Here is a 144,179-nt window from a genome sequence, read left to right on the forward strand (position 1 = left end):
GATTCCAAACCTATACCATTTATGGTCTTCTCATCCCTTTTGATATCCATTTGCTATCTCTGACTTAACATTTTGGATACTATTAGGTAAAACCTTGGACTACATTGTTAAACTTAGATCATTAGCTTCTACCAAACCCTAAGCTAAAGATAGCATGTGAGGGTAAAGGTGGCTCTGCAGTTGAGCAGTTACTGCTCTTGCAAAGGACCCAGGTTTGATTCCCAGCACCTGCATCACAGTTCATGACCATCCGTAACTAGTTCTAGAGATTCCAGACTCAGCTGTGTTACAGCCGGAGAGCACCAGGCAAACAAGTGGCACACAAGCAACATTCAGCAAAAGGCTCATGCACACAACATAAGTGTTTTTAATTTTTTTTAAAGAGGGAGACCTGGAAAGGGTGGGCAGTGGAAGAGGGCAAGGGGTAAATATAATTTTAAAAATGAGCTGGGCATGTTGGCACATGTGTTTAATCCCAGCATGCTGAAGGCAGAGCCAGGAGGGTGTCTGAGTTGATGGCCAGTCTAGTATACGGTGAGTTCCAGGACGTCCAGAACTAAGTAGAGATACCTTGTCTCAAAATAGACAAAAAAAAACATAACATTTGAAATCAATGAGACCCCTCTCTTCTGTCATGACCTACCTGTCTAACGTCCCCACTCAAATATTTGGTAAGTGTATTAATTTATGATATTCATTTGTTCTGTAACTATAAATATTGATGTAATGTCTCACCAACGTGAGTCAAGGTAAGCTGAATCCATGTTCTCAGATTATGGCCATTAATACTTATAATAAATTATTACATTCTCTTTGGAGTGAGAGCTGTGTTTTATATGAACAGTTTTAGCAGCTTCACCGTCATTGGAGGAGCCCCAGAGTAGGGGGAGAGTGAGAGAGATGGTAGAGGCCAAATGACGGTGTCCAACCTTCAGGAACTGGAAATACAGATGGCTGTGAACTGTCATGTTCTGCAAACGCATTGCTGGAAACTATACTAAAGATGAGATGTTGAAGGATAGGAAACTTACAGGTTGGATCTAATTTTTGTTAATCCTCTACACTCACTTTTCTTTGCCTTTGCCTCTTCCATCTTTTGAGTGTGATGTTCCCCCCTATTTTTGCTCTTCTCTCTTTTCCTTCCTTCCTCCCTCCCTCCCTTTCTCCCTTCCTCCCTTCCTCCCTCCCTCCCTCCCTTCCTTATGTTTTTAAAAGACAGTTCAGGTTGGCCTTAAACTAAATATAGACTCAAGGATGACCTGAACTCCTTGTTCTAGTGCCTCCACCTCCAAGGTGCTGGGAAATAAAGGTGCAGACCACTATATTGTCTTATACAGTCCTGGGAATCAAATGCAAGGCCCTATGTATGCCAGGCAAACATCCTTCCAACTGAGCTGTATTCTGGTAAAACTGTCTTAATTTTGTTTTTTAGAAAAAGGAAGCAGATACTGCTCTCAAAATTATAAATTCGCAGCATAAACAGCTAAGCTTCCAGGTAAGGAGATGAGATAGATCTAGATGTTTTATTTTTTCCTTTTTGTCCTTCTTTTGAATCTGTCTTGTACCTAGTGTAAAAGGTAATTCAAAAGAGATTATAAAACAAATACAAAACAGGAACCATGGAGGAGCCAGGGACAGAATCCTTTCAGTTTCCATCTGTGCCCCAGTACTGACCCTGTTCTCCGCACCCCAATCCCAACCAGAGAAAGCTGGTCTCCCAGGAGTACTGACACACCTAAGATCACAGGCTCACGGGAGGGAAAAGTCCAACTAACATCAGAGATAACTAGATGGCATGAGACAAGCACAAGAACATAAGCAACAGAAACCAAGGCTCCTAGGTGATCCATTTCTCTCACCACATTAAGCCCTGGATAGCCCAACACATGAAAAGCAAGATTCTGATTTCAAATCACATCTCATGATGATAATAGAGGACTTGAAGAGAAACATAAATAACTCACTTAAAGAAATACATGAGAACACAGGTAAACAGGTAGACACCCTTAAAGAGGAAACACAAAAATCTCTTTTTTTTATTTGGTTTTTTTCAAAACAGAGTTTCTCTGTATAGCCCTGGCTGTCCTGGAACTCACTTTGTAGACCAGGCTGGCCTCGAACTCAGAAATCTGCCTGCCTCTGCCTCCCAGAGTGCTGGGATTACAGGCGTGCGCCACCACCGCCCGGCCACATCTCTTAAAGAAATACAGGAAAACACAACCAAACAGGTGAAGAAATTGAACAAAACCATCAAGGATCTAAAAATGGAACTAGAAACAATAAAGAAATCACAAAGCGAGGCAGCCCTGGAGATAGAAAACCTAGGAAAGAGATCGGAAATCATAGACACAAGCATCACCAAAAAAATACAAGAGATAGAAGAGAGAATCTCAGATGTAGAAGATACCATGGAAAACATTGACACAACAGTCAAAGAAATTGCAAACTACACAAAGCTCCTAACCCAAAACATCTAGGAAGTCCAGGACACAATGAGAAGACCAAATCTAAGGATAATAGGTATAGAAGAGATAGAAGATTCCCAACTTAAAGGGCCAGTAAATATCTTCAACAAAATTATAGAAGAAAACTTCCCTAACCTAAAGAAAGAAATGCCCGTACACATACAGGAAGCCTACAGAACCCCAAATAGATTGAACCAGAAAAGCAATTATTCCTGTCACATAATAACCAAAACACCAAATGCACAAAACAAAGAATATTAAAAGCAGAAGGCAGACCTATCAGAATCATAGCAGACTTCTCACCAGAGACTGAAAACTAGAAGATCTTGGGCAGATGTCATACATATCCTAAGCGAACACAAATGCTAATCCAGGCTACTATACCCAACAAAACTCAATAAACATAGATGTAGAATCCAAGATGTTCCATAACAAAACCAAATTTAAACACTACAAATCTAGCCATACAAAGGATAATAGATTGAAAACGCCAACACAAGGAGGGAAACTACACACTAAAAAGGCAAGAAATTAATCTTTCAACAAATAAACAAAAAAAGAAGATAGCCACACAAACATAATTCTGCCTCTAACAACAAAAATAACAGAAAGCAACAATCACTGGTCCTTAATATCTCTTAATGTCAATGGAGTCAATTCCCCAATAAAAAGACATAGAAAGACTGGATATGTGAGCAGGACTCAGCATTTGTAACCCAATCCCGAAGAACACACATGGTATGTACTCACTGATAGGTGGATATTAGGCAAAAAGCTCAGGAAACTCATGATACAACTCACAGACCATATGAAGCTCAAGAAGAAGGAAGGCCAAAATATGGATGCTTCAGTCCTACTCAGAAGGGGGAACAAAATAACCACAGGAGGTGGAGGGTGGGAGGGACTTGGGAGGAATAGAGGAGAGGGAAGGGGAAAGGGGGAGCGGGAACAGGTATGGGTGGAGGGAAGGAACTTAACCAGAGTTATGTAGCAATGCAGGATGGGGAACTGAGGGTAGCCACCAAAAAGTCCCAGACGCCAGGAAGCAAGGGGTTCCCAGGACCCAACCGGTATGATATTAGCTGAAATACCCAACAAAAGGGAGAGAGAACCTGTGGAGACCATATCCAGAGGTTAGGCATGGCCCTGGTGTGAGCAATGGGGCTACCCACCCATCTCCACAATTTTAACTCAGAATTGCTCCTGTCTAAAGGAAATACAGGGGCAAATAGAGGAGCAGAGACTGAAGGAAAGGCCATCCAGAGACTGCCACACCTGGGGATCCATCCCATATACAGACACCAAACCCAGACAGTATTGCAGGTGCCAAGAAATACTTGCTGACAGGAGCCTTATAAAGCTGTCTCCTGAGAGGCTCTGCCAGAGGCTGACCAATACAGAGGAGCTAGGGGAAGGACTGAAGGAGCTGGACAGGTTTGCAACCCCAGAAGAACAATGACATCAACCAACCAAATCCCCCATAGCTCCAGGGACTAAACCACCAACCAAAGAGTACACATGAAGGGACCCATGGTTCCAGCTGCATATGTCATGAAGGATGGCCTTACCTGGCATCAGTGGGAAGGGAGGCCCTTGGTCCTGTGAAGTCTTGATGCCCCAGTGTAGGAGAATGCTAGGGCACTGAGGTAGGTGGATGGGTGGGGGAGCACCCTCATAGAAGCAGGGGGAGGGGGGATGGGATATGGAGTTTGCTGAGGGGACACTTGGAAAGGGGATAACATTTGAAATGTAAATAAATAACCAATACAAAAACAAATACAACAAAAAGACACGTGTGTACTTTTTTTTCTTTCTTTTTTTTTTTTTTTTTTTTATTTTTTTATTTATTTTTTTTTTTTGGCTTTTTGAGACAGGGTATCTCTGTGTAGCCCTGGCTGGCCTGGAACTCACTCTGTAGACCAGGCTGGCCTGGAACTCAGAAATTCTCTTGCCTCTGCCTCCCAAGTGCTGGGATTAAAAGCATGCGCCGCCACCACCTGGCATGTGTACTTTTCATACGGACAGCAGACTGTAGAAAAACTGAGTGGAAATCAAGGCTAGCACAGGGCTTCCCCAAGAGGATCCAGAATGTTCCTTTTCTTCCTACTAATACCGTAAGAAAATAGACAAGATCAGGCATGTTCAGGTTATTATGGCTGTAGACAGGAAAATAGAGATAACTGTTAGCCAAGAAAAGCAAAGATCCCCACAGATATTGACAGAATGCTTTTTAAAAAATCTCATAGCATTAAAAAAAAAAAAAATCCCAACCCAGGGTAAAGCTGGTTAATGAATAAAATACCTTTTCCTTTCCCCTCCCCTCCCTTCCCTTCCTTCCCTCTCCCCCTCCTGCTCCTCTCTTCTTTTCGGAGACAGGATCTGTTGCCTGGATGGCCTGGAACTTGCTATGTGAACCATGGTGTCCTCTAATTCACTGAGATCTGCCTACTTCTGCCTCCCTTCCTGAGTGCCGGGGTTAAAAGGGTATGCCACCAGGCAAGTCGTGGGAACTTCTAACTTTCCTTCAAGACAAATCCCATGCAATTTCAATTACACTAAGTTTGGGATATTACATTTTTCTAAAGGCATACAGCACCTTCTTCATTTATTGGGACTTGGCTTTTGGAACCACTCCAGGCTTCTGTGTCCTTCTTTTGAAAGAACAATGATCTTGAACATGAGATATGGAAAACCTCCACTCACTCATCTTTTCTATTCTTGCAAAACTGAGACAAGAAAGACTCGACAAGGGAAGACTCATTTCACAGATATTGGGGAAAATAAAGGAAAAATCTTCAACAGGTATAGGGTGAATAAGACCAGCCACCCTTTTGAAATATCAATAAATAAAAACAGAACAAAACCAAATATAAAGAAGTCCCTTCTGAGATCAGATTTCCTGGGAAATAAAACTTACTATACAAGAATACCTTAAAGTGGGTATTTGAGCTCTTGTAGCTGTCTTTGCTACATCCTAATACAGAAAACTCAAAACGAGAAAAGATGGAGATTTATGCAAGATTTTCAGTGCTACCCAAGTCTTTACATGGCTAATAGCCCTCTAATTTTAGTTTATTTCTTCAATAATAGGTCTTTGTGGTGTCAAACAGCCATGTTTGTTCACCTCCACTTGAGAAGAACAATATACTTATATGTGCACAATTTTATTTATTTATTTATTTATTTATTTATTTTGTTTTGAGACAGGGTTTCTCTGCATATATCCCTGGCTGTCCTGGAACTCACTCTGTAGACCAGGCTGGCCTCGAACTCAGAAATCTGCCTGCCTCTGCCTCCCAAATGCTGGGACTAAAGGCTTGCGCCACCACCACCCGGCATATGCAGAATTTTAAGACTTTCAGAAACAGTAACTAAGGATTCAATTTTGGCTGGGTGTGGTGATTCATGACTGTAATCCTATCACATGAGAGGTGGAGGCTGAGAGATTGTCAAGAGTTTGATGCCAATTTGATTTAATATCTGAAGCCTCAAGTGACTGACCCATTTTGCTGTAATCTGCTACACTTTCCCACCAACTTATTTTCAACATGTTCTTGTGTAAACTATAAAAATTCAAATAATCTCTTCCACAGTAACAGTCATTCAGGATAAACTCAATAAATGTTTCTGGGTCAAGGTCACTGGAATTTCGTTCAGAATAACCTATTTCTTTTCTAGCATGTTTTTGTATCAACAATTCCTTGAAAAGCATGAAGTTAAAATAAATGAGGAGATCCTGGCATGGTGGTCCAAGCCTGTGATTTTAGCACTTGGTAGATGGAAGCAAGATATTAAGGCGTTGAAGACCAATCTTGATTTCGGCAAGTTTTGAGGCCAGCCTAGGATACATGAGACTTTGTCTCAACCAGCAGCACCACCTTCGTGAAATGTCCTCGAGAAAGCTCTCATCTGAAGTTCTTTATTTCTCTTGAAGACTTGGCAAATGACCCTAGTCCTTCAGGTAAGAGTGCGATGGTCTACTCCTATGATAGGATTTCAAACAGGAAAGGTTCTGGAAACTTATCTTTCATTAATCAATGACAGCAGATTCACTACAGGGTTCTCTCATACTGCTGAACAATAAAACAGATCTGTCATTAATTATGTCTCCCAGCAGAGTTGTGCATTGTCTCTTTGGTTGAATTATAGCACTCTTTTATTGTTTTCGTGGTGATGTGTGGTCCAACTGACTTGGATCCAGCAAAGCCAGAGCTCTTCCACTAAGTTTCTGCTCAGCTTCTGGCATACTGACCCTGTAAGAGGTCATATTGCTATATACTTATGTACGTAGCATCTTGAATTTGTTTTCAATGAAATAGTTAACTGGTTTTTAAAATCTAAAAATAAATTCAAACACCACCAAAAAAAAAAAAACCCGATTCATAGGAACTTCTTGTTTACAGTGGTGACTTTAATTTAAAACATTGCACTGAGCAGTGGTCTTGCACACTTTAATCCCAGCACTTAGGAGGCAGAGGCAGGCTTCTGAGTTCGAGGCCAGCCTTGTCTACAGAGTGAGTTCCAGGACAGCTAGGGCTACACAGAGAAACCCTGTCTTGAAAAAGTAATAAGAAAGAAATATAATAGAAAGAAGAAAATAATAAGAAAGAAAGAAAGAAAGAAAGAAAGAAAGAAAGAAAGAAAGAAAGAAAGAAAGAAAGAAAGAAAGAAAGAAAAAGAAAACATTGCATTTACTCTGATTCTCCCTCATGCCTTAGCTGGTTAACTTTTTCTTTCTCGTTCTGGAGGAATCAACACTACACCTTTCTCCGTAACTATGAACTCCCCTCCCTACGGCCATAGAGTACCCATAAGCAGGAAACAGTTTGGTTTTTTAGATAGGGTCATGTTAAGCAGCCAAGGCTGAACCTGCCTCAGCTCCTCCCAGCCGGTCTCACTCCTGCCTCAATCTTCCCAGAGCGGATTGTCAAGAGCCACCACGCCCAGCTATCAACTTTCAGTTCTCGGCTAGGCTGTCCTGGATCAACTACAGTACGTAAATTCGGCTGGTCCCATAGTCCTTCGGGGTTGCAATTTCGGTGTCCACCTTACCAGCACTTCACCACAACAGAGTTGGCGTCTGGTGGGCTGAACTGGTTTTCATCACTTCCTCTGCGGAGGTGGGACTTCCGATCTACAGATACTTCCGCCTGGAGCCGAAAGCTTTGTCGATGAGGGTGCGTGAGGGCCTCTAAGTGCTGACGGACCGGCTGAGGGAAGGTGAGCTTCATGAGGTGGTGGAGCTGAGCTGGCGAAATGCCCAATGGGCCGGGTTGCCTCAGTGTGCCTTCTGCTCCGAGACTTCTCTCGGGTCGGCTAAGCCCCGTTGTGGACTGACCCAGCGAAGGCTAGTGCGCCTGCGCCAAGCGCCTTCCCGCCCCACCCCCCACCCCCAAGCATCTGGGCGTGGGTCTGAAGTGATGCTGTCAGGATTTCAATGTAGAGGAAAGCCCTCCCTTCCTTTTGACGTTCCTGGTGGACAGCGTTCGTGGAGGGTGGTGGGAGGGCAGAGGGGAATATTCAGAATTTTTTTTCCTTTTCGCATTGGACATTTTATTTACATTTCAAATGTTATCCCCTTTCCCGGTTTCCCCTTCGGAAACCCCCTATTTCATCTTCCCTCCCCTTGCTTCTATGAGGGTGTTCCCCCCACCCATTCACTCATGGCATTCCCCTACACTGGGGCATCTAGCCTTTACAGGACCAGTGGCCTCACCTCCCACTGATGTCTAACAGCCATCCATTGCTGCATATGGGGCTGGAGCCATGGGTCCCTTAATGGGTACTGTACCCTTTGGTTATTGGTTTAGTCCCTGGGAGTTCAGAGGGGTCTGGTTGGTTGATATTATTCTTCCTATTGCTTCTTTCCTGAAGCAAACCCCTTCAGCTCCTTCAGTCTTTTCTCTAACTCTTCTATTAGGGATTTCATGTGCAGTCCAGTGGTTGGCTGCAAGCATCCGCCTCTGTATTTGTCAGGGTCTGGAAGAGCCTCTCAATAAACAGCTATATCAGGCTCTAGTCAGCACACTTCTTGGCATCCATCTTAGTGTCTAGATTTGGTGTCTGTATATGGGTTGGATTCCAACGTGGAGCAATCTCTGTATGGCCTTTCCTTCAGTCTATGCTCCACACTTTGTCTTTGTATTTCCTCCCTTGAGTATTATGCTACCCCTTCTAAGAAGGGCTGAAGCGTGCACACTTTGGCCTTCCTTCTTGAACTTCATGTGGTCTATGAATTATATCTTGGGTATTCCAAGCTTTTGGGCTAATAATGTCCACCTATCACTGAGTGCATACCATGTTTATTTTTTTGTGACTGGGTTACCTCACTCAGGATGATATTTTCTAATTCCATCCCATTTGCATAAGATTTTCATGATGTCATTGTTTTTAATAGCTGAGTAGTATTCCATTGTATAAATGTACCACATTTCTATATCCATTTCTCTGTAGAAGGATATCTGGGTTCTTTCCAGCTTCTGGCTATTATAAATAATGCTGCTACGAACATAATGAAGCATGTGTCCTTGTTATATGTTGGAATATCTTTTGGGTATATAACCAGGAGTGGTATAATTGGGTCCTCAGGTAATACTATCCAATTTTCTGAGAATCCACCAGACTGATTTCCAGAGTGTTGAAACGGCTTGCAATCCCACAAACAATGGAAAAGTGTTTTTTCTCCTTCTCCAGATTCTCGCCATCACTTGCTGTCACCTGGATTTTTTATCTTAGCTATTCTGACTCGTGTGAGGTGAAATCTCAGGATCGTTTATATTTCCCTGATGACTAAGAATGTTGAGCATTTCTTTAGGTGTTTCTCACCCATTCAAGATTCCTCAGTTGAGATTCTTTAGCTCTGTACTCCGATTTTTAATAAGGTTACTTGGTTCTCTTGAGTCTAACATGAGTTCTTTGTATATATTGGATATTAGCCTTCTATTGAATGTAGGATTGGTAAAGATCTTTTCCTAATATGTGGGTTGCCATTTTGTCCTGATAACAGTGTCCTTTGCCTTGCAGAGCTTTTCAAATTTATGAGGTCACTTTTGTCGATTGTTGATCTTAGAGCATGAGTCATTGGTGTTCTGTTCAGGAAAATTTCCCCTGTGCCCATTTTTTTTCAGGCTCTTTCTCACTTTCTCTTCTATTAGATTCAGTATATCTGGTTTTATGGGGAGGTTCCTGATCCACTTGGACTTGAGCTTTGTACAAAGAGATAAGAAGGAATTGATTTCCATTCTAATATATACTGACCTCTAGTTTAACCAGCACCATTTGTTAAAAATGCTGTCTTTTTTCCACTGGATGGTTTTAGCTTCTTTGTCAAAGATCAAGTGATCATAGGTATGTGGGTTCATTTTTGGGTCTTCAATTCTATTCCATTGATCTACCTGCCTGTCTCAGTACCAATACCATACAGTTTTTATCACTATTCCTTTGCAGTACAGCTTGAGTTCAGGGATGGTGATTCCCCCAGTAATTCTTTGATTATTGAGAATCGTTTTCACTACCTAGGTTTTTGCTTATACCAAATGAATTTGGAAATTGCTCTTCTAATTCTATGAAAAATTGAGTTGGAATTTTGATGGGAATTGCATTGAATATGGCCACTTTTACTATATTAATCCTGCCAATTCATGAGCATGGGAGATCTTTCCATCTTCTAAGATCTTCTTTGATCTCTTTTTTTCAGATACTTGAAGTTCTTGTCATACAGATCTTTCATTTGCTTGGTTAGAGTCATACCAAGGTGTTTTATATTATTTGTGACTATTGTGTAGGGTGTCATATCCCTAATTTTTTTCATAGCCTGTTTAGCCTTTGAGTAGAGGAAGGCCACGGATTTGTTTGAGGTAATTTTATATCCAGCCGTTTTGCTGTAGTTGTTTGTCAGCTTTAGGAGTTCTATGGAATTTGTGGGCTCATTTAAGTATACTACGCTATCATCTGCAAATAGTGATATTTTGGCTTCTTCCTTTCCAATTTGTATGCCTTTGAGCTCTTTTTGTTGTCTAAGTTCTCTGGCTAGGACTTCAAGTACTATATTGAATAGGTAAGGAGAGAGTGGGCAGCCTTGTCTAGTCCCTGATTTTAGTCAGTTTACTTTAAGTTCCCCTCCATTTAGATTGATTTTGGCTACTGGTTTGCTGCATATTGCTTTTACTATGCTTAGGTATGAGCCTTGAATTCTTAATTTTTTCAAGACTTTTAACATGAAGGGATGCTGAATTTTGTCCAATACTTTTTCTGCATCTAAAGAAATGGTCATGTGATTTTTTTTCTTCAAGTTTGTTTATATAGCGGATTACGTTGATGAATTCCTGGATTTTTTTTTTTTTTTTTTTTTTTTTTTTTTTTTTTTGAGACAGGGTTTCTCTGTATAGCCCTGGCTGTCCTGGAACTCACTCTGTAGACCAGGCTGGCCTCAAACTCAGAAATCCGCCTGCCTCTGCCTCCCAGAGTGCTGGGATTACAGGCGTGCGCCACCACCGCCTGGCTGTTGATGAATTTCCTATGATGAACCATCCCTGCATCCCTGGGATGAAGCCTACTTGATCATGATAGGTGATTGTTTTGATGTGTTCTTGTATTCAGTCTTCGAGAATTTTATTGAGTATCTTTGCATTAATATTCTTCATAAGTGAAATTGTTCTGAAGAGTTCTCTTTGTTGGGTCTTTGTGTGGTTTATGTATGAGCATAATTGTAGCTTCATAGATCAAATTGGTTAGTGTTCCTTTTGTTTCTGTTTTGTGGAATAGTTTGAAGAGTATTGGTATTAGGCCTTTGTTGAAGGTCTGATAGAATTCTGTACTAAACCAATCTGGTCTTGGGCTTCTTTTAGTTCGGAGCCTTTTAATGACTGCTTCTATTTCTTTAGGGGTTGTTGGACTGTTTAGATGGCTTATCTGATCCTGATTTAACTTTGGTACCTGGTATCTGATTAGAAAATTGTTCATTTCATCCAGATTTTTCAGTTTAGTTGAGTATAGACTTTTGTAGTAGGGTCTGATGTTTTGTTTTGTTTTTTTTTAATTTCTTCAGTTTCTGTTGTTATGTTTCCCTTTCCATTTCTGATTTTATTAATTTGGATACTGTCTCTGTGCCTTCTGGTTAATCTAGTTAAGGGTTTATCTATCTTGTTGATTTTCTCAAAGAACCAGCTCCTAGTTTTATTGATTCTTTGGATATCGTATCTTTGGATAGTTATTTTTGTTTCTACTTGGTTGATTTCAGCTCTGACTTTGATTATTCCTGCCATCTACTCCTCTTCCGTGTATTTACTTTTTTTGTTCTAGAGCTTTCAGATGTGCTGTTAATTAAGCTGCTAGTGTATGTTCTCTTCAATGTTTTTTTTGGGTTTTTTTTTTGTTTGTTTGTTTTTGTTTTTGCTTTTTTTTTTTTTTTTTTTTTTTTTTTACGGAGGCATTCAGAGCTATGAGTTTTCCTCTTAGGACTTCTTTCATTGTGTCACACAAGTTTGGGTATGTTATGCCTTCATTTCCATTAAATTGTAAAAGGTCTATAAAAAAAAAAAAAAAAAAAAGCCAGGCGGTGGTGGTGCACGCCTGTAATCCCAGCACTCTGGGAGGCAGAGGCAGGCGAATTTCTGATTTCGAGGCCAACCTGGTCTACAAGAGTGAGTTCCAGGACAGCTGGGGCTATACAGAGAAACCCTGTCTCGAAAAAAACTAAATCCTCCCCAAAAAAGAGAGATGCCCAAAAACATACAAGAAGCCAACAGAATACCAAACAGATTGGACCAGGAAAAACAATCCTCCTGTCACATAATAATCAAAACACCAAATGCACAGAACAAAGAAAGAATACTAAAAGCGCCACCACCGCCTGGCTTTTTTGTTTGTTTGTTTGTTTTTTTGTTTGTTTGTTTTTGTTTTGTTTTGTTTTGTTTTTAGGTTAGGGAAGTTTTCTTCTATAATTTTGTTGAAGATGTTTACTAGCCCCTTTAGTTGGGAGTTTTTGTTCTCTTCTATACCTATTGTTCTTAGTTGTGGTCTTCTCACTATGTCCTGGATTTCCTGGATGGTTTGTGTTAGGAGCTTTTTATATTTTGCATTTTCTTTGACTGTTGCATCATTGTTTTCTATGGTATCTTCTGCACCTGAGATTCTTCTAGCTCCTGTATTCTGTTGATTATGCTTGCATCTGTGAATCCTGATTTCTTTCCTAGGTTTTCCATGTCCAGGGTTGTTTCCATCTGTGATTTCTTTATTGTTTCTATTTCCATCTTTAGATCCTGGATGATTTTGTTCAATTCCTTTACCTGTTTGGTTGTGTTTTCCTGTAATTCTTTAAAGGATTTTTGTGTTTCCTCTTTAAGGGCTTCTACCTGTTTACCCATGTTTTCCTGTATTTCTTTTGAGTTATTTGTGTCCTTCTTAACATCCTCTATCATCATCATGAGATGTAATTTTAAATGAGAATATTGCCTTTCTGGTGTGTTGGAGTATCCAGGCCTCGCTGTGGTGGAAGAACTGGGTTCTGATGATGTCAAGTAGCCCTAGTTTCTGCTGCTTAAGTTCTTGTGCTTGCCTCTCACCATCTGGTTATTTCTGGTGTTAGTTGGTCTTGCTATCCTTGACTGGAGCCTCTCCCTTTTGTGAGCCTATGAGCCTGTGTTCTTAGGTGGGTCCACACTCCTGGGAGACCAGCTCTCTCTGGGTGAGATTTGTGTCTGCAGAGCTGTGTCACTGGGTTAATTCCTGGGCACAAATGGAGACAGGAAGGATCCTGCCCCCTGTTGTTCCATTGTTGCTGTGAGACCCTGTGATCTCTTGGCTGGGGTCCCTCTTTGGCCAGTTATTGGAGTAAAAGTGTTCTTAGTCTTATCTGTGAACTAAGGAGTCAACAGCATTCCTGGGAGACCAGCTCTCTCAGGGCAGGATTTCTTTTTTTTTTTCTTTTCTTTTCTTTTTTTTTTTTTTTTTTGAGAGAGAGAGAGACAGAAAGAGAGAGAGGGTCTCATTCTGTAATCCAAGATGGTTTTAGAAATATCTGAGGCTGGCCCAAAGTAGCATCAGCCCTTTTGCTTTGCTTTAGCCTTCCAGTGCACTAGCCAACATGCCCAGCAGTGAATACATTAACTAATTTTTAAAACAAGAATTCATTGCCAGACTCAGAGCTTACATTTTAGTTCAGGATGACCTTGAACCCGGGGCAATCCTCCAGCCTCAACACTGCTGAGATTACATTTGTGAGTCATCATACCTTCAGAATAACATTTTGGTTTTTTTCGTTGTTGTTGTTTTTGTTTTGTTTTGTTTTTGTTTTCTGAGACAGGGCTTTTCTGTGTAGCCCTTGCTGTCCTGGAATTCTCTCTGTAGACCAGGCTGGCCTCGAACTCAGAAATCCGCCTGCCTCTGCCTCCCAGAGTGCTGGGATTATAGGTGTGCGCCACCACCGCCCGGCCAGAATAACATTTTTACAAAGAATTTACTACCATTTGGGGCTTGTTCTATGAGTTGTAGTTGAATCCAAAATCAGGGTGTGATTTAGCCATGCCCAAAGAAACAGGCTTGTTGAGACAACAGGGTTTATAAATGCTAATGACAAGACTGCTCTCTTGTCTGGTGTGAAAGTTAATCAGGTCCACTATCCATTGATGTTTATATCCTTACTTTTAATTTTTCCATTTTTTAAGATTAATTTTTATTTTATATGTATGGGTATTTTGTATATAATGTATGTATGTGCACCACATGTATGCAATCCACCAGGAGGCCAGAACAGGGCATTGGATCTCCTGAGACTGAAGTTACAAATAGTCATGGGCTGCCATGTTTATGCAGGATTTTGAACCTGGGTTCGTTGGACGAGCAGCGAGTTCTCTTAACCACTGAGCCATCTTTCCAGCCCTAGTTTTAATTTTTCTGTGTGCTCATGTTATGGGTGCTGAGGTAAACACAGCATGTTACCTGGAACTTCTGTTTGGTTTGTTTTGGTTTTTGAGACATCTTTATGTAGTCCTGGATGTTTCGAAGCTCAGTGTGTAGACCAAGTGGGCTTGAAATTCACAGAGAACGTCCTGCCTCTGCCTCTAGGGTTCTGAGATTAAAGACATGGGTCACCACACCCAAATGCAGACAATTTTATAAATCATAGTTTTTATTAGGGTCCATAAAAATATTCAGAAGGTTAAGTTACTGATCCAGGTCTGCCCTGATGTGGAGAACCTTCTTCCACAGTGGCCTTGAGATCATTTCCTCCTTGTTTATAACATACTGCAGGATTTCTAAGTCAGTCCCTACCATCATCCACCTCATTTATAAACCAGATTCATTTTTAGTGCACCACTGAGAAGGAATGTGGTGTTCTATGTTGTTCCATGAAGAGGACTTTTTATTTGTTCATAATTGGGTCACAATGCAAAGGAATCAGATTTCTAGAAGTTGGCTTCTTTTGATATTGAAGGCAAAACCTAGTCCAGCTTTGGTTACCAGTACCATCAGTCTCCTCAGTATGGTTTTGACTTGCTTTTCTTAAAGGAGACCTCAGAAAGCAACTTGGTGCTGGAAATAGTAAAGAGAATTATTAGTTTTCTTCTCTTCTTCCTTCTCTTCTTCCTCCTCTTATCTTTCTTTTTCTTTTTTCTTTCCTTTTTTAAATTTTATTTATTTAATTTATTTATTTATTTTGACCTGGGGCCTTCCTTATACTAGGTTAGTGCTCTACCATTGAACTATACCCCAGCCCTGGTAGGGTCTTGTCTATGCTGACCTTTAATGTTTGATTCTCCTACCTCAGCGCCAGAGTAGCTGAGAATATAGGCCTGTGGGTCTGTCAGGACTGTACCTTGTGACTTACTAGTTTATTGTATTTATCACAATTGTCTACTGAGACACTTGTTCAGGCCAATCCTTAGGAGTCATTATGACTCAGCATTTTTGTATTCTTGTCAGCTAATTCTCTGATGGTCAAAATATGTCCAGATCTTCCAGCCCTTTCTTTTTCCGTTGTTTTTTTTTTTTTTTTGGTTTTGTTGAGACAGGGTTTCTCTGTAGCCCTGGCTGTCCTGGAACTCACTCTGTAGACCAGGCTGGCCTCGAACTCAGAAATCCGCCTGCCTCTGCCTCCCAGAGTGCTGGGATTACAGGCGTGCGCCACTACCGCCTGGCTTGTTTTCAGGTTTTTTGGGGGGGGATTTTTCCCAGCCCTTTCTTAACAACACTCACCTGTTAAAAAAACAAACAAAACAAAACAAAACAAAACAAAAAAACAGCAGCATCTCTCATAAGATTACTCTTCCCTAACAACTAGTCACAGTTTTTTCTTCTTGTCAGGTAGCATCATAGAATCTACAGGGATCTTTTTAAGAAAGTAAGATAATCTGTTTCTTTTGCTGTTTTACTCTGCAGACAAGTCTTTCAAGTGGCCCGCAGAGACCTAAATGACCTAGCCCTGTATCATCCTTGATCTGTTGATTGCTAACTTTTTAATTGCTCCATTACCTGCTCTCAAATGCAATGGAACTTCTAAGATTATCAGATTTGCAGTTCCTTTTCCTGAATGGTCTTCTGTATGGTATTGCGGTTCAGTCTCTAAGACACAAATCTATTTAGAATTTCTATCCTGTGAGCAGTATTTCCTTGAGCCTTTAAGTTGCTGATTTTCAGCAAGCTTCATGGATCATTTCAGCTATTGTATACACACACACACACACACACACACACACACACACATATATGATGTAAATGTCTTAACAATAAACTTATTAGTTAGAACTGTCTTCTGGTGCTTTTCCTTGAAATTTGCTGAAGTCAACTTATTATATTTTTTATTGACTATATCCTTCATTTACATTTCAGATGTTATACCCTTTGCTGGTTCCCCCCTCCTCAAAAACTCCCAACTCATCCTCCCACCCCCTACCCCTCCACCCAACCCACTCCCACCCCCCCCCCTCGATTTCCCCACACTGGGGCATCTATTGAGCCTTTATAAGACCAAGGAGCTCTCTTCCCACTGATGCCCGACAAGGCTTCCGTCTGCCACCCTTTTGGCTGGAACCATGGGTACCCAATGACTTAGTCCGTGGGAGCCCTGAGGCATCAGGGATGGTGATTTCCCCAGGAGATCTTTTGTTGTGGAGAATAGTTTTCACTATCCTGGATTTTTTGTTATTCCAAATGAATTTTCAGATTACTCTTTCTAGCTCTATGAAGAATTGATTTGAAATTTGATGGGGATTGCATTGAATCTTGCTTTTGGCAAGATGACCATTTTAACTATATTAATTCTGCCAATCCATGAGCATGGAGTATCTTTCCATCTTCTGAGATCTTATGATTCCTTTCTTCAGAGGCTTGAAGTTCTTGTCATACAGATCTTTCACTTACTTTATTAGAGTCACACCAAGGTATGTAATATTTGTAACTATTGTGAAGGGTGCCATTTCCCTAATTTCTTTCTCAGTTTGTTTATCCTTTGAGCAGAGGAAGGCTACTGATTTGTTTGAGTTAATTTTATATTGAACAACTTTGCTGAAGTTATTTATCAGCTTTAGGAGTTCTCTGGTGGAATTTTTGCGGTTGTTTAAGTATAAGATCGTATCATCTGCAAATAGTGATATCTTGACTTCTTCCTTTCCAATTTGTATTCCTTTGACCTCCATTTGTTGTCTAATTGCTCTGACTAGGACTTCGAGTACTGTACTGAATAGGTAGAGAGAGAGTGGGCAGCCTTGTCTGGTCCCTGATTTTAGTGGGATTGCTTCAAGTTTCTCTCCATTTAGTTTGATGTTGGCTACGGATTTGCAATATAATGCTTTCACTATGTTTAGGTGTGGGCCTTGAATTCTTGCTCTTTCCAAGACTTTTATCATGAAGGAATGCTGAATTTTGTCAAAAGCTTTTTCAGTATCTAATGAAATGACTATGTGTTTTTTTCTTTAAGTTTGTTTATGTAGTGGATTACATTAATGGATTTCTATATAATGAACTATCCCTGCATTCCAGGGATGAAGCCTACTTGATTGTGGTGAATTATCATTTTGTTGTATTCTTGGATTCAGTTGGCCAGAATTTTGTTGAGTATTTTTGCATCAATGTTCCTAAGAGAAACTGGTCTGAAGTTCTCTTTCTTTGTTTGGTCTTTGTTTTGTTTAGTTATAAGCGTAATTGTGGCTTCATAGAATGAATTGGGTAGTGTTCCTTGAATTTTCTATTTTGTGGAATAGTTTGAAGAATATCAGTATTAGCTCTTCTTTGAAGATCTGATAGAATTCCTCACTAAACCTATCTGGTCCTGGGCTGCTTTTGGTTGGGAGACTATTAACAACTTCTATTTCCTCAGGACTTATGGACTATTTAGATGGTTTATCTGATCCTGTTTTAAAGTTGGCACCTGGTATGTATCTAGAAAATTCTCCATTTCGTCCAGATTTTTCAGTTTGGTTGAGTATAGGCTTTTGTAGTAAGATCTGATGATTTTTTGAATTTCCACAATTTCTGTTGATATGTCTCCCTTTTCATTTCTGATTTTATTAATTTGGGTAGTGCTTGTGTGCCCTCTGGTTAGTCTGGCTAAGGGTTTATCTATCTTGTTGATTTTCTCAAAGCACTAGCTCCTGGTTTTGTTGAATCTCTGTATAGTTCTTTTTGTTTCTACTTGGTTGATTTCAGCCAGCCCTGAGTTTGATTATTTCCTGTCATATTTGCTACTTTTGGTTCTAGAGCTTTCAGGTGTATTGTCAAGCTGCTAGTGTAAGCTTTCTCCATTTTCTTTTTGGAAGCACTTAGAGCTATGAGTTTTCCTCTTAGCACTGCTTTCATTGTGTTCCATAAGTTTTAGTATGATGTGTCCTCATTTTCATTAAATTCTAAAAAGTCTTTAATTTCTTTCTTGTTTCTTCCTTGACCAAGCTATCAGTGAGTAGAGCATTGTTCTTTTTTTTTGTTTTGTTTTGTTTTTTTGTTTTTTTTTTGTTTTGTTTTGTTTTGTTTTGTTTTGTTTTGAGACAGGGTTTCTCTGTATAGCCCTGGCTGTCCTGGAACTCACTCTGTAGACCAGGCAGGCTGCCCTTGAACTCAGAAATTCAGCCTCTGCCTCCCAAGTGCTGGGACTAAAAGGGTAAGCCTCCTCTGCCGGAGTAGAGCACTGTTCAACGTCCATGTGTATATGTGTTTTCTGTTGTTTTTATTTGAACTTAAGACCAGCCTTAGACTGTGGTGATCTGATAGGGTGCATGGAATTATTTCATTATTCCTGTATCTGTGGATGTCTATTTTGTGACCAATTATATGGTCAGTTTTAGAGAAGGTACTATGAGGTGCTGAGAAGGTATATTATTTTGCTTGAGGATGGAATGTTCTATAAATATCTGTTAGATCCATTTGTTCCATAACTTCAGTTACTTTGACTGTGTCTCTGTTTAGTTTCTCTTTCCATGATTTGTCCATTGTTGAGACTGGGGTGTTGAAGTCTCCCACTATCTATTGGAACAACCATTATAAAGGTGCATTTGATATTAGCTGTCATAAAATTAAATTCATATTCCTTTTGGTCAACAATCCCAGACTAATAACAAGAAACCATGAGTTTCTGGCAAGATATCTCCTTGTTTTCCAGTCTGTGGAATTCTAGGAATGGAGTTCTACTGGCGTCTTACATTGGGACTAGAACTTTGCTTCAGAGCACAGTCTTATTATGATCAGGAGTCTGCCTTGATTGGTGTATATATCTGTTTCCTAAAACATAAATAACCCAAGTTGGTTCCTACTAGCTGCTCAGTCCCCTCAAATTGTCTAAGCTGTTCTCCCATGTTTTGGGCTCTGTGATGATTTCTTTGGCTTGTCATTACTGAAAATTCCATTGTACTACAGGGTTTCTTATCTTAGAAGTTGCAGTACATTAGAGATCTACCCAAGGCAAAACCCAACAAACCAACCAAGTTTAAGAAGGAACCAAACTGAAACCATGTTGAATAAAACTTCCATTTTGGATAAAGTTTAAGTTCCTAAGACCTCCCTGGGTAACTGATACCCTGCTTGGCAGAAAGAGACTTATATATGGGTAACTGACATTCTGGTTGGCAACTTGAGACATTAATGCTAGGCAGGTTGCCCGGCCACAGTTGAATTACCTAACCAACAGGATAAGTGTACTATAAAGACCTTAAGGAAGTCCCATATTCCTAAATCCTAATTGGTGAAAACATGTTGCTATAATCTTGGCACAGATATTTGTGGATTTTGGGTTTAAAAACTCTGTGACACTCTGGGTCAGAGTCACAGTTCAGCTCTGAAGTCTGTTCTGTGGTCCTGATCAATCATAGCAGTCCAAGTACAATGTGTTTTTGTCATCTGCTTAAATCCTTACTAAGATGAACATTTTAAGGATGCAGTCAGCTTCCAAGTCTGTGCTGTTGTCCCTGACTGGTCAGTTCTTGGGGCCTAATTCAATTAAAGATCTTGCTTTGCTGAACTTTTGTGACTGCTTGGGTGGTTTTGGGTTTGGGGGCCCTGACACAAGATCCTTATTTTCTGTTTGACCATTTTTATCTAATTATTCTCCCAAATGTTGATTCTAGTGTTTAGCTTAATAAACTCCTCATCCTTCTGTTCTCTGCCCCTCTTTCATTCTATTGATTACCTATACTGCTTCTGGTATATCTAAAACATAGCTTTTGGAAGTCTAACTATCTCAGTGCTTATTTCCAAAAGACCAAAGTTTGAAAGAAGATGTAACCAAGCTGAGTATGTGGCACATGTTTGTAACTCCATCATTTTGGAAGCTGGGGCAGGAGGATCAGGCATTCAAGACTTTGCTTATACAGAAGATCTGGCCTCCAGAAGAAGCCAGACATAGTGGCAGATGTCTGTAATCCTAGCACTTAAGTGGACTTCAGTGCCCATCCCTTAACTACACAGTGAGATTGAAGCCAGCCTGGGCTGGGTTACATGTCTTAAAGAAAAAGCAAAAAAGGGATATTAACCATAGTATATCATCTTACCTAAAATTTTGAGTTATTCGTTTGTCTTAGTCAGGGTTTCTATTCCTGCACAAACATCATGACCAAAAAGCAAGTTGGGGAGGAAAGGGTTTATTCAGCTTACACTTCCCCACTGCTGTTCATCACCAAAGGAAGTCAGGACTGGAACTCAAGCAGGTCAGGAAGCAGGAGCTGATGTAGAGGCCATAAAGGGATGTTCCTTACTGGCTTGCTTCCCCTGGCTTGCTCAACCTGCTCTCTTATAGAACCTAAGACTACTACCTCAGGGATGGCACCACCCACAAGGGGCCCTCTCTCCTTGATCACTAATTGAGAAAATGCCCCATAGTTGGATCTCATGGAGGCACTTCCCCAACTGAAGCTCCTTTCTCTGTGATAACCCCAGTCTGTGTCAAGTTGACACACAAAACCAGCCAGTACATCGTTCTTTGTTACTCTTTTCCTGAGGCAATAGTCCGGTGTATCTCAGGCTGGCTTCTGCCTGCCAGGATTAAAGGCTTGAGCCACTCTGCTTTGTGGATGCTAGGCAAGCACATACCAACTCAGCCAGATCTCCAGGCCCATTGTTCTTCAGTATGTGTGCACACATGTATGTGCGTGTGTGTGCATTCATGTGTGTACCCATGGGGCCAGATGTCTAGTCTGTCTTACTCTATCACTCTCCATCTTGTTTTTTTGAGACAGGGATGATCACTAAACATGGAACTTACCAGTTTCCAAACTGGTTAGCCAGTAAGCCACAAGAATCCACTTGTTTCCTCTTCCCAACTCTGGAATTGTAGGTGTATACCGTCTGTCATATTTAGCTTTTCCTGGGGATGTACACCCAGGTCCTTGTGTGTGCATAACAGGCACCCTAGATACTAAGCCGTTTTCTTCAGCCCTAATTGGGGTGGGGAACTTTGGCTGGGTGTGGTGGCTGCTATCCCAGCACAGAGGAAGGAGCATCAGAGGAAGGAGGATTTGTGATTCATAGTTTAAGAGCTTGAGACCATCCTAGACTACAAGTTTTGATAATTAAGTTCTTGTCAGTTTTTCATGTTTTCCTTCCTAGATATCCTATTTTGGATTCCTGCTATCTTATAATGAGTGACATTTTGCCATTAGATGTCATTGGTCGAAGAGTTGAAGTTAATGGAGAATATGCAACAGTGCGCTTTTGTGGTGCTGTTCCTCCTGTGGCAGGTAAGCTATGTAAATTTTTCAGTCACTTCTATGTAAACATCTTAGTAGTGTTTTATCATACCAATTTTGAATTGGGTGTGGTAGCACACGCCTTCAATCCCAGCACTCTGAAGCAGAGGCAGGTAGATTTCTGAGTTCTAGACCAGCCTTTTCTACATGGCATGTTCCAAACCAGCTGGAGCAGCACAGTCTCCAATAAAGAAATATAAGCAGAATTGAAAACACTTAACTTATAAACACATAATGGAGAAATCTAGGAACTAATTTAATTGTAACTTTTCAAATCTCAAAATATCTCAGAAACTGGCGAATTTTATCATTTCTAGCCAGATACAGTGACTTGTGGCTATAGTCTAGGTTCTCAGAAGGTTATAGCAAGAGAATTGCTAAGTTTTAAGGCCAGTATAGATTACCAAGTAAGTGGTAGTCTAACCTGGGCTGGATCCTGTCTCAAAAATAAAATAAAATAAAATAAAATAAAATAAAATAAAGGGAAGGAAAGATTGTTTCCTTTACATTTGAGAAGCATGATTAGGGAGTGTCTTAGGGTTTCTATTCCTGCACAAACATCATGACCAAGAGGAAAGTTGGGGAGGAAAGGGTTTATTGAGCTTACACTTCCACACAGCTGTTCATCACTAAAGGAAGCCAGGACTGGAACTCTAGCAGGTCAGGAAGCAGGAGCTGATGCAGAGGCCATGGAGGGATGTTTCTTACTGGCTTGCTTCCCCTGGCTTGCTCAACTTGCTTTCTTATAGAACCCAAGACTATCACCCAGAGATGGTACCACCCACAAGGGGCCCTCTCTCCTTGATCACTAATTGAGAAAATGCCTTACAGCCGGATCTCATGGAGGCACTTCTCAACTGTAGCTCCTTTCTCTGTGTTAACTTCAGCCTGTGTCAAGTTGACACACAAAACCAGCCAGTACAGGGAGGTAGGTATTAGTTACTAACCAGAATGGGCACACATAGGCATTGAGTCTTTGAGCCATTTGATCTCATTATTCTTCCCAGCATCCATAGCTAGTTAGTAGTTTCTTTGATGAAGCCACTGATCTCCAAGGCAGCAAGAATGTGTCCAGGACAAAACTCAACCCCTTTGAGAAAATGGTGATGTGAGCATTCACGTCCTCACTTTTAGAGGCCTTCAAGACAGGCAGGGACCAGGAGGGACTGCTCTTCCTTGCTGATAGCCTTCACTATCAGGCACCAGTGTGGTGTGGCTCAGATATACATAGCTTATTTATTACCTTTCTTCATTTAATTACTATGTTCCTGTAACATCATCATCACCTCTATCACCACCAACATTGTTATCAAGAGAGAGTTTCACTGCATAGCCTTGGCTGCCCTAGAACATAGGCCAGGCTGGCTTCACACTCAGAGATCTGCCCGGTTCTTCTTCCTGTGATTAATGAGTGTGCCACTGTGCCTAGCCTGTAACATTATTTTACTGGGTTTTTCTTTTTCAGCCTTTGTTATTAGTATGTATTAATCATATAACAATGTATTTATTGTGGTGTCTTCAAACATCTAAACAATGTGCTTTAGTCATTTCTGCCCCACCTCGCTATCCCTGTACAGAGATCTGAGTGTGAGGTCAGCCTGGCCTATACCCTGGCATGTTCCTATATCCTGGCAGCCAGGGATACATAGTGAAACCCTTTCTCAATGGTGATAGACAGCCAAGGATATATAGTAAAACCCTCCAACATTGATGATGAAGAGGAGGAAGAGGAAGATGATGGTGTTGATGTCGTTGTTACAGGAACATACTTCTTTCTTCTTTCGTATGTCTTTTTCCTTCTCCTAGTACTGGATATTCCTAGTGTGTTAACCATTTAGTATACTATGTAATTAATTTAACCATTCTCTATTTCTGCCCTTCTTTTTATTATTCTTTTTTTTTAAAGAGATTTATTTATTTATTTATTACATGTAAATTACAAGTACAATGTAGCTATTTTCAGACACTCCAGAAGAGGGAGTCAGATCTCATTAAGGATGGTTGTAAGCCACCATGTGGTTGCTGGGATTTGAACTCAGGACCTTCTGAAGAGCAGTCAGTGCTCTTAACCACTGAACCATCTCTCCAGCGCCTCTTTTTCATTCTTAATGAGAACAGGTCTTACTGTATTGTTCAGACTAGCCTTAAATCATGAACTCAAGGGATGGATTTGAGTCTTACAAGTGCCTGGGAGTATAAGTGTCTGTCACTGTGTATTACTCCTCATTTTAAACATGTGATTGCTAGTTTTGCACCCTTCATGGTAACAATGTAATAAACATGTTACCGGCCTCATGTGCCTAACAGAACCAACAAGTATTTGAGTATTTTCTGTGTATTTGGAGCTGATCTGAGTAGACAGAGGGTGGTTTAGTGATGAACTTGGATCTGAAGCTCTCAGTGTATGGCTTCTCAGCAGCATCACCATCATGATTACTTGTTAAATGCAGATTGCTGCCCTTCCCACATATCTACTGACTGACACTCAGACCGGGCCCAGCAGTTGGTGTTTTAGGAAGTATTCAGTGTATGGGCGTAGCTCAGTGATAGAACACTTGCCCTAATGTGCATAAGACCTTGAATTTATGTACCCTAAACTAGACAGATGTCACTGTGACTGTGTGGAAGTCACCATGGAAGTCTTTAAACAGGTTTAAGAGAAATATTTTCCCCCCTAATTTGACTGGGATTATTGTTGTTTTTGAAAGATTTTTGGGGAGAGGATTGGGTTGCTTTTCTTTTTAATTTTTTTATATTTTGGTGTTTTGAGGCAGGATTTCTGTGTACAGCCCTGAACTTGCTCTGTAGACCAGTCTTGCCTCCAACTCAGACATTTGCCTGCCTCTGCCTCAGGAGTGCTGGAGTATACCACCACCATCCAGCTAAAAAGATTTATTTCTTCTAATTATATATACATATATACTTATATATATATATATATGAATGTGGGTGGATATATGCATGTGAGTTCAGGTACTTATGGAGGCCAGAAGGTGTCTGATGTTCAAGACCTGGAACAGCTTTTGAAAGTTACCTGAGCCAGGTGGTGGTGCTGCACGCCTTTAATCCCAGCACTTGGGAGGCAGAGGCAGGTGGATTTCTGAGTTCAAGGCCAGCCTGGCCTACAGAGTGAGTTCCTGGACAGCCAGGGCTACACAGAGAAACCCTGTCTCGAAACCCCCCCCCCCCAAAAAAAAAAAGTTACCTGATGTGGATGTTTGTATCTGAACTCGGGACCTCTTAGCAAGTCATTGCTCTAGTGCTTGATTGGGATTATTTGTGAGAAGATAGATTAAAAAATAATGACTGTGTGTCAAGTACTTTGATCTATGTCAATTAGTTCCACATTTATAAATAGTGAAACCAAGTATTAAGTCTTAAAGTGTCCATAGAACAGAAATGGACTTATAGATGGTTGGTGGCTGGTAGATACCATGTGGATGTTGGGGGTTAATTCTAGGTCCTTTTAACAGTCCCTCTTCTTATTTAAAAAAATCATTTATTCATTTTATGTGGGTGAATGTTTTGTCTGCATGTTTATCTGTGTATCACTGCCTGATATTCTCAGAGGCCCTGGATTAGAATTACAGGTGGCTAAGAGCCACCGACCATGTGGGTGATGGGTATTGAACCCATGTCTTCTCAACCAGTGCTCTTAACCCAGTGCTCTTAACCCATCCTTCCCTTCTACTCTGTAGCCCTGGCTACTTGGAACTCCCTATTATAGATCAGGCCTGCTGTCTTAGTTACTTCATAGCTGTTTTACTGCTATGAAGAGACACCATGACCAAGACAAGTCTTATAAAAGACAACATTTAAATGGGCCTGACTTACAGATTCAAAGGTTCAGGGCATTATCATCACATAGAACATGGAAGCATCTAGACAGGCGTGGTGCAGGAGGAGCTTGAGAGTTCTATATCTTCATCTGAAGACTCCTAGTGGAAGACTGACTTCCAGGCAGCTAAGGTGAGGGTTTTAAGCCCACGCCCATAGTGACACACCTAATCCAACAAGGCCACACCTCCTAATAGAGTCACTCCCTAGGCCAAGCATATACAAACCATATACACCTGCCTTTGAACTCACAGAAATGAGCCTGCCTCTTTCTTCAGAGTACTGGGATAAAAAGCATGAACCACCATGTCTAGTTTTTTGAGGCAGATTCTTGCTATGTAGCTATAGCTTGTCTTTTTGTTGGTTGGTTGGTTGGTTGGTTGGTTGGTTGGTTGGTTGGTTTTTGAGGCAAGACCCACCAGTCTTTACTCAGACTTGCTCAGTAACTAGGGATAGCCTTGAATGCCTCATCCTCCTGCCTAGAGGTCTAGGCATGGAGAGCATGTACCACCACACCCAGCTTGAGTCAGTGTATTCAAAGCATAAAAAAAAAAAAAATGGGGCAATCCTAATGTTTTACAAATAGATATTTGTGATCGCTGTTTATGGATCTTCACAGTGGTCAGGGATGGTTTTGGAGGACTCATTCCTAGAAATAAAGATTTCAGGAGGGGATAGGTACTTCTTGTATGTATAACAAAAGGTTTCAGCCTGAAAAATAAAACAGTAATAATAAAGTAGTTATATTGATTAAAGAGCTTAATATTTTGCCTTTTCATTTTGTGATGATCATTTTAGATTAGATAGCATTGGCATTTCACCCTAATTCTCTAAAACAGTAATGATGTTCTACCCTTAAATTTTGAGTCAAAGATTGTTCTATTTTTTTGACTATAGTTTTTATTTATTCTCCTCTCCACTTTTGTACTCACACATTTTGTATGTGCGTGTGTGTGTGTGTGTGTGTGTGTGTGTGTGTGTGTGTGTGTGCATATTCCACACATATGGAGGTCAGAGGACAAATTGCAGGGGTTACTACTACTCTCTTTCCTACTTGTGAGTCTTGAGTGTTGAACTCAGGTCTTCAGGCTTGGCTGCAGGTGCCTTTAATGATGAACCTTTTTGCTATCCCAAGAGAGTTCTTTAAAATCAGTCATCCTTGACTGTCTTAAAAAATAGCAAAAAACCTTTGTTCTCAATCATCCTCTTGGGTTAGTCAACTCTCTAAAATGGAGAGTCACATGATTCTTCCAAATTACTGATAATTTAATATGCTGATTATATTGTCAAAATTCTTGTTTTTTATTTTATTTTTCACCATCAGAATTTTTTATTGATTTTTAGATATGGGTTTCTTAGTATCCCAGATAAAGAACGTCTGTATTGTTTTTTTTTTTTTTCTTTTTCTCTAGACAAGGTTTCTCTGTGTATCCCTGGCTGTCTTGGAACTCACTCTGTAGTCCAGAGTGGCCTCGAGCTTGCAGAGATCCTCTTGCCTCTACCTCCTAAGTGCTCCTATTAAAGGCTGATCTCAGATTCTTGATGTCTTGCCTCAGACCTTTGAATGCTGTGATCACAAAGTGAGCCATCACACCGGCCGGCATTGTTGCTTATTGGAGGTTTTTCATCATCATCTCCTCCTTCTCCTTTTTTTCTTCTTCTTCTCTTCCTCCTCCTCCTCTTCTTTTCTTCTTATTTTTTTCTTAGCTTCACTAAGGTACCACAGCTTAGAGTCAGAATTGACTTATGTGGTGTGTGGTAACGGTCATGGACAGCACAGTTCTTTAGCTTTCAGAACATGATGGTAACTGTCTTTTTATTCCTCTATCAGAACTGACAGGGGTGTGTATTTAAGTGTAACACCTGACATACTTTCCAGCTGTGGAGTGCTGCCTCCCAGACCTAATATACTAGGTCCATCTTAAACCTTGAGTAGCTGAGGCCAGTACAGGATTGGGCCTAGGTGGGGTGGGGTGGGGTGGGGAGGACCTGGGGGTTGTGCACTGCCCTCAGCCACACTTCTTCCTGAGAGTAGAAGCTTTACTTCAGTAGTGCTGGAGTTAGTGTGGCACGCAGCCAATGGCACGCATTGGTTCTCCAGATAGGCTAGGGTGGAATTGTGTCTTTGGTCTGTTGTTGGTGCTTGTGTGGGGTGAACAGAACCTGTAAGAGGGAAGTCAGTGAAACACCTTCTAGGAAATGGCAGAAACAGCTGAAGTGATGCTTACCCCGCACACACAGGCTTCTAGATTCTAGACCATCGAGTTTGAAACAAAGAGAAGGAGCTAAATTTATCAACTAGACTAACAGTTTTTAAACTTTATGTTGTACCAGCCATTGCCTTTGATAGGCATGTGATTGTGTTTGGGTGAGAGACTGTAAGGAGTGTAAGTAGCATGAGCAGTAAGTACCTTAGGATGTTGACTGGAGCTGACCTCTTACTGGGAGACAGCCCTGTTTACAATTTGTAGCAAACTTTGTCACAATCAGTTTGATAATTCCAAATTTTTGTTTTCTACTAAGGGTTTCTACTCTCAGACATGCTAGGCAGGTTCTCTGCCACTGATCCATGTCCTCAGCCCTTTAATTTCTAACCTAATTTTTTCTATATCTTGGATCATGTTTTTATACTTTTTTGGGTGGCTGGTGTATGGGGGGGCAGTTTTTGGAGACAGGGTGTCTCTGTGTAGCCCTAGCTGTCCTGAAATTCATTCTGTAGACCAGGCTAGCCTGATTCATGGAGATCCGCCTGCCTCTGCCTCCCCTGAGCTAGGATTAAAGGCGTGTGCCACAACCCCCAGCTCTTTAAAAAACATTTTTGTTGTTTACATTTTTCATAGATGTAAAACTTGGATTCTCAGTTGTTAACATATGGAGGCTTTAAATGGGTTGTAGAGTGTCTTCTGAGAGAGAAAGCCCAATCTTGTAAGTGCTATTTCTGTAGTGCACATCTAGGCCAAACTGAGTGGTTTTCCAAAAGTCCTGCCCTGAGGACTAGAAATTGTATGCTTAAGCATTCAGAGCTGTTTCTGACTTGAAGAGTATTTTAACTGTTAGAGAGAATTGCTTCTGATGTTGCTATTGTGAATTTTTAAAGTACTCTTCTGAAAATGCTTTATTGCCATTTGTAGGAAAAATTTAAAGTATGATGTTTAATTATCAGCTCTCAGCAAATCAATATAGTGAATATAGACTTTACAGTGTATGTGGATCATAGGACTGGGGAGTGGCCTTATATGGTCAGATTCAGCCATCATCTTGGTCAACATGACTCATGTCTAAGATTAGCAGTATAGAATACCTGTCTTTCAGTCCAGAAAGAGAGTCTGCTGTAGTGAGCCTGAGGGTCTTGTTAAAATACACATTCTCCACCCGGTTCAGTGTTGGACACCTTTAATTCCTGAACTTACAAGGCGAAGGCAGGTGGGTCTCTGTAAGTTTGAGGCTAGCCTGCTCTACATAGTGAGTTGAAGGGCGGCTAGAGCTGCATAGTGAGACCCTGTCTTCAAAACCAAAAACTAAAACAAAATACACTTTCTTTGCTCTGTTTGTTTGTTTGTTGCCCAGGAATCCTGATTTAGTAGGTCTGATCTGTAGTCCAGTGCTAGATGATTATTCTTGTGTCCACACTTTGAGAATGGTTGTTTTGTTATTTTGGGATATGCTATTTTTCTGGTAGAAACTGAGATCCCTAGACAGCCATGTAGAACCATCTATCTAGGTCCTCTGCCTAAGAGCTTAGAGGGAACTAAGCCAGGTTTGATCTATCAATCTATCTATCTATCTATCTATCTATCTATCTATCTGTCTGTCTGTCTGTCTGTCTGTCTATCTATCTGTCTGTTTGTCTATCTTTCTTTCCTTCCTCTCTCTCTCTCTCTCTCTCTCTCTCTCTCTCTCTCTCTCTCTCTTTCTTTCTGTTTTTCAAGACAGGGTTCTCTGTGTAGCCCTGGCTGTCCTGGAACTCACTCCGTAGACCAGGCTGACGTCAAACTCAGAAATCCACCTGCCTCTGCCTCCCAAGTGCTGGCCTTTAAGGCGTGTGCCACCACTGCCCGCCCATGGATCTTTATTTCTTAACCCTTTCTATATTCCTGGAAATGCTTGTTTGTTTTTATATAGGTCTCAGCTCTGAAGTCAAGGCTGGTCTTAAAACTCATGGCCTCAGCTTCTCAAGTGCTAGGTCTACAGGCTTGACCTACCCTGCCCAGATATTGCAGGTTTGGTTTTGTTTTGTTTTGTTTTGTTTTCTTTTGTTTTGTTTTATAAGAGGGTTTCTCTGGGTAGCCTTGGCTATCCTGGAATTTACTCGTAGACCAGATTGGCCTCAAACTTACAGAGCTCCACCTACCTCTCCTCCCAAGTACTGGGATTAAAGGTGTACAGCACCACTGCCCAGCTTATTGTAGACCCATTAAACACACCCACAGCTTACAAATTACAAAAGCTCAACAGCACTGGGGCATTCTAGACAAGAGACTGCCTATATGGTGTTCAAACCAGCATTTTTCATAGCTTCAAAGAACCTGAATTTTGTTAAGGATAACCTTGAAGTAGCAAGATTGCAGCTATTAGAGTAGTGAAACTTTGTTTTGGCTGTTAGCCATTGGCTTTATTTAGAGGCTCTGAAGAGTTGTTCTCTCTGAGGGAAATGTAAAGAGAATTGAGAATGAATCAGGTCAACAATGTTGCTTAGAGTAGACAGACTCTCTTAGTTGGTCCTTTCATCGCGTAAGTTAAGTTAGGTATCCTTTAAAAAAAATGTAATAATCTAAGGGCTTGGTCTGTGCAAAGAAGCCAGGGAGCAGAAGCAGCATCAAAGGACCTTCTGGCAGTGACCGTCCTTGTCTTTGGGTGGAGGAGGTAAAGGAAGAGATTCCTGGAATTTGAATGTGTCCTGGGGTCAGGCTAGCCCTATGAGGATATGGGTCTTGTAGTTCTGTAGTTACAGATAGTGGACGTGGAGTAGCTCCTAGCCTATTAGTAAGGTCACTGACCTAGTGATACCTTTGTCAAATTGAATTAAATGGTCCACTTACCATACAACAAACCCTGCCCCCAGCCTTGAGGATGGAACCCAAGACCTCATGTACATTAGACAAGTGCTTTGCTATTGAGCATCACTCTAGTCCTTAAGTTCCTTTAGTTCGGCTTTCATGCTCAGCAAGTCAATTCAATTATAATAGGATCTCTTATGTTGGTGCATGAGGTAGAATATGCTGATCACACGACTCAATTTATACATAGGTTTCTTTTTAAAACTAATTTATTTTGTCTATGTATATATACATGTGGGTACCTATGCTCAACATGGCTAGAGTTGTCCCTCTCCTTCCAACATGTGAGTCCCAGGGACTCCACCTAGGGCTGTTGGGCTTAGTGTCATGCATCTTGAACCACAGAGCTACCTTCCCAGCCCTAGACATCCTGGCTTCTAGACTTCATTTTTTAGGGCAGCTTTAAATCCACAACAGAAATGAGGACAAAAGATTGTCGAAGTTCCACATACTTCTTATCTGTCTATGCACACCCTCTTGAATGCTACCTGAAGGGATTCCTAGCTGGCCCAAGTATGGCAAACAGCTCCGGCAGGACTGGCCATTCTCCCCAATTCCCCATACCTTGCCAGAAAAACATTAGATTATATTTTTAAAGCTAGCCATTAAGGTCTCACCTCTTATTTGGGTATGCCCTCCTCCTGAGGCTGATTACTATGGTCCAGCTATCAAAATATTAAAAAGCCTATCCAGCGATCAAAATCCCCCTTTTGGCTGCCCTAATTAATATGCCCAGTCAGAACAGGGACCAAGTATTGGAGCATGTGAGCCTGTGGGCCATTCTCATTCACACCCACCTTCTGCCTCCTGGCCCCAGTAGGCTGTTAGCCATATAACAATGCAAAATTCATTTAGTTCCATTCCAAAAGCCATCTTGTTGTTTATGTTCAATGCTGTTTAAAATCTCATCCTGAGACTGAAGACAATCTCTTAATTGTAACCCCCTATAGATCCAAAAGCAAATAATGTATTTCCAGCATACAGAATATATATTACCATTCCAAAACAGAGAAATGGAGACATAGCTAGGGAATCGTTAGAGAATACCGGACCAAAGCAAGGCTGATCCCCAGCTGAGGAAACTTGAACTCCTGCGGTTCATGTCTGTGGCTTAATGGCTCTGCCCTTCCAGTTTTGCTGCCTGTAACATACTTCATTCTCTTGTTCTGGATCCATTCCCTGTCCGCAGCTCTCCCTGGAAGACATCCTATGGCTCTGGCATCTCCAGCATCTGGGGGAGGGGGGTGTCTCTGGCATAGTCCCGGCTTCTCCTTCACAGCTTCACATGGGGGCCTCCCTCTCAGGAGTCCTCACACGGGCTTCCCTGCTACAGACGTGGACCTAGCAGCTCTCTCTCTCTTTTTTTTTTTAAAACTTTTTGTTTGTTTGTTTGTTTGTTTGTTTTTTGTTTGTTTGTTTTTTCGAGACAGGGTTTCTCTGTGTAGCCCTGGCTGTCCTGGAACTCACTCTGTAGACCAGGCTGGCCTCGAACTCAGAAATCCACCTGCCTCTGCCTCCCAAGTGCTGGGATCAAAGGCGTGCGCCACCACCGCCTGGCCTAGCAGCTCTCTTTAACTGTAGAAGATTCTACAACCTTTCTACTCCTGTATCATCCTCCACCAAAGACATTAATGTCACTTTTAAGTTTAGCCTCAGGCATGTGAAGGCCCAGGGTTGGCTTAGGGACTTCATCAAGGCAAGGCCGGTCTCTCATTCAAACAGTGCATTCAGCTTTCTTTCTGTCTACTTTCAAGGCTGGAACTATATTTAACAATCCATGCCTACTTTGCTGCTTTAACTACTGGGTTATCCCCAGCCTGTTCAAAATATCTTTTTATTTTGTGATTTCTTTTTTTTTTTTTTTTACTTAAAGTAGTTTAAAATACTATTGCTTAATTTATAAGTACAAGAGAAATTTTTTTAAAAAAAAGATTTTTGTTTTGTGTGTGTTTTTAATGTATCACACATGTACGGTACCTGCACAGGCCAGAAAGGGATGTCAGATCCCCTAGAACTGGCATTGCAGACAATTGTGAGCTGCCGTGTGAGTTCTGAGAATTGGACCTGGGCATTCTACAAGAATAACTAGTGCTCTTAACCACAGGGCCATCTCTCTAGCCCAATTTATTTCCTTTTCTTAAGATAGTGTTTAGCTATGTATGCTGACCTCTGACTCACAGAGATCTTTCTACCTGCCTCCCAAGTACTTAGATGTGCCACCATGCCTAGCTCCTTCTTTAATTTCTTTCTGTATTGTTTTATAGTTTATCATTCTTGTTGACTAATACACCCAAAATTTTAGTTTTTCACATCGTGCATACACATCTTGAAATGGTATAGTCATTGCCCAATGCAAATAAAGTAAAGAAGGAGTTGAGTTCTGGGCTAGCCAGAACTACATAAACCATGTCTTTAAAGAAGAAGAAGAAAAAGACTAGACTTCCTATATTTATGTATTGGAAGACTTAATTTTGTTTAAACTTAAAATTTATCAGTGGTCAAATATTTAGTTTTTTCCCTACCAAAATCCCAGGGATGTTTTTGTTTGTTCTTCTTATTTGTGTGTGTATGTGTGCACACTTTCCATGATACTTGTCAGAGTTGCTGCTCCTACCATGTAGAACCTGGGGATTGAGCCTCAGGCACCACTGAGAGACCCTGTCTCAAAAAAAAAAAAAAACAAAAACAAAAAACAAAAAAACCAAGAGGCAAGGGCCATAGCTCAGCAGTTAGGAGTATTTCCTGTTCTCGTAGGGGACCTGAGATCAGTTCTAGCACCTATATCGAGTGGCTCATAATATTCTATAACTCCATCTCCAGGGGTCAGGCACTTCAGTCCTTGGGAACCCGTACTCACAAACTCATCCCTAACCAGTTGCTGAGTGGCTTTGTTTTTATGCCTTATGCCCAAGGCACTGGCAGCTCTACTGCTGGTTCTGCTGAAGTCTTCCCCAGGGATCTGAGCCTCCTGCCTCCTTGCAGGTTTCTATCTGGGACAATTTTTTTCTTTGAATGCGTTTTTCTCATGCGTTTTTTGGTACTGAAATTACCTGTATTTCATCTTCAATTTGTCCTTCCTTAGACTTTTTGTTGTGGTGGGAGTTGTAGGTATTTAGGGTAGAATTTGCCATTTTAATCATGTGTTGATTATAGTTATGAGTCATGATCTGAGATTATTTATGAATTGGTCAGAGAGAGAGAGAAAGAGAGAGAGAGAGAGAATGTATGTATGTATGTATGTATGCGTTGTGTTCTGGGGTTTTGGTAGCTTTTTAGCCCACATAGTCTATTATTGCATTGTTTAATAATGTTCCCAGGAGATACCTGAGACATTCCCTCCTCTACTTGTGATGCAGCTTCCGTTACAAATGCATTTGCTTGCCGGAGAATAGAGCATCCCTCTGTCATCTTTTGTCACCTGGCTTTTCTTTTTCTTTTTCTAGGACTCTGGTTAGGTCTTGAATGGGACAATCCCGAGAGAGGAAAGCATGACGGCAGCCATGAAGGCACTACGTACTTTAAATGCAGGTAAACATTTCTTATGATTGACAAAGTCATTGGATTTGGGGGGGGGGGGTTGTTGTTGTTGTTATTTGTTTTTTGTGTTTTGATTTTTTGTTTTTTGTTTTTTTTTTTTGAGACAGGGTTTCTCTGTATAGCCCTGGCTGTCCTGGAACTTACTCTGTAGACCAGGCTGGCCTCAAACTCAGAAATCTGGGTACCTCTGCCTCTGCCTCTGCTTCGGCTTCCTAAGTGCTGGGATTAAAGGCATGTGCCACAACTGCACAACTGGGTCATAGTTAATTATGAATAATAGGGCTGGAGAGAGGAAGCATTGGTGGACTGGGAATAGTCAGTGTAATATTCGGAATAGTTACAAAAGGTACTTCAGCCTGCATTGTGGTACATGTCTTTAATCCCAGCACTCCGGTGGTAGGATCAGGCAGATACAATCCTGTACAAGTTCATGCCCTTCATGCCCCTGACCAGAGTCCGGAGGAGGGTTGTCTTTTACTTTCTGCTGAATTTCTTGAGACAGTGTCTCTCACTGAACCTAGAGCTCCTATTTTGGTTAGACTGGCTGGCAGGCAAACATGTGAAACCCCAAGCTCTGCTGCATACCCCTGGTGTTGGGGTTGCAGGCTTGTGTAGCTGTGCATGGTGCTGGGGTACTAACCGAGTCCTAATGCTTGGACAGCAGTGCTCCCGTCCACGAAACCCTTTGCCATTCCACTCCCCTTACGTAGTCACAGGCTGGCCTCTAACTTGATTCACAACTAAGGCTGGTTCCGAACTTGAGATCCTCCTGCCTCTATTTCTCACGTTCTGGGATGATTGGTATACACCACCATCCCTTAGCAAGCCCTTGGTATCTTCTTTCTTTTTTGGATTGGATCTCACTATATAGTTCCTGGCTGGCCCGGAACTCATTATGTAGAACAGGTTGGCCTCGAACTTACAGAGATCTATCTCTTCCTCCTGAGTGCTAAGATTAAATATAAATATAACTATACCAGTTTTTGGTTTCTTTTTATGTGTCACAGGTTCTGAGCACTAGGTGCTAGTAGGATGAGGACACTTATGAACTGATCTATTTTCCTCCTAGGTTCAGAATTTGTATCCCGCTGTAGCATATTGACATAATCACTGTTAAAAATCAACGTGTTTTCTGGAAATCTGATGCTGATGGGCATGCATTTGACTAGTAGTTTTTTGTTTGTTTGTTTGTTCATCTATTTATGATTTATTGGGATGTTTGGTTTCCTGAGAAGCCTGTTGGGAAGGTTTCACCAAAGATCGAGATCTTTGATTTGCAACATGCACGGTCTCTACTTTGCAGCTCCCTGACACAATTCCACACTCTCTATCTGCCTATGGCCCAAAGTAACAAACATCTCCTTTTAACTAACTTATTACCATTGCTGTAAGAAGTGTGTATTTAGGCAAAGTATGTGTACTGGAGAACTACAGAGGCAAAGGTGGAGGCAGAGGCAGAATGACGTCATGTTCAAGGCAGTCGGGGCTGAGTAACAGAACAGTCTTAGGAAAATAAAAGCCACAATGGCTGGAACAGCAGGTGTGTAAGCCCAGGAAAGCTCCCCTAGTGTCATGTCAGCAGTGGACATCTTTTATGTGGACACTAGTCCTCCTGCTACCTACCAGACACATCCACCGAGTCGCTCCACAGCCCTTATGTGAAACTGGTAGTGTTCTCTCCTCTCTCATCTTGAAAAGCTTTGTTTTTAGACAAGGTTCCACTGTGTAGCCTTGGCTGGCATTGAACTTACTGTGTAGATTAGGATGATCTTTAACTTGAGATCCCTGCTTCCTGAGTGCTGGGGTAGAAGACATGTGCCATCACACCTGGCAAATGTAAATTTTTAAAAATTCTACCTTAGGTTTTATTTTATTTTTAAAATAATTTATTAATTTTTATTTTACGTGTATTCATGTTTTGCCTGCATATATGTCTGCATGAGGGTGTTGGATTCCCTGGAACTAGAATTACAGAATGTTGTGAGCCACCATGTGGTTGCTGGGAATTGAACCAGAATCTTCTAGAAGAGAAGCCAGTACTCTTAAGTGCTGGGCCATCTCTCCAGCCTGTAGTTTCTTTAAATTTAGATGGCAATGTTTGAAAAATAAAATTTCTCTTTTCTAGTTTTTATACTTTAAATATAAACATTATCATTTTAGTTCGATTTTTCTTATTTTTTAAATTATTGTGTGTGTACGTGATATATATATATATGTGTGTGTGTGCTTGTGTACCTCTGCATGTGTGGAGTATGAAGAAAACTTTATAGAGTCAGTTCTTGTTTTCCACCTTTAAATGGGTTTCAGTGGATAGTCTTTCAGCCCTCCCCCTTTTCCTCCCCCTCCCCCCTTTCTTTCAAATTCTTATCCCATCCCCCTACCTCCAGCATTTCTTTAAAAATCTTTTTAGCATTTGTTTATGAAAAAATTTCTTAGCTTTCTTTGTTTTGTTTTGTTTGTTTTGTTTTGTTTCATCACAGTGTTTCTCTGGCTGTCCTGGAACTTGCTCTGTAGATCAGGCTGTCCTTGAGCTCACAGAGATACCCCTGCCTCTATCTCCAAATGTAGGAAAACATTATACTTCTTAATCATCAGAGAGGTAGAGGTTTCCCCATGGAGCTAATATTTTTGTTCTCTTTAATGTGAATTATCTGTTCATATCTTTTGTCTGTAGGAATTTCACGTGCTTGTATAAGCTCCGAACCTTTCTGATCACTGGCAGAGATTACATATTTTTCTTCAGTACCTTTTTGTTTGTATTGTATTTATTTTAGCATATAGAACTATTTAAAAGTCACTAAGATATCATGTTTTACAGGTTTCTCTGTAGACATCCTTTCCTTTCCTTTTTCTTGCCGTACTAGATATTAAACCTAGAGCTTTGTTAACCCTAGGCAAGCACTCTCAACACTGAGCTGTGGGCACAGTAGCCCACAGCTCCTGGATAGGTACAGATACTCTTTAAGACATCTTCACTAGCCTTGAACTCTAGAACCTTGTCAGGTCGGGAACCTGCCTCAGCCTCCCAAGTATCTGGGATTGGCAGGCCTCTGACACCATGCTCATAGCAGATGATATTTGAATATTCATTTCTCTCCCTTCCTTCCCAGGCACCCAACAGGAGGCTCTTTTGTTCGTCCAAACAAAGTTAATTTTGGAGAAGACTTTCTTACTGCCCTTAAGAAGCGATATGTGCTCAAAGATGGACCTGATGATGAGGAAAAATCATGTTCCTTAAAAGTTGGAAGTAAACAAGTGCAAACTATTGGTTTTGAACATATTACAAAGAAGCAGAGGTAAATACAGCTGTTGCTGGTAGCCGGGCCTTCAGAGTCACCAGATTGTGTGCAGCTGCTGCTTGTAACTGTGCTCTCATGTTGGTTCATCTGCTTTACACACTGGCTTGAAATGTGGAGAGCACAGCACTCTTATTTGGGGAAATTAAAACCCTCAGTTTAGCTGAGTGTGGTGGTTCATTCATACCGGTGACCATAGCAAGCAATTGGGAAGGGGAAGTGGAAGGGTCAAGGAGCTCAGTGATTATTCTTGGTTATGTAGCCAATTTACGGCCAGCCTAGGCTACATGAAATCCTATACTTTAAGGGGAGGTGGGGAAGAAGGAAGAAAGAGAGGGGTCAACCCTGGAGTGATGGCTCAGTGGTTAAGAAGAATTGCTCTTGCAGAGGACCCAGGTTCAGTTCCAAGCAGTCACTATAGCAAAGCAGCCCCCACCTGCCTATATAATAGCTCAGTGGCTAAAGGGGCCTACTCTACGGAAGCCTAATAATGGCCTGAGTTTGAGCTCAGAACCCATTTAAGAATGGAGAGAATACCTGGCCTAGAAGCAGTGACTTCTCTCAGAGTACAAACTACTGGTCTGCGGTTATTAACAATTTTATGGATGAGCATTCACAGTTCCTTTCAATGATTTCATGTTTTTGAAAAATTGATATGGACAGTTGTGTTTTTAAAAAACAAGTCATTTTCTGGGCATGGTGGCACGTGCTTGTAATCCCAGCACTTGGAGGGGGAGGCAAAAGCAAGGCCAGCTTAGGCTTCATGAGACCCCGTTTTAAATAAATAAATAAATGAATGAATGAATGAATAGCAAGTGATTTTGAAAAGTATGGTGGACAGAATATGGACATAGTGGTTTTCAGACTGATTGATTTCAGAGTCTGGGAAGTCATAGGTTTTTGAGGTACTTAGTTGGCAGCACCTAAGTCATTATGAAGTTGCTTGCTCTTAACCACACGTAAAACTTGGAACTGGGAAGTACTTGTTTTGGGCTAGACACCATGAAACATCACTGAAACCGTCAGGGCCTGATGAGTAAGTGTGAGAGCCTTTGCCCTAGAACCGGTTCCTGATGATTGTACCTTTCCCCTGCATTTAGCTCTCACGTTTATTCCTCAATGTTGTCAGTTTTCTGTTAATTTTTACAAATATTAATTAAACCATTGTGTGCTGAGTGGTATTTTGAGATCATTGTAAATACTAATTCACCAAGTTATCTGTTGTGTTTTAAAAAGAAATATTGCAGAATATACCTATAAAACAGGTTAGCAGTGTTAACTCTAAATATTGTGTACACCAGTCTCCAGAACATTCCCATCATTCCAAACTTGAATTCCATCCCCTGTAAACACCCCATCTCCTCCGCCTCCTCCCAGCTCTGGTAGCCATTGTTCTTTTCACCTGTTGCTTTTGTCTATTCTAGGATCACCAGGTGGGATTATGCAGTATTTGTGTCCCCCTCCCCACCAACCTTCCTCCCCACCTTTGTCTGATCATTGTGCTTACAGTAACATCTTCAAGGTCTCTCCATTTATGGGTTGTCAGAATTTCTTCCTTCCTAAGGCCAGCCTCTGTTTCTCAGTGTGATGTCACGTTTGGTTCATTTGTTCTGCATTGTTTCTACCTTTTGGTTATTGTGACTAAAAGTGCTGCAATTAAACTGAAGTAAAGCATTTTAACATAGTGAAGTCTGAGGCACCAAGATCTAATGAACTTGCTTAGTACCAAAGGAGGCGGTGGAACTGGGCCTTGAAACTGGGTAGCCCAGACCTGGAATTTGAATTCCAGGACATTGCCTCTTCTGTCAAGCAGAGGACACAGATGCTGCACCTGTAAAAACAGAGGAAAACTACATACACAATGCTGAGGATAGACACAGCACTGGAGAGGCTCTGTCTCAGTGCCAGGTGTCACTTCAGCATTTTGGGAAACTGCCAGCTGTCAGCCAAAAATTTAGTAGCTTTATTGGGATCTAGTCATATGGTAAAACACTATCAGGTTGACGAGAAAGTGTTCTAGAGCTCTAAATTTAATAGTGCTAAGACTAACTGCTCCACACTATCCTTTAGAGGCATGAAGTCACGGGAGAATCTGTATAGCAGAATGTCACATCATTTCATGGTATACAATAACACAGTAATTGGAGACACAGAGTTTTACAGTCAGGATTAAATCAATAGTGGCTCTGATTGGAGAGTTGGCTGGGAAGTGGAGGAGAGGGGCAGTGACTACAGCCGCCTCCAACGTTTGTGATGCTTCATTTCGTTCTTTTTTTGTAATGCTTTGCACCTTAATCTGTGTGGTGGGTACTAGCATTTGTATATCCTTGGTATTTTTATAAGGTTTTAAAGGGCCAGTGGGTAGCTTATGACTTGCATGTACATGTGAACTCTGTTTTTCTCGCAGTCACCTGAGAGCATTGCAGGAGATTTCCCTGTGGAAGTGTGCCGTGAGTTGTGCCGGTGAACAAGGAAGAATTGCTGAAGCCTGCCCCAGTATCCTTAAACTAATTTTGGATTTGGTACTTGTACCTGACCCCATTGGTTGCATGAGTTAAGTACATTCCCAGACATTTTTTCCTGAAAGTATGGCTCATGAGAGTGAAAACGTTATACTTTAATATAGTTTTCTGGGTGCTGGGGAGAAGATTTTTTACTTTCTTGAGATAGGGTCTTACTCAATAGTTCATGCTACCCTTGAACTCACTATGTATCTGAAGGTGGCCTTGACCTTATAATAGTTCTAACTCAGCTTCCCCAAGTGCTGTAATTACAGCATGAGTCTCCATGCTTAGCTCTTGGAGTCGAAGTTTGTAGGTGGGCCCCCTAGTAAGGGGACAGAGTTGGTTGGCATCCTCCTGTTATATTGGTCTCTGGTCTCCCCTCAGTGCAGGCAGGATGCCCAGTTTCATCAGAGTTGTGTGGATATGGGAAGGTGACAAGTTGGCAAGTTTGGGTTTGCAGATTGTGATTGCCCCCCTTTCTTCCCTACCCTGTGCTCCTTGGGGAGCTCCTCACCTGTTTCCTCATGAGATGAATTCCTTTCCAGCCAGAGCCCTGGAGAGGGAAAACAGGCTCTCCATGTTTGTGGAGGGATTTAATGGATGTTTTTTGAGATAGTATCTCATACTGTTATCCTGGGCTGTCTTAGAACTAAGTATGTAGTTTAGGCTGGCCTTGAAATTGCTTCAGCCTTCATACTAAGGCTACTCATCTCAGCTACTACAACCATCTGTGTCCATATTTCATCTATGTTTAATGTTTTTAGTTGTATCATGGGATGTATCAAATTGGACTTTGGATGGTGGTTGGCAGGTTGTTTTGTGCTAGTCTACTCATGCAATGAAGGTGAATCGGCAGCTGGGTGTAGCAGTATATGCTTGTTATTGTAGTACCTGACAGAAGCAGGAAGGTCATGAGTTTGAGATAATGCTCAGCTTCCTAGTGAGTTAAGGCCAGCTACACAAGAGCCTGTCTCAAAACGTATTGGCAACAGCTGCTGTTCTCAGCCTTAAGACTTTTCTTCCTTGGGTGGATGCGCTGACTGTCTTTTATAAAAGGTCCCTTCTTTCAGTGAAGAGTGTTTGTGCACCTTCAGCTTCTCTACAAGACTGTATTGGGGTACAATTGGACCCCAACATGCCTTTCCTCCCCACATTGCTGTCTTTTCCTGCTCATTTAACACCTAATTCGTTCAGGTCTGATGCTTATGTCAACCATGTGCCACAGTGAGTCACCTCCAGCCTACTTAGACCATAATCTCTATACCCAGTCAGCTGTACCATGTACCTGGCCAGCTCTGGTTTCTTTACTTTCCATGCCTAGCAAATCCTTCTGGCAGTGCTTTCAGCTTGGGGTACTCAGCCGATATCTCCACGTGCTCTCACGTTGAGGTGGGATCCAAACCCGCTGTGAGGATGTGCTGGCCAGTGTTATGTCCGCTTGATACAAGCGAGAGCCATCTGAAAAGATGGAGCTTCAGCTGAGTAGGGTATTTTACTAATCAGTGATTGATGGGGGACAGCCCAGTCCATGGTGAGTGGTGCCACCCCCGGGCTGGTGGTCCTGGGTCCTCTAAGAAAGCCGGCTAAGCAAGCCATGAGCAGCCCAGTAAGCAGCATTTCTCCACGGCCTCTGCATCAGTTCCTGCCTTGGCTTCCCTCAGTGGTTTCGGGATAGAAAATGTGTGGCAGATGCCTGGCTGCATCTTTGAGAGTCTTGTGTGGAGAGAGCTTCCTAGCAGATTGTCAGTGATCTCTGTCTATAAAACCATCTTTGTTTTGGAACCTTTAACATTTTTCTTTCCTAACAGTAAGCTACAGATCTTTGTTTTTGTCAACTCTTTCCTCCCCAAGTTGCTTTGGGTCATGGTGTTTTATCACAGCAATAATAACCCTAACACAGCGGCCATCTGACTCTTTTGTCTTCCTATAGTCAGTCCTTGGCTCAACCTTGTAGCTGAGCGACTTCCCAGAGACTCAGGTCAGTTCCTGTTACTTGGCTCCAGCGTCTCTCTAGTAATCTCATCTCTGGCAGACTAGTAGGCTTTGAAGCAGCCTGGCGGTCCTTCATGATGAGGGCCGGCCTCTAAGGCCTAGGCTCCTGGTTCTCCACCTGTGGGTTGAAAGCCCTTGGGCAAACCTATAGCTCTAAAAAAATTTTCATTACAGTTTATAACAGTAGCAAAATAACAGTTATGAAGTAGCAATGAAAATAATTTTATTATCGGGTCATCAGAGCATGAAAAACAGTACTACAGAGTTACAATGCTAGTTATGTGGAGAACTGCTGGCCTAGGTCCTCATTTTGAGAATACCTATCCATCCTTCCAGGTGTGTTGGCTATGACTGGTCCCACTCTGTCTCAGCTCTGGTGATCGTTGTGTTCGGGATGCTGTAGGACTCGTCCAGGTTGTATTTCCTAGGTTGCCCTAGTCTTCTGCTCAAGTTGCTCATAGCCTTTGCTTTCACTTGTGTCTGTAGGGCCACACCCCTTCTTTCCTGCCCTGCCTGCCATTCTAAGCACAGGGAATTTCAGACTCTACCAACTGTCTCCCTGCAGAACTTGTATAATTAACCCTTGTAGAGTAACCATAGTAACACCCACACTATCAAGTGGGAATGCTAGGCTGTCCATTAGCCTATGGCCTGGGACTATGTTACACTGTTACCTCCTTAAAAGCATAGCTGTTGATCCTTAAGCCTCAATGCATGTGTGATGGTCCCAGAGTCTTATTCTAAATTTGTGGTCCTGAGCCAGAGAGAAAGCACATTGCGGACCTTTCCTTCTCAGCCCCGTTCTTGCATGAGTTGTTGCTGACCTTGGCGCTGGTTAGAAGATTTGTGGGTTTAGGACTGGTGCTATGGAGAGGAGGATGGGAATGCTCTCTCTCTCTCTCTCTCTCTCTCTCTCTGTGTGTGTGTGTGTGTGTGTGTGTGCGCGCGCGCGTGTGCGCGTGTGCGTGTGCGCGCGCGAGTGCAAACTTGTACACATTTGTGTTTAAGGCCTCATGGTACTTAGTCTATCAGTGTATCAGAGACAACAGATCTCTGCTGTCTGTCACTGTCTTCTTTTGTTATTGTTGTTGTTTGTCAGACAGCCCTGCATGAGATTGTGACACTTGGTTGTCCTTTGATTATTATGTTTGTCTCACATTTTGACAAAAAAAAAAAATGAGTATTTTAGCTTTTGAATGAACTAGGGTAATAGTTTTTCTCTGTTTTGTTTTGCTGCTAGAGATGGGACTCAGAACTTTGGGTATTTAGATAAATACCCAAAACCAGTCCAATAGATAATTTGAAAGATGAAAACATTTGTGTTCATGGGGAAAAAAATCAAACTAGTGGATACCCAGTGAGAAGTTAAGAGTCCCTATCCAGCCAGGCGTAGTGGCACACACCTTTAATCCGAGCACTTGGGAGGCAGAGGCAAGCGGATTTCTGAGTTCGAGGCCAGCCTGGTCTACAGAGTGAGTTCCAAGACAGCCAGGGCTACACAGAGAACCCTGTCTCATCTCCCACCCAACTCCTCTTAAAAAAAAATAAATAAATAATACCTATTCTAGAATTAGAGAGTGATATTAATTAGTGTCTTTGGTGAATCATTTGAAATTACTTTTTCTTAAAATGTGCGTTTAGATATTCGAGTTGTAGATTTATCCAAAAACTTGTTGTCAACTTGGGATGAAGTGATTCTTATTGCAGAGCAGCTCAGAAACCTGGAGGCTCTTGATCTCAGGTATGGACTATGCACTGCCTTCTCTGACAGCTGACAGATACTTTCTGGGAAGCTCTGGCTGATTACACTCTGTTAAAGGTTCACTTCAGGGCAGTCTTCAAACTGTCCCTTGCCGTGCATGAATAAGGAGTGTATCTGTATCCTGATCAATTGGGAGAGGGTGGATCTTCATAGTTTACTAACCTGACCATGAAGGAGGGACATGTGACCTCAGCAGAGGAGAGGGGTTAAAATGAATGTGCTTGTTTATTTGGAATTAGTGTTTAATTCTATAGAAATAAGTAGTTCATTGGGACAATACTTAATAGTTTTGACAAGGATTATAATTTCTCTACCTTGTTTACTAATGTCACATTTTCTAAGATCTTCCCAAATATTTGATTAGTTTAATCTTAGAACCTCACTTTTCAAGTGCTCAACTAGGCTGGTCCATTCCGTCCTTCCCCGCCTCCCTCCCCTCCTTTCTTTCTTCTGATGGAGCTGAAGGTTTTTGTGTTTCATAAGCCCTCATGCAGTAGAGTCTCCCCCTCTCACTGAACACACCCCAACCCTTCTCCCCTTGCTTCTTTCCTAAGTGCTTTATGTGCAGGTAAGCGTTACCAGGCTAAGGTAGATATAGAGTAGGGTGTCAGGCTTGAGGGCACCTCAGATAGAGCACATGGGTGTAATTTGACCTTTAGTGTCTCCTCAAGTCAACTTCCGTGTCTGAGGAAACCAGGCTTCACTTACCTCCATGAGAACCCCTCAAACCTTTGCATTAAACCCCTGACTGTAGATGTCAATGTGCTGGATCTGCTGTGTAGAAATAAGTATTTCACATCTCCTTTTTCTTCTCAGTGAAAATAAACTGCAGTTTCCCTCTGAATCACCAACTCTAACTAAAACATTTTCTACTCTGAAGACTTTGGTCCTAAACAAAACAGGAATAACGTGGACTGAGGTAATCATTTTTTGCTTTATTACACAGTAATAAATGATTACAGTTTTTGCTTTAAAAGCAAATTGAAACCTAACTGTCTTCATTTTAATCAGCTTATTATCTAAACAGTAGACTCTCTAAACGTCATCCAGAGAACAGTAATCCTTTAGTGAAGTGGGATTCTAGGTCTGGGAATCCATGTTCCTGTCTCTTAGCTCATTTGTATTGCTTGGGAGTCTTGAACACAGATGCTTACAGTGGCATATATTAACTATGGAGTTTTAAAAGTCATAATGCCTGCTCCCCTAGGTTACTGCAGATGTTCTTAGGGCAGAGCACGCAGTGGAGTCTCCCCCTCTCCCTGTATGAGAGATTGTCCCCATCATCCACAGTTGTGGATGGGCTTGAGAGGAGCCACAGGCTTCCTTGGCACAGAGGCATTGTCTGCACCCTGGATTTTGGAGCCTGGGGATAGGAAAGCACCTAGCAATTGGGGCGGGGCTGGGGAGGGAGGACGGCAATACAGCTCAAGGGAAAAACTTAAGAATCAGTGAGACGCCTGTGTTCAGCATACTCTGTGCATGTTCCATGCTGTCAGGACTGACGGTGAGTACCACCTGCAGGGTCAGTCAGTTGGTTGTGTCTCTCAGCATTCCTTGCTCCTTTGTGAAGCATTTCCTAAGCTGGGTGCTGACCTAGCCATTGGTTAACAGTGCTACAATGTCCCTATAGCCTTTCAGTGTGGTGCTTCATCCTCTGCACCACCACTTCCTGCCCAGTGCAGCTTCCATGACCTGCTCACACTGCAGGGAGTTCCTGTGATGTTGTGTCTGAGCGAGGCCAGCGGAGGCCACTAGACACTGAATCGAATTTCCTTTGCAGGTGCTGCACTGCGCCCCCTCTTGGCCAGTCCTCGAGGAGCTCTACCTCAAGTCTAACAGTATTTCCATCTCAGAAAGGTAATGGACTTGCGTCGGTGATTCTGTTGCTATTCAGTTAATTCTGGATAAAGTCCAGCACTAGCCTTTAGGAGGATTTGCAGGTAAAGGTTGTAGTAGCATGTCCTCCTTATTCATTCACTGTAGTACAGATTAGATTATCAAATAAAATGTTACTCCAACCAGAGAAAACTCATCAGAGACACCTGAATTAAATATTATAAATTAATAATTTTATGCTGGGAGGTGGTGGTACACACAGAGACAGGCGGATTTCTGAGTTCGAGGCCAGCCTGCTCTACAGAGTGAGTTCCAGGACAGACAGAGCTTCACAGAGAAACCCTGTCTAGAAAAACCAAAAAAAAAAAAAAAAAAAAAAATTAGTTTTGCATACATAGTAGGTTTTCTGATTCTCAGTAAAGTACAGAGTATATTAGGTACATTTTTTTGTTTGTTTTTTTAACTAAGTAGTAATAGCTGGAGTACATGCTTGTAATTCAGCAATCTGGGAAGGTAAAACAGAAAGATGCTAAGTTTAAGGTTATCCTTGGTAACTAAGCAAGACCCTGTCTCCAAACACAAAGGGCTGAGGGTGTGACTTAACTGTAGAGCACGACTGGACATGGCTGTAGGTTCATTTTTATTTAAAAATGTGAGATACTTATTTCTATTTTTTGTGTATAATTGTTTGCCTGCATATATATCTATATACCACATATATACAGTGCTTAAGGAGACCAGAAGAGGATATTTGAACCTCTAGGACTGGAGTGAGAGGGTTTACGTCACCGTGTGAGTGCTGGGGATTGAACCTTGAGTCTCTGGAAGAGCAACCAGTGTTCTTTAATCACTGAACTTGAGCACTAAACCATCTCGCTAGCCTTTTTTGCTTGTTTAGAAACAAGGTCTCATTACAGCCCAAGTTGGCCTCAAGTTAGTTAGTGTCAACTATGACCTTCCATTTATAATCTATCTGCCTCTACCTCCCTAGTACTGGGATAATAGGTCTGGGTGGCTGTGTGTAGCAAATGAAGAATCATTAATTGGTAATATATGCATAAGTCAATTGCACTATTATAGTGTATGTGGACCCATGTTCTCTTATATATTGTTGCTTCATCTCCCTTAAAAAAAAAGTAAGATTATCTAGATGTGGTGGCACATACCTTTAATCACAGCACTCAGGAGGCAAAGGCAGAGGCAGGTAGATCTCTGTGAGATAAAGGCCAGCCTGGTCTACAAAATGAGTTCTGAAACTCCATCTTGAAGAACCAACCCCCCCCCCCCCAAAAAAAAAGCTTTTCCTTTTTTTTTAATTTAATGTGTATCTCTGTTTGTGAATGTTTTCAAGTGCTGGAGGAAGCCAGAAGAGGTATCAGATTTCCTAGAGCTGGAGTTACAGGCAGCCTGACATGGGTGCCAGGAACAGAACTTGCAAGAGCAGCAAATGCTCTTAAACACTGAGTCATATTTCTAAGCTCTCTCATCTCTTTCTTATAAACTATAACTTTTGAAATTTATTTAGACTGTGTGCTTGTTTGGATATGTGTATGAATATGGAAATCAGAACAATTTGTGAGAAATCAGTTCTCTCCTGGTCATCAGATTGTTTGCAAGTACCTTTACTAACTGAGCCATCTTTCTGGTCCGTCATCTCTCTTTTTAGATAATGTCATAAGTATGTAAAAGAAAGTCAAAAATGGAAAAATCTTCAGTTGACTTGGCTCAGACTATAAAGCTATATTGTGTAGAAGTTTCATTTGTGAAGGCAAATGCATGCATTTTTCCTCCATTATCAAAGGCAGGATAGGGTCCTAACTGCCAGCATTTTAACAGTGTCCCTTGGGTTGGCCTTTTGGAGCCAGATCCACTTCCTCCCTAACTCTTTGTAACATGGGTACACTTATTTTAAACCCCTGTCTTTCTAAACAAGAGATTAATCAATATTGAAAAAATTGTTATTTTCCAATACAGGCCAGTGAATGTCCTGCAGAAGATGAGATTACTAGACCTTTCCTCCAACCCATCAATTGATGAAAGCCAGCTGTGCCTGATAGCATATCTCCCAAGGTAACCCCTTAAAATTTACCTGTTAAAGATCCTTATCATTTTTAGTAAATGAATTGCCATATGTCAAATACACTTTTTGAATAAATATAAAATGTAGCTCCTAAACTGGGCAAGTTCCTTGGGGAATTTTAACTTGAACTCTCTGAGGGATTGTGCTTGTACCTCCTACTGTGTGGACCAGGAACCAGATAATCTGCAGCTGCAGAACTACTGTGTGGACCAGGAACCAGATAATCTGCAGCTGCAGAACTTGGTCTGGTGGTGACACCTATATCTGCACGTAGGACTTGGCAGAACAGCAGGCACTCCAGAATCTTAGATCACTGTGTGAGGGCACAGTGTCGGCATTCTTTCTGGACTTTGTGTTTCACAATAGGATGAAAACCCAAGGTAGAGGAAAATACTTGCTAATCTAGTCTAGTAGATTCCCCAGAAGACTTTGTAGTATCCTGTGTAATCAAATTTAACATTTTAATTTCAGATTAGAGCACCTACTCCTTTCTGACATTGGACTTTCCTCTATACATTTTCCAGATGCTAAAATTGGTAAATAATATTTTAGTAATGCCCTTCCCTCTTATGTTAGCTGTTCCCTTTCACTCCTACCGTGCAGTTTCTTTTTCATTGTCCTAGGGTGCAAAACATCCATGTTCCCGGCCTTGAAGTACCTCGTAGTCAGTGACAACCAGATATCAGAGGTAAGAACTACCTCAGTGTACAGGGCACAATTTGATGGTCTCCACTTGCACACAGTCTGAAGGTTCCTTCTGCCAAAAAGGTTAAACTAGGGGCCTGGAGAGACGGCACTCAGCGATGAAGAGTTCTGGCTACTAATGCAGCCCACTGAGGTTTAACACTGTCTTCTGCACTCCTTCTGTGCTCCCTGCACATGGCAAAAATGTCCGTACATATTAAATAAAAACATTAAACCAAAAGCAAAATGTTTCCTCAGAGGAAAACTCTTCAAAAGTAAACCATATTAGGGTTAAAGTTCTTTTATTTATACAGGTGTGGAATGTTAGTGAGTTCAGATGGTATGCTGGACAGTAGGAGCCCCTCCAGCTGCGAGTTGGTATAAGATGCAGCTTGTATCTCAGATGAGAGTTAGGCAATTTTCCTTTTATTTTTTTGCTAGGCCAAGTAAAATGAAATGTGACCTGACACGTTTCTTTCCTTTGTTGCTTCAGTGGTCATTTATCAATGAGCTGGATAAATTACAGAGCCTGCAGGCCCTGTCCTGCACTAGAAACCCTTTGACCAAAGGAGACAAAGCAGAGGAGATCATCATTGCCAAGATTGGTCAGCTGAAGACCCTGAACAGGTGTCAGGTGAATAGTAGGACGCTAACCATGCCCTTTGTTTTTCTTCTAGAGAGGAAGTCTTATTGGTACCTCTACTGGCCTCAACTTTTCGACTCAGTAATCTTTCCAGTTCAGCCACCGAGGTAGCTCGGACTACAGGAGTGACATTGTACTAGGTTAAAAAATGTTTTAAGACTAGAAAACAAATGATAAGAAATGTAAAAGAAGGGACTGGAGGGACTGCTCTTCCAGAAGTCTTGAGTTCAATTCCCAGCAATGGTGGCTCATAGCCATCTGTAATGGGATCCAATGCCCTCTTCTGGCAGCTCTGAAGACAGCAACAATGTACTCATGCATAATTAATAAAAATAAATAAATAAATAAATAAATAATGTAAAAGTAGGTTACATTTGTATATTATAAAGTAGTGAACAGGTGCATTTCGGTTGTTGATATTCTTTGCCCACTCCTTGGAAGGTAGAGGGTTATTAGGTCAGCACCAGATGAGTCTTACTTTGCTGTCTAAACAACAATGGTCATTTAAGGAGCAGTGGAGGAGTGTTAGGAACTTTATCCTGTGTCCTTGGAAAGAAGGCAGAACGATCCAAGCATGTCTTTGCTCTCCTTGTTCTCTCCAAGAGTGAGGCTTGGATGTCTAAGCACACCCTGAAGTTCCCTAGAGGAAGCCAGCTATTGCAGCTCACACCAAGAGAGGTGACCCTAGGCACCTAGTGCAGATATTATCGTGAAATTTAAAATGCAGGGGGGTGAAGAGCATTTGTTCTTGCAGTGGATCCACACAGTGATCCACAGTGTCTGACTCCAGTTCCACAGGCTCTAATGCCCTCTTCTGGCTTCCTCAGGTACTACAGTCATGTTGGTGTGATACATAAGTGCACCAGAATAATAAAGTAAAAATAAGTAATATTTTTTAAAAAATTATAAAACTTGAATTTTAAACTACTTGTTTGTGGGGAGAGAGAGCGTCCTGCATATTAGTGGGCAAATAAAGATGAGAAGACAACTTGGCAGACATTCTTCCACCGTGCGTATCTGAGGAACTGGCCTCAATGGTCTAGGCTGCAGAGCAAGCGTTTTAATTACTGAGCCATCTTTTTTGTTTGCTTGGTTTTTTGGGTTTTTTTTGTTGTTGTTGTTGTTTTGGTTTTTTGGATTTGATTTTTTCGAGACAGGGTTTCTCTGTATAGTCCTGGCTGTCCTGGAACTCACTCTGTAGGCCAGGTTGGCCTCGAACTCAGAAATCCGCCTACCTGTGCCTCCCAGAGTTCTGGGATCACAGGCGTGCGCCACCACTGCCCGGCTTACTGAGCCATTTTGTTGGCCCTGGTTATTAGTACTTTAGAAGAATGTGCGAGCAATTGGGGATGTAAGTAAGGTTAGTAAGTCTACATAACGGCTAGCCTTTTTAACTTAAAACCCATTTTGAATTCTGTTTTGAGACCAGTCTCCAGCCCAGGCTGGCTTTGAAGGCCTTACAGTTCTGCATCAGCTCTATAAGGCCCTGGGTTTCTTTGGTCCTCAGTTCTAAAAGGGGAGAGGGGAAGGTAGGTCAAAAGTGTAATGACCACCCCTCACCATTTTATAGTCTGTGCATGGGCCCTGAAGGACTGAGTAAAACCTGAGTAGCTCACTAGGAGAGCCTTTAAAAGACATTTCTATTTCATATCAATGCAGATTCTTCCAGAAGAAAGGCGTGGAGCTGAGCTTGATTATCGAAAAGCCTTTGGAAATGAATGGAGAAAGGCTGGTGGACATCCAGATCCAGACAAAAACAGGCCAAACGCAGAGTTTCTCTCGGCCCATCCTAGATACCAGCTTCTGTGCTGCAGTACGTCCAGGTAGCCCGTGGGGACTCCAGCCAGAACAGGGCTGTCGTGGTAGTGCAGGAAGGCTGTGCTTTGTCTTCTATGTTTTGGGGGCTCTTTGTTCCCCTTTTGAAGAGGCTGTGGGCACTTTCCTGGGGATCAACTAGTTGAAAACAGATACAAAATTGGCACTGTCAACAAACATGTGTTCCCTAGAGACCTGCACTTTGGGGGAGGAGGTGATTAGCCCCCTTTAAAAGTTTGCAGTACTCCAAGGTCATCTCAAGCACTGGTATTTTCTAAAGCTCCCAGTGTTCCAAGTTCATAAATATCTTTCTTTCCAAGCCCCATCCTAAGGTCTTACCCAATGTTTCACAATGGTTATATCAGCACTCTAATTGCATTACGTACTAATATACTTTCCATTTTGTTGTGATGTCATCATTTTTAATCATTCTAGGTTTACATTTAGGCCGTTTTTCACATATTTCCTAATACAATGAGCTCACTGCATAAGTGTTTCAGCTGGAACATATTTGAGGAAGACAAGCTGCCTACGGGAATTGCTCTCAACTCACTCCATTAGCTGGCCCAATTCCTGGCTCATCTAGGTAGTTTCTGAGGCGCTTGAGGGTGAAGGCCTCAAGCAGCCTGTAGGTGCATGAAGTTCGGCTTCTTACTGCCAAGTGTGTGCAGAGGGACACACAGCAGGGGGGGCAAGTGCAGTAGGGAAGGACAGTAGTTCCTCCTTTTCTGTAGTGTCACTCACCTCAGCCCATACAGGAAATGGAGAATTCCAAAAACCAGAAGTTCATTGTTTTAACTGCATAGCATTCTAAGCAGTGGTGCAGGTCTACCTCACCCAGCACTGGACTGCCTCTGTGCAGCATTCCATGCTGTGTGTGCTCTCTGCCCCGAGTGATCCGGTGAGGCAGCAGGTACACCACCGAGGTGTCCCAGTGCTTGTGTCACAGCTTTCCCTGAAAATACCCCATCACAAGTGAAGACAGTGCCATGATTTGTTTGCTCTGTTTTTTTCACACAGGGTTTCTCTGTAGCTCTAACCCTTAAACTCAGAGATGCACTTGCCTCTGCCTCCTGAGTAAACGCTGAAAGGCAGCTGTGACATGGACTTACTGAAGCTTAAGCGTACAGAAGGATGCTCTGAAAGAGCAGGTTCCCGTAACTCCCGTTACAGCCCAGTGGGGTGGTTATTACACTATAGTGTCTCATTAATGATCATAGGTATGCGTTAAAGACATAGCTAATGCTATTCAGTTCACACATCCACTGGCCTAGGATGGGTCCCCACAGATAAGGGGAGCTTCTGCCTGTGTTGCAGGTACAGGAAGTAGTTTGCAGCCGGACTTTGCCTTAACATCTAGCTAAAGCTTGATTGGGTCCTATGACTTCTGTCCAGACTATATTTGGTTTCTCTCAGGACCCTGAAGGAAAGGGCATTTTCAAAACTGAAAACAAGTACTAGTTGGAAGGTTTTCAAAGCATTGGGATAGTAGTCAGGGTACTGTTGGAGCAAACACGTACACCTACAAATAAGATAATATTCCTTGGGAGGGACTATCTTTCTTGACCATCCAGTAGGCAGCTCTGCAGAAGGCTAATCCCAAGCTAATTGATCAGTGATGGTGGCTTGGTCCTGGGAAGAGGCTCTGTTCACACTAACAGTTTTTCCTTATTGTGGCCTCTGGCTTTTTGTTTCTTCTTAAACAGAATATGGTGCACCTGAAGATGAGGAGCTCAAAGCACAGCAGCCGTTCATGCTAAAAAACCAGCTACTAAGTAAGAATCCTCTCAGATTTGTACTGAGGTCTTGGATAGGAAGCAAATGGCGATGGCTTACTTGACAGGGATAACGCATGCTTCTCTTAAGGCAGGGAATCTCAACCTTCCTCATGCTACAACCCTTTCATACAGTTTCTCATGTTGTGGTGACCTCAGCCATAAAATTATTTTCATTGCTACTTTATAACTGTAATTCTCCTACTGTTGTAAATCATAATATTAAATATCTGTTTCACAATGCTGTTGGCCAACTCCTGTGAAAGGGTCATTTCACATACACACACACACACCCGAGATTACAACCCAAAAGTTGAGAACCACTGTCAACTCCAACTTGCCCAGTCTCTGCTGAGCATTCTGGCAGCTTCCACACTGCAGACTTACTGAATAGCCGAGGTGTAGGAGGGAGCAGAATCATAAACCACACAGTCACATGGAATCCTGTGCTGTGTCCTCTATGCAGAGCCCTAGCTAAACAACCAGGAAGGAGTATGGAGGGAAAGAAAAAGTGATAGAATCCCAGGTCTGCTGCTTGAGACAAGGTCTTGTATATCCCAGGCTGCAGTGTACTTATTACCTTCCTTCTCTAGCCTCCCCAGTTCTGTGACCATGAAAATACTTTTCTGTTTTTTGAGACAAGGTCTCATAGATGGCATGTGTTGTCGAGGCTGGCCTTGATTTGTGGCAGCCCTACCACAGCCTTCCAAGATGGGATTACAGCCTAGAATTACAGGTGTGTACCACCACACCCAGCTTTATGGAAATATTAATAGAAAAATTTAATATCATTAAGACCCACTTATGAGGGTTGAGTCAAGTTGTATCACACTGCTGCATTATCTGGCAATCTCTTGGCCTGCACATTTTTATTCACTGGTGCTCTTAATAAGAATGAAGCCTTGTGTATATACAAAGTATGTGCTCTACTCAGAGGCAAACTTCACAATTCTGCATGCATGTGTGCTGTAAATCTGTGCTATGATGATTATTAAACTTTTTCCCTTTTTCCTTAAGCACTGAAGATAAAATGCTCAAATCAACCTGAACAGCAAATATTAGAAAAGCAGTTGCCAGGTAAGAACACATCTATCTCTGCTGCCCATGTGCCTGTGAAGCACTGGACACTAAAGCACTGCTACAGCTAGCTGGAATATGAACTTTTAGTTCATGTAGACCTAGAATTTATGGTGCTTCATTAGAGCTTAGTCTAAAACTTAACAGAAAGTTCCAGCCTCCAGTATGCCAACCCTGTATTTGGAAAACAGTTTTATTAAAATTTGCAAGCTCCCTGTCTGTTATGGTGGTGGGTTTTATTTGTTTTGAGACAAAATGTCTTGAACTCAGATATCTGTCTGACTTCTGCTTTCCAAGTGCTGGGGTTAATAGGCTTATGTCCCACACCTGGGCCTGTGATCATGTATTCAGCCATAGGAATGAGGACTTGAATGCTCAGACCCTCAGAGGAATCACTCTTCCTCCCCAGACTGATGCTCTGGGGCTTTTGTTCTCTGGAGATGATTCCCTGATCAGGTGAGAAGTTAGTGCTTCTAAACAACTTGTGGAGAAAGAAATTTTCAGAATCCTTAAAAAAATATTTGTACTGCTGGAACTGAGCTAATATTAGTAAGTACATTTTCCCTACTTGCCTCATTGATTTTAAATCTATGTCCATCAGACAAAAACAGTTTGCACATGGAAAGCTAGCTGCATTCAGAATAGAACTTTTCTAAGTAACCATTCCAATCTAGAGCTGATTTCTCTAAAAACTAGAAATCCAATTTCTATTACTGTGGTATGTAAATATTAATAAATTAACACTGCGTATTAACTTTTTTCTTGTTGCTCTGAGAAAATACTCAGGTAATATAAGGAAGGTTTTGCTGTTCATAGCGTGAAGAGGTGAAGCCTACCATGGCAGGAGACATACTGCTGGAGTGTGGCAGTAGTCATACAGTGCACACTAGGGAAGCAGAGCCATGCTGGCACTCCGCCTGCTTTCTCCCCTTTCCCCCTTGACCAATATGGGATCCAATCCACTCTCTCCAGACACAATAAATTTGGTCAGGCACATTCAGGGTACTACAGCTGTTGAAGTGAGCCAAAAACAGGAAAAGACTAGTTTATTCTAAAATAGAGAAGATTTATTATCACAAGTTGCATAAAAACACAGCATTTATAAAAACATTTTTATAGAAAAATAATTGACTACATTGTGATATTTGTGGAACACCACACTATTGCTGTACTTTCAGCTAAAGCTTCAGAGAAACTAATATTCTTAATCAAAATATCCACTATATACCACAGCCTGTCTTTGGAAAGAAGTTCCTAGTATGTTCCTCATGGACCAGAGCATTTGTTCTTCACACCTAGTGGTCATCTGTGTGCACTTTCCTGATGGTGACTGGATCTCATGCTGGAGGACCTCATCAGTCACTTAAGTCTGTGCACCTTCTAAAGAGAAAATAAGGCTGAGAGGTGCCCACTCCAGGGGTCTTCAGCAATCCAGTAGGAAGTTATCACAAAGGCCTATATTTTGTCCTCTTTGTGAGATAATTATTTCTGGTTATTCAGATTGAGGAAGAAATAGTAAATGCTACTACACCTCGCTGTCAAGACCACTCGTGTCAAACATTGGCTCCATCTCCCACTTTTAACAAAGAATCACCTGGTAGAATGACTCAAGCCTTCCATCATTTAAAAGTTTCTTTTCTTTGATAGGCTCCATGACAGTTCAAAAGGTAAAGGGACTGCTGTCACGTCTTCTTAAAGTTCCTGTGTCAGAACTTCTCTTGTCCTACGAAAGTTCCAAGGTAAGTTGCTAAGCAAAAACACAAAGCTAAGCTTAGTTCTCCACAGTACTGTGCGCCATACATAGCAGGCTCTAAATGGAAGCAGCCTTTAACTTCACAACTCACCTGCCATTGGAGGGTGGCGTGGATAACACACACCATCAGATCTGTCTTACTACTCCCCACTTGATTCTAATTTTAGATGCCGGGCAGAGAAATTGAACTAGAAAATGACCTACAGCCATTACAGTTTTATTCTGTGGAGAACGGAGATTGCCTACTAGTGCGATGGTAACAGTCCAATCATAAGAATTTAACGACTGGAATGTATACACCAGAAACAAAATCTTTGCCCTCACAAATGATGTTATGTTTTGTTGGGAAAAGACCATTTGGTTGTATATTAATAGAATAATAAAGGCTTTGATTACTATTGATTTTTCTGTTCTGTCTGTTTTCAAGGCTTACTGCATTCCACTATGTGAAGATGTAAATATGAAGTAGAAACAGTAGTCTAAATCTGGGTAGAGTTAACATATGCTGTGGGCTACTTAACTTTTAAAAAGTTTACTACAGTGATTGGGGTGGTCATTCTGAGAAATGTCCTTTAAGCTGAGGAAATGCACCCTTGAACCCTGTAACATGCTTTTCCCTGTTATGCCTACACTGAGCCTGTCTTGTACATACCCCACCTCCTACTCAAGCTTAGGTAAACATCAGGCAAGGCAGAGTGCCTTCCCTACACTTCCCTGTGACGTGAACCCTGAGGTGTTTACTTTTACTCATACTCACAAAAACAATTTAGTAAGAGTACGTGCTCAGTACTAAGCTGAGACTCCGGATATACATTAAACAGTGAAAGAAAACATGATATGTATGTAAAGAAACATCTTTAAAAGTAAGGTATCAAACTTCAGTTTACAACATTTCCTTTTCAAGAAATCCACAAACTGGTATTTCTAGCAACCCAGACTTTGGTATATGTGGCCCCTGTGCCACACAACATCTTTGTAGTTTCTTTCTGGCCTAATTAAGTTATGCAGAGCTATTCTGTAATCCTGCTTGAGGGTGAGATGGAATTATTTCTGAATTTGGCCATTTAACAAAAAATGGTAATGATAAGTTACTAATTAGTATAAGTGATCAGAAATTAGCAATATTTTTTATAAAATAATTTGGTATAAATAATCTTTCAATTTATAAACAAAAACTTATGCTACAGTTATAAGTTGATTCATTAAGAAAGACCTGTGCAAACACGAGTAATATCCTACTGCTTACAGCTCAGTACCAGCCACGGCTTTCCTCGGACTTACAGCCACTGGTCTTTGGGGGATCAGAGTACTTTTGTTTCACACTGACAAGGATCCCCACACAGTTCCTTCAGTTCCCACAGTTTGTTCAGTTCTTCTGGTGAGTACTGAGGAGAAGACAGCATTCCTGTCTCACAGGTTTTCTCACACAGCCACAGGCTATCCTGTTGAGAAACAAATATGGAACACTAGACAGAATCAGGACACCTAAATGTAGTCTACCACATCTGAACAACTCATGAGATTTGGAGTTGGGGGATGGCTTCTGATTTTGGAAAAGCACCAGGGCCTTCTAGTCCTGGGGCTGTGAACACAGAAGCTGCTGTGTGAAGATTAAGAGTCACCAATGCCGCACCACCCAAAAACATATCAGTTAAAATAAATACATTAAAAATTTCAGAGGACTCAGCACATGCAATTCTATGAAAACAAGTACAGGGAGTACAAATGAACACTTTATTACTCCCTTTTAGAGAGTTAGTCATAAAGTAGAGGCAGCGGTGCTCTGATAAGATGCACCATTTTTTGTTTCTGTTTTTGTTTTTAAATCGCCTCCTTTAAGTATCACATGCTGGGAGAGTGCTGTAAGAACAGCAGGCATGTCTGAGATTCCTGACCCAAGTACTATAGGGCTCAACCTATATAACAGAACATGTATATGAAGAAACACATTGACTCTAAGAACACAGATCCTGGATAAGATCTAAAAATCTTTTTTAAACTATGTTGTTTCTGATGGACACAGGCTGCTGATCCCTCTCTCTCAAAAGCACGCCTAGAATGAGGGCCTTAGCAGTGGGCACTGTGCCTGCTACATGGAAGAGAACACAGCTCTTTGGCTCCAGAAGGCAATATAAACTATTTAGAAATGACAGTGCTCTGTACTGGCAGAACAAGAATAGCTAACTTGTGTATGACTAAGAGCGTGGGGTCACAATAATGACCTTCACCGTCAACAAGCTCCATACCCAGCCTGTGGAAGCTACAGGGAACAATGCTCTGATTTGCCGAGAAGGCTGAGAGGGACGTAGCAGCAGGACTCAGGCTTATGCCTGTCCCTGCCGAGTGAGTGTGGACATGTGGCTATGGCTCTGAATGGCAGACATTGCATGCCCTATTTTCTGTACCTTCTACAGCCAGAGAAGAAGGTGTAAGAATCCAGAAATCAGTACAACAAATGAGGCAAAAAGCTTGTTCCTCCCAGTCCCAGGTTTCCTGCCTTCCATTTTGATTTTCGTACACACATCCTACCTCAACTCCCACCACCACACCACCAGGTCCTTATAAATAAAAGTCTAGGTAAAGTCAGAAGACTTGAGAGGTCTTCTTACTGTCATGTGCCAGAAACTCAATTCAACACATTCTAAATTATAAACCTACAAGGAATTTTTGTTCAGATACGAAGACTGAATTATTCTTCGAGGGTAAGGAACTTTAATTCATAGCATTTCTTTTTGGTTTTAAACATAGACAAATATTATGAGGAATAATGAGGTAGAGTGCCATGACTTAAAAACCACAGCTGGGATGCCAGAAGCCCGTGCCAAGGGTGGATGCTCACGTGCACACCTCCGAGAGCCCTGGGGCCAGCGCTCCTATACCTGCTTACCTGGTGTCTTTTAGGTCCTATGGCTGCCATCCAAATGCCCATGCTGACATCTTCACCCTACTCATGGTCAAATGCAAACTTCTTAATGTTCTTGTAACAAAAGGTGATATGTAGAGTTAGCCAACCCAGATGTATAAATATGAGGTAGAGATGGGAGACAGTAAGCACACAGCAAACAAGCCCTTTCCTCACATACCTTGCATCAACACATTGGGCATACTTGGTCCCTGATTCTATAACCAAACCAGGGGAAAGAAAGCACTTCTTTAGCTTCATATGAACAGAAGTGTTTACATTCCTCCACAGAATACATTTCCAAACAAAGATTAAAAGCAGTGAAAGCAGGCTCAAATAAAATATTTGAATAGTTATTATCATGGCTAGAGTCAGAAGTGTCAGGTAAATGTCCCTGGTCTTTAGAGAGTAACTCCTACAGAGAAAGGACAACCATGGTAAGCTGGCCATGCTTCAGGGACATCTCAGGACACTGGACTGGATGAGTGATCTTGTTACCTGATAGGTCTTTAACCTTCCGGAGTTGCCTGCCAGCCAGTCAACGATGTCCTTGGAGATCACATACCCTGACCCACATGCAAAGGCAGGGTAAGCCGGGCTGGGGTATTCCAGCTCCTGCCATTTTCCGGTTCTGTCCACTGCCCAATTCAACCTGAAACTGAGATGTTACAAAGGTGGCTTCTTTGTAATGGCTGGCCACATCCTTCTAGCCAACTTTGATCACTACCAAAGAGATGACCAGGAAAAAGAATTTTTGCAGCCTAAGGAAAGAATTATTTACCCAATGGTAGTTTATATAGATTAGATAAGCTCTCAGTTTCTGAACAAAAGCTAAGAGAAGGCCTCCCTGTGTTTCAGGACATACTTAAACAAACCAAACCCACCAATCATCAATTCTGCAGTGTTCCTAAGTAGCACAGACAACGGCTGAGGAAATGTGCCATATGTGATTCTAACCAGAAACAAAAAACAAAAGCAAAAAGGAGACAACAGCTTCAGAAGACCATGTGCTTCTAAAACAAAAAACACATCTTTGACTCCCAGTTAATAAATCTGAGATTTTTCAAAAGAATAAAAAAGAATATTCCCTCAGATTATAGTGATAGCATATTAATCCAGAAGAATATATTCAATAAATTTCTTAACATTTTTTATCTAAAAGTAATTTCCATATTCAGTCTAAATCACACTTAGTCAGGTATGGACGGGCCATGTTTCACTTACTTTCCCCACCAAAAATTAGGCCCATCAAGATTCTTCTGAGCAATTCTATTAAACACAGCTTCTAAGTCTATATAACAGTCATCATCTGTCTTGAGCAGCAAATCGAAGCTGGTGGATTCCACAGTCCTGTTGATAGAAAAAGAAATATGCAAGTCACTGCAGCTCTGGGAAGACACAACACTACACCTGTACAGCTGTGCACCTTCAGTGTCTTAGCATACACACAGAACACTATCACTGGCCATCAACTGCACTTGGTCCTCACTTGATCAACTGGGGTAACAGAAGAATGAAAAGAAAGTCTGACTGAAGTAGAATATTCTAACAAGGGCTTCCCAGTCATTCTCTATATCAGCTGTCAGACCTACCTGTCAACTGTACCCTGCCCCATGTGTGCCTTCATGACACACTGAACAAGGTGTGTTATGAAATGGGCCAGGCGTGGTGGGAAGCAGATGCCCATAGAGCTCTGTGAATTCTAAGTCAAGATACTGAGTGAGACAGTCTCAAAACTTCGTTTTTAAAAAACTGAATATATTATGGGTTAAAACATGACTTATAAGGTGCAAACAGATTTGTCTTTGGAATGGATTTCCACCATTTCAATTATTATAAACAACCAACCCTCTGTAAGAACTTCATTTCTCTAGACACCAAAACTTCATGACATCAAACAAGGCAAAGCCAGGTTCCCTACCTGACTGTCAGTCCTTGCATAGCGCATCTGTTTGTAAGTACATACTTGTGAGGGAACCAGCCAGAACGTACTATATAGACCAAGCTGGCCTCGAACTTATAAAATTCACCTGCCTCTGCGTCTGCCTCTGGAGTGCTGGGAATAAAGGTGTGCACACCAAACTTAGCCTTTAAAGTTATTTTTAGCAGTATAACAGACACATAGTATTTGCCAATTTGCCAAAAGAAATGAGCTTTTGTTATAAAATATGCTTAGATCACTGGTGACTGCTGAGTAAATAAGGTCAAATAATTGAACATTGACTTAAAATGCAGATAGTGCTGCTCATACCCTCCTACTAGAACACTAGTCCTCTTTTCTGTCCCCAGGGTATCCTACACAAAGCGTGCTGAAAAACAGACGGGTGGTAATGTGCGCTGTGAGGAGGCAGATCTAGGAGGCAGAAAACAATGGGAGAGGTATGTAAGGAGCAGAAGGGGGAAAGCTGAAAGTAGTCCCTGCACTAAGTTCAATTTCACACCTGGGAACGATCTCTGTTAGAAATTTTAGTGCCGCCTTCCCACTCCAACTTAAGTCCTCACTTCCGATTCCTGAAACTCCTCACAGTGGTGTCTACACTAGGAATTCTGAGTGCTGGGATTTTAGATGCACCACAACCACCTGCTCATGATAGGCTATCTACTGCTGCCTAAAACAGTCCTGGTATTCCAGTCTCGTTTGCCCTCCACCAAAATAATAACTAGCCCCAGTTAGATAATGTTACCTTCAAGACACTAACTGTACCATCTACAGATTATGACTCCAAGAAAACCTATCCCTTGTGAATATGCCCTTGTGAACTTCCCACCCGAGAGGAAGTAAAGAAAGAGATCTGATGAGTCGTTCCAATAAATCAGTCCTTGCTTGATAAGGTTTTAAAAGATAAGGAAAAATTGTGAAATCCCAGTCACACACAGGCCAGAAGTCAGTCACTCCAGGAATTAGAGCTTCAGCCATGTGAGAGAGAAAGCTGTTCCTTAGAAAGTCAGCACAGTCACAAGCAACTACCAACTATGACTGTTAACATTACTGCCACAGACACAGAATACAGCCATCATATGAGAAGCACTGGAACCTCCAGAAAGTTAGGAGAGTTAATCTCACTGTGCAACTACCAGAGTGTGTAAACCAGACAAGTAGGGTTTTATTTGTTGTCTTTCAGAACCTTGCCATATGAAAACTGGCCTTCGTGTTCTAGGAGCCTCTGTGCAGCTTGACAAAACTCATGTACCTGCATCTATCCAAATGCAAAGAATCTGGAAGCTCATGCAGTAGACTGGAAAGGGAAGGTGGATATTTAATTGAGAAGAATTCAGACTACTAACTTAGTGTGAACATAATTAGGGAATTGGGGTAGATATGTAGGAATAAAGCTGTAAGGTGACCATTTCCAGACTCAATGAATTCACCCCGTGCTGGGCTGAGACACCTCAAGTATATAGAAATGAATCCAAGGGAACTAATTTTTGTTTTGTTGGTTTTGACCCCTTAATACCATTCATACTGTGGAGCTATTTATCTAAATAAGAAATCAACAGCATGTTCAAAGATGTCTTCAAAAGGAGCCAGGTGCTGGAGAGCTGGCTCAGCAATTAGTTAGAACTACCCTGGTACTCAAGTAGGGCAGCTTAAAACTCTATGTAACCCTAGTTCCAGAGGACCTAATGATTTCTTGTGGCTTCCCAAGGCACTCATGCTTACATAACAAAGAGACACATACATATGAATAATTAAAACATATATAAATCAAATGTAAAAATAAATTTTTATTATATAAAACAGAATATACAATATATCTTATAAAATATAAAAAAAACCTTAAAATTAATTTTCTTTAAAGATCCAGGATGTAACAGGTCACATCTCAGGTGATGAGACTTTTAAGTTGAAATCTCAGTGGTTTGATGATGTTTCATAAACCTACCCAACATGTGTACAACCTACCATCTATAGAAGTTCAATAATTTCGCAGGAACATTCCGGTAAGTATCCACAACATCGACGAAGACAATGTCATCATAGACACTGCTTTCCTCCTGCAGTAAGGCATCTTCCACTTGCAGATCCTGTATATGATCTGCAAGTCTCTGGGGCCGAGAATAAAGGCTTCGTAATAGTGCATCACCTTCTGAAAAGGAAAGCTGACTATTGAAGACTACTGCACACTCGGAACCCAGACCTTGAAAATGTTACCAGAATTCCTTCCCCAGAAAGCCCATGGAGCCCATTCATTAGGATCTACAGGTGGGGCAGAGTTACAGCTCAGTGGAGCCTACTTGTGATGTGACATCAGACATCTTACATGGGCACTTCTCTGCAACAGTTTCTTATGTTGGTAAACAACAAAACTAGAACCAACAGAAAGAGTTCACCGATGCTTTACTTGCATAACAGAATGCATTAATTTGAAAAGTAAGCTTTTTTGACTTTGTTTTGGAGACAGGATGCTGTCACTCAGCTCAGGCTGGCTTTGAAGTCATAACCTTCCTACAGTCTCTTAAGCATCAGCATTTCAGGCATGTGTTGTTGTACCTAGCACAATAAGGAACTTTTAACATGACAAGATGACCTTTCACAGTTAAATTATAAAACAAGGTTAACTACATTGAGTTTGCTTTTGCACTAGCCAACTTACCCTGAACAGTGTAGATAAAGCCACCTGCAACTCCCTCCACACCTTCCATAAATTCATGGGGCAGTGCCCCTTCCCCAGCCTGAAAGGAATGAAAATAGAAGTGTCCAGGCCTGTCCTGAGTGACAGAAAGTGTTACACACGCAGAGCTGAGCCAGCAGACGCCCCAAAGTGCCTGCCCTCAGCAGATACTGATGCCATGGATTTATTTTTATCCTTTTACTTCATATGTTTATTTTTCCTTTATATACGATAGCTTCTATGTATGTATGGTCACCCCCTGCATGCAGTGTGCCACAGGTGGTCAGAAGAGGGTCAACCTCTGCTAACTAGTGTTTCAGCACCAAGCTTGCCTGCCTGCCTGCTGCCAGGCTCCATACCATGCGGGTCCTGACCTCTAACCACTTGCAACTGTGAGCCCCAAATTAAACACTTTTTGGTCTTGTCTTAGATAAGCAGCCAGTGCTCTGAAGCACTGAGCCTCCCTTTCAGCCCTTCTTCCATGGATTTAAAGCATCAGGATGACTCTAGCCCAGTGCTTACAATTCCAACTTAAATAAATGTTCTTATAATCACAAAAACAATAGTACAAAACAACTTAATTTATGTCTAACCCTATCACCTTAAGAACATTAAAAATTCTTTTTTTTCATGAATTTGATAAGATCTTAGTGCACTTGAGAATTCAGGGGCCATGCAGAGAAAAGCTTCTTTAAATCATCATCTGTTCCCAACATTTCAGATGGAGACTACCTTCCTACTGCTGCTCAAGACTCAGGACTTAACAGTTGCCAACAGTCCTGCCTCTTAGAGGCACTTTTATCAATCACCTCCTCACAAGTTACCCCACCACTGACTCCTGCCTTCTCTATATTGTACTTCAATGTGGCTGCCTTCCCGAGCTCCCCTCTAGCCGCCAGAGCTGAGGCTAACTGTCAAAAGCAGTCATCAGCGCTTTCACCACAGTATTTCCTATACAGACTCCTTTTGTCAGAAGGGACACACCATTTTAAGGACACCAGAGAGAATTCTGAGGTCACTGTGAATAACATGGATTTAATTTTATGTAGTTCGTAGTAGAATGTTGTAGATTTCAACTCTAGTTCCATAATTGTGGCATGTTTTCTTTTTAAACTGCCAGTATGTTCTATTTGGTTTTGGATTGTTTAGAACTTAACAATACTCTAGTACTCATTGTGTTCTGGTTTGATTTCTGTTGTTGTGATAAGCACTCTTAACTAAAAGCAACTTGCATGAGAAAACTGTTTACACTTCCAGGTCACATCCACCATAGAACGAGGTCACAGCAGGAACTAAAGCATGTACTTAGAGTCAGGCCTTGCTAACTATTCTCTAACCCAGAAACGCAGTCACAGCTAAGGGAATACAGCAGACATCAGGGAGGAGTGCTGTTAGCTCACTCATGGACCAGGCTTAGTTGACTTCTTTATACAGCGCAGGGCCACTCTTCCAGAAAACAGAGCCTCCCACAGTGCAATGGCCCACGTTATCAATTATCAAGACAGTCCCTACAGACATGCCCACAGGTCACAGGCCACGTACTTTCTCCGGTGACTCTAGGCTGTGCCAACTTGACAGTTAAAGTTAACTAGGACTCTTGTTTATTAACTTTACTCAAAGGTCACAGCCTTGCTTTAATTATTCCTGACAGCATCACTTACTGGCAGGGAACAGACCTGGTAAAGTATCTCCTGCTCAGGGGTTTGCACCAAGTCCCCTTCCTTCTTCAGTTAGCTGACTGTTTAAGCTGTCTCTGACCTCCACAACTATCCTTCCTCCAAAGCAGGTCATTAGTCTTCAGATTGAACTTAGTCTTCGACTAAGGAAACTTATTTCCTTAGTATAACAAACTCAAATATTACAGAATTTTGGAATATCCGAGATATTTTTAAAGTTTCACAAATAGAGGATGGCATGATAACTAAAGGTACCTATCCTAAAAATAATAAAAGAGAATTATGACTCCATTCTATATAATTTCTCTATCTTAAATAAATAATGGTTTTAAATAAATAAGTTTTTTACTTATTTATCTTAAATAAATAAGTAAAACACTGTTCATGATCTACAAGGCTAAGACTATAATTATGTGACTTTGTAGGTCCATTTGTTTAATAAGTAGTTCCTTCTGTTGTAAACATTTTAAAGTTACGTTAATTTATTTGTGCATATGTATGGGCGTACTCACTGGATTTAGGTCATGCAGCTTGACATCATGTTCCTTAACCTTCTGAGCATCTTGTAAGCCCCGACTTACTTCCTCCCTGGATTGTGGACCTAGCTGTGATGGAATAACTGAGCCTGCCTTTCAGCGGGTGTGCAAGAAATACACATGACACAACACTCAAAGCCAGGAATCATTTCATGTTAGCAGGGCTAATGGTCAGGAGATTACTGAACTTCTGCATTTAAATGCCAAGTGTCTTCCTATCCGTTATACTAACTACCAAGGGGGGCCAAGCTGTCTGTAACATCAACACAACATGCCTCTTCCTTACTAAGTCTGCCTGTGCCCTTACCATGCTACATTTGAGAAACTGACCTGAGGAAAATCTGGCTAAATGACAAATATGATTCAGAAACTCCAGAGTTGTTCAAAATTACACAAAAGTATTCTCTTTCGCTCTCTTTATAAGGACAGCACAACAGCCCTGAACTCTGGGCTAAAGCGATCGTCCAACTTTAGCCTGGTAAGGAGCTGGGAGCACCGGCACAGAACATTGTGCTCAGCTTAACATTTTGGTAGAGAGTATTTTAACTAACATTTTGCTATCAAGGTAAAATGTCCAACTATGGAAGAAATGTTTCTTTTCTTCCTTCTTACTCTGTACCTAGCTGGTCTCAAATTTAGGACAATCCTGCTGCTTTAGCCTCCTTGGGCGCCGAGAACACACGTATAAACTTCTGAACAAATGTTTCTAAAAAATGCTCACTAAAATGTTAAGGAATAAAATATCATACTTTAAAATGTATCAACATTAAGGCAAAACTTGGTTATTCATGAATACTGGAGTTATAGGAACATGCAACTCAAGCTGTGCACCTTCACTACGAGGACTTGGGAACACTTTCGAGTGTGCAGGCTTGAAACCTCTGCCTGAAACTGCCTGCAATGAGAGTAAATTCTGAATTTTATTCACATAGAACAGTTAATGTTTCTAACCAAGGCAAACAAAGCATAGCTTACTGTGAGGACTCTGAGAACACCTCCTCCATCATTCACTGTCACTCTGTGCAGGTTTCTGGACACGAGGCCATGGAGATCTTGGCTTTCCCACACGATTGTACCTTCAAAGCTCTTTTGGGGGAAAATGATAGTGAATCAATTAGTTTATTCCTGTCACTTTGTTTTAAGAAAGTATTTACATGAAGCTTAAAAAAAATTGTCATCTCCCCTGCCCCAAAATGCATCAGTTAAAAATCTAAGTCACAGCTTGAACACTACATTGTCAGCATGGTAGCATATCTAAAACTCAATCACCACAGGGCTATGGGGTTTACAGATACTGCCTGGCTGTTCTGCTGTGTCAATTTCCAAATGTTGCTACAACTGTTAAAGCTGTTCTTTCTAATGTGGGTGTAACATGCAGCTTGATTTACAGCTGTTGTCTGCTGAGAGACACTTGATACAAATCAAATGGCTACTGTAACATAGGAATGCTTTGATATAAATGTCTCTTTTTCCCCAATACTTCATTTAAAATAAATACTCAGAGGTGAAATTACTGGGGAAAAGTGTGTTTATGTGTTTATTTTAGTAAATACTGAAACTGCCTTTAAATAGTTATTTTTATCACTTTATAAGGTCATTAGCAAAGGATGAGACTCCCAGCTTCATTGGACTCTCTCTCCTATAAAGCTTAGGAAGAAGTAAAAGGCGCTAGTTAACATGGTTTTAATAAGTGACTGCATAACACTTGCCAAGCCATGGTTCATTATACATTGAACATAGAATGAAAGTAGAATAGCTATTATCTTTAAATACTATCAACATTTGCAATAGAATCACTAATGAAAAAGATGCATTTTGGAAGATACTGAGGTAGATATTGTTCAGAAAGAACTTCAGATTACCACAAAAGCAAACAAGTCTTGAAGTAGTTAAGGTCAGAAAAGTGGGACTCAACAACACAACACCTTCAGAATCATAAGCACTTCAGACTGTAATACCAGGCTTAGGAAAGTTAAGGTCTGAGTAGGCCAGATGCGTTTCTGTCCACCGTGGAGCTATGATCCTATCCTTTGCTTAGAAGAGAGGAGACTGGAGGGTGTCAGCAGAGTGGCCAAGGCTGAGAAGAACTAGCTGTTGTAAAACTGATCAACACAGGTTCTCACAGAACTGCCTAGAGATTGAACTATAATTCCTCTTCTACGTAAGAAATCACGTTCCAATGACTGAGAAGGGCTTAAGAGTGAAGTTTAAGTACTGACCTCCAACAATCTGCCACTGGCAACCACACAAAATCTAAGTGGCAGTGTAACACTATGAAGGAGAAAAAGATTCTGTCATAAAGTGCCATCTCCCTGGATGAAACATCACTTCAAAACTCAATTTTCTACTGCTATGGTCAAATTCAATGTCCAAATCAAGTGCTATTCCACATTTGTTTCACGCACCCGTCTCCTGGCAAGTCATTTGCCCTTTTTTATGCTGTACTTTCTTTTCTAACACCAGTAAAATGTGGAAGTCATGAGAACACCTTGACAGGTTAGAATGGACAGGACTTAGGTCTAAGATCTGAACACAAATCCCACAATTCTGGTTAAGGTGGTTTAAGAAAACCTTAAACCCAAGCCTGAAAGCACAGGCAATGAAAATGGTTGGGAGGAAGACAATACCACTTGAATGTGCAGGATCAGCTAGCACATCTGGAACTTTCTAGGGACATCTGGGCAGGAATGAATGAAATGGCCCAAGTGTGCCGCGTAAAGCAAAGCAGGTGGCCAAGAGTCAAAACAGTTGAAATGCAGCCACACCAATGGATAGGTATCTGTGAAAACTTTACCTTACACCTACAGAAAAGGTATGGAAACAGAATATATCATTCTCTGTCCCCAATTCAAATGACATTTGGCATCTGGTTTGCTCTCTGCTGGTAGCTCTTCCTGGTACCCAACTCCCTTTAGTGTATAACTGGGTCATGATCATCTCTGTACATGTCTACTGGTTCAAAAGACCTTGATGTTCTCTAAAGCTGTATGAGGTAAAGCTGAAGCAAGCACTCTTCCCATCCCCAGCCAAATCACAGCTGGCTGCTACACCTCACATACACCCTTCTGTTTTCTTTTTTGCATTTGTTTTTGTTTTGTTTTTTGTTTCGAGACAGGGTTTCTCTGTATAGCCCTGGCTGTCCTGGAACTCACTCTGTAGACCAGGCTGGCCTCGAACTAAGAAATCCACCTGCCTCTGCCTCCCAGAGTGCTGGGATTACAGGCGTGTGCCACCACCGCCTTCTGTTTTCTATTATAGTTTTCATAAAACCAGGAACCTTCTAATCCAAAACAATCACTAGCAACTCTGTTTGAAGACAATGAAATTACTAACTTGGAAAAAAAAATCATGGTTATAGGCTGGGAAAATGAATTACAAATTATCTCACAAAATAGTAAAAGTTATCTATTACTTCTAATTTCTCATCCATAACAACATAGGAGCTAAAGCATATGAACAATAACAACATCTTGTGACCTAGAGAAATGACTTGACTCACTTTTCAAAACAAAGAAAGTGCTTAAGTGTCCATGAAACTAACAGTAACGTGCCTAGTGATTCGGCTGCATAACTAATCTGCTTTCTAGTAAAACAGTTTTAGATTTCAAGTGCTTACTAACAAAAATATACAATTAGAGAAACAATTACTTTAACTGCATAGTAGTTTTCACTTAAACTTGTGGCTCTCTCAGAGGTTTACTGTTCAGTGGGCAGGCCACAGGATGAACACTTTACAAAAGAGCACAGTGTGACAAGGTGTACTGATATGCTACACCAGCTATCTACTGTACAAGTGCGACTTGGCAGTAACGACATGCGCTCGTCTGCTTCTCCGCACAGATGCATTGCACCAAGGGTTACTCTCACTCTTCTGGTAAAACACAAATAAGCACCATGCCCATTGGGTTCCATTAGGTTTGATGTAGAGAAAAAAGAAAACCAAAGAACAAACCATGTATACAAGACAGATTTCAAAAAAAAAGAGCTGCATATGATATGAAATTAATATCAAAAGTTCTAGAGGTTTATATCTTATAAAGCTATTATGTATCTATTAGCCTTTTAGAAAATACGTGAAATAAAAATCATCCCACATTAATAAACAATTCTACTTTTCTCAGTATTTTTCAAAAGTAACGAATTATCTAGTATATTTACCTTAAAGTTTAAAAGTTCCTTCCAGGCCAAGCACTCAAGCCTGCAGAGGCAAGCAGAACTTGAGATGGGAGCCAGCCTACCTCGGTCTACAGCGTAGGTTCCTGGGTAACGAATGCTATACAGTGAGACCCTGCCTCAAAACAACAGCAAACAGAACCAAATAGCTTCTAAGTATGGACAGCTGAAGTGGTTTTTGTGGGAGGAGTCAACAATCTCCCTAAGGGTGAGGCCCTGCAGGTGAGCACCAGTGGAGCGCGCTCTGGAGTGTGCAGACCACTCAAATTGGATCCTCTGATTTATTTAGAAAATTTAAAAAAGGGGACTTGGATTTGAGTGAAAAGAAGGTAAGTGTGGATCATGAATGAATTTGTGGGAGGGGTAAATATAATCAAAGTGAACTGAATAAATTCTCAAAGAATTTACAAAACTATTTTTTAGTTGTAAAATGCAAGGTAAACAGAGCAGTACTCATTTGTTCTTGCTGGTGTAGACAGGACTTCTGTTACATTTTTTAAAAAAATTAATTATTCAAAAAATTAATTATTATTCTTTGACAAAAACAACAAATAAATCAACAAAGATCCTCCAACTATTGGCACCGTTTCCTATCTAAATTTTTACTTTTAAAAAGTACAAACCTACAAAAAAGTTAGAGTCACCATCTGTGAATGCCTAGTCTCCCAAGTGGGTCGCATCTCCATAGCTATGTCCTCCCCACATACTTGTTTGCTGTACATGTCCTAAACAGAGAAATCACAGACCCCACAGACGCACAAGGATGCAGCACTTCTCAAGAGCAACAGCACTTTGAGGGAAAGCAATGCTTTTTCCACACCAAGAAAATGCTTCTATGGGTGATTGAAAGTAGGGGGCAGACTATAAACCTGTGATTAACTGAAAGCATTAAAACCCGCTTTCCTCCTTTTGGCCCGACCCCTAGACACTCCTCCATCAAGAAGCTTCTCCATCTCAACCCTAGTCATTTTGGAACCCACAGTCCAATGTTACAAGCCAGCCTCAGACCCTGGTTAAGTGTCCTCTGTCTGGCAAGTGGATGACTCATGAGGAACTTTGCTCTGCATATAGACAATGATGCTGGCAGCACATTTTAAGTGGTCCACATGTATAAAATCACATGTCAGTCCCCTCAAAGCCCTCTGGACTACCTAGTGCAGCAACTCTACCTCCTAAGAGACACAGCCTAAGAGGGCAAGTTCCTTCCACAAGATTCCTCTGATACAGAATTAGCTTCTTGTTTTAGTTGGGGCCACTATTTTATGATAAAACACCATGACCAAAGCAAGTTGAGGAGGCAAGAGTTCATTTACCTTACACTTCCACAGCACTGGTCATCATCAAATGTTGTCAGGACAGGAACTCAAACAGGGCAGGAACATGAAGGCAGCAGCTGATGCAGAGGCCGTGGAGGAGTGCTATTACCAGCTTGCTCCTCATGGCTTTGCTCAGCCTGTTTTCTTACTGAACTGAAGGCCACCAGCCCAGTGGTAGCACCCACAATGGGCTGTGCTCTCCCCCATCAATTACTAAGGAAATACTCCACAGACTTGCTTATAGCCCTTATAGATGCATTTTTCTCAACTGAGGCTCCCTCTTCTCTGACGACTCTAGCTTATGTCAAACTGACATAAAACCAACACACAATGTTGATTCAACTACTTCTGATGTCACTATAAAACCTGTGACTCTGCTGTTGCCCTAAAAGGAATACCACCATGAAACTAGTGGCTACTGGGGAAGTGTTAATGGTCTAGCTTTTGCATCTTAACTCAGCTATGAGATAGCATAACAATCAATAGTTTCCAAGGACCCACACAATTGTCCAGGCCCCTAACCCCTACTGTGGTACAAAGCACTAAGGTCAGAAGTGGATTCTATGAATAGGTTGGCTCAGACCTGCCTTGCACAGTCCTTGACTACACTGGGGAAACCCTCAGGATGGCAATAGGGCACCTTACAAGCCATAATGGTCTCCAGCATGTAAAATTTAAGAATGTTGTAGAGCATCTCAGAGGAGACAAAAAATGTTTTCAGACATCACAGGTGTTCACTGTTATTAAAGTTTTACTTAACTTGAAAATACTGCCTATTATCCTATCTGTACTTTTTTTTCTCTTTTCTTGTTCTGGCTGTCCTAGAACTCTCTCTGTAGACCAGACTAACCTCTAACTCACGAGATCTGTCTGCCCCTAGAGTGCTGGGATGAAAAGCGTATAGCATCACGCCCAACATGTTTTGTTTAATTTCTTTAGCCAAGTAAAACTTACCCAAATGATGTATTGTTTATTAAGACCTAGTACTACCCTTTGTCACTAAGACAGTCAGAGTTCTCAAGTTAACCATGGCAACAGGCAATACTTTTTTAAAAGCATGGCTGTGAAACTCTGCTGCTGTAACTGCAAAATTTCGTGCAGGCTTTGTTGGTACTGCTGCCTCCATACTACAGAGCAGATGTGGTGCAGCAAAGCACACATGCCTACAAAAACTACACTGGCCTTCTCTGTAGCCATACCTCTGGTAAGATGAATTGTTCCACAGGCTTATACCATAGCTTGTTCACTTGTATGCCACAGCTTGGAGGACTAAACCGGGCGATGAAAAGTGCCTCCTGCAAGGTGGGGAGGGAGGAATAGAAAACAAAGACAGTATTTCCCGTTATACACTGTATATGCAACTGATGCTCAAGTGCGCTCCACAATGCTCTCATCACGCTCACTGTGATCTCAACAACTTCCATGTTTTAAAATCGTTTTGTTTTGTTTTTCAGGTCTATTTTATGCTACAAGTGTTTTCGACCACTAAGCTATATCTCTCCAGCTCCATCTTTCGATTTTCTAGCGCTATTGCCATAGTTATTAAAGGCTATATTGTTTGTTTTACATCACTACTGGCACCTTGTGTCCTCTATAAGCACTGTGCTACCACAGGCAGCCACACAGTCCTTTTTGGAGACAGTGTCTTGCTAAGTTGCTAAGAATGCATTTGATCCTCCTGCCTCAGCTTCCTAAGCAGCTGGGATTGCAGGCTTGAGCTATCAGGCCTGAATGAATCAAAGTTGGTATTCAGATCTCAAATATTAAACATAATTCATATAGCCTTCAAAAACCTACCCTGACATGACTGAACCAACATATTGTACTAACTCACCATACACACCTAAGAACAAACTGTAAGTTCAAAGGTCTCTTTGGAAAACAAAATGTGCACGGAATTCTTCAGTAAGAACTTTCAGAAGAGAACACATGTAAAACAGAGGACTGACCCTCAGGACATGTACTGTTTAATATGTACTTTCTTGTTTCTTTTAGGCAAATGTTAGGTATCTTTCTATCATTTCAGCTCTTCCATGAAAAACATTTTTTTTACATTTTTACCATAGTAATACCTAAATTGCTACAGTCCATAAATTTGAGAAAGCTATTCTAACAGAAACCACAATTATAAATGTGTTTCCTCTCTTACATTTATGTCTACTGACATATTAACAAACCAGATATTCTTATTAAAATATTTACTTACGTACTTTATGTATACGGGTATTCTGTCTGTGTGTACATTGCATACCAGAAGAGGTCATCAGATCCCATGGGATTACAGGTATGTGGGATTGTGAGCTACCACAGTGGGAACTGAACTCAGGACCCTTGGAAGAATAGCCAGTGCTCTTAACTGATAAGCCCATAAACTAAACATTCTTTAGGAGGAGTAAAAACAGGACAAGTTGCAAATCTGACATTTAATCTTTTATTAACACTGCTAACAGCATTAGCAATTTTATTACTTTTAAGACAAAAATTTAATTATGTAGCTTAGGTTGTTTTTAGACTTGTGATCTTCAAGCTCAGCTCCCTTAGTGCTGGGACTTTAGATGTATATGATCATCCCTAGCACAACCCAGGAATGGCACACAAGAGCCAGAGGATGAGGAAGAATGCTGTGAAACACCGTCCTCTGGACATGACATGTTTGTTTCACACAAAACTTATAATGGTGCCTACCAACACAAGACCTGCACAAGATCAGGCCACTCAAAGATTCTAAAACTTATAATAGTGCCTACCAACACAAGACCTGCACAAGATCAGGCCACTCAGATTCTAGCATGGGGGCGCTGCTGGGTCCTACCATTAGCTGTGCAGCTATTGACAGTTGGCTTTGGGAAAGGAGACTCACTTTTGTTTTTTATTTGTATTTTTTAAATATTTATTTATTTTTATATATGTGAATATACTGTAGCTATCTTCATACACATCCAAAGAGAAGAGGGCATTGGATCTCATTGGATATGTTGCTGGGAATTGAAACTCAGGACCTCTGGAAGAACAGTCAGTGCTCTTAACCACTAAGCCATTTCTCCAGCCCCTCACTTTTGTTTTGAAGATGATTACTGGTAGGTTCCCCAGTGGATGATCCCAAGCCCATGTTTATATATACAGAACTAACTGGACTCGGTGGGAATAGATGGATGATAGATGGATACACACACACAAACACACAAACACACACACACACACACACACACACACACACGGAGGAAGAGGGAGAGAGGGAAGGAGGGTGGTCCAAGCTATAGAGTCCTGGTTGACCTGGTATTAACTTCATTGATTAGACGGGTCTTGAACTTGTAGAAAACCTCCTACCTCAGCCTCTTGAACATTGGAATTTCTGTCCTGTGTTTGACCATGTCTAACTTCAACAAAACTTAAACCAACCAACCAGCCAACAAAAACTGAAATGAAGCTTCTAGTAATAGCAAACCAATTCTATAGATAGCAATGAACTCTGGAAAAACACAAAAAGGATTTTTGCCAGATATGATACCTACCTGCAATCCAGTACTTGGGGCTAAGACAGGAAGGAAGATTTCAAGTTTAAGGACAGCTGGGATACCTTATCTCAAAAACAAAACAAAACAGACTCCCCCATCTCAAAAAACAAAAACAAACCAGTAACATGAAAGTCTGAAGGAGGCTGAAATTCAAATTCAGGCAAAATCTGGAAGAGAATCAAAAGCAGAAAAAGGGAGACCGGGTCTACTCCATCTTCCCCTTAGTGCTCTTTGTTGAAGGTACAACTCATATCAACTTTAAAAAAAAAATCAGAGGATGCTGGTGGGATAAAAACATCAGATAGATGCTAAGAAAACTCAAGTAAAAGTTGATCTACATACATATGCAGGTAGGGGAAGGGAAAGGGTGAGGGAGGCCTGGAGGGTGAGAAAGGTGAGCTTTAAATTCTTCATATAAATAGCCCCGATCGGAGGCTAATCCATGTAACATGCATCAGAAGCAGAATCCAGACAGCTCAACTAAGAGCAAAAAGAGCCAAGTATGATTTCAGCTGTTGTCAACTGCAAACAGTCTAGGGTCTCCTCCAGTCAACTTAACTGCTTGCCACAGCAAAACAAACAAAAAGCAACTGATAATCTTTGAGGGATGTAATAAGAGGTCCTATAATAGATGATACACAGTACCTGGACTTACTAGTTACTAGGCATAAAAGGAAAACCTACAACAACAAAAATTAACTGACCCAATTATTAACGTAAAGATGCTAGGATCCATATCGAAAGATAATATATTGTGGTATCATCTTTCAAGCTTTGGTGACCTCACTTAACATAATGTTCTCTAGATCCATTCCATCCATTTTTATCCAATTTCATTTTTCTTTATCACTTAGTAAAATTCTATCATATGTTTGTATCCCATTTTCATTATTCATCTGTTCTCTGCTATGTAAAAAGAGCAGTGATAAACACGGACGTGAGAATATTACGCAGAAGGCTGTTAAGTCCACTGTGTATATGCACAGGAGTGGCATAGCTGGATTTGTGTGTGATTTGGTCACACAGGTTTCCACAGTGGCTGTATTAATAATGGATAAGGGCTCCTCTTCCATTATATACTTGTCAGAATTTTTTGTTATTCTTGATCCTAATCATTCTAACTAGGCTGCAGTGAAATTTTTATTGATCTGATGGCTAAAGATGTTAAACATTTTTATTTTTCCTTTTGACAACTGGTCATTCATTTACTGGCAGATTCTTTAATGTTTAATTTTCATAGTTCTTTATATATTCAAATGTCAACCCTGAACTATAGCTTAAAAAACTTTTCTCTAATTTTGTCATATTCTCACTATTCATAAATTTCTTTTTTTGTGAAGGCTTTTAGTTTCATATAGTCCACTTGTCAGTTCTTGAGGCTATTTCTTATATTATTGGGATTCTATTCAGAAATTTGTTGCCAGTATCTATGTCTTGAAGTGTTTTCCCAGAGATGTTTCAAGATTTAAATTAAGGTTTCTGATCCAGTTTGAACTGACTTTTATGCAAGGTAAAAAGATATGGATCTAATTTTATTCTTCTACTGGTTGCTAGACAATTTTGACAGCACTAGTTTTTGTCTTTTCTCTAACTCATGCTTCTGGCACCTTCATTAATGAAGCTATGAAGAATTTATATTGGGAATTTCCAGTCCAGCTCAACTAGTTTTATTGGGGGGGGGGGTACATATAACTCATGAATCTATAATAATCTCTCCCCAGACCAGAATTGCAATGCAACGTCTATAACTTCAACCAGTACAGGAAGAAAGCTGGAAGTCACACAATGACAGAGAGTGGTTTAGTCTTTCAATCTATTGGATCCACAAAGAAAAGTTGTTTAGAAAGAAGAAAAGTCCTGTCCATGCCAGTACACACCTCCTGCTCTGTCTGATACAACTTGACTGTGATGTTCCTTTGAAAACCAACATCACTGGCATCGTAGAACACTCCAAGACTGGTAATCACGATTGGGTAGAGAACTCTGAAGCGCACGCTGACAACTCGGTCTTCAAAGAGTCTAGATGAGGAGGCATCTTCAGGAAAGCTGAATGCCTCAATTTCTTGATTCAAAACTAAACAAACAATGAGAATAGGGTTTATATAACCAAATAAATAAAATTCAGACTTCTGCACACACACACACACACACACACACACACACACACACGAGCAAACACCCCCCCTCCCCATTGGTCAATATTAAATATAAGTCAACTGCGGGGCATCTGCATAGGAGGACTGGATAAAGACAATAAAAACAGTACTTAGTATAGTAAAACAATTAGGAATTTGATCTTGGTCTACAAATCCAATTTTTTTTTTTTGGTTTTTTTGGATTTGTTTTTTTTCCGAGACAGGGTTTCTCTGTATAGCCTTGGCTGTCCTGGAACTCACTCTGTAGACCAGGCTGGCCTTGAACTCAGAAATCCGCCTGCCTCTGCCTCCCAGAGTGCTGGGATTACAGGCGTGCGCCACCACCGCCTGGCACCTCTTATTAAGGAATTAAAAGTTTATGGCATGAAAGGAAAGCACCAGCAGTATACACTCAAGTCACTTCAAGCAACACCGAGAAGCTGGTTGTACAATATTTATGGCAGGTAAGCAAATCAGATTTTGATCACCTACTACATCACCGCCCATTACAACTATACATTAACTACTCACTGTGTGGGAGGAGCCACACTTGTCAGTTAAGACACTATAGCTCTAAAGGACACTAAGTAATTATCCCAAAGTATTACAGACTCAGGAGTCAGACTTGGGTTTAATGACTCACAAGTCAATGCTCTTTTTACTGGTTCACTGGCTCCCTGGCCTGTCTTTCCCCTTTCTCCAGTACTGGGAACTGAACCTGGGCTTTATCCATGTTAAGCAAGAACTCTAGCACAGAGCTATACCCACAGTCAATAGTCTCTTTCAAGTAAGCCTTTCTAATTACTATAAATGGGCCATTGGATTGGAAGATACAGATGATACCCAAAAAGTATCTGAAAAATATAAAACCTACTTTAAAAGCAACATTCACTGTAGTTTTTAGAACTATGGTTTCAAACTCTGCTGATGACCCAACAAGTTAAAGAAATGTATATATACACTTTTACTTATAAAGTAAATGCATAGAGTATAACCAGTCTATACAGTTATATCAGGGCTGTGAGTCCAGTTTACTGGGGTAGCAACACATATTTAGTACACACAGGCTCTGGTTTTGATTTCTAGCACAAAAACTCTCATCAAAAACCCTGGATCATGGGGTGGTGGAAGGCTGGGGGTTTGGTAGTGAGTGCACGCCTTTAATCCCTGCCCTTGAGAGGCAGAGGCAGGTAGATCTCTAAGTTCAAGACCAGCTTGGTCTATAGAGCTAGTTCTAGGATAGCCAGTGCTAGACAGAGAAATGTTGTCTTGGGAAGAAAAAGACGAGAAAACCACTGGATCCCTTGCCTCAAAAGAACACAATTACACACAAAATTCTGCATTGTCAGAATTTATCAAGTTCACTGATATCTTAAGAAAGATAATCCTGCTTTATAACAGACTCTAGAATGTGGCCTAACCTTGTACACATAGGGCCTTCGGGCCCCCCATTTCAGTCCTGATACTTGGCAGATTTTCAATAAAATGAAGACTAACAGGAAATGTTGCATCCTTCTTGCTAACAGACAAACAATGAAGGGGAAGGGGGCAGACAGATTTTTGCCATAAGCACTGCCAACATCCAAACTGGATAGCAGCAAGCTTTCCTCTCTAATGTATTCAGAGCACTAGCTGGAGAGACGCTCAGAGGGTAAACGCTGGTTGCTCTTCCAGAGGTCCTGAGTTCAATTTTCAACAAACACATCTACAATGAGATCTGGTGTCCTCTTTTGGCACACAGGCATACATGAAGACAGAACACTGTATACATAATCAATCTATATCTACATCTATATCTTCAGGAGACAAATGGCATCTATCCAAAGTAGAAGCATATATGTATTAAAAACAGCAGGTCACGTTATTCCTAAACTCTATCTTTAAAAATGTACCTTAAGCTCAAGCTGCCTGTAGCAGGAAATCTTATTGCTTTGATAGCAGATATTAATCAAGACTTCTAGACTTGCAGCAGCATGATTAATGTTCATCATGACTTTTAGGTATTGAAATAACCCAAATGCTCAGGAGGTAATAAGATATAGTTACATTAAACAGTGCAGTTTAAAAACCTGTTTATGTATTACATGATGAAAGTTTTCTATTAATGGAACACCCACTGCTTTCTTAGAAATAGCACTTAAAAGATGGTAAGGTCCACATGACAAGTGCTGCGGGTGGAGCCAGCCTGCACACTGGTAGGCACACAGCCAGTAAGCCACCCCTCCAGCCCTGATAAGGTTTCTGTATATAGTTGTTTGCCTTTAATTTAGTTTTCAACTTCTTAACTTTCTGTAAGCTACTGCATTAGCAACAACACAACATCTGATGAGGTTTATGATCCTTTTGCTTTCTACATAAAAGTTAATAGAACCTGTCCTCATAAGAACACATTTATATGTAAAATTTTGTCTATAATCCTCTGCTTTATAAATAGACTAGAATATATGATCAATTTATTTAAAAAGTGAGCTGGAATATAACCTTTGAAAAAGTCAGATTCTTTAATAAAGTACCTATGATATACCATGACCTACATACGAGTCTCCATGGGATAGGTACTTTTTGTTTTAATAGCATCTAACTCTGTAGCTCAGGCTGACCTGGAACTCATCATGTAGCCAGGCTGATCTCAAACTTGTAGCAATTTTCCTGCCTTGGCCTCCCAGGGGCTGCAATGACAGACATGTACAGTTACAGACTCTAGTCCTTGCTCCAGATGATGAAATACAGAATCAGGAGGCCACACAGCTAGAATATGGCAGAGCTGGCTTTAGAGACAGTCACAGACCACCTCTGCATATTATCAAACTTCTAAAAGGGAGATATACGTAACTATGAAGACCTAACAAACTTTAAAATACCAGAATCTAGGCCCAGTTCACTGAACAGAGATTTGGAAAACCTCCTTTAGAGCAGCAGCTGAACATAAACAAATGCTAACTCAGTGGTAACAGCCTCTCTGGCAACAGGAAACGGCATTAGCATCACCCTATACAGCCTCACCCATATTCCACAAACTTAATTCTAAGGAATATAATTTATTATTTTTTTTTTTGAAACAGGGTTCTCTGTGTAGTCCTGGCTGTCCTCAAACTCAAAAACATCCACCTACCTCTGCCTCCCAAGTACTAAGATTAAAGGTGTAAGACACCACTTACTGGCAATAAAATATTTTTTAACATTTTGTACTGGCTAGTTTTGTGTGTCAACTTGACACAGGCTGGGGTTATCACAGAGAAAGGAGCTTCAGTTGGGGAAGTGCCTCCATGAGATCCAGCTGTGGGGCATTTTCTCAATTAGTGATCAAGTGGGGAGGGCCCCTTGTTGGTGGTACTACCTTTGGGCTGGTGCTCTTGGGTTCTATAAGAGAGCAGGCTGAGCAAGCAAGGGGAAGCAAGCCAGTAAGGAACATCCCTCCATGGTCTCTGCATCCGCTCCTGCTTCCTGACCTGCTTGAGTTCCAGTCCTGACTTCCTTTAGTGATGAACTGCAACATGGAAGTTTAAGCTCAATAAACCCTTTCCTCCCCAACTTGCTTCTTGGTCATGATGTTTGTGCAGGAATAGAAATCCTGACTAAGACACATTTCAAACCCGTTTCTTTTGCAGAAGCTTAGTCAATAGTTCATGACTTTTAACTTTTTAAGTTAATTAATGCAGAAGTGATCTTCCTACTTTAGGTTCCTTATTGCTGGGATTCCTGGTCTTTAGCAATAGTTCAAAATCAATGTTAACTCACAATATGTATATTATGGCCATTATATATTAACTGGTAAAATCACCAGTTTTCCAAAAGTTCAAAATTCAGCAGTCTATGAGTGTAGTGGCTATTCCTGGTTGTCAACTTAACTATATGTGGAATCAATTACAATCCAGAATTGGAGGGCTCACCTATGATCCAAATCTTGAGGCTGGGAGACACAAGTTTCTGACCTGGATCTTGGCAAGGAGATCTTGAGGCATAGTGGCTATGAAAAGCTTAGGCCTAGGCAAGGTAGTACACACCTTTAATACCAGGAGACTAAGGCAAAGAGATCTCTAAGTTTAAGGCCATCCTGGTACAAAACAAGTACCAGATCCTGAGTACACACCTTTAATCTGGGCCACACCTTCTGCTGGAGACCCACATAAGGACATTGGAAGAATTCCCTCTTCTTCACCTGCTTGCATTTCCCTCCAGCACATCTGTTGGAATCTAGTTCTACAGAACACCAGCTCAAACTGCTAGCCTGTGGGACTGAGCAATTACTAGATCCTTGGACTTCCCATTCACAGCTGACCACTGTTGGGGAGTTGGACTACAGACTGTAAGTCATCATAACAAATTTCCTTACAATATGAGTCCTGTGTCTCTAGAGAACCTTGTACAATGAGTAATCTAATTCTTCAGATACACTAAGACTTCCTGAAGAATAGCCCTGAAAATCTGTGTCAGTAAATAATCTCAGAGACTCCCTGAGTGACTAATAAGTGTGCCAGAAAGGCTAGAGCATAAATTTTGATGACAAATATTTTGTTGGTTAAAAATAGACTCTCCCATAAAATTTAGCACCTTTTACTTGACAATGAACTTATGAATGGCAACCCAGTGGACAACGCACCTGGATTGGTGATGTTGAGCAGTCGGCAGGAGTAAGGATCCTCCCTGTCTTCCACAGGCACGTCACAGCCACGGGCACCTATTATGAACTTCACAAGCACACTGAGAGATGGGGTTGGCATTAAAATCAGTAACAGATCTTCACCTCACACTTCCCACTTCCTCATGCTCATTTCAGACCTCTGAGGCCCTATCATTTATGAGGGCTGATTTCTAACTTTATTTTTCTGGCCTAACAAAAGGAGAGGGCATGCAACCCAAGGGCTGTTAACTACTGAGTGACTTTATCCAAGCTCTCTTCGGTAGAACTAAAGCAGGTGCAAATACTTGGCCTGGCTACTAGCACATGCCCATGTCAGTTAACAGCAGATTCACAGTACTGCTTCAGAACTTCACATCAACTTCTCAGAAACTGCATTTAGAATGTCCCTTTTCTCTCACTAGTGTTTCTGTCCCTACCGTTCTCAAACCTTGTGTCACTGGTTACCTTGTGATCTGTTACCCAGGTTACCTGTTGTCCTTCACCTCTCCTTGATCTGCTCATTCTTCTTACTCTCTATCCTCTGGCAACAACTATTTATTCCTAAGGCTGTAACTGGTCCAAGAATGATTCTTCAACTTGAACATCTAGTGTAGACTCAACTTCTAAGTAATCAGTGCTCAAGTTCTTTGGCCTTGTCATCTAGATTACCCACAAGGCGCTGAGTTCTGAAGTGCTAGCTTAAGAGAGACAGTTGTCAAATTTTCAGGAATTTTGAAAATGTACAGTCTTTATTAATTTACAGAAACAACTAAATATATGTAAAACAAGGAAACACTAAGTTCTCCACTTTCTGGGTTTCTTACTAGGGTTATTTACACTTTTATCTATTTGATAGAATAGCGGCAATGTATCTTTTTACAATTCTGTGCCCAATTACATCACAGTAGTTGCTTGAAACTGGCCTTTGTGAAAATAAACCACAGAAAATGATAAACAATAAGGACTTGATTTCTTGTACACTGTTTGTCTAGACTGAAAGTATGAGAAAATGTTATTAGTGCAGATTAAGCCTACATATAATAGATTTCCAGCCTTTACTTTCTGAATAGTATTAAAAAAAATGGATACGTTTTCAATGTCCAAAAACTATTAGATGATCCAACAAAGGAGTCACTGACTTCACTGACTAAGAATAAAGTACAGATACAGCTTAGCAGAAAACAATTTTGAACATTTATTTTTTTATGTGGATGGGTATTTTGCCTGCATGAACATCTGTGTGCCACAGGCAATGCAGTTCCCATGGAAGTCAGAAGAGGGGACTGTGCCCCCTGGGATGGAATTATAGACAGTTGTGAAGTGCCATGGGGGTGCTTAGAATTGTTTCCGGATTCTCTAGAGAGCAAGTAGGTGCTTGCGATGCTCTCCCCAGCCTTAAGTCTTATTCTTTAACCTCAAATATTTTCTTCAGAGCTATATTCCTTTGGTGATTCCACCCATAAATTTACTACAAATCTAATATACTGATAAAAAAGAAGGATTCTATGAAAATTAACTAGCCAAATAGAATTTACTAATTTTACCGAGTACTGCATGTTCTTAACTAGCAATTATGTGCTCTAAGTCTTTATATTAAGAAACTTGTGATAAACCTAAGTACATCTGAATACACTGTTTTCAGGAGCCACTGAGTAACCCTTTACAGAGCACACCACGGCCTGAAAGCACCCGAGCCCAGACACCTCGGCTGAGCTTTTTCTCTTCTCATCATACTTAGCACACTGACTGAGCATTTCACAACTCGCAAGTCCGACACCTCCTGCTCCTCTACAGATTCTGATGAGTCACTAAGTAGTCACACTCCTCAGCAGTTCGTGTCTGAACAGTCGGCAGGCATTACACACCTGCTTGCCATGGGCTAGTCGGGACACTGCTGACCTCTCTCAGCCACAGCCTTTCCTCCGTTCCTTTCCCCACCTGTACAGTCTGCTGCCATTTCCTGCCTTCCTGACTTTTCCTCTGCTCCAACATTCACCTCCCACAGCCCCAGGCTACATGTGACTGATGGTTTTCAAGATGATTTCATCATTTCTGTCTGCCGGCACTGCCTACTAGTGTGCCTGCAAAGGCCAGAGAAGGACGTTGATTTCCTGGAGCTGGAATTCCAGGAGGTTGCAAGGCACCAGATGAAGGTATGGGAATCAGAATTCAAGTTTTTCTGGAAGAGCAGCAAGTATTCTTAGCTGCTGAACCAGCTCTCCAGCTTATTCCAGGCTATTTTACATATATCTCCATTGTACCTCCACAGTACTCCAATACTGCACTATCAACCTACCTATATGTGCTAAACTTCAAGGCTCCTAGACTCCAGTTGCACCTTTGTGTTTTAACACACACAGTGCGTGCACCTTCTTAGGATACTTTAAAGTGACAAACTACAGCCTATTACAGAGATTTGAAATCAAACACAGTCCTCATAATATAAATAACATTGTTTGACTCCTTTGGTAAAACTCAAGGTACCAAAGAATCCCATAAGCACAGAATGCACTATCTTTTACTGCTGGACAGCTAGGCAGAACATCTTATGTAGACAGGTAGGATTTGTAATAAAGATATAGACAAACATGAGTGAATATGCTAACTAAATGATACTCACCTTTTTAAATTTCTCTTAATAACCTTACAAATTCATGTAACTACTATGCCCTAGAAAGTTACTTTTGGTCTTGAATCTGTTTTTTATAGATAATCCATTATTTTCAGAAAACAAACCACAAGCTTACTTCATTTAAGTAACTGCTTCAAAGGCAAATGAATTACTGGTATAAATTATACTCACTATTTTTAGTTCTTAGGCATTCACTCAATTGTCGTTCAATATCTATTTTATTCTTGGCCAAGCTAGGTTATAGATACTGGGGATCCACCAGGAGAATAAACTCAAAGAGCCTAGCTCCTAGTGGGGAGTGATAAATAACTTATAAATGTAGTATACATGCCAGTTGGTGATACATCTAATAATAAAGTCAAGCAGGGGAAGACAGTGATGGAGAAGTGGAGAGCTACTTAATCTGAACTATTAGCTAGGGTAGAATCTACCAGAGACTTGAAGGAATGCTACCATGAAGACATTTGGTCAAAGAGTGGTCAAAGCAAGAGCAAAGGCTCTGAAGCAGAAGCTTGTGCAGTGTACTGGAGGCGGGGAAAGAAAGAGTGGTTGAGGGAACCAGAAAGACGGTATCACAGGTTTTTCTCACATGCAGAACCCAGACTTTGTGTGTGTTGTGAAAACAGAACGGTAGACTCTTTAGTGGGAAGGACTCATCATAGGAAGCATGAGACGGTGAAGGTAAGCACAATGAAAACTTAAAAATGTTATAATAATAAAAACCACCATTATTTTGTATGCATTTAAAAAAAATCAATCCTAGGAGTATAAGGGAAACACAGTGAAATGATTATACAGAAAGAAACGTAGACTGATTGAATGACTGCAATAATTTGGAAGTTTTCTTATACTTATTTAGAGACAAGCATCATGTAGCCTAGACTGGAAACTCACTATATAGCTGAGGAAGAACTTAAAGTTCTCTCTCTACCTGATAGGACTATATTATAAAATCAGAAAAGACAATGGATATAGGAAAGTGTGTGCATGCCTGAGTATGAGGACACACAAACATACACACTCACACACACACACACACACACACACACACACACACACACGTGTCAATGGAGAGTTATGAATAGAAAGTTAACAAAATTTGACTAATCTTAAGAGGATCATTCTGGTCTGGCAGCTATATGGAAAACTAAATATGCAATATGTCTAAGAGAAAAGCAAGCAATCCATACAGAGGATCTTTGGCAATAATCCAAATGACAGGTGAAGGCAGTGTAGATACAGCAGGCAGTGGTAACGGGTGTAGCCTACAAGCTGTACCAACAAGATCCGAGTGGTTGGTGTGAGAAGTGAAAGCAAGGAAAAGATAACACCATGACTTTGGTCTGAGTGGCTGCTGGCATGTTCTGATTGGGCATGGCAGGAAAGACAATAGGAACACAAGCTCTGGAGAAGGTTCCGAGGCCCTTCCTTGCTAGGTTATAAGATTTATTACTGCAATCATGTACTGAGGAAACCTATAAGGAAGAGGAATGGAAGCTGCCATGAGGAAGATAGGAAATCTATAAATGTTCTTATTAGTGACAAGAAAATTAGTGACTGTAATTTACTTCAACAGCCAATCAAGAAAATGACATTTTGATAGAACCCCAAGAGGATGTTCTCTGGAACAGCCCTGGTGTCTTGCCACCATAGGTAGCTCAGTACTACGCCTTTCTCTCCAGCTTCTCACTGCAGCCTTAAATTTTCATGCAGAGAAGGAACTTGGGCCCTTAGCACATTATTACAATAATACATCCTATTTTAAACTAAGGAGTTTCTGTTCTTTTTCAATTCTTGAATCAGGTAAGGAAATAATTCAGAAAACCCACCGTTGACTTAAGGTAGGATGTTGCAGCAAATCCTTCAGCCAGGTGTTCCTTATCACATTTCGAAGTTCATGGTTATTCCGAGCTGATAACACACCAACTACCACATCATAGTGACTAAATTTCCATTGAGGAAATAAGGCTGATTGATCTATAAATAAGTAACATAAATTGCAAGTCAGTCATGACATCTCAAGTACAGTAAACTCAAGAATATTCCATAAAAAAGTTTATTACAAATAAAACACACATGCTTGTAAAATATACAGATAAATAGAAACAAAATTTTAAATTTCATTTGAAAATTTAAAATCCCATAAACTCAGTATCCAGAAATATGTACAACTAACATATTGGTTTATAGGCTTCTGGAATCTCACATATATGTATGCATCTATGCCAGCATAAGAAGGGTTTTCAAAACAAGTAAGTTTTGTTGTAAGAATCAGCTGTAAAAGACAAGATGGCATAAATAACAGATAATAAACAGTAAGAAAATCAATTAGGCCACAGTTAGAATCCTGGCTTTTTGGGTGTTGTTGTTATTGTGTTTTGAGACAGGGTTCTAGCACGTAGTTCAGACTGGCATTCAACACCTACAAAGGTGAGAAAGACTAGCTCTGAACTTTTAATCCTACTGCTTTCACCACCCCAGTACTGGGACAACAGGCATGTACAGCCATACCGGGCCGACTATAAGTTACTTAACCTCTTGCATCTCAGTTTTCCTTAAATATAAAATGACTACAATATGACTCAGAAATATGGAAGAATTGAGTGAGGCAATGCATATAAAGGTTCCAGTTTAGGACTAGTAGTACCATAAGTGATAGTTATTGAGTTTGGGGGGATGAATCAAAGAACCTCCATGTTAGACACTATCATCACTCCTCTCTCTCTCTCTCTCTCTCTCTCTCACACACACACACACACACACACACACACACACACACACACATTCTCGTCAGCTAAAACTTTTTTATTACAAGCCAAATTTTCTAAAGAATGAATCAGAAATAACATTTTAGTAAGGAAAAAAAGGTTCTGAAACAAGTCATATATATAGCTCACCTTTCACTGTTGTACTAACTAATAGAGAGGATTCTATTTCAGTTTTAAAAATTCATTTTTAAAAATAAGACAGGAGAGAGGCTACAACTTTCTTTTTATTGCTAGCTTTTAAGCGTACAAGCTACAAGCTTACATAGAATTCCAATAAGGATTCCATTTTATCTTTCTACAGTGGTAGGAACTGACTCAAAATGTTTTCAAAAGTAAATTACTGAGGGCCAAGGATTTTCATCATATTAAATGCAATGTTTTTATATGGTGTATGCTCTGGGTATTCAGTCTAAAATGCAAAAGAAACATGTTGATACCTTCTCAAAGAACCAATTAAAATAATTAGAAGACAGATTCTTTTACTATAATAATTTAAAAAATATTAAATTATAACAATTTTAATATTGTTAAGAATTTCTATATGGCTAACTTTATTTTCCACAAAATAGATTATAGTCAAAGTACTTGTAAAAAGGCATTTCAATTCTAAAGAAATATTTGCATTGCTCTATCACAAATCTTGTACCAAAAATGAGTTCTATAAACACAAAATTTATCTTCAACATAAATCTGCATGCTCATGGATTAAGCTGGCCCACTGTCCTTGAACACCTGCTGCTAATATAGCAAGCACTACACTCAGGCTGTCTTTTCTTGTGATGTGCTGGGGACCTGTGCATGCTATGCTAGCACTTCTGCTACTGACCTACATCCCAGCCCTATAATATGACTTAATGTTCATCACCATGACACACAGATACTGAGCAAATGAGAAGACAATACAGAAAATTCAGTACTTTGCCCTAAATATTATTTTTTTTAAAAATTCAGAGACTAGAAACACTTTTCTCACATTAAAAGCTATAGCCATTGCTAGAATTAACTCTAAATGAGTAAAATTTGTAATATAATTGAAATTCTTGTATAAAATTGCCAATGATATTAACAGTAAGTGTACTCTAGTGACAGGATAGAGGCAATGTAATCACCACCCAGTCCCATAGCTAAAATAAGGCACTACCTCAGGTATGCAATTTGCCTCCCACATGTCTCTAGTTCATAATCAAGTAAAAACTGACAGAGGAAGAAAAATCTTTTCTTTTTGTCTGAGACAAGGTCATGGTTCTGGGCTGGTCAGAAACTCAACTTGAAACTCATTCTCCTGCCTCTATTTCTCAAATGCTAGATTGCATCTGTGAAACACCACAACTAGCTAGCATTTTTAAATTCTAATTTTTAATTTCTGTTTCAAAGTGTCTTTTTAAAAGATTAAAAACCGGGGGCTGGAGAGATGGCTCAGTGGTCTTCCAGAGACTCTCTAGAAGCTGACTGACTGCTCTTCCAGAGGTACTGAGTTAAATTCCCAGTGGCTCACAACCATCTGTACTGTGGTCTGATGCCCTCTTCTGAAATATCTGAAGACATTGTACACATATACATAAAATAAAAAAAATTTTAAAAAGATTAAAAATCTATAAAAGGCCAAATAGTGATAGCACTAGCCTTTGATCCCAGAATTTGGGAGGCAGAAACAGGAGGATCTCTATGAGTTTGAGGCCAGCCTGGTCTACAGAATGAGTTCCAGAACAGCCACGGCTATGCAAGAGAAACCCTGTTTCAAAAAACCCAAATCCTAACCAAACAAACAAACAAGCAACTAAACAAACAAAAGAAAACCCCAACAAAATCTGTAAAAGGCCAAAATGCAAAAGTCACATTTAACCTATCTTTCATTAATTTGACATCAGAAAATAAAGTTTCTAGACAAAAACAAATTTTCAGAATGATTCATATTATCCCCAAGTTCAAATACCCCTGAGTACTTTATTTATGGTATCTAATCAGAGCAGATAATTTTGAAATAGGGCACATAGCACATAATTTAACCTCTGAGTTTTTCACAAAAAATTTCTCATACCTATCCCTTTCTGGGCACTAAATCTAGTTTCTGTTTAGACTGTAAACTTTTACTAGTTCCTCCATGAATCATCCATATTACTGCCAAACAAGGTCTATGGTTTTGTTTTAAACAACTAAATATATACAAAACAACCACTAGTGTGTGGCAGTCCTTAAGATTACAGCTTTCTGATTGTACTGTGCACCTGTTTGATGTCCTTTCTCCCTGCTTCTAACTCCCATCTAAGCCGCTTCTGTTCAACTGCTTTACCTTGCAGTCATCAATGTTTTTCTTGCAACAAATCCAGAGTGTATCTTGGCCTCCTAAAGAACTTCTATTCCCAAATACACTGCAGTCAGATTAAAAAAAAAATGCACATTCTAACACACACACACACACACACACACACACACATACACCCATGTAACCCCATCGAATAGACTCCGCATATAAATGGATAAAAGTTTCAGGTGGGTACTTTAAGGACCCAGGTAGTCCAAGCTTGTAGTTCCTTTCACTAGTTTCACTTTATATACTTACCTCACTGTTATATGGAATCAGCATAGGAAACCTAGCTTGACTGCAGTATTTAGAAACATGAAGGGAGTGGGAGGATGGATGACCAAGACATAAACACTAAGGGACAAGTCACAAAAGAAAGCAACAACCTCCAGAGGAAAAAGCCCAACCTCACTAGACACTGCATTTGAATTAGAGCAACACTACTTTAGATTTCTCCTCCATCTTTTACCATTTCTTCCTCAATGGTAAAAATCAAATGTCAAGTACTTTAAGAGAATGTTGACAATGATCTCAAGGTAACAGCTACTCTACCTCACTGCTACAGGACTGTAATCTGGAAGCCTTTTACAGGGCACACAGGAGCCAGACCTGATGACACATCTCTACAATCCGAGCACTCAGGGAGGCAAAGGCAGATCATCTCTGTGAGTTTGAGGCCAGCATGATTTACATAGTGAGTTCTTGGACAGTCAGAGAGGGGGCTAGGGACAGAGGGTGGGACGTGGGAGGGAGAACCTGATTCAACAAATAAACAAACAAATAAATAAAACAAAAAGTCCACCTAAAACAAAACACACTGCGAATACATATTCAACACTTTAGGAAGGTAGGAACTTTGTTGACATTTCATTCCTCAAATGCTGTTCACCTTATTTTTGAGGCATCACTGATCCATTTAGGCTGGGTAGCTAGTAAGTCCCGGGATCCTTCTGCTTCCACTTCCTAAGTGCTGGGATTACAACTGTGCATTACTATGCCTGGCTTCTGGGGGGTCGATACTAGAGATCTAATTCAATATTCACGTTTATTTTAATACAAATATTTTACCCACCGAGCTAGTTCCCCAACCCCACAGATTTCCTTTTTTAAAATTAAATGATTGAGAGGCCTCAGCTTGTGAAAATATATCAGTCTGCACAATCACATACCTGAAAAAATGTGTGCGATCAAGAACATTTTCAAAATACATTTTTCAAAACAAGTACTATATTGAAAGTAATCCAGACGTACAGACCATATTTCTTTCCTTTCCTTAAAAAATAATTTCAACTTTTCCTCTACAGAACTTGTTTTCCTTTGTGAAAGAAATATATTTAAATTATAAGGTCTTCATGGCATGTAAATAGGTAATATAGGTAGAAAAATTCCTATCATCTCGGTTTTATTCTCTTGATTCATTCATTCAAACTGAGCATTTCTATGTCTGCTCTCCTAAATGGCACAGGCCCACAGGGAACAAGATCTCCACAATGACAGGAATAACTCACAACCCCAAGCAAGCGCCCCAAGAGCAATGACTATTATTTTAATAAGTAAATAGTCTGGCAACCCGCTGGCTCTGTAATAACCTTGGACTTCAAAGGCTAAGGGAGGCTGACTTATAAACTGATTATTCAAAATAAGCCTAATAAGTAAAAAAATATATGCTCTTGATGACATCCATCACAATCAAGCAGAAATCTTGAAAATGAGGGAGACATAAGAGCCCATTACAGATGTACTGATGAGCCGGTCAACTGGGCCACTACAACGTGCACTTGCCAGCTTCAAGGAACCATACCGGCATAGACTTTAGCCATCTCCCTCTACCAATAACACTGTGATGGTTTAAATATTTTTTGGCCCAGGAATTAGCATTATTAGGAAGTATGGCCTTGTTGGAATAGGTGGGTCACTGTGAACACGGGCTTTGATACCCTAGTCCTAGCAGCCTAGAAGTCAGTATTCTGCTAGCATCCTTCAGATGAAGATGTAGAACTCTCAGCTCCTCCCGCACCATGCCTGTCTGGAAGCTACCATGTTCTCGCCTTGATGATAAAGGACTGAACCTGTAAGCCAGTCCCAATTAAATGTTAACCTTATAGGAGTTGGGCTGGAGAGATGGCTCAGATCTTAAGAACACTGACTGCTCTTCCAGAGGTCCTGAGTTCAATTCCCAGCAACTACAGGGTGGCTCACAACCATTTGTAACGGAATGTAGAGCCCTCTTCTGGTATATCTGAAGACAGCTACAGTCATACACAACTCTTTAAAAAAAAAAAAAAAAGAGTTGCATTGGTCATGATATCTGGTCACAGCAGTAAAAAAAAACCCTAACTAAGATAGCAACGGGGGTATTTTTGTGAAAGGCCTGACCATGCTTTTGTTAGGAAGAATGTGGATTTGGAATGCAGTCAAATGCTTTCAATGCAGCTCGATGGGATATCCTAGAAAGAATACGGAAGACTTGTTACTGATAATGATTTGAATGAACTGTGCAGACCTGACCCAATGGAGAATTTTAGAATTTAGAATTGACCCAATGTGGCCTAGAGACTGTTTTTGTAGTATTTTGGTGAAGAATGTGGCTACATTTTGCCCTGGTCTAAAGAGTCTGCCTGAAGCTAAGGTGAAGAGACTTAGATTAACTGTATTGATAAAAGGAAGTCTCAGAAACGCCCATCTAAGACTTTGTTCTCTAGCTAAGTCCCACGAAGAACATTTTAAACAAGAGTACCAAGTTAAGAAAGGAGGAATACGTGGTTCTAATATTAAAGGGGGACCAGGAAGTGAAATGGAGCTGAATCCTGTGTTCAAAGTCATTAAAGATCCCACCCAGCTAAGTTTAGGTCCAGGCTGAAACTCTGAGTTCAAGGCCAGCATAGAACAGAGCAATTTCTAGGTGAAGAAAAACTTAAATCCAGGCTTGGTGGACCACACCTTTAATCCCAGTGCTTAGGAGACAGACGTGAAGATCTCTGAGTTCAAAGTCAGTCTATGGAGCAAGATCCAGGACAGCCAAGCTTAGTCAGTGAAGGAGCTGGAAAACAGAAAGCTGGTGATTCTATAATAGAACAAGGGGGCCATGTTTCAGCCCCAGCAAGCAGCAGAATTCAACAGCTTTGGCAACATGGCTCTGGCTTTAGAGTCCACAATAGAAGGAACTTCTGGGACAATTGATGCTGGTTAGCTGGACCTAAGAAATTAGTGGTGATTAAGAAGAGGTGATTAAGAAGAGACCAGCATCACTGAGGTGAAATCTGGGAAGTGTTTTCTGAGAGCACAAAGAAGCTATGTTCCAGAGAGCCAAGGTTGTACCTTGTGTTGCAGCTGTCCTTGGTAATGTATAAGCATCATCCATGTGGTACTCGTTTTGAAGGCATGAAGGGGTCATGAAGAGCAGCTGAGGCTTGGCACTGTGAGAGGCCATGAAAGGCCATTAGTGAAGGTGTAGCCCCAGTTGCAGTTGATGGCCCAGGACGAAGGAGTCATGCAAAGGAGTTGAGGCTTGGCATCATTAAGAGAGCCTATGAGAGGCTATTGGTGAAGCCTAGTTGCAGCAGTGTATTGCAAATGCCAATACCATTGGATGATCACCAAGAACAGCAGCAGCAGTGGAGTAGATCAACCTGAGCTTAGAGTGCTACAGAGGGCAGAGCTAGGGAAGTAATGCCAGCCCTTGGAGGAGCCCAGAAGATCATGTGTGAATCCCAAACACTGAAACATCAATCTGTAACAGTGAATTTGCTTTGGAGACCCTAAGGTTTCTGAGATGCCAGAGCCATGGGCTATCTGCTGAGAAAAGCTGCTAACAGCAGAACCAGCCCAGGAGAAAGTCTGTGGCAGTCAACAAAAATGAAAAAGGAGTAGGGGATCTGAAGACTGCTTGGACGTCACATGGAGATGCAGGAGTTTGTATAGCTGGTTTCCTGTCTTGCTTTGGGGATTAAAGTTAAGTACGTCATTGGATGAATTTCAGAAGAGACCTTGAACTTTGGACTTTTAACATTGTTGAGAGTTCTCTAGACTATGTGGACTTTGCAAGTAAGATTAAATGTAATTTTTGTATGCCATGGGTAGGTATGCGCCCCCACCCCATAGACTCGTGTGTTTGAATGAGCCTATAGGGGCCAGGGAGTGGAATGTGATGGTTTATATATGTTTTGCCCAGGGAGTGACACTATTAGGAGGTATAGCCTTGCTGGAATAGGTGTTGGAATAGCTCCTTCTGCACCATGCCTGTGTAGATGCTGCCATGTTCTCTCCTGGATAATAAGGTTCAGAGGTTTACTCTGAACCTGTAAGACAGTCCCAGTTAAATGTTGTCATTGTAAGAGTTGCCTTGGTTGTGATGTCTGTTCACAGCAGTAAAACCCAAACTAAGACACTCACCAAAATTCCAGGAGTGACTGAGGCATTGATCTGAGTGTTTTGCTGACCAAATTCTTATAGCTTATATTCATGGGTACTGAAATCCTGAGATATAGCATAGAGGGATACTTTTGGAAGAACCAACCCTAGGCAAAAGCTAGATATCAAGCTCAATTTGTCTCTGAACTGCTTACCCTGTGTGTCAACAAACTTGCTGGTCCCAGATATCCAGCCCTACACCTAGCTATCCAAGTATGTACTTGGTGATTAGCTACTTTTCTTTACAACTCTGGCTTCCTTTTTTCCAGATACCTTACAAACAGAAGCCTTTTCTCGACCACATAAGCTTTCTATATCGACCATTGCATAATTTCTGCTAAGGCACTGTCCAAAACCAGTCCGCAAAAATCAAGTCACAGTTTATATCCTCTGGCTACTGTTTCCTTTCCTGTCTGTACCTCCAGTGTGCTATATTTCACAAGAGACCTTCCTCCTAACCAGTTGTGCTCCATGCCTGGGTTCGGCTGTTTAAAGTCACTACTTTAGGAAAGTTGCTAATCTTAGCACTGACATGACTCATTTCCCTCAGGTCCTGGCTCAGCTGCCACCCTTGCACATGGGCCTTCCTTGATCTCTTAGCTCAACTCTTAAAGCTCTGCCTCATCTTTCCTCATCATACTCACCATCCCCATGATTTATTTATAGTCTTATGTGGTCTTCCCTTTCAAATAGTTAAGACCTGGAGGGCGGGCACTTTACATTAATTATTTGATTAATTAATTAATTCCGACCTATGAGAGAAGATGGCCCAGCAGCCCTCTACTGTTTGCTGAACCAACCATTAGCCAGAGGGCTTTTCTAATATTCAGGGAAGGTAAATTTTCCTTTCAAAAACTTATTGGACTAATGAACTGGTTCACCAGGTCAAAGGACTTGCTAAGTCTGATAATCAAACTCTGAACATCACAAAATCAGAACCCACATGGTGGAAAGAGAGAACTGACTCACAAGTTGTCCTTCAACTTTTACAAAAGCTCCATGCTGTACCAGTGTGCGCACTCAAGCACACACACGCACACATGCACATAAACACAGACACACAAATGTAAAAAAGTCCTATTGTGGCTTAAATGAGATTTCAGACAGAGTAGCAGAAAAGAAAACAAAATAAATCTTAAAATGTTATTTCAAAAGGAAGATGCTAAAATCTCAGGTTTTAGACTTAATGGACATGGTCAGAGAGTAAAGATGCTCAAGTGTTGTAAATATTTCAACAGCAAAATAGGAAAAAGACCTGTGGGAACTTTTTGCAATCAAAATACTTGACCTTTTGCTTCTGAAGTACCATGGGAGGAGTGGGATAGGAACTTGTCTAATTAAAACATCCTACTGATTATCTGACAATGCTTCAATATCAACACAAAATCAATTGTCGTAACTAGAATGACCCCACATAATCCTGACTCTTCCTACAGGTGTTTCCTTAACCTAGTCTAGCCTAAATGGATAAGCACTAAAACATCAAGAAAAAATCTGTTTCAAACCCCAAAACTGCTTGCAGTCTTACTTAAATACAAGCTCAAAGACAAGGTTTATTGGGTCGAACCACAAAAGATTGTTAATGTTAAGGTCATACATATTCTACAGTGGCTCTGCAGGTAGATTCCAGCAACTCACTCATCTCTGTGTGAGAGAGAGCACAACCCCAACAGATGTTATGTGGCAAAGCATTTTTGTACTTACGACCCTTTCTTAACTAGTTTGTAAAAGTTCCACAAGCTAAATACACATATAATGTACTTCCATTATACCACTTGGAAGTGATTCTTTACAGTCACACAAACAGCCTTTCCAAAAAACGGTGGTTGTCTAATAGGGAAAGAGATCATTACTAAAATAACCCCAGTGTAATCTGGTAACAGTCGGAGTTTTGAGGATTGCTAAATAAGGTATAAGACTTAGTTCTGTGGTGGCTGTGAAGACCTGTTTTAAAACTTCCCGATAAGGAAACAGCTGTTTGGATCTGAAATGGTAATAAGATAAATCCTAACGTAGTTAAAAAATGAAACAAGCACTACTCTATCTTTAAAATAGCTATCTAGTTCTCATTATATATAAGCATTCCGGGAAAAACTTGGAAAAGACACACAGGAGACACGAAAGTAGTGTTGAGGGTGGCAGGACAACACTGGATACACACACTGTGGGCAAACGCAACGTCAGATTGTACAGCGAATGAGAACAAAGATTTCATTCGCACGATGGCTGAAGTTTGGGAACAAATGTACGCGAAGTTAAGGAAGAATCCGGTATTCCCGGGCTCCTTAATTAGCAAGCTACCCAAGCAGAACTACAGGGGCGACTCCACTCACGGTTGAACCCTAGTTCACGTCTAGGTGTTTTCCTGGCTCATCTCATGATCAGGGAACACAAAGGGCACTCAGTCCCTCCTCGCTGCAAAGTGAGTCCAGACACGCAGAGCCAGCACCGGCAGCCTCACTCCCCAACGCCACCGCGGAGAAGCGCCCCGAGCTGTGACCAGGGCCCTCGACCACGCCGTGGGCCGTTGAGCACACGCTGATAAGAAACGAACAGTCGGGTTCGCCCGACGCCAGTGAAAAGACTCGTTTGTTCCGTCCATACCGGGACGTCCAAGCCCTCCCTGTGCCCCTTCAGCCATCGCCGCGGCCTCCCAGGAGCGCACGGGCGAGCCCCTCACCTCACCTGCCGCGCTGGGCCCGGTGTTGTGGGGGTCCGGCGGGGAGCGGAGCCAGAGGTGCCAGAGGTGTAGCGCGGCCCCGAGCACGCAAGGGCACAGCAGCACCAGCCAGTTTCGCATTGGCCGCTCCCACCTCGCGCCCCCGCCGCGCTCTCCCGCGTCCCGGCCAATAGAGAGGGGACCTGAGAACACCGAGTGCCACCGGCTGTGTTCGCGCCCACGCCTGGCGTTGTCTCCGCCGCTCGCTCCTTAGAATCGTACCACGAGCGGTGGCGGCTTCCCGGCCAAGGCCCCGCCCCCGCGTGCGTGGCCTTCCCACCCGTCCCGCCCTCCTCGCTCTTGCCCAGCCCTTCAGTCCGCGTCCTTGCAAGCTCCTGTCTGCGGGAAGAGCGGGAGCCGTAGTCCCTCGCTGAGCATAGGAGGGAGGCGTGCCTGAGACTCTAGGTCCAAGAAACTACATTTCCCATAGAGCTATGCGCGCTGCTACGCAACGCTGGAGGCGAAGTGCACAGTCGAAGCATGCGCGTCTCTCATCAGGCCGCAGTTCCTGAGCATGCGCATTCGTCCTCGCGATGGAGCTGAGGCAGGCACCACCCACGGAACCTGCAGGTTAACTGTTCAAGTTGCTGTCCGACCCCCTCAGCTGTGGACATTGCTGCAGGGCGCATGACCTCGAGGTGCCCAGTCGGGGTGTGCTCCTCTGATGTATCCCATATGGAGGGCAGCGGGGAGCCTGAGCGCCGAGTAGCAGGGAATTTCCAGCTTCCCTCTAGTTAGCAATGCCAGGTGAGGAGCACGAGAAGCCCCCGGTCTCGCTATGGAAAGCGAGGACAGAGGAGAACCCCGGACCTGGAGGCTGCTGCAGCCCCTGGTCCTCGGTGCTCACGCGCTCCTCACTAGGGTAACTGTGGAGCACGGGAATGAGAGCTTCGGCTGCCAGACGACTTGGACAAGTTCCCACCAAGTTGAGGTGACCAAATGTGTGAGGGCTGGGTTTCCAGAAGATCCATCTCCAGCAGTTAGGAAGTGAGCGAACTTCACTGGAGCCACCTCTCAGGCTCAGCGTCATATTGCCACTGAGTCCTGGTTTCATGTTAGAAAAGCAAGTAGTCCCTCCCCTGCCCCCACGCCCCCAGAGTCTCACGTAGTTGATTGAAGCTATTCTGCAGAGGATGACCTTGAACTCTTGATCTTTCTGCCTTCACCTGGACAAGTGGTTTTAAGCAGTGTTTTGGGATAGAACCCAGGGCTTAATCCTTACTGAGCAAGCACTCCACCAACTGAACTATATCCCCAGCCTGACACTATGTTAAGATTGACCTTTTTTTCAAAAGATGCGTTGGGTTTTTTTTTTTTTTCATTTGGTGTGTGTGTGTTGTGTGTGTGTGTGTGTGTGTGTGTGCGCGTGTACGCGCGCCCCAGGCCAAGGAGGTCTATCCTAGGAGCTATCCTGGAGCTGGAGTTTTCCGGTGTTTGTGAGCCACCCTGTGGGTACTACGAACTGAAATCGGGTTCTCAGGAAGAGCAGCAAGAGCCATCTCTTCAGCCCCTTAAGATAGCTTTTTCTTTGACTATTTTTGCAATGTTTGTGGGTTTTTTTTAAATTTTAATTTTGCATTTAGTTTAATCATGTAAAAGCTATATTCTACTGTTGTATGTACTTAATAAAATAACTCACGTGGTCAAATTTATTTCCATGAAAAGAAATTTGTTTCAGCTGGTGATAAATCTCAATGGTAGAGCCTTGCCTACCAATGGGAAGTCTTGGGTTGATGTGCAACCTATACAAAAAAGGGAGGGGACTCATGTATTTTTTATTCATTACAAATCCAGAATAGTTGAAACAATAGTAATCATTTTGTATCTCAGACTTTACTACAGGTCAGGAATTTGGGAGCTAAGTTCTAGTTCAAGTTTTCGCAGTTACGGGAATATTATCAACCAGGGCTCCAGTCATCTGAAGGCTTCATGGTGGCTGAAGAGTCTGCTTTGTACATTACTTTCTTAGATGGCAGACACTTTAATGATGGATACACATTGTCACGTCTGGCTTAGTAAACTGGTCACACAAGAAGAGCCCTGTAGAGTGAATACCTGTGTACAGAGTGACTACCAAGAGGTAAAGACCACTAGGAGCCGTCCTAGATGCTGCCTAGCACAGCATGCCCTGAAAACTTGAGTGAACACTAGTGTCTGAATACTCTGGGGTAACTTAGGACCCCTACAAACAAGAGTCCTGAAGATGGGAAAGAACACTTTTTCCCTTTTAAATAGTAACAGATTTAAAAGATCACACATATAGCTGTTGGCAGATACCAACTTCTGTGTACTCCTTGCCCTCTAAGGAAGAATAATTTCTATAACTTTCTTTTAACATTTATTTTTAACTGTGTGTGTGTGTGTTTCTGTGGGAGCATGTGTATTCATAAGTACAAGCGCCCTTGGAGGCTAGAACAAGACACCTAATTCCCTGGAGTGGAATATAGGTGGTGGTGGTAAGCTATCCAGTCTGGGTGCTGGGACCTGGACTTGTTATGCCCTATTCTCAAGACCCCCAAAGAGACCACCAGGGCCCACAACTCCGATATAAGCACCCAAGAATCTTTATTTAGGCTTGAGCCTGGGCTATAAAATGTCCTGTGCAATAGAATAGGAGAGTAGCCCCAAGGACTAGGATTTATAAACTCTAGGGTTTATAAAGGAAAAAAGCTGCAAGCAGAGATTCTAAGCCTTGGTGTTACATGATTGAGTAAGAGGTTAAAGGGATGTTGGCCTTGAAGCTGATTGGTTTACAGTATCTGGTCAAACCTCAAGGAGGGACCACACATACGAAATGAGCTTCAGGACCTGCGAATGATTCATGTTTACTTAGTTCACCCTGCTATTATCGGTTGGCTACAGCCGTTAAGTATATTTTGCAACTGCTGAGAATATCTCAAGGTTTTTTTTCCAGAACACAAGGGTGGGGGCCCAGCCACTCTGAGGAGCCTAAAATGGAGTCTAAAAACCCAAAATGGAGTTTGTTTTGCTACTTTAGTCCCTTCAGACTCAGGTCCTCTGTAACTCAGGTCTCTATCTTTCTTGGTAGAATTTTCTCTGTTTAAAAACTCTGATGGGGCTAGAAAGATGGCTTTGTAGTTAGAAGCATTTGTTGTTCTTGCAGGAGACCCAGGTTTGGTTTCCAGCACCCTCATGGCCGCTTTCAACTACGGCAACAACCATTTTAGGATATCTGATGTCCTCCTCCTTCTGACCCCTGAGGGTGAGAGACCCCCCCAACTCTATGTTTTTAGACCTCTAAACAACTAGCCCAGCACAGAGTAACTTGTTTTTCTGTTTTCAGCTTGAGAAAGATAGCCCACCCTGTTCTAGTTCCAATGTTTAACTATACAGTGTCCCAAGGACGTTTGCTCCAGATAATCTCTAACCTTCCTTACTTCCTCATTCTGTACTTCCCCATTCCATGCTTGTTTTGTCCCCCACCCCTTGCCTTGTGAATTGTGTCCTCCAACCCTTGTCTTGTGATTTTTCACCTTTAAATACCCCTGACTTCAGTTGCACAGGGTCCTCAGTCCTCTACCCCTGCATGGTGTACAGCTGTGGAACCCAGAATTCTGGAATAAAGAAATCCTCATGCTATTGCATCGAGACCATTTCTTGAGAATGATTTGGGTGTGGCCTTCCGGGGTGTGGGGTGCTGGGGCACCCTCAGTTTTTGGGGGGTCTTACAAGGGCACTAGGTAGCCTTGTGGTGTACATATTCATACATGCAGGCAAACTAGGGAACACTGTCCCTCCCTCTCGTCCTCCTAGTTGCCTGTGTTGCTTGTGACCCGTAGGTTGAGAAACGCTGATTTAAATGATTACTTTGGGATTTCTAGCCAGCAACTGAATTCTTCTGAGTAAATGTCTGTACACTGGCTTGAAGAAGGGTAACCTTTTACCCAGCAGAGGCAGTTCTTCATACCTCAGTCCAAGGCTTCCTGATTCTTGTCTGGTTTCACTGTGCCACTGGGTCAGGGTTCTCCTGGAAGTGAGAGAAAGTGAAATCTTCAGTTCTCTACAGAAGGGAGCTTCCAGCAAGGAAGCTCTGCAAGACGTGGTAAGTAAAATACTGGAGGGTGAGTGTGGAGAGCTAGACTCTAGCAAGTCAGGATATTAACTTTAGTAAGGGCTTTGGCTTTTGTTCTGAAATGAATGGGAATACTACTAAATGGGCTTTGCTCAGAGAAGCAACAAGATCCAACCTGTTTTAGCAGGATCGTTCAGCCTGCAGAGCCAAGAACTGAGTGGCTAATGATGAGGAGTCTCCCAGTGGTAGGAAATGTGGAAGTAGCATATCAGGCATTCTCTGACAATAATGACAATGGTGGCAATGGTGACAGGCAGATTAAAGGCTCAGGAGCACCCAGACAAGGGCCCTGGAGACTGCTACATGCCTTTGAAGTGCACCCTGCCATCCAGGGTGGAATGTTGTTACCTGCGAGGTGCTCGGTGTGTCTGGGAATTGCCTGTGACTGCAGTTGCATGGGATATAGTCTCTTCTTCTGAGATAACCTGTACCCAGTGACCAGTTGAACATGGGTTAAAAGATTTGGGAAAACTCTAAAGAGCCATCTCCTGGTCTCAGTGACAATAGAATCTTAGCCCAACTTCCTCCGTGGTCTAATTCTTCTCCCCATAACAGTCTCCTGTGAATCTCCTATATCAGAGTGTGTGCCAGGAAACATGACCCTAGGCAATGAATCTGATGATACTTTTCAGCCAAAACTCTTCAGAGTTCTGTCATGAAGACTCACATTCTTCCTGTGACCTATAGGCTGTGATCCACAGCACTGCACCCTCAAGCCTCATCCTTTGCTTATGTGTCTCCATGTACTTTGCTCTAGAATCACACTGACCTACCTTGGCTGTAAGGGTATAATTTTTAAAATTCTTTTCTTTTTCCTCCTTCCTTCCTTCCTTTCTTCTCCTCCTTCTTTCTTGACAAGATCTTGCTATGTTGCTTGAGGTGGTGTGGCAGGATTTTCCTTGTCCAATTAATTTCAATATTAAGTGCAGCAGGAGGCCTGTGATTGGACAAGGAAGAGGGAGGCAGAGCTAAGAGTTGCAGAGACAGGGAGTGACAAGAGAAGAGGAAAGGAAGCAAGATGGAGGTTGAACAGGATGATTTAGATTCAGCATGGTTTTAAATAGCGACAGGTAGATATCATGTCATATCGGGATAGACTAGTTGGGGTGACTTGTCTAGTCTAGGTGGGCAGCTTGTACCATTATCAATTGTCCCTGAAATTTGTTGTGTAGACATCTTGTGTATTGAGAATTTATTCATATATAAATCTGATTGATTAATTATAAGCTTCTAGAGTTTTGATTTACTGGGTTAAAAGGATTTGTGACAACTAGCTGCTGGAGGAAAATGGCTTAGAAGGTATGAGCAGCACTCAGACAAGTGAACCAGAGATGGGAGGACAGCGATTGGTTGCTGCTGGGGCTAAATAGAGACAGAGGTGGTGAGACCTGGGTGGGGCAGAGAGTAGCTGGGTGTAGCGCTGGAACTTGCTGCTCATTTTAATATTTCCTGCAACAAGCTGACCTAAAATTCCTATGTGGCCTGGGTTGGCCTTGAATTCACCTTCTTCTTGGAGTAATGGAATCATAGGTGTATGTCAGCATTGCTGTCTCATAAGCACACAACTATGCCCTTGGCTTTTCATACAGATGGCTTTGTAGCTCATTGTAGCCAGCTAAAAGATCTTTTCAATAAACATTTCCTTTCCTCCCTTAAGGCCTTCTACCACATCCAATCTCTATTGTTCCTATTCTGTTGTGTTCTGTTCTATTCTATCCTATCCTGTTCATTTCATATCACTCACTTTGTTTTGCTTATGGTTTACTGTTTGCTGTTTACATAGGACAGAAACATTTCCCCTCTATGTTTTGCACATTGATGCATCCCAGCACCTGGAATGGCAACTAGTACTTTCTAGGTGTTTCATAAATATTTACTGAATGACTGATTGAGTTGAATGAATAAATTTGGATATCTCAGTGAGCTGATTATCATTATAAAATGCAGGAGTTTAACTGGTAGTCTTTGGAGCAGAACTAAATGGAGACATCAAGATTTTGGTGTGAGGAGAGAAAAGGGGATGATAAAGGCACTGAGAAGATTCCAGAATATGTGAAGAAAACATGAGCTTCATCATGGAAGACATGGAAGATGATGGAGTTGGAGGGGGCTCATGAAAAGCATGAGGCAGGATGAAAAGAGTGTCCACTGATACACAGTGAAAGAATTAAGGCAAAGGGGGCAGTGCCTCGAGCTGAGGAGAAGGTGAATTTAGGAGGCAGAACTGCTGTGTGAGTTAGTTTTTCAAGAATCCTGAAGTTAAGAAATGGAAGAATGTGGGGTGGGGGCAGCATTTAAGCCGAGCGACTGTGTGATTAGCTGAGAAAGCTACACCCCATGTTCAGGCCTCCACACGGCGCTGACAGGGTTTGCCTTTTACCATTCTCCCCTTGCTAAACCATTAGATTACATCCCTAAAGCTAGGCACAAAGTCCATCCCCTAATTTGGCCACTGAGGCTGAATACCACCAAGGTTCAACTATCAAAACATCAAGGTCCACCAATCAAAAGTCATTGACCAACCTAACTAAAATACCCAATCAGAGCACATGCAAACTCATTTTAACGCAGACCTTCCTTTTTTCCCTCTTAAAATTAACACTTACAAAGCTATTTATTGCTGTTTTCTGCCTAATTCAGATACAGTCAACCTTGTCTCTTTGCCTTGCTGAATAAAACATTGGTTACAGTTTGTATATATTGGCCCAAGGGGTGGCACTATTAGAAGGTGTGGCCTTGTATAGAGTAGGTATATCACTGTGGGCCTGGGCTTGAAGACCCTCATCCTAGGTGCCTGAAAGCCAGTATTCTGCTAGCAGCCTTCAGATAAAGATGTACAACTCTCAGCTCCTCCTGCACCATGCCTGCCTGGATGCTGCCATGTTCTCACCTTTGTAATAATGGATTGAATGTTTGAACCTGTAAGCCAGCCCCAATAAATTGGCCTTATAAGAGTTGCCTTGGCCATGGTCTCTGCTCACAGCAGTAAAACCCTAACTAAGACAGGGTATTGGTACCAAGGACTGGGGTATTGCTGTAATAGGCCTGACCATGTTTTTGTTTGGAAGAATGTGGATTTGGGGACTTTGGATTTGGACTTAAAGTGGGGCTTAATAATGGACTATCCCGCCGGGCGGTGGTGGCGCACGCCTGTAATCCCAGCACTCTGGGAGGCAGAGGCAGGTGGATTTCTGAGTTTGAGGCCAGCCTGGTCTACAGAGTGAGTTCCAGGACAGTCAGGGCTACACAGAGAAACCCTGTCTCGAAAAAAAACAAATACAAAAAAAAAAAAAATGGACTATCCCAGAAGGAATATGAAAGACTTCGTTGCTGTGACTGATTTGAGTTGTACTGACCTGGCCCAAGAGGTTTCAGTGGAGAATTTCAGTACATGACCTAGAGACTGTTTTTGTGGTATTTTGCCCTTGTCTGAAGAGTCTGTCTGAAGCTAAGGTGAAGAGACTCAGATTAATTACATTGACAAAGGAAGTCTCAAAAATGCCCATCCTAGATTTTGCTCCGGTTAAGTCTCATGAAGAGCATTTTAAACAAGCATAGCAAACTTGAGAAAGGGAAAATATAAAATGTATGGTTGAGGCATACCAGGAAGTGAAATGGAGCTGAATCCTGTGTTCTAAGAGATAGCAGATTAAGGAAGTGGGCTTTGGGACAAGATCCTGCCCTGCTAAATTTAGATCCAAGCCCGGCAGTTTACACCTTTAATCACAGCATTACAGGAAGCAGAGCCACTCAGATCTCTGTGGTCAAGGTCAATCTATAGAGCAAGTTCCAGGAAAGCCAAGCTTAGGTGAGAGGGAGTTAGAAAACAGAAAGCTGGTAGTAGAATAAGGGGACCATGTTCCAGCTGCTGCAAGCAGCAGAACTGAGCAGCTTCGGCCATGTGGCTCTGTCTTTAGAGTGAAAAATAGTGGGGACTACTGGGACAATTAATGCTGGTTAGCTGGAGCTAAGAAATTAGTGCTGATTAAGAAGAGACCAGCAAGTCGGGCGGTGGCGGCGCACACCTGTAATCCCAGCACTCTGGGAGGCAGAGGCAGGAGAATTTCTGAGTTCGAGGCCAGCCTGGTCTACAGAGTGACTTCCAGGACAGCCAGGGCTATACAAAGAAACCCTGTCTCAAAAACAAACAAACAAACAAACAAACAACAACAAAAAAATCCAAAAACAAACAAACAAACAAACAAAAAGAAGAAGAAGAGACCAGCATCACTGAAGTGAAATCTTCTGGGAAGTGTTTTGTGAGAGCACAAAGCCAGAGAGAGATAGCCAAGGTTGTAACGTTTGTTACAGCTATATTTGGTAATGTGTAAGAGTCACCCAGATGGTACTGTTTTTGAAGGCATGAAGGGGTCATGAAGAGCAGCTGAGGCTTGGCACTATGAGAGGCCATGGGAGGCCATTAGTGAAGGTACAGCCTCAGTTGCAGTTGATGGCCCAGGACTGAAGGAATCATGCAAAGGAGTTGAGGCTTGGCACTATGAAGAGAACCTATGAGAGGCTAGTTGCAGCAGAAGATCCAAGTATATTGGAGATGCCAGTCCCATGGGGTTGATCACCAAGAACAGCAGCAGCAGTGGAGTGGATCAACCTGAGCTTAGAGTGCTACAGAGCTGAAGAAGTGACGCCAGCCCTTTGGAGGAGTCGAGAAGATCATGGGTGTATCCCAGACATTGAAACAAGAATCTGTAACATTGAAGTTGCCTTGAGACCCCAAAATTTTTGAGATGCCAGAACCATGGGCTATCTGCAGAGGAAAACTGCTACCAGGGAGTGGAGCAAGCCAAGGAGAAAGACGTTTGTTGCCATCAACAAAGATGAAAAAGGAATTGTAGATCTGAAGAGCAGTTTGACATCAGCCATAGAGATGCAGAGTTTGGAGTTTGCCCAGCTGGTTTCCTGTCTTGCTTTGAGGATTACAGTTAAGTGATAAGATGAATCTCAACAGAGACTTTGAACTTTGGACTTTTAATATTGTGGAGACTGCTACAGACTACCAGGACCTTTGAAGTTAGCCTAAATGTATTTTGCATTATGCTATGTTTAGGTATGGCCCCTATAGACTCATATGTTTGAACAAGCCTATGGGGGCCAGGGAGTGGAATGTCATGGTTTGTCTATGCTTGGTCCAGGGAGAGGCACTATTAGAAAGTGTGGCCCTATTGGAGTAGGTGTGTTACTGTGGGTGTGGGATTTATTATTATTATTTAAAGTTAACTGTTCATAGGAACACTAAACACAACACTCTTGTGGTTATTAGCGCAGAGAATAACATATAGGCATGCACATTGCTCTTCAGTCATTAGGAATTGTGTATTTAGTGGAATGTGTATGTGAAAGCAAATGAAAGTAATGTTGAGCTGCATTCCCACCCTAAAACAAAGCATGTCCTAAGGGCAATTCGAAGATGATACAGCATGGCCTCTGTTTTGAAAAACTTTCTTGATTTGCTCTTAAAAACACACGATTAACCTGTCAGATAATTTTACCTAACTGTACATTGGAACACTAAATGCACTCCTCTTCTGGTTATTAGCACAGAGCGTAACACACAAGCAGGCACATTTCCTTTCAGCCATAAAGAATTGTACTGTGTTCTGTGAAACAGAAATGTGAAAGTACAGGAAAGTAATGATGAACTGTGTTCACACACTAAAAACAAAGTACTTCCATTGCAGAGAGTACTCAGTGCAATTGAAGATGTGTCAGTACAGGCCATGTTTTGGGATATGTCCTTTATTTCTTAAGAACACATGATTAATATTTAAGACACTTAAAGATATCTGTACTTGGGAACCCCAAATGCAACACTCTTTCAGCTATTTTAACAGAGACTAACACTTTGGCATGCAAATTGCCATTCAGGCATAATTAATTGGACTGCATCCTGTGAAATGTGTATGTGAAAGTATTGAATAGTTATGACAAACTGTGTGCACATACTAGAAAGAAGCACATCCATGTAAAAGAATACTTTGTGTAGTTCTAAGGTGCAACAACACAGGCCATATTTTGGGAAATGGCCTTGCTTTCTTTTTTTTTTTTTTCAAATACAATCAATATTTAATTTTAAAAGAAGAGAAGTGAATTCTACCAATTAAAATTATCACAGTAATTTTCCCAAAATCAAAATTACTGGAGTCTACTTTGAAAACAAATCATGAAATGAATAAAATTCAGACACATGAAATATAAAAAAGGTAGCTGATGCAAGGAAAAAGTGATATTTTATAGTTGATATTTAAACATTAATTCAGATAATACTATCAACACAGACAAGAAGGGAAAGCATAAAAATACTCTAAAAAACCAAAACCTAAACAAACAGGTAGAAATTTTGGTTCTAAGACATCATAAATGTATACTGCATTTTAATTGTAAAGTCGAAATTAGTTATTCTGAAGGAATACCTTTCTATACTACTTACAGAATCCAGATGACCAAGATATCACTCAAGTCTTCATTCAAATGATAGATGTGGACCACGATGACAAAGTAGATTTCACCGAGTATTTACTAATGGTGCTAAAGTTGGCACAAGCATATTATGATGCATCCCAGAATAAAAGATTCCAAACACATGCATCAAAGAAGAGAAGTAAACATGATTACAAAGGACTAGAAGAAGAGGAAGAAGAAGAAAGGAGTACTAGACAGATGCATGGAGGAACTGATGGAAAGAAAAAAAAATGGTAGAACAAAAAGTCCAAACGGACAAGGAGGAAAAAGGCAAGGATCAAAGAGTAGAAATAACGAAGGAATACAAACAGAAGGAGAAAACACAGGCATCAGGACGACTCGACCAGAAAGCACAGGAGGGATTCGGATTCTACAGAAAGAAGAGGTAGTAGAAATAAGAAGCAAAGACAACCAAAAGAAAGAAACTATGATGAAATCTATGATAGTGGAAAATGCAAGGAAGACTGGGAGGCAAGCTATAATGACTGTTACTACAAAACTGAAGACAGTAAAAGAGAAGAAAGAGAGGGGAGAAAAACAACTGGAAGAGGCACCCAAAACGAGACTGGATCTTCCCAAGATCTGGCAGAACACAGAGGTACTGCAGAACTCAAGAGACCATCCCGCCCAGAGCATTCTCCAGACAGTGCCTGCTGGCCTGGTTCCAGCCGCAGACCGTAGTCCAGCCCACGAGATGCTGGACAGCTCAAGAGCAGGCTCAGGAGGAAGTGGACAGTCCCCCGTCAGCAACAGGCATCCCGCATCCATGAGGGAAAGAGCCCGGCAGGACAGCCCCAGCCAGTCCAGTGACAGCAAAGGCCATTCTAGAGCCCAAGTCGATGTGGGAGCGGGCACGCCTCATCCAGCCACAGGAGGGCTGGCTCCAGCGGCCTTGCTTTCTTAAAAACACGTTTACCACCTAAGATATTTAAAGATAACTACACATAGGAACAGTAAATACAGCACTCTTCTGTTTACTAGCACAGAGAGTAACACATAGGCATACATATTGCCTTTGCACCATGATGAATTATATTGTGTTTTGTGAAATGTGTACACGAAAGTACAGGGAAATGTGCTCTCATACTAAAACAATGCACTACTTCTGGTTTGCATCTGAGCCTGGGAGTTGACCCTGTGCTACAGCCCTCCACAGCTTAATCCTACCCAGAGAAAGCTTGACCCCCAGGGATGCAGACACACCCATGCTCACAGGTGAGACCACCACTGCTGGCCCAATAACTGTCATAACTGGGACCTGCCCAGGGCTCAGGGCACACATGAACCACCAGGCGGCTAGGCACATGATCCTTTTGGTTTGCATCTGCTTCCGTGTGCAGACCTCGTGCTACAACCCTCCACACCCCAATCCCACCCAGAGAAAGCTTGAACTCCAGGAGTGCCGATATACCTGGACTCACAGGTGAGACCACAAATACCACCCCAATACCTGGCCTGATTGGTACCCACAATGGACCAAGGGGACACATGAGCTGCCGTGCAGCCTGGGACATGATCCTTCTCTTTGCATCTGTGCCTGAGAGCAGACTCTGTGCTACAGCCCTCCACATCCCAGTTGCACCCAGAGAAAGCTTGAACCCCAGGAGTGCTGACACACCCAGGCACACAGATACCTTGATACTCCACTAGGAGTTCTGACACATCCAGACTCAGAGGCTCACAGAGACAGCTTGACCTCCAGGAGTTCTGTCACACACAGGCTCACAGCCTCACAGGAGGGCCAGGCTCCAATCAGAGACAGCAAGGCCAACTAATACCAGATAAAACCAGATGCTGAGAGGCAAGCCCAAGAACATAAGCAATAGAAACCAAAGCTACGTGGCATCATCAGAACCCAGTGCTCCCACTACAGCAGCCCTGGATACCCCAACACATTGGAAAAGCAAGATTGATTTAAAATCCCATCTCATGATGATGATAGAGGATTTTAAGAAGGACATAAATAGCTCCCTTAAAGAAATACAGGAGAGCACAAGTAAATAGGTAGAAGCCCTTAAAAAGGAAACACAAAAATCCCTTAAAGAAGCTGGGTGTGGTTGCGCACGCCTGTAATACCAGCACTTGGGAGGCAGCGGCAGGCAGATTTATGAGTTCAAGTCCAGCCTGGTCTACAGAGTGAGTTCCAGGACAGCCAGGGCTACACAGAGAAACCCTGTCTCGAAAAACAAAACAAAACAAAACAAAACAAATCCCTTAAAGAAACACAGGAAAACACAACCAAACAGATGACAAAACCATACAGGATCTAAAGATGGAAAGAGAAATAATAAAGAAACCACAAAGGGAGACAACCCTGAACATGGAAAACCTAGGAAAGACATCAGGATTCATAGAAGCAAGGGTAATCAACAGAATACATGAGATAGAAGAGAGAATCTTAGGAGGTATAGGAGATACGATAGAAAACATTGACACAACAATAAAAAAAATACAAAATGCAAAAAGCTCCTAACCCAAAACATCTAGGGAATCCAGGATACAATGAGAAGACCACACCTAAGAATAATAGAATAATAGGTATAGAAGAGAACAAACACTCTCAACTAAAAGGGCTAGTAAACTGCTTCAACAAAATTATAGAAGAAAACTTCCCTAACCTAAAAAAAAAAAAAAAAGAATACCCCAAAACACACAAGAAACCGACAGAATGCCAAACAGATTGGTCCAGAAAAGACAATCCTGTCACATAATAATCAAAACACCAAATGCACAGAACAAAGAAAGAATACTAAAAGCAGTAAGGGGAAAATGTCAAGTTACCTATAAAGGTAGATCTATCAGAATTACACCAGACTTCTCAACAGAGACTCTAAAAGCCAGAAGATCTTGGGCAGAAGTCATACCCTAAGAGAACAAAAATGCTGGCCCAGGCTAATATACCTAGCAAAACTCTCAATTACCATAAATGGAGAAACCAAAATATTCTATAACAAAACCAAATTTATACAATACTTTTCAACTCATCTAGCCCTACAGAGGATAATAGAAAAAAAAAAGACACTCCAACACAAGGAGGGAAGCTACACCCAACAAAAGAAAAATAATCTTCTCACAACAAACCCAAAACATAAGAATGAGACAAATATAAATCAAACCCCACAGAGGATAAGAGAAGGAAAACTCCAAGGAGGGGAACCACACCTAAGGATAAGAGAAGGAAAACTCCAAGGAGGGAAACCACACCTAAGGAAAAGTATGAACTTGATCTTCTCACAACAAACCCAAAAGAAGAAAGTCAAAAAATAATTCCACCTCTAACAACTAAAATAACAAGAAGCAACAATCATTGGTCTTTAATATCTCTCAACATCAATGGACTTAATTTCCCAATAAAAAGACATAGTCTAACAAACTGGATACATAAACAGGACCCAGCATTTTGCTGCATACAGGAAGCACACCTCAGTGACAAAGACAGACACTATCTCAAAGAAAAAGTCTGGAAAAAGTTTTTCCCAGCAAATGGTCCCAAGAAACAAGCTGGAGTAGCTATTCTAATATCGAATCAAATTGACTTTCAACCAAAGTTATCAAAAAGGAGAGGAAGGACGTGATACTCATAAAAGGAAAAATCTACAAACGTGAACTTTCTTTTATTTTCTTCTTCTTTTTTTTTTTCTCCGAGACAGGGTTTCTCTGTGTAGCCCTAGCTGTTCTGGAACTCACTCTGTAGACCAGGCTGGCCTTGAACTCAGAAATCCACCTGCTTCTGCCTCCCAAGTGCTGGGATTAAAGGCATGCGCCACCATCGCCCAGCAAAGGTGAACTTTCAATTCTGAACATCTATGCCACTAATGCAAAGACACCCACATTTGATAAAAAAAAAAAAAGTTACTAAAGCTCAAAGCATACATTGCACCTCATACAATAATAGTGGCAGACTTCAACATTCCACTCTTACCAGTGGACAGATCATGGAAACAGAAACTAAACAGAGAGGGAGAGTGAAACTAACAGAAGTTATGAACAAAATGGATTTAACAGATATCTACAAAACATTTCGTACTAAAACAAAATAATATAAATTTTCTCAGCACCTCATGGTACCTTCTCCAAAGCTGACTATATAATCAGACATAAAACAAGCCTCAACTGATAAAGGAAGATTGAAATACTCCCATGCATCCTATCAGATCACCATGAACTAAGGCTGGTCTTCAATACGACAAAAACAACAGAAAACCAACATACACATAGAAACAGAACAATGCTCTACTCAATGATAACTTGGACAGTGAAGAAATAAAGAAATTATAGGCATTTTAGAAGTTAGCAAAAGTGAAGGCACAACAACCCAAACATGTGGGACACAATGAAGGGGAAAACGCATAGTTTTGAGACCATCCATAAAGAAACTGGAGAGAGCATACACTAGCAGCTTAACAGCACATCTCAAAGCCCTGAGCAAAAAGAAGCAAATACACGCAAGATGAATACATGGCAGGAAATAATCAAACAGGGCTGAAATTAACCAAGTAGAAACAGAAAATTATACAAATAATCAACAAACCAGGAGCTGATTCTTTGAGAAAATGAACAAGATAGATAAACCCTTAGCCAGACTGACCAGAGAGCACAGAGACAGTTAACAAAATCAGTAGAGAAAAACAAGACACAACAACAGAAACTGAAGGAAAAAAAAAAAACACATCGGTTCCTACTACAAAAGCCTATATTCAACAAAATTGGAAAATCCAGAGGAAATGGATAATTTTATAGACAGATACAAGATACAAAGTTAAACTGGGATCAGATAAATCTCCTCAACAGCCCCATAACCCCTAAAGAGATAGAAGCTGTCATTAAAAGTCTTGTAACCAAAACAAACAAACAAACAAACAAACAAAGCAAAACAAAACAAAACAAAACAAAAACCAGGACCAGAGGGTTTTAGTGCAGTATTCTATTAGATTTTCAAAGAAGACTTAATACCAATACTTTTCAAACTATTCAACAAAATAGAAACAGAAGGAACACTACCCAATACCTCCTACGAACCCACAGTTACACACAAACACACAACAAAAATTGAACTTCAGAACAATTTCCCTCATACATATCGATGCAAAAATACCCAATAAAATTCTCGCAAACCAAATCCAAGAATACGTAAAAAAAATTATTCACCATGATCAAGTAGGCTTCATCCCTAGCACACAGGGATGGTTCAATATACAGAAATCCATCAGTATAGTCCACTATATAAACAAACTCAATGGAAAAAAAAACAAACCACATGATCATCTCATTAGCTGCTGAAAGAGCCTTTGGGAAAATACAACACCCATTCATGTTAAAGGTATTAAAGAGATCAGGAACTCAAGGTCCATACCTAAACATAATAAAAGAAATATACAACAAACCAATAGCCAATTTTAAACTAAATGTCTCCATTTAGTTTAAACTCAAAGCAATCCCATTAAAATCAGGGACAAGACAAGGCTGTCCACTCTCTCCCTATCTATTCAATATAGTACTTGAAGTTCTTTTTTTCCCACCTTCCTTTTTGTTTGTTTGTTTGTTTTTGTTTTATGCTTTTGGGGTTTTTTTTTTATTATTATTTTGTTTTTTCGAGACAGGGTTTCTCTGTTTAGCCCTGGCTGTCCTGGAACTCATTCTGTAGACCAGGCTGGCCTAGAACTCAGAAATCCACCTGCCTCTGCCTACCAGAGTGCTGGGATTACAGGCATGTGCCACCACCGCCCGGCCTTTCCCCTTCTTTTATTGGATATTTTCTTTATTTAGCTTTCAAGTGTGATTCCATTTTCCAGTACTTGCCCTCAACCCCCCTATCACATCTCCTTCCCCCTGCTTCTATGAGGGTGTTCTCCCACCCACCCACCCACCCACTCCCACCTCCCTGCCCTCAAATTACCCTATACTGGGGCATCAAGCCTTCATAGAACCAAGGCCCGCTCCTTCCATTGATGCCAGACAAGGCAATCCTCTGCTACATATGCGGTGGGAGTCATGGGTCCCTCCGTGTGAACTCCTTGGTTGGTGGTTTAGTCTCTGGGAGCTCTGGGGGTGGGGGATCTGGTTGATAGATATTGTTGTTCTTCCTATGGGGTTGCAACCCCTTTATCTCCTACAGTCCTTTCTCTAACTCCTCCATTGCAGACCCTGTGCTTAGTCCAATGGTTGGCTGTGAGCATCCACCTCTGTATTTGTCAGGTTCTGGCAGAGCCTTTTAGGAAACAGCTGTATCAGACTCCTGTCAGCATGCAGTTCTTAGCATCCACAGCAGTGTCTGGGTTTGGTGACTGTACATGGGATGGATCCCCAACTCAATTCTTCGCAGAGATAGAAAGAGCAATTCTCAAATTCATTTGGAATAGCAAAAGACCCATGATAGCACAAACCACTCTCAACAACAACAAAAAAGAATTTCTGGGGGAATTGCCATCCCTGATTTCAAGCAGTCCTACAAAACAACAGTGATTAAAAAAAATATGGTATTGGTACAGAGACAAACAGGTAGATCAAAGGGATAGACTTGAAGACCCAGAAATGAACCCACACACCTATGATCACTTGAACTTTGACAAAGAAGCCAAAACTATCCAGTGGAAAAAAAGACAGCATTTTCAACAAATGGTGGTCAATATGTAGAAGAATGCAAATTGATCCATTCTTATCTCCTAGTACAAAGCTCAAGTCTAAGTAGATCAAGGACCAGGTGCACTAAATTTAATAGAAGAGAAAGTAGGAAAGAACCTTGAACATGGGAGGTTCTTTGGCACAGGAAAATTTCTTGAACAGAACACCAATGGCTCATGTTCTAAAATCAACAATTGACAAATGGAATCTTATAAAATTGAAAGTCTTCTGTAAGGCAAAGGATATTGTCAATAGGACAAAATAGCAACCCACAGATTGGGAAAAGATCTTTACCAACCCTTCATCTAATAAAGGGCTAATATCCAAAATATACAAAGAACTCAAGAAGTTTGACTCTAGAGAACCAAATAAACCTATTAAAAAATGGCTTAAAGAGCTAAACAGAGAATTCGCAACTGAGGAATGCTGAATGTCTGAGAAGCCTTTAAACATCCTTAATCATCAGAGAAATGTAAATCAAAAGGACCCTGAGATCTACCTTGCACCTCACACCAGTCAGAATGGCTAAGATCTAAAACTCAGGTGAGAGCAGATGCTGGCAATGATCTGAAGAAAGAAGAACTCTCCTCCATCGCTGGTGGGATTGCAAGCCGATAAAACCACTCAGGAAATCAGTGTGGTAGTTCCTCAGAAAATTGGAAATAGTTCTACCTGAGGGCCTGGCTATACCACTCCTGGACGTATACCTGAAAGATATTCCCACATACTTTAAAGAACATATGTTCCACTGTGTTCATAATGGCCTTATTTATAATAGCCAGAAGTGGGAAAGAACCCAGATGTCCTTCTACATAGGAATGGATACAGAAAATGTGGTACATTTATACAATGATGTACCACTCACTCAGTTATTTAAAACAATGACTTCATGAAATTTGCAAGCAAATGGATGGAACTTGAAAATATCATCCTGAGTGAGGTAACTCAATCACAAAAGTATATCTTGAGAGAAAGAGGGATATAGGGATCTGGGAAGGAGAGAGGAGAGGGAAGAAAAATGGGGGCCAGGTTAGATATGGGAGGAGATGGGGAGAAGTACAGATGGTCAGAAATTTGAAAGGAGGTTTGAAGCAGTAGGGAAGGGGAACTGGGGGTAGCTACTAGAAAGTTCCAGATTCCTGGGACCCACAATGTTCCTAGGACTCAACAGAGAGGACATAAGCCTAAATACCCGACAAAGGGAAGAGAGAACTGGTAGAGAACATATCCAGAGCGTAGGCACGGCTCATGTTTGAGGGATGGGGTCCATCCACCCATCTCAAAAATATTAACCCAAAATTGCTCCTGTATAAAGGAATGCAGGGACAAAGAGTGGAGCAGAGACTGAAGGAAAGGCCATCCAGAGACTGTCTTCTAGGGACCCATCCCATCCTCAGACACCAAATCCAGACACTATTGCTAATCCAAGGAGAGCTTGCTGACAGGAGGACAGGCTCTGCCAGAGCCTGACCAATACAGATGAGGATGCTCGTAGCCAGCCATTGTGGGGAATCCAATTGAGGAGTTAGAGCAAGGTCTGAAGGATCTGAAGGGGCTCGCAACCCAGTAGGAAGAAAAACAATATCAATCAAAATGATACCCCAAAGCTCCCCGAGACAAAACCACCAACCACAGAGTCTACATGGACCTATGGCTCAAGCTGGATATGTATCGGAGGACTGCCTCATCTGGCATCGATTGGAGGGGAGCTCCTTGGTTCTGTGGAGGCTGGATGACCCAAATTTTTGGAATGGTAGGGTGCTGAGGTGGGAGTAGGTGGGTGAGTAGGGGAGCACCTTCATTTAGGCAGGTGAAAGTGAAAAATCCTCTTCATAGTTGGTCATCTCCCCAACTCTAGTTAACACTTCTCTATTCAAGGAATCTGTATTTCTTGAAAATAAATAGTTTGCAATGTAATGTGCAGATAAAAGTCTTACTTTTCTTCTAAAAAAAATTTGAAGGAATATATCTCACCTCTGAGAAATGCATTGGAGGTTCGAGAGCAGAATTTAGGCTCTTATCTGAGCAGTTACATCAGTAGGAACAGGACTAGATACTAGGGTAAGATTTGAACACCTCTATAAATCCAACATCAACCTTCTTTTGTGATCAGTTATGTCTTTATTCCAAGTACTTTAATAAATTAATAAACTTAATAAATTTTGTTCTTGAAATTGCTGGCTTAAACTACCTTCAAAATAGGTGTTACTTGGAGATTGTCAGGAGAAGCATCTTTCTCCTAGTGTAGAGTCTGTTATCTTCAGGTTCCTACTAAAATTTGTCTCTAGGAAAGCTCAGTACTGTTCTCAAAGAATTATTATGACCCCAAATGAAGGGCATCATATCAACACAGAAAGCGGAAAAACAATTCAAAATGATGGTCCATTCTTAATATTACCATGCACTTACATAGACTCCAAGTTTGCCTACATACTGAAGTTTCTGATGAATTTAGCCTCCAATTTTTGTTTCTTCATCTGTACTGTTATAAATGTATACACATAAATTTGCTCAAGCAAAGATTTCAGTTTTCAGAGACTGCTTTGTTTTCATTGAAGTTCCAAGATGAAGCTTATTTCCACAGCAAGTCTTGCTTTCTTTTATTATTTTATACTGTTTAGAAAAGAGTGGTGAAACATACTGATAAATAAGAGGATTTGTACTTTTAACATGTTAATTGTTTTCATGAATTTTTGCTATGACTACCAAAAATAAATCTGGACTCTCTAACACTTCTTTCAACAAACCAACATGCTTTTCCACCTTATTTAAAATCAGTTTTTTTGAAAGTTCCATACAATTGTTATGACCACATTCATCCTTCTACTTCTAGTCCTTCCCTGGTCTACCTACCCATCTTCTCTGCCTACCTTACTTCCTGTTCTCATTCATAGAATCCTTCTCTCAAGTTCCCTGGACCATTGCAAATGCCTGGAAGAGCCAGAGGACATGTATGACCACCAAAAACAAAAAGCAAACAAACAAAAAATAAAAACAAAAAAACCCATAAAAGATGTCTCATATATGTATTTTATTTGTGTTTAAATAATATCACAGAAACTAATAAATAAAGAAGGAAATGGAAATTTTAAAAATCACTGTGTCTTCTAAACACAACATGAAAAATGTATATATGAACTCACAGCCAAAATGAAAACACTCCCAAGACCCATGCAGACTCACGCAAGTCAAAAACTCAGTGTTAAGACTGGAAGTTGGCATCAAATTCTACTTCTTACTGAGGAGCTATTGTCAGTTGAGAGCCCTGGGAGAAGGAAAGTCAGTTTTATTTAAAGGTGTGGCCCCTAGTATGATGACTAAATCCTACCCTCAGCCCAGTAAATGAGGTATGTCAACTAGACTTTGTGCATAAAAATCTATAACAATGTATAGCCGTTTAAATGACTACCAACCAAAAAATCCTAAGTCTTGTTCAGGAAATACTTGAGCTTCTGAACACAGAACTTTGTTCCTATACTAGAGCTTGTTAAAGCACTTAGATAATCTTTACCTTGGTAGTTTTTTCAAGTTGCTCCCAAATTCCAAGAGACGGGCATCGATCTCTGGGATATCACTGTATACAGCATGATGTAGTGATGTTTACCCATTAATGTCCTTCAGGTTGGAATTAGCTTTGTGCTGAAGAAGTAACAAGATGATTTCTTTTTTTTTTCACATTTTGTACAGCCTGTGGATATTATAACAAAAAAAATATTCTCAGTTCAAAGAATTTAACACAGGGTTTTGAAAGCTTTCACCATGATTTATATTTATGTGAGGTAGTTTCATTTTCATTCTAAGCATTTAACTTATTCCTGAAATTGATAGGGAGTGGATCTGAGTTCCCTATCAGATGGGATCACTGGGATTCCTGTGTGGAATGTGTTTCTAGATACTGGGCTGACAAAAATAATGAGGATCAGATGGAAGAGGTTCCACAGGAATGTAGAAAGCAGGGTCTATCATGAGGATTTGTGAGTCCTCAGGATGTGGAAGTAGCTTAGGAAGACAGGTATCTGAAGAGGATCTGCTAGAGGGCTAGACATGAGACTGGACAATTGGAAATGGATGTCACAGAATAAAGCAGAATGGAAATTACCTACCTGATTTTCAGGCTGGCAATGCCAATAGGTGGATGGAGTGAGGAAGGAGGGCTAGATCTGCCATGACCCAGGGAGTCATGAGTGCCCAGGGAATGAAGGGAGGACATTCCCTACACATGGTCTGCTACTGGGATGTGGATAGGAGCAGAATAGCTGGTACTTCTTTCTTTTCTCTCTAACCTGCTTCTGCTTCTTTGTTCTTGGCATTGTCACTGTTGTGAATGGCATTAAAGTCATATTTACTGACTTCACAAACTATAAAAGCTCATCACAAAAAAGTCTTCAGCAACCATGAGCTTCTCTGGTGGTAATTTGTTTCCATTAGGTGCATGATTACTTCTTGACACTTGGTTACAGTGTCAGGTGATGCCTCTAGAGACAGAGCCATATACCCCTTCCTGGAATTCCCTTAACTGACAATAGAAGCTGGTTTTGTGAGTCCACCAGGGGTCTCCACTTCCAAATGGGGAGACCCCTGCATGCAGAAAATTCGGCTGAATAACACTCTTTGCTTTTACATACTATTTGAGTCTGGGGTTTCTTCAGCGATTCTTGGACCCTAACAGAAGAGTGAATGACATACTTGCAATGTTGATGGTTTTGGCTGGAATGGTTTTAGAATGAATAGTATTGATCTCTTTCTGTCAGTAAAAGTTTTCAAACTAAACAGGTTTAAAACTGCAAATCTAAGTGCTCTGTTCAAGCAATGATTTGGTAACCTTATGAACACTGATTTACTTAATAAAGAGACACTAAAATTCAAGGCATGCACTGGGTACTTGGGATAGACATTAATGGGGGAGGATTTTGGTGTTTTTTTCTGTCACAGTTCAGTAATGAATCTGACAGGGAAAAACAAGTACCTTACACTAACAGTGTATTTAATCAATTGCTCCCTCTACTATTAACTGCAATTTATAGTGTTGAGACAGAAAGCAGCCCACATTTCCCTTGGCATAAGCCTTGACTGGGGAGTTTAGCAGCAGCACCCTCTGCCCCAGCACAGTTGTTTCCTGCCCTTGGAGAAAGCAGAAAATTAATGTCTGTGAGGTGATGAAACTCCCACTCTTAAACTATGGGAAAAAGGCAACCAAGAGTTCCCAGCAGTCAACAAGAGACATAACAGCTGTGGCCAGCTTGTAACAACAGGAAAGAATGAACTGGTCACTAATAACTGACAAGTTATTCCTTTCCATGTCACAGAGGTCTTATTCCAGATGTACGGTCCCTTCTTGCTGTCTGAACAATCATTATTAGTTTGAAGGACAGCACTCTTCTACCCCTTACCCAATCATGTAAGATCAAGGGAGAACTCCAGCTTGTTCATTTCCCCTATTTAAACCCTGATCCCCTAGACCCGAACATCTCATTTTAAACCTGCCTAGCAGGGAGGGTTGCAACCCAGGTTCGAACTCACATAAAAAGACTTTCATGTGCTTGCATTGATGTTGCGGTCCCTGGTGGTCTCCTGGGGTCCTCACGAACTGGGCATAGCAATTGGTGCTGTTAAAAACCATGCAAAATCACTCCCTGTAACTCCAGCTCTGGGGATCTGAAACTCCTGTGGGCCTCTGCACTCATGCACACACAATTATAACATAAAATAAATACTTTTTAAAATAAATTTAAAAATCATGGAAAATACATGTAACCTTAGAAGAATGAAAGTCTTGAGTACTGTGCGTCTATAATGAATGCTTCTGTACTCCTATAGGAGTGGAGGGAGAAGGTAGAGATGGTGAACCCCTCCTAGGACAGCTACAAGTCTACAACTACCATCTTTGGCCATTGACCATCATTGCTACCATGGGTGTGCAGGTGAAGACAGTTTTTTCCATACAAGGCCACACCTCCCCTAAGCAAGGTGAGGCCTGTGCCATGCTTAATTGCTTACAAGAATATCATGGACTTGTTTTGAGTCCATTTTGTGTTTGCTTGGATAGCTCAGTCCCACTTGGCCACACATTTGAGATTTCCATGGTCTTGACCATGGTCCAGATATATTAACCAAAAATAATGAGTACACTAAAAATGTAAAAGATACAAGGAAAAAATAACACGATATGTCTGAAATAATCAGTATGTTGTGCCATAACGATTCAAGGTTACTTTGACTTTCATCTGACTTTGATGTAAATTATGGTCTTTGAGAGTTTAACTTGTTCTTGGTGTGGCCATCAATAAAAAGGGTTTAAACCTTTGATTGGCTTAATCAGCATGGTTGCCAACAACTGTCTTATGTGGGTCTTTTCAGTGCAACCAAGATGCTTGAACATGGAAAGATCTCTGAATCTTCCAGGGACAGAAAAGACTGCTTTGCGTTTAGATTAGGCAAAATAACATAAGGTGATCTGAAGCTGGGCAGAAGGGGTAGCCAAGAAGACTGTGGAGCAGAGAGCTAATCTGACGCTTCCCTTGCCCTTCCCCAGGTATCTGGTCATTTTCCACCTTCACTGTGGAGCTCCTATAACTAGGCTGACAAATATGGCTTCCCCTCCCACCCCTGCCTATGGACCAACTGTAGAGGGATCTGGTGCCTTCAGATGTGTACACATGAGTCCCTGTGTACTTCGGCTTCAGTGAGGGGCTACCATTCTTTAAAACCATTGACCCGGGTTTAAACGAAGAATTGCATAGCGAGAATGAAGAGATGGATGAGATCTTTAAATGTCAAATTATTGAAGAATTTTAGGGCCCAAGTCATAAGACCACTGAAGCACCCTACTTTCACTAACTAGTAAATGCCAGTGCACTTAACTCAGGGAAGCACAAATGTTCCTGAGTCTATCATTAGCAGAGTTACTACTGCTTTCATTAATAAAGTGGAAAGGGTTCATTTTATGGTGATGTTAAATGTTCTTTTCTGATTTATGTGTTTGTACCATTGGTCCCCAACAGGCAGCACTGTTTTAGAAAGCTGAGAACCCCTTGAATGAGGGGCCTAGCTGGTAATACTGGGCTTCTGGGAGGCCCAGAAGACTGTCAATGCAGTGTTAGCTGCCTCATACCCTGCTGCCAGTACCATCAGTTAAGCCCACCACCCTACTGTCCCGCCCTTAGAAAGCCTAAGCCAAAGTAAACTCTTCCTTCTCTTTGTCATGTTTTTTCAGCGTGAGATGAACGACCACACAAAATAACAGGAGCAAGAAGAAAGTCATGTGGGTTATAACTTGCCATGTTTGGTCTATTTTTGGTGTGACCACACAAGGAGCCATCACGAGTAGCTATAGGTACCTGCTCATATGAGGCACTGGTTCCTGCTGGCTTTTTGTTTATACTTCAGAGAAGTTGTTGGTTGCTTGGATGCTAGTTTTGATAATCTTGTGTTTCCTGATCAGTTGGACGCCGACATAGTACATTTGCTGGCTCATTGATTTTCGATGTTATCTTCTTGCTTTGTTTTGTTGTCTTTGAGACGCTAGTTCCTGGGCTGGCCTGAAACTATGTAGGCCAGGTTGGCCTGGAGCTGTGTATGAGATATGGAACAGTCTGAGGGTACACGGGGTGGGTGTGGGGGAATAAAATATGGAGTGTAAAAAAAAAATCATTGGTTAATTAAAAAAAGAAAAAGAAGTAAAATAAACTTTTGCTTTCAAAATAATATCTTAGTAGGTAAATATGTGTTTTTAGGAAGAAAATAAGAACATTTCTCACAATAGATGTCATTTTTACAGCACATTCAGTATGCTCCACTTTGGAATTGCTTTATTTTGTATCAGGACACAGTTCAGTATTACTTTCTTGTATTTTCACATACACATTTCATAGAAGAATGAACAAACCTTATAGCTGAAAGTAAAGTTCTTTAACATACTTGCTACACAATACACAGTACAATGTGCAAGTCTGTGCATTACTCTCTGTGCTAATAAATAAAAGTGTTTCATATCATGTTTCCATGTACAGTTAGCTTTAAATATCTTAGGATGTAAACATGTTTTTAGGAAGAAAACAAGAATATTTCTCACAATAGACATCGACTTCAAACCACATTCAGTATGCTCGCTTTGGGATTTATTTGTTTTATATGTGGACACAGTTCAGCATTACTTTCCTGCATTTTTACATACATAGTTCATAGAAGAAAGTACAGACCTTATAGCTGTAAGAAAAGTGCTTTAACATACTTGCTACACAAAACATAGTACAATGTGCATGTCTGTGTGTTACTGTGTGCTAATAACCAGAAGAGTGTTTGGTTTAGTGTTCCTTTGTACAGTTAACTTTAATGATCTCATGTTTAGTTAGCTTTAAATATCTTAGTTACTAAGCATGTGTTTTTAAGAAGACAACAAGAATGTTACTCACAATAGATATCATCCCCAAATCACATTCAGTAGGCTCTGCTTTTAAATTTCTTTATTGTGGTATGGGATCACAGTTCATCATTACTTTCCTGTATTTTCACATACACATTTCATAGAAGACAGTACAGACTTTATAACTAAAAGAAAAGTACTTTAAAATGCATGCTATACAAAACACAGTACAATGTGCATGCCCGTGTGTTATTGTGTGCTAATAACTAGAAGATTGTTTGATTTAGTGCTCCACTGTACAGTTAGCTTTAAATACCTTATGTCATATAAGTTTGTTTTTAAGAAGACAACAAGAATATTTCTTGCAATAGATGTCATTTTCACACTGCATTTTGTAAGCTCTTCTTTGGAATTGTTTTATTGGTATGGTAATACATTTCATCATTGTTTCTTCATATACATTTCACAGAGTGTAATACAATTCCTTCTAACTGAAATAAAAGTACTTTAACATAGATGATACATAAAATACAGAACAATGTGAATATCTGTGTGTTACTCTGCTAATAAATAACAGTGTTTTGTTTAGCATTTTCGTGTACAGTTAGCTTTAAATATTTTATGTGGTAAGCATGTGTCCTTAAGAAGACAAGAATGCTTCTCACAATATATGTCATCTTCAAACTGCATTTTGTACACTCTGCTCAGAACTGGTTTATTTTGTTGTGGAAAAAAAAGTTTATCATTACTTTCATGTATTTTTACATATACATTTCACAGAATGCAGTACAATTCCTTATAGATGATAGAAAAATTTATTCATTTGAGAGGAATCCTACTAATTTTGCCTTTGCCCAACTCACTGACACCTACACTCTTGCTGGATTATCTTCTTACAGCTTACTCTTCCAGTGTATTCCCCAACAACAAGGATGTTCTTACTAATAATAAAGCCTAACTTTTCTATAGGGGATACTTTTTAAAGTTGGATACATGTTATGTCCTTGTATATTTGCAATGAACTCTAATAAATTTCTTATTCTCATTCATTAAGAGAATATGGAGGACAGGTAACTAACTCAAGGCCATCCTTTGCTACCAAGTTGGAATCCTTAAAGGGCAAGATGACAGGTGGGAGGCAAGAGAGCTATTGCTTGAGTTTTTCTTCCCTTTTCTATCCTCCTTTCTCTCCTCTTTTCTCCTGACTCTTCCTTTGCTTCCTTCTCTTCCTCACTCTTCCCTGATCTCCAGCCTCTGACTCACTATTAGCTCAAGCTATTCTCAAATTTATGAAATTTATTGCCTTGTTTTCTAGAGTGCTGGGATTTTTTTCTTTTCTTTTCTTTTGTTTTTATTCTCTATATTCTTTGTTTACATTCCAAATGAATTCCCCTTTCCTGGTTCCCCCCTCCCCATATGTCCCATAAGTCTTCTCTCCACCCATTCTCCAATCACCTCCCTCCTTTTTCTCTGTCCTGGTACTCCCCTACAATGCTAGATCAAGCCTTTCCAGGATCAGGGCCCTCTCCTTACTTCTTCATGGGAGTCATTTGTTATGCTAATTATGTCTTGGGTATTCAGAGCCTTTGGGCTAATTAATATCCACTTATCAGAAATTGCATTCTTTTGTGATTGGGTTACCGCACTTAGGATAATATTTTCCATTTCCAACCAAGTGCTGGGGTTACAGATGAGGGAGACCATGCCAGAGAATCAGAATATTTCTTTCAGGATATTATTCTTGTGTTTCTGTCATGGCTGGACTTTCTCATAATACCTATAATCTAAGCTTTAACAATAGAAGTCTCAAGAAGGCAACAAGAATATTACTCACATTGGCAACATATAATGGTACTATATGAATCCTATTTAGAAGAACATGTGATCTAGGAATGCTTTGTGGCAGGGTTACAGTGATGTGGGGTAATAATACCTTGCTGGACAGCAGTGTCAAGCCAGAGCCCATTTCCAGGCATAGGAAACAGGTTCTGTGGAAAAGGAAAGCCACGGGAAGTACAGCTGGGATTCTAGAAGTCCTTAGCATAACTGCAGGGAGGCTTCGATTCTGGGTCCAGAACCAGGAATACATTCCTGGGCAGGGTCTTGGACTCTATAATGACTGATCATCACTGTCACATTGACTAGACTTAAAATTGCCTAAGACATACACCTCTGGGCATGTTTGTGATGAGTGTTCCAGTAAGGTAAACAGAGGGAAGACCCACAATGTAGTTGACAGCATCAGTGTACTGGGGTCCTAGGCTAGATAAGGAGAAAGTCAACTGAGCACTAACCTTCATCTCTCTATGCTCCTTGTAGTGGATGTGATGTGACCCTCATGGTCACACCATAAACAATAGGACCCTCACATTTTTCCTCCCAAATAAACTTTTTCCTCTTTAAATTGCTTTGGCCAAGTACTTAGGCAGAGCAGTGTGAAAAGTTAACTAATAAAGCCTCTCAGGATGCTTTTCTGGTGGGCTTTTAGATGAGGAAGAATGAACCATGCCTCCTCTCTGCCTCCCTGGTATGTTGTCCACACCTCTGTTATAAAGCCAACCATGTTATTCCTCATTTTAATGTCTGTTAGCACACTATAATACTGCAAGATTAATCTCAGACTCCCAGAGTTGACTTTCATCATCCTCCACGATCCAGCTTTGGGTGTCACTCTCAACATCACTAGCCTGTTTTCTCCTTATAGTTCTTTCATCTTCTCAACAACAACCCATAACATCACAGTTCCTCTCAGCCTCTGATATCAGGTACTCATAGACCCCTATGTTTGAAAATTGTCCCCTCTTCTCTCCTCACAGCCCAGGCACACACATTCATGCCTACTTCATTTCCTGGAGAAGTATAACTTTATGTTTCAGCCTAAGTATTGCCAGTTTAGGGAGCCGTTCACAGCCAGACCAATGCTATCTCTGAAGGCCCGGCCAAATTTACCTATCCCTGCTCATAGCAAATATCATCTGCTGGTGCACTGGATTGTGGTTGCTTATTGGTCTGTTCTAGACCTCATAGTTTCACCCACCAAGGAAGGTTCTGCCTCTTTCATTACATGCCACCGGTGTCTGACACATACTCAGTGGTCAGGCGGTACTGCTGACTCCCTGGGTGGCTTCTGCAGTTTTACTGATGAGTTTGCATCTTTTCTAGAGTGGGTTAGAAGTTACATGGAGAGCTTCCCTTGGGGTGGATCCACGGCAGACAGAAATATGCTTTGACCTTGCCTGAAATTTACACAGATATTAATAGTACCAGGATCCTACTTATATCCAAGCTGGAGGGCAGGAAATAAAGCCCAGGCACCAGAAGGGAAGTCACTTGGTACTGAGCTCTGAAGTAAGTATCTGGCTGTGTTCAGGGAGGCCATTGTAAGTCAGCTTCCATTCTCAGCAATGGTTACTTGGGTACATGCCCAGAGCAACTACTGAGCCTTATGTAAAGCTGATAAATAATTGATATCAAGTGGGTAAAATGAGACTATTAGAGCAGAATGAGGCAGACTAGGCAAAGAGTCTCAATGGAAGGAGACCCTATGTGGAAAAAGAGGCAACTCCAATTTGCTAGAGAGAAGGCTGAGGTATCTAGACACTGGCTGAGACCACACAAGTGACCAGAGCTGCCGTGGCCTTCTCTTGCTTTTCAAGGTTGAGCAAGCAAAGGGAGGGGAAGGGAAGCAACCCAATAAGCTGCACTCCTCCATGGTGTCTGCACCATCTTCTACCTCTAGGTTCCTACCCTGTTTAAGTTCCTGTCCTGACTTCCTTCAATGATGAACAGTGCTGTGCATGTGTAAGCTGAGTAAACCCTTTCCTCATAGCAATAGGAACCCTAAGAAAGAAGAGTTTTGCAGGAAGGACAAAATACTTTCAAGTCCAGATAGAAGAATGAGGCAAAGGGATTCAGATGCTTCATGTTCTCCTTTGTGCATAAGAAAGGTCATCCAGGGCTAGAGTATAACCTTGACTAATAAGACACATATAAATCTGGGGGAAACAACTCAGGAAAATCCTGTGTCGTTCCCCTCTATCACTTCCCTTTAAATAGAATCAAAACTGTTTTTCCTCAAATCTCACAAACCCAAAGTCTCATAATTCTAGGTGCCTAATGAATATTTCTTGAATGGCTTTGTGAATGGAATGAAAAGCATGGTACGTGTGTGCATAGCACCACAAGCCATCCATTTCTAGTTCCATGATGTTAGAGTTTAAAAATTGCCATTCTCTCTGAGGACCCTCTCTAGGAAGTATCAGGAAGGGCAGAGCTATGTTTCCACAACACTGACCAACTCATGTGCATTACTCTACAGTAGTGTACATGCCCTTGTGCCTCCATTTTTTCATGCTTCAGTCTTTTCTCCATGACAATCCCAGTAGTTACAAAATGCCTGGACCAGCGTAGGTATTCATAAAATGTTTGTAGAATGACTGGGCTTCTGACTCTACCCTTTGTATGTTTGCATTATTCTAAAGTGTGAGAACATAGGTAGAGGATTCTGGGTAGTGAGGAGGAGGATTGCACAGTTTGATGCTGCATTCCATTCAATGGTCAATTTATTATTAGAAACCATATTTTCCTTGCGATTGTGCATTTTTCTTGTTCTTGTGACCCCCCCAAACAACAAAGTAATGAAGGAAGGAAAGTTCTGTTTGTGCTCACAGTTTTAGGATATGTAGTCCATCATGGAAGGTAGCATGCTGCATGAACATGAGGTGGCTTGCTCACATTGTTGCAGGTGAGGAAGCAAAAATAAAGAAATTATGTGCTCAGCTGGCTTTTTCTTTGTTCCCTTTGGATTCAGTCAAGGGCGGAAGCCCAGTGGATGATGTTATCCACATTCAAAATGAAACATTCTTTCAGTTACCCCTCTTTAAAAATCCTCACAGGCACACCCAGAAGCTTGCCTCAGTACCCTAGGCATTACCCTAGGAATTTCTCAGTTTAATTAAGTTGACAAAGGAAATTAGCCACACTCTGTAGCTTCAATTTTGGGAAAGATAGATGCAGATGATTTCTCTTCAGCACAGTGCGGTGGTTAGAATGAGAATGTCCCCCATGGACACTTGGTAGTGCTGCTTGAGGATGCCGGAGGAAGGATGTCACTGGGGGCAGATTTTGAAAGTTTGTAGCCTGTCCTCTCTTGCAGTTTCTCTGTTTTATGGTTGTGATTGAAGATGTGATCTGTTCCAGTTTCCTGATCCTGCCATCATGCCTGTAACGTCTCCCTGCCTTGATGGTGTCTATCCCTCTGTAACTATAAGCCAAGTAAACTCTTTCTTCTGTAAGTTGCTTTGGTTATAGTATTTTATCAGTGTCTGTATAGTAACTAATATGGTAAGCAAAGAAGTCTCCCTGAGAGATGTCTGCCAGGACCAAGGCAGACATGTGGCTCAGTGTGGCTCACTGAGGACTCTGATTCCTGTGGAAATATTCCATAACTGAACGACCTTATCATTGATCCCTCATGCCCCTGCTCATGTGTCCCGTCCATGGAAACAGTCTTACATTCCAGCTGTGCATTCTGGACACCCAAGTGTTCCTTCCACAAAGTAGCCCTTCATTCTCTAACACTGTGTTATGGTCCTAGACCATTTCTGAGCCTGTTCTTTGATCAACAAATAATCACTATCTCAGTGATTCTTTTTTAATATAATGTTTAAAATTGGTGTTCTGAGACAATATATCAACACTCCTGTGCTCTTTCCTCCCACTAATCTCTCACATGTACTGTGCCTTGTTCTCTCTAATTCATGTCCTTTGTCTGTAAGTATTGGTGGTGGTGGTAGGTGTGTGTGTGTGTGTGTGTGTGTGTGTGTGTGTTTTCAGGGCTGAGCATTTGCTCTTGGGTAACCAGTTGGTGTACTCTTTCTTGGTGAAGAAAGACTATTAGAGTATTCCACTCTTAGCATTCCTTAGCTGCCTACAGTTCTTTGTGTAGGGTTGAGGGTTCCTGAGGTTTACCTGTTTTATGTTTATGTTATGTTTTGATGTCATCCTTGTTTAGGTCTTGTTTAGGTAGCCATATTGATGATACTTCATGGGGGTAGCTTCTGCATTTCAAGAATAACGTGTCACAGAAAATTCCCTGTTCCTCTGACACTTAGAATCCTTTTCCCCCTTCCACAATGATCTTTGAGTCTTAGGTGCAGGAGTTATTTTGTAGATGTATCAACTGGAACTGGTCTACACAGCTTTACATGGTGATTAGCTTTGGTTTTCTGTGTTGACCTCTGTGTGCTGCAAAGGTAAGTTTCTTTGACAATGGGATAGGACTGTACTTATCTCTGGATGTAAGGATAAATATGTAGAATGTTAGTAGGGTTTATGCTAGGTTAGTAATGTGGGGATTGAGACTTTTCTCTCAGATCCATTAGTTTAGTAGCCCAGGGTTTTCTTTATCCATTATGGATTCCCTCTTGTTTATATCTCAAGTCTAACTAGTGAGCTGTTACCTACCATCAAGGTATGTGCACTACTATTATGCCCTTAATGTTCTGCCACGCTAGTCATTCCTGCAGATCCTATTGATTCTTTAAGCTCTTCTTATCTTTCCAATAAATTCCTCAGATTTAAATCACCATACTTGGCTTTGCTCTATGGAGTCAAGGAATCTTTAGTGATAAAGTTACCAAGTCATTTCTGAGTGTGAAAGATGCTCAGTTTAATTATGTTTAAAATGCAAACTCTATCGGGCAGCAGGATTTCACTCTCTCTGACCTGTGGAATAAATCAATGATGTCTGCCTTTTCTAATGACTACTTCTCAGAGAAGCTCATGAATGATACTCTCCACAAATACAGTCAAAGTTCAAGTACTTGAAACCAAATCAAGATTTCTCTCTTGACATTTCTCATCTTGAGAGAAACAAAGTTGATTCTTACCTCTAATAGTGAAAATGACTCAAGCATATCAGTTCTGAAATATCTGGACTCTGGCAATGTAGATGTTCTTTGCTGCTGCTGAAGGAGGGACACCAGGCTCCTCCAATAGAACCACTCTGCCCAGCAACTCCTGATATAGTGGGAGGTGAAGGGAGAGAGCTGGGCATACATTATTCTTGGCCCAAAGCCACTTTTTATCTTATCTTTTCTTTTTTGTCTAATTACTGACAATAAAGGATCTAGAAATATCTCTTGAAGAGCACGTTTGCTCTGGCCTCTACTGTGGGGTTAGCCTGTTGATTGTTCTCAGGGTCACTAGAACATCTGAGAAAGAATGTCAATATTCTTTAAAAATGCATCATTTATTGAGCAGCAGGATTTCACTCTTCCTGCAAAACAGAATTAAGAGCCAGAGCTGGACTCAGGGGTTAAGAGTACTTATAATTCCCGAGAACCAGAGTTCAGATCTCAGCACCCACTCAGACACCTCACAATTTCCTGTACTTTAGCTCCAGAGGATTCACAGCTTCTTGTCTCTGTGGGCATCCCAATACATGTATGCAATCTTGCACACAGCACACTACATGCAAAGAAATGAAAATAAGAGCCAGGATAATCTTTATATGGAACACCATTGCTCTTCTATCAGCCAATAGATGTATGACAAAATGTTTCTTACACTTAGTCGTCAAGAAAATATTTGAAACCACACTGAGGCTCCATTTCGCCCCAGTCAGATTGACTGTCACTAGATTTATGTGAACTTAAGTCATCAGAGCTAGAGTCATCAGAGAGGAGGGAGCCTCACTTGAGAAAATGCCTCCATAAGATAGGTGTAGGCAAGTCTGTAGGGCATTTTCTTAATTAGTGAATGATGGGGTGGGGGAGCTCAGCCCTTTGTGAGTGGTGGCATCCCCTGGGCTGGTGGCCCTAAGTTCTATAAGAAAGCAGACTGAGCAAGCCATGAGGAGCAAGCCAAATAGAAGCACAATTCTGTGACTTCTGCATCTGCTCCTTCATTCAGCTTTCTGCCTTACCTGAGTTCTACCCTCACTGCTTTCAGTGATGAACTGTCACATAGAACTGAGAGTGAAATAAACCCTTTCCTTCCAGTGTTGTTTTGGTCATGGTGTTTCATCACAACAATAGAAATCCTAACTAAGACATTAAGAAAGCGAATAACAGACGCCATCAAAGATGAGGGAGGAAGAAACCTCCAACACTGCCCGTAGGGGTGTAAATTACTACAGCCACTTTGGAAATCAGTGTGAGCTTCCACAAAACATAAAAATCGAGTCAATCAAAAGATCCAGTTGTAATAATCCTGTAATAGCTGTGGGAATCAAAGTCATCATGTCACAGAGATACCTGCACACCTATGTTTACTGAAGCACTGCCCACAATATCCAAGTTCTCAAGACAGTTTACATGTCTATTCACAGAAAAATGGCTAAAGAAAACGTGGAAAATGGCCTCACATGATATAGAAGGACCAGGGACCTCACATAAAGGTACAAGATTCTGTTTGTCTGTTAAAATCATCCTTATTTTACAGATGACCTAGGCCTAGAGAAAGGTCAGATACACCCATCATTCTTCAAACACCTAATGGTGCAACCAGTATCTTATAAATGGAGAATCTCCTAGTTCTCATAATCAATGGCTGGGGAAAGTAGGTACCTAGAATCCTGCTGGCTGTGTGTATCTGTTCTTATGTTTGGGAAAACTGAAGTGCTCTGGACTTGAAGGACTGCCTGTTGCCTATAGTACAGACATCCAGGTCACCTAAGAAAAATGGCAGTATAACATGCTAAAAGCCACATGTCCTCACAACACATTTCTACCTTGTTTAGGAATTCTCATGTGGCCTGCTTGCATACAGTATGCCATGGATATCTTTCTGGCTGGTTATTAAGACAAAGAACAGATATGTGTGTTGGAGATGAGTACAAGATTGCCTTTAGCTGTGTTTTTACCAGTTGTAGAAGTACCATATGACAATTTTCAAGCCACCAAACATCAAGAAAAGAGATCCTGCAAGAGAAGAAACTCTTAAGCAAGGTGACTATTTAGATGACAGTCAAAATATTCATAGTGAATCCAAGCCTTGGAAGACCAATAGGTAAGCCGTCAATATAAAAGCCGTAATTGGGTCTGCACCCAGAGCTGATCCTGTGCAATAGCAGCTGGACCTGATCCTGTGCTACAGCCTTCCATACCCAACTACCACCAGGAGAAAACTGGTCTCACAGAAGCACTGACACACCTGTGAGCACAAGCTGGGAACAGGATCCTTCCAGTTTCTGTCTGTACCCTGGAGCTGACCCTGTGACACAGCTCTCCATACCCAAATTCCTCTTAGAGAGATCTAGTCTCCCAGCAGTAGGCTTGAAGGAGACACAAGCCATAGTCAGAGAGCTGACCCTGTGACACAGCTCTCCATACCCAAATTCCTCCTGATCTCCCAGCAGTAGGCTTGAAGGAGAGACAAGCCATAGTCAGAGACAGCAAGATCAGCTAACAGCAGAGATAACCAGGTGGTGAGAGGCAAGGACAAGAATATAAACAACAGAAACCAAGGCTATTTGGCATCATCAGAACCCAGTTCTACCACCAGTGAGCCCTGGATACCCTATCACAGCAGGAAAGCAAGATTCTGATTTAAAATCACATCTCAAGATGATGATAGAGAACTATAAGAAGGATATAAATAACTCCCTTAAAGAAATACAAGAGAATACAGGTAACTAGGTAGAAGCCCTTCAAGAGGAAGCACAAAACTCCCTTAAAAATTACACGTAAACACAATAAAAAAGGTGAAGGAATTGAACCAAACCATCCAGGATCCAAAAATGGAAATATAAACAATAAAGAAATCACAAAGAGACAACCCTAGAGATAGAAAAACCTAGGAAAGAAATCAGGAGTCATAGATGCAAGCATCACCAACAGAATACAAGAGAGAGAAGAGAATCTCAGATGCAGAAGATACCATAGAAAACACTGACACAACAGTCAAAAGAAAATGCAAAATGCAAAAAGCTCCTAACCCAAAACATCCAGGAAATCCAGGACCCAATGAGAAGACCAAACCTAAGGATCATAGGTGTAGAAGAGAGTAAAGATTCCCAACTTAAGGGGCCAGTAAATATCTTCAACAAAATTATAGAATAAAACGCCCCTAATCCAAAGAAAGAGATACCCACAAACATACAAGAAGCCTACAGAAATCCAAATAGATTGGACCAAAAAAGAAATTCCTCCCATCACATAGTAGTCAAAACACCAAATGCACAAAACAAAGAAAGAATATTAAAAGCAGTAAGGGAAAAAGGACAAATAACAAATAAAGGCAGAATTACACCTATCAGAATTACACCAGACTTCTCACCAGATACTATAAAAGCTAGAAGATCCCAGGCAGATGTCATACAGACTCTAAGAGAACACAAATGCCAGCCCAGGCTATTATACCCTGTACAACTCTCAATTACCATAGGTAGAGAAAACAAGATATTGCATGACAAAACAAAATTTAAACAATATCTTTCCACAAATCCAGGCCTACAAAGAATAATAAATGTAATCCAACACAGAAGAGAGACTGTACCCTAGAAAAAGCAAGTAAATAATCTTCTTTCAACAAATCCAAAAGAAGATAGCCACACAATCTTAATTTCACCTCTAACAACAAAAACAATAGAATGCAACAATCACTATTCCTTAATATCTGTTAACATCAATGAACTCAATTCCCCAATAAAAATATATAGATTAACAGACTGGATATGTAAACAGGACCCAATGTTTTGCTGCATACAGGAAATTCACTTCAGTCACATTGACAGACACTACCTCAGAGTAACGGGCTGGAAATCAATTTTCCAAATAAATAGTCCCAAGAAACAAGCTGGAGTAGCCATTCAAGTATCAAATAAAACCATCTTTCAACCAAAAGTTATCAAAAAAGATAGGGAAGGACACTTCATACACATCAAAGAAAAAAAATCCAACAAGAAAAACCCTCAGTGGGAGGGTTCAACACCCCACTCTCAGCAATGGACAGATCTTAGAAACATAAAATAAACAGACACAGTGAAGCTAACAGAAGTTATGAATCAACTGGATTTAACAGATATTTATAGAATATTTCACCCTAAAACAAAATGCCTTCTTCCCAGCACCTAATGGTACCTTCTCTGAAACTGACCATATAATTGGTCACAAAACAGAACTCAACAGGTCCAAGAAGATTGAAATAATCCCATGCATCTTATCAGATCACCATTGACTAAGGCTGGTCTTCAATAACAAGAACAACAGAAAACCCACACACACATCGAAGCTGAACAATGCTGTACTCAATGACAACTTGGTCAAGGAAGAAATAAAGAAAGAAATTAAAGACATTTTAGAATTCAATAAAAATAAAGGTACAGCATACCCAAACTTATGGGACACAATGAAAACCATGCTAAGAGAAAAACTCATAGTTGTGGGTGCCTCCAAAAAGAAAAAAAAATGTAAAGTGCATACACTAGCAGCTTGACAACACAAGCTCTAGAACAAAAAGAAGCAAATGAACCCAAGATGAGTAGATGGCAGGAAATAATGGAATTCAGGACTGAAATCTACCAAGTAGAAACAAATATAAGTGTAAAAAGAGTTTACAAAACCAGTAGAAAGTCTTTCATAGTCTCTGGTGAGAATTCTGGTGTAATTCTGATAGATCTGCCTATATATGTTACTTGACCTTTTCCCCTACTGCTTTTAATATTATTTCTTTGGCTATTTGAGAAAATCAACAAAATAGATCAAACCGTACCCAGACTAACCAGAGGGCAAAGAGACAGTATCCAAATTAATAAAATCCAAATTGAAAAGGGTGATATAACAACAGAAATTGAGGAAACTAAAAAAAAAAAAAAAATCAGATCCTACTACAAAAGCCTAAACTCAACAAAACTAGAAAATCTGGATGAAATGGGAAATTTTCTAGACAGATATCAGGTACCAAAGTTAAATTGGGATAAGATAAACCATCTAAACCACTAAAGAAATAGCAACAGTCATTAAAAGTGTTCCGACCAAAAGTAGCTCAGGACCAGATGGGTTTAGTGAAGGATTCTACCAGACCTTCAAAGAAGACCTAATATCAATAATCTTTAAACTATTCCACAAAATAAAAACAGAAGGAGCACTACCCAATTTGTCCTATGAAGCCACAGTTACACTTATACCTAAATCTCACAAAGCCACAAAAAAGAAAGAGATCTTCAGAATAATTTCCCTTATGAATATTGATACAAAATACTCAATAAAATTCTCACAAACCAAATCCAAGAACATGTCACAATGGCCATTCACCACGACCAAGAAGTCTTCACTCCAGTGATGCAGGGATGTGTCAATATATGGAAATCCATCAATGTAATCCACTCCATAAACAAACTCAAAGGAAAAAAAAAACGCATGGTCATTTCATTAGATGCTAAAAAAAAAAATCATTTGACAAAATTCAACATTCGTTTATGTTAAAAGTCTCTGAAAGATCAGGAATTCAAGGCCCATATCTAAACATAGTAAAAGCAGTACACACAAATGTGTAGCTAATATCAAACTAAATGCAGAGAAACTTGAAACAATCCAAATAAAATCAGGGACTAGACAAGGCTCCCCATTCTCTCCTTATCTATTTAATATAGAACTTTAATTTCTAGCTAGATCAATTAGAAAACAAAAGAAGGTCAAAGGTATACAAGTTGGAAAGGAAGAAGTTAAAATATCAATATTTACAGATGATATGCTAGTATACTTAAGTGACTCCAAAAATTCCACCTGAGAACTCCTAAACCTGATAAGCAACTTCAGCATAGTGGCTGGATATAAAATTAACTCAAACAAATCAGTATCCTTCCTATATTCAAAGGATAAACAAGCTGAGAAAGAAATTAGGGAAACAACATCCTTCACAATAGTCACAAACAACATAAATATCTTGGTGTGACTCTAACCAAACACATGAAAGATCTGTACAACAAGAACTTCTCGTCTCTGAAGAAAGAAATAGAAGAAAACCAGACAAGATGGAATGATTTCCCTTGCTCATGGACTGGTAAGATTAACATAGTAAAAATGACCATCTTTCTGAAAGCAATCTACAGGTTCAATGCAATCTCCATCAAAATTCCAACTCAATTCTTCATAGAGTTAGAAAAATGAATTCTCAAATTCATTTGGAATAACATAGAGAAAGAAATTAGGGAAAAACACCCTTCACAATAGTCACAAACAATATAAATATCTTGGTGTGTCTCTAACCAAACATGTGAAAGATCTGTACAACAAGAACTTCTAGTCTCTGAAGAAAGAAATAGAAGCCCCCACAGAATGGAAAGATCTCCCTTGCTCATGGACTGGCAAGATTAACACAGTAAATATTAATCCCAGAATAGCAAAAACTATTCTTAACAATAAAAAACTTCTGGTGGAATCACCATTCCTGACTTCAAGATGTATTGTAGAAGAATAGCTATAAAAACTTCACGATATTGGCACGTAGAAAAATGGAATAAAATTGAAGACCTAGAAATGAACCCACATATTTATGGTAATCTGATCTTTGACAAAGGAACGAAAACCATCCAGTGGAAGAAAAGACAGCATTTTCAACAAATGGTACTGGTTTAACTGGAGGTCAGCATGTAGAAAAATGAATATTGATCTATTCTTATCCCCTTGTACAAAACTCAGGTCCAAATGGATCAAGGACCTTCACATAAAACCAGATACCCTGAATCTAATAGAAAAGAACATGGGGAAAGCCTAGCGTGTGAGCACAGGAGAAAACTTTCTGAACAGAACACCAATAGCTTATGTTTTGAGATAAAAAATCAACAAATGGGACCTCACAAAAATGCAAAGCTTCTGTAAGACAAAGGACAATATCAATACGACAAAATGAAAACCCACAGGTTGGGAAAAGAGTGTTACCAACCAGATATCTGATAGAGGCCTAATATCCAAAATTTACAAAAAACTCAGAAAGGTAGACTCTAGAGAATCAAATAACCATATTAAAAAGTAGAGAAATCTCAATTGAGGAATCTCAAATGACTGAGAATCACTTAAAGAAATGTTCTACATCCTTAGTCATCAGAGCAATAGAAATCAAAATGACTCCAAGATTCCACCTCACAGCAGTCAGAGTAGCTAAGATAAAAAAAAAATACAGGTGACAGCAGATGTTGGCAATAACGTGGACAAAGAGGAACAATTTTCTGTTGCTGGTGGGACACCAAGCTGGTACAACCACTCTGGAAATCAATCTGGAGGTTCCTGAGAAAATTGGAAATAGTTCTACCTGAATATCCAGCTATAACATTACTGGGCATATACCCCCCCCCCCAAATGTTGCAGCATATAGCAAGGACACATGTTCCACCATGTTCATAGCAGCCTTATTTATAATAGCCAGAAGCTGTAAACAACCCAGATTTCCCTCAACAGAAAAATGGATATAGAAAATGTTGTACATTTACCCAATGAAGTATACTCAGTGATTAAAAACAATGACTTCATGAAATTCTCAGGCAAATGGATGGAAATAGAAAATATCATCTTGAGTGAGGCAATCCAGCCCCAAAAGAATACACATGGTATGTAATAAGTGAATAATAGCCCAAAATCTCAAAATGCCATGATCCAACCCACAGACCATATGGAGCTTAGGAGGAAGGAAGACCAGTGTGTGGATGCTTCAGTGCCTCCTCGAGGAAAGGATCATCGCAGGAGGTGGAGGAAAGATTGACCTGGGACAGAAAGAGCACCGGAGGAAATAAGTGAGCAGTATCAGGTTCTAGAGGGGATGACGAGAGGTACAGTGTCAGGAAATCCAAGAAAAATCTGTAGCAGTGTGCTGCAAAATCTAGTCTATCTTCCTTTCCCAGGGAGATCCATGAACTGCTCCCAACATCCACCCAGCCTTATTTGTTGCTTTATCTCTGGGTTTGTAGACTGATTGCAGCATGGTTAGCCTTTACTTAACAGCCAGTACCCAAGTAAAAGGGATTACATAGCATGTTTGTCTTTCTCTGTTGGGGTTTCTCTGTTAGTTTCATCTCCAGATTGTTGTTTCCCTAATTTCTTTCTCAGCCTGTTTATCCTTTGGTAAGGCAAAGGACACTGTCAATAAGACAAAACAGCAACCAACAGATTGGGAAAAAGATCTTTACCAATCTTACATCTGATAGAGGACTAATATTCAGTATATACAAAGAACTCAAGAAGTTAGACTCCAGAGAACAAAACCCCTATTAAAAATGGGGAGCAGAACTAAATAAAGAATTCCCAACTGAGGAATACTGAATGGCTGAGAAGTACCTAAAGAAATGTTCAATATCCTTAGTCATCAGAGAAATGAAAATCAAAACACCCTGAGATTCCATCTCACACCAGTCAGAATGCTTAAGATTAAAAACACAAGTGACAGCAGATGCTGGCAAGGATTTGGAGAAAGAGGAACACTCCTCCATTGTTGGTGGGATTGTAAGCTGGTACAACCACTCTGGAAATTAGTTTGGTGGTTCCTCAGAAAATTGGAAATAGATCTCCCTGAAGTCTCAACTATACCACTTTTTGGGCATATACTCAAAAGGTGTCCCACCATACCACAGGGGCACATGTCCCACTATGTTTATTGCAGTCTTATTTATAATAGTCAGAAGCTGGAAAGAACCTAGATGTCCCTCAACAGAGGAATGGATTCAGAAAATGTGGTACATTTACACAATGGAGTACTTCTCAGCTATTAAAAACAATGAATTCATGAAATTCTTAGGCAAATGGGTAGAACTAGAAAATATCATCCTGAGTGAGGCAACCCAATCACAAAAGAACACACATGGAATGCACTCACTGATAAGTGGAATAACCAGAAGCTAGAAATATCCAAATATAATTCATAGACCACAGGAAGCTCAAGAAGGAATACCAAAGTGTGGATTATTTGGTCCTTCTTAGTAGGAGGAACAAAATACCCATGGGAGGAGAAAATGAGACAAAGTGTAGAACAGAGATTGAAGGAAAGGCCATCCAGAGACTGCCCCACTTGGGGAATCCATCCCATAAACAGTTACTAAACCCAGACATTCTTGTGGATGCCAAGAAGTGCTTGCTGACAGGAGCCTGACATAGCTGTCTCCTGAGAGGCTCTGCCAGTGCCTGACAAATACAGAGGATGATGCTCTCAGCCAACCAATGGAATGAGCACAGGTTCCCAAATGGAGGAGGTAGAGAATGGACCCAAGGAGCTGAAAGGTTTTGCATCCCCAAAAGAGGAACAGCAATATGAACCAACCAGTACCCCCAGAACTCCCAGGGACTAAACCACCTACCAAAGAGTACACATGGAGGGACCCATGACTCTAGCTGCCTATGTAGCAGAGGATGGCCTGGTCAAACATCAGTGAGAGGAGAAGCCCTTGGTCCTGTGAAGGCTTGCTGTTCCAGTGTAGGGGAGTGCCAGAACAGAGAAGTGGGAGTGGTGGGTTAGTGAGCAGGGGGAAGGGGGATGGGATAGGGGATTTTTGAAGAGGAAACAAGGAAAGGGTATATAATATTTGAAAGTAAATAAAGAAAATATCTAGAGAGAGAGAGAGAGAGAGAGAGAGAGAGAGAGAGAGAGAGAGAGAGAGAGAGAGAGAGAGAGAAGGAAACCTTAACAGGCTGCCATTTTCTGTAACCAGGCAAGGCTTCCAGTGGTGAGGTGAGACTGGGACATCAACCAAGTCATAAAACTTTCAATGTACAGTGTGTCCTTCTTCCAAGATGTACTGGGGTTATGGTGGATAAAAATTTGTGGGAGACCAACCAAACCAATGACTGGTTGAATTTATGGCCCACACCACTAGAGGGAGTCAATGCTCAATACTGCTTGCATGGACAGGACCTGAAAGTTGGATGGCCCAGAGATATAGGGTAGTACCAAAAAATTAAAATTAAAACGTTGATGAAAGAAAGTCTAATGATACTCTGGTATCAGGGGTCAGTGTCTAGTCCAATTGTCATCAGAGGCTTCCTCTGCCAGCTGAAGGGAGCAGATGCACAGAACCACAGGCACACATTAGGCTGAGCTGCAGGAACTCCTCAGAAGAGTGTGTGTGTGTGTGTGTGGGGGGGTGGTATTGGAAGACCCAGAGATATGGAGGACACCAGAAGAACACAGGCCACAGAATCAACTAAGTAGGGCTCACAGGGGCTCACAGTGACTGAATAAGCAATTATGGAGCCTGCATGGATCTGTGCCAGGTTCTCTGTAATACATTGTTTTTGCTTTGCTTATGGGTTTTGTGGGACTCCCAACAATGGGAATGAGGTATCTGACTCTTCTCCCTAATCTTGGGATCCTTTTTATGACCTAGTTGCTTGCCTAGTCCAGCTGTAATAATGGGAGGTTGTGCCCAGTTTGGTTGCATCCTGTTTTTTGGCATGGGAATTGAAAGGAGTAGATGGAGGGGAGGCTGCAGTCAGGATGAATTATATGAGATAAAAATAATTAAAAAGAAAAAATAGACAGTGTTGGCAGTTATTAGATATATTCCCTTTATTTAAGGTTGGGTATAGACTGGATCATTTCATTAGCTATGTTAAAATTATTATTTAAGTTCTGAGATGCCTAAAGAAAATGTTATATTGTATAGCCAAGTATAGTGTTTCTGCTATCTTAAAATTTTCTCCTGTGTATATTCTGCTTCTTTATCTGGTATTTCACTTAGGGAATATTTAATTGTACATTTGTATATGAAACACATGCAATCAAGGACAAACTTTTCAGTGGTATCATATCTGTAAAACTGATTCAGAGGAAATATTTATTCTGGACTTAAAATATAAATGTCTTAGTAAATATCAAGGTGTGATTTAAACAGTTATCTTGGAAGCCTGAGTTTTTTTCTAGTTTTTAATAATCAATCTAGAGATATTTATTACTTTTTTAAAAAATATCACTGGAATTCTTTTCTTTTAGTATTCCCTAAAAGATAGCTCCAAGCCTTAAAGAGCATCGTGACTTACTTCATGAACAGGCAGGCATTAGACATTCAGGTCATTAATAGATCTTAAAATAATTTTTCTGGGTAAATATCAAGTTACTGCCTGATTAAGTTCTGGCAGGAAATAATGTAATTCATATGAGAGAAGAGATCCTGTAAAATTTTTGATACTCAGTGAAAGTTGTGCACATGTATTTATACATGTGTGTATGTGTATAATGTGCACACATTAAGATAAAATCAATTAGAGTTCCACATAAAAAGTTCAGATTAGAGAGTGCACATGGATTGGACCTAAGCCCTCAATTTAACATGAGTTACATTCTCAGCTACATTTTTTCTTTTACTTTTACTTCTTGCAATTATATGTCTTCATGGGCTACATTGTGACATTTCATTGCATATCTCCAGTGTGCATTGTTTAGCTTAGGATAATTCTCACACTCAAAACATCTTAATTAGTAATTTTAGAATTCTTTTTTTTAATTTATTTATTGTTATATGTAAGTATATTGTAGCTGTCTTCAGACACACCAGAAGAGGGCATCTGATCTCATTACGGATGGTTGTGAGCCACCATGTGGTTGCTGGGATTTGAACTCAGGACCTTTGGAAGAGCAGTTGGTGCTCTTAACCTCTGAGCCATCTCTCCTGCCCCCAACTAGTAATTTTAAATTGTTACATATTAGTTATCTGTCTCGGGTTTTATGGATCTACATCTACACAAATTACTTTCAATTTTATTGGCCTCTTGTCTCTGTTTAAATCTAATCTTAACAATAATAGTATAAGCTAGAATAAATACAATGATGCTTTATCATGTTATTAGTACCTGCATCTTTTAAATGATATAATGCATATAAATTTTAAATCATTCTGTACATTTTAAGTAAATATTAACATATTTCTAGAAAATTAAGAAATTCCAAAATTTTAATGTTTGATGTGTGAAATACTCTTATAAAGTAAGATGCTTCTATTATTCAGCATAGCTAGTGACTCAGTATTTACATTTTTTTTGTAACACAAAATTTTCTGTCTGCCTTTCTTTTTCAGGATACTATTTTTGAGACAACAAATTAAGGAACTTGAACCGCTAAAGAAAGGAGGATTCCTTCATGGTTTGAACATATGAATAATTGCACAGGAACTCTGTTTTATATTCATAAGAGTTGAGGTGCATTTAAGTAAACTATGGCTGAATAAGCTGCACAGATGCAATAAAAAGGGTCAGGAGTCTGTAAGAGTCAGTCAAGGGGAAAAGAATAAGACTGACTTGTAAAACCTTTGAAATAAAGCTTTCTTGTGGATGTACTTTCATGTAGTTAATAAGTTTTGTAGAGTGAAGTCATGGGAAGCCATGTGTAAAGGGCTTAGACATCTGAAACTCATCAATGCTGAGGTGGCTAAATACACAGCCTCCTACATGGAAACCTGTCTGCAATATTAGCTTTTATAATAACAGAAGGAATTGCTGTGAGGGGCAATGCTCAGAATATTTGATGTGGGATGATTGATCAAGAAATCTCACACTTTCCTACCTGCCAAGCCATGAATCCCTCAGGCCTCAGTCAAGGAGCCCTAGAAACCAGTATCGAGGACCAACAGTCATGAGTTAATTGTGAAATAGATTATAAAGAAATAAAGCCAGGAATGTGTAGATATAAATATCTACTAGTTTTTATAGATACCTTTTCAGGATAGGTAGATGCCTATGCTACAAAGAAGGAGACTGCCAACAGTGCCAAAGAAAATTCTGGAAGACATAATATTGAGGTGTTGTTTGCCTACCCTGCTTGGGTCTGACAATGGAGCAGAATTCATCTCTAAGGTAACTCAAACTTTAACACAGGTTCTGGGGACCAATTGGAAATTACATTGTGCATACAGACCCCAGAGTTCAGGACAGGTAGAGAGGATTAATCAGACCCAACTAGCAGTGACTGGGCGTCCCTCCTACCTTATGCCTTATTTAGTACTAGGAACACCCCTACACTTTGAAATTGCTCCCTTTGAAATCTTCCAAGGAAAGCCCCGTCCAATGTTGCCTAACTTTCAGTCCAACATTCTAGCTGAATATGACCAACATACGTTCTAAATATACTTGGAGGCTCTCCATAATGTCCAGAAGCAATGCTGGCCTGCCATCTGCCAGGTTAATGAGTCTGTTCCTTCCACCTAAACCCCATTGCTTTGAATCAGGTGACAGAAGTCTGGGTTAAAAGATGTAACCACATGTCTTTGGACTCTTGCTAGAAAGGACCTTATACCATGATTCTGACCATGCCAAAGCGTGGCTGTTAAGGACTCTCTTCTGGGAGAGAGTTCTCCCAGATGTGGCTTCCAGACATTGTTACAAGAGCAGTGGAAGGTCACTCCACATACCATCGATCCACTGAAGCCAGAACTTAAGTGCTTTCTGTTGAAAATCTGTTTTACTAGATATTAGAATGGATACTCCTGTTAGTTTCTTGGGCTCGTTTGCTTGAAAAACCTTTGTCCAGTCTTTTGCTCTGAAGTAATGTCTCTGGTGCTGTCTTGTATTTCTTGTAGGAATCAGAATGATAGATTCTGCTTACATATCCAGTCAGCTTGTGTCTTTTTATTGGTGAACTGAATCCATTGTTATTCAGAGATATTAATGACTAATGGTTGTTAGTTCCTGTTTTATATTGTTGGAAGTGGTGCTATGTGTTTGTGATTCTCTATTTAGGGGTGTGCTGAGAGATGATTAATTTCTTGTGTTTTCTTGGGTGAAGTTTCCCTTTTTGTGTTGGAATTTTCCTTCTATTATCCTCAGTAGGTTTGGAGTAGTAGAGAGATTTTGTACAAATTTGGTTTTCTTACGGAATATCTTGGTTTCTCCTTTTATGGTAATTGAAGGTATTGCTGGGTATGGTAGTCTGGGCAGGCAGCTGTGATCTCTTAAAGTATGCAAGACCTCTTAAAGTCTCTGTTGAGAAGTCAGGTATAATTCTGATAAGTCTTCCTTTTTATTTTTTATTTATTTTTATTATATTTTAAATTTTATTCAATATATTTTTTATTTACATTTCAAATGATTTCCCCTTTTCTGGTACCCCACTCCCCGAAAGTCACATAAGCCCCCTTCCCTCCCCCTGTTCTCCCTCCCACCCCTTCCCACTTCCCTGTTCTGGTTTTGCCTTATACTGCTTCACTGAGTCTTTCCAGAACCAGGGGCTACTCCTCCGTTCTTCTTGTACATCATTTGATGTGTGGATTATGTTTTGGGTATTCCAGTTTTCCTGGCTAATATCCACTTATTAGTGAGTGCATACCATGATTGATCTTTTGAAACTGGGTTACCTCACTTAGTATGATCCATCCATTTGTCTAAGAATTTCATGAATTCATTGTTTCTAATGGCTGAATAGTACTCCATTGTGTATATATACCACATTTTTTGCATCCATTCTTCTGTTGAGGGATACCTGGGTTCTTTCCAGCTTCTGGCTATTATAAATAGGGCTGCTATGAACATAGTGGAGCACATATCCTTATTACATGCTGGGAAATCCTCTGGGTATATGCCCAGGAGTGGTATAGCAGGATCTTTAGGAAGTGACATGCCCAGTTTTCAGAGGAACCACCAGACTGATTTCCAGATTGGTTGTACCAATTTGCAACCCCACCAGCAGTGGAGGAATGTTCCTCTTTCTCCACATCCTTGCCAACACCTGCTGTCTCCTGAGTTTTTAATTTTAGCAATTCTGACTGGTGTAAGGTGAAATCTCAGGGTTGTTTTGATTTGCATTTCCCTGATGACTAGTGAAGTTGAGCATTTTTTAAGATGTTTCTCCACCATCCGAAGTTCTTTAGGTGAGAATTCTTTGTTTAACTCTGTACTTGTCCTGCTTCCCTTGCAACTTTTAGCATTTGTTCTTCTCTTTCTTTCTCTGGCAACATGGCGGGTGTGGAGGAGGCAACGTCTTTCAGGGGCCACCTGAATAGGGACCTGGATCCAGACGACAGGGAAGAGGGAGTCTCCAGCACCGCCGAGGAAGCCGCCAAGAAGAAAAGACAGAAGAAGAAGGGCAAAGAGGCTGTGTCAGCAGTGCAAAAAGAACTTGATAAAAAATCAGGAGCCTCGGTGGATGAAGTAGTAGAACAGTTGGAGAGACAAGCATGGAGGAGAAAGAGAGAGAAGATGATGAGGAGGATGGAGACAGTGATGCTGATAGCACAACTGTGAAGAAGAAGAAGAAGAAGAAGAAGAAGAAGAAGAAGAAGAAGAAGAAGAAGAAGAAGAAGAAGAAGAGAGAACTAAAAGTTCAAACAGAACCTCCCTCAGTCTGAATATGTGACCTGTATCCTAATTGTGTATTTCCCAAAGGACAAGAGTGAGAATACCCACTCACACAAGATGGGCGAACAGCTGCTTGAAGAACCACAAGTGAAGAAAAAAAGGCCCTAGACCAGGCTAGTGAGGAGATTTGGAATGAATTCCAAGAAGCTGCGGAAGCATGTCGGCAAGTTAGGAAATATGTCATGAGCTGGATCAAGCCTGGGATGACAATGATAGAAATCTTGACAAGTTGAAAGACTGTTCCCAAAAGCTAACAAAGGAACATGGGTTAAATGCAGGCCTGGTGCTTCCACTGGATGTTCTCTCAACAACTGTGCTGCCCATTACACTCCCAATACTGGTGACACGACAGTCTTACAGTACAGTGACATCTGTAAGTCTTTGGCATACATGTAAGTGGTAAAATAATCGATTGTGCTCTTATTGTTACTTTTAATCCCAAATATGATATATTATTAAAAGCTGTAAAAGACACCACTAATACTGGAATAAAGTGTTTTGGAATTGATGTTCATCTCTGTGATGTTGGTAAGGCCATTCAAGAAGTTATGGAATCCTATGAAGTAGAAAGAGATGGGAAGACATATCAAGTGAAACCCAAACGTAACTTAAATGGACATTCAATTGGCCATATAGAATTCATGCTGAAAAAAACAGTGCCCATTGTGAAAGGAGGGGAAGCTACAAGAATGGAAGAAGGGTGTATGCCAAGAGTCTCAATGTATGCCATTGAGACCTTTGGGAGCATGGGGAAGGGTGTG

The 144,179-nt window shown here is 41.0% G+C and overlaps 2 protein-coding genes, 1 long non-coding RNA gene and 2 pseudogenes across 5 annotated transcripts; 4 read left to right on the plus strand and 1 right to left on the minus strand.

Moving 5' to 3' along the window:
* Nucleotides 1-7,417: 7,417 nt before the first annotated feature.
* Tbce (tubulin folding cofactor E) lies at nucleotides 7,418-55,681 on the plus strand. Of its 3 annotated transcripts, XM_052156200.1 has the most exons (17): nucleotides 7,562-7,685; nucleotides 21,492-21,622; nucleotides 33,969-34,053; nucleotides 37,173-37,358; nucleotides 39,766-39,854; nucleotides 43,496-43,595; nucleotides 44,433-44,535; nucleotides 45,397-45,473; nucleotides 47,427-47,522; nucleotides 48,004-48,068; nucleotides 48,156-48,220; nucleotides 48,710-48,850; nucleotides 50,519-50,672; nucleotides 52,381-52,449; nucleotides 53,467-53,526; nucleotides 55,174-55,265; nucleotides 55,447-55,681. In XM_052156200.1, exons 2-17 carry the CDS (start codon nucleotides 21,523-21,525, stop codon nucleotides 55,537-55,539), a joined length of 1,575 nt encoding a protein of 524 aa, XP_052012160.1. In that variant the 5' UTR covers nucleotides 7,562-7,685; nucleotides 21,492-21,522; the 3' UTR covers nucleotides 55,540-55,681. The 3 variants fall into 3 exon arrangements, 1 of the variants encoding a protein (XP_052012160.1); XR_007973177.1 differs by lacking the exons at nucleotides 55,174-55,265; nucleotides 55,447-55,681 and having other exon boundaries at nucleotides 7,418-7,685; nucleotides 50,519-50,685; nucleotides 53,467-53,484; XR_007973176.1 differs by lacking the exons at nucleotides 55,174-55,265; nucleotides 55,447-55,681 and having other exon boundaries at nucleotides 7,419-7,685; nucleotides 50,519-50,682.
* Nucleotides 39,861-43,414, plus strand: LOC127664347 (uncharacterized). The gene is made up of 2 exons (XR_007973178.1): nucleotides 39,861-41,840; nucleotides 42,191-43,414. It is a non-coding gene; the product is annotated as an uncharacterized LOC127664347 (long non-coding RNA).
* Nucleotides 55,682-56,579: 898 nt separating the features above from the next.
* Nucleotides 56,580-95,870, minus strand: B3galnt2 (beta-1,3-N-acetylgalactosaminyltransferase 2). Its single transcript, XM_052156201.1, has 12 exons — nucleotides 95,564-95,870; nucleotides 85,228-85,375; nucleotides 80,746-80,846; nucleotides 75,888-76,084; nucleotides 71,695-71,790; nucleotides 65,982-66,092; nucleotides 62,777-62,855; nucleotides 62,086-62,269; nucleotides 59,406-59,531; nucleotides 58,680-58,839; nucleotides 58,167-58,223; nucleotides 56,580-56,721 (listed from the first exon to the last, which is right to left on the minus strand). The coding sequence occupies exons 1-12, from the start codon at nucleotides 95,676-95,678 to the stop codon at nucleotides 56,581-56,583; spliced, it is 1,515 nt and encodes a 504-aa protein (XP_052012161.1). The 5' UTR covers nucleotides 95,679-95,870; the 3' UTR covers nucleotide 56,580.
* Nucleotides 95,871-104,446: 8,576 nt separating this feature from the next.
* On the plus strand, nucleotides 104,447-107,115 carry LOC127664579 (filaggrin-like; annotated as a pseudogene).
* Nucleotides 107,116-143,016: 35,901 nt separating this feature from the next.
* Nucleotides 143,017-144,179, plus strand: part of LOC127664969 (methionine aminopeptidase 2-like) — a 1,486-nt pseudogene continuing 323 nt past the window's right edge.

The sequence above is a fragment of the Apodemus sylvaticus genome, chromosome 14 (assembly GCF_947179515.1).
Source record: "Apodemus sylvaticus chromosome 14, mApoSyl1.1, whole genome shotgun sequence".
NCBI lineage: Eukaryota > Metazoa > Chordata > Mammalia > Rodentia > Muridae > Apodemus > Apodemus sylvaticus.

Coding starts and splice junctions, on each gene's coding strand:
- Tbce (XM_052156200.1), top strand. CDS start 21,523: ATGAGTGACATTTTGCCATTAGATGTCATTGGTCGAAGAGTTGAAGTT. Junction 48,851..50,518: donor AGACCCTGAACAGGTGTCAG/GTGAATAGTAGG, acceptor ATATCAATGCAG/ATTCTTCCAGAAGAAAGGCG. Junction 52,450..53,466: donor GCTAAAAAACCAGCTACTAA/GTAAGAATCCTC, acceptor TTTTTCCTTAAG/CACTGAAGATAAAATGCTCA.
- B3galnt2 (XM_052156201.1), bottom strand. CDS start 95,678: ATGCGAAACTGGCTGGTGCTGCTGTGCCCTTGCGTGCTCGGGGCCGCG. Junction 71,791..75,887: donor TGTATCAGACAGAGCAGGAG/GTGTGTACTGGC, acceptor CCCACCTTGCAG/GAGGCACTTTTCATCGCCCG. Junction 56,722..58,166: donor TAGGACCTAAAAGACACCAG/GTAAGCAGGTAT, acceptor GTTTCTCAACAG/GATAGCCTGTGGCTGTGTGA.